This window comes from Oncorhynchus mykiss, chromosome 18, assembly GCF_057628025.1.
Source record: "Oncorhynchus mykiss isolate SJ-2025 chromosome 18, ASM5762802v1, whole genome shotgun sequence".
NCBI lineage: Eukaryota > Metazoa > Chordata > Actinopteri > Salmoniformes > Salmonidae > Oncorhynchus > Oncorhynchus mykiss.
Window position 1 is genome coordinate 68,304,619 of NC_143039.1, and position 144,179 is coordinate 68,448,797.

Sequence of the window (144,179 nt, forward strand, 5' to 3'; positions counted from 1 at the left end):
TACAGGTACTCACACTCACCAACGGACATTGTAACAATAATCGACAGGACAATGGTACACCAAGGACACACGTATACAATTACTAATCCCAGGGAATAGAGGTCCAGGTGTGCATAATGAAAGTTCCGGAGGGATCCGTTACACCAACTCTTGACTTTTGTATTAATATATTTTTGAATGAAATATGTTTTCATTATCTTTAACTGGTTAAATGTTTGTAGTTTGCAAGTTGCAGTATTGATTAACATGGTTGTACACCTCTGCTTGATTTAGCATTTGGTATAATTTGTATTTTTTCCACATTCTGTATTTCCACTGAAGAAAGCAATAATTAACCAACACACTACTGTAAATAAAATTGCTCTCCGTAAATAAATGATGAGAAATGCTCAGTCTGAAGCCATTTGGCTATGGGTTTCACAGCCCTATAATAATGATACAAGTTATATCAGCTTAAAAAATGGTTTATTTACAACCTATAAGATGTTAGGAATGGTGGCATAGGAGAGTCTGACATGAATAAAATACCCCAACCCTAAGCTATGTTCAATGTCAGCAGCAATTTCCAGTGAGAAATGTTCAGTCTGAAGCCCTGTAATAACGATACAAGTTCTATCACCTTAAAGAAGGGTTTTTTTACAACCTCTGGGGTATAACATGTTGGGCAAAATGGTATAGGAGAGTCTGACATATAAAACCTAACTTGAGTTCAGTCTTTGAGAACCAAGAGCTTCGTCCTTCATGACTGGGAAAGGCCTAGATTCTAGGCCGTAGAAAATCCTCCATCCATCTCATTAGATCAGAACAGGAAAGGCCTAGATTCTAGGCCGTAGAAAATCCTCCATCCATCTCATTAGATCAGAACAGGAAAGGCCTAGATTCTAGGCCGTAGAAAATCCTCCCTCCATTTCATTAGATCAGAACAGGAAAGGCCTAGATTCTTTGCCATAGAAAATCCTCCATCCATCTCAATAGATCAGAACAGGAAAGGCCTAGATTCTAGGCCGTAGAAAATCCTCCCTCCATCTCATTAGATCAGAACAGGAAAGGCCTAGATTCTAGGCCGTAGAAAATCTTCCCTCCATCTCATTAGATCAGAACAGGAAAGGCCTAGATTCTAGGCCGTAGAAAATCCTCCCTCCATTTCATTAGATCAGAACAGGAAAGGCCTAGATTCTTTGCCGTAGAAAATCCTCCATCCATCTCATTAGATCAGAACAGGAAAGGCCTACATTCTAGGCCTTAGAAAATCCTCCCTCCATCTCATTAGATCAGAACAGGAAAGGCCTAGATTCTAGGCCGTAGAAAATCCTCCCTCCATCTCATTAGATCAGAACAGGAAAGGCCTAGATTCTAGGCCGTAGAAAATCCTCCCTCCATCTCATTAGATCAGAACAGGAAAGGCCTAGATTCTAGGCCGTAGAAAATCCTCCCTCCATCTCATTAGATCAGAACAGGAAAGGCCTAGATTCTAGGCCGTAGAAAATCCTCCCTCCATCTCACTAGATCAGAACAGGAAAGGCCTAGATTCTAGGCCGTAGAAAATCCTCCCTCCATCTCATTAGATCAGAACAGGAAAGGCCTAGATTCTAGGCCGTAGAAAATCCTCCCTCCATCTCACTAGATCAGAACAGGAAAGGCCTAGATTCTAGGCCGTAGAAAATCCTCCCTCCATTTCATTAGATCAGAACAGTTAAGGCCTAGATTCTAGGCCGTAGAAAATCCTCCCTCCATTTCATTAGATCAGAACAGGAAAGGCCTAGATTCTAGGCCGTAGAAAATCCTCCCTCCATCTCATTAGATCAGAACAGGAAAAGCCTAGATTCTAGGCCGTAGAAAATCCTCCCTCCATCTCATTAGATCAGAACAGGAAAGGCCTAGATTCTAGGCCGTAGAAAATCCTCCCTCCATCTCATTAGATCAGAACAGGAAAGGCCTAGATTCTAGGCCGTAGAAAATCCTCCCTCCATCTCATTAGATCAGAACAGTTAAGGCCTAGATTCTAGGCCGTAGAAAATCCTCCCTCCATCTCACTAGATCAGAACAGGAAAGGCCTAGATTCTAGGCCGTAGAAAATCCTCCCTCCATCTCATTAGATCAGAACAGTTAAGGCCTAGATTCTAGGCCGTAGAAAATCCTCCCTCCATCTCACTAGATCAGAACAGGATGGATCAACAGTGATTCGTATGACTGGTTTGCATCCTAAAGAAAAAGGATAGTTGTGTTTTGCTGCGTAACACACATTATTTGTCGACCCATATGATGTGGATCATTGTCAGATTATTTGATGTATAAGCTTCAGTAACAACAGAACACCATGGTTTTAATAACACTTTAAACAGGTTGTTTGTAAATGTGTAGAATGTTTGTTTTTGGGTACACACTGACAAGTTAGCTTATGTAAATTAGACAGAGGGTTTTCTTCTGAATAACTGGTCAGGGCATAGCAGTTTCCATTCAGCTTCAGGCAACTTGGATGTAAGGCTTGATCACACCTGTAGTGACTAGTTCTATTCACCAGTGTTGCTTATCCATTGTTCACTAGATATATCAATGTAATTACACCCAACACAATGTTGAAAAACAGAATGCTTCCCACCACTAAATCACGTAACTAGACGTGAGCTGGATGTTATCCCAACGGTGCCACCAATGTGATAGGTTTTGTACATATTTGCACGAATTGAGTGTGAGTTATATCTGATTGGCTTGATCCTTCCAACCTCCACAATTCCCTCAGAAGCGTTTCTGTTTCTACAGGAGCTGTAGCTGTAAAAGAGAAACTGCATTCCATAAATGCAGTTAGTGAATAAGCCTTTCCTACTGCCTCACCAACGCCTTCATGTGTACAGATCTACAACAAGCAAACAGAATAATAGTTCTCTATATGTCTCAATTTGTATTCAGAATCATTTTGAAGGATGACCAAACACGTGTAGGCCTACAGTACCATCATTATGTAATTATTTTTCAAGCCGTGTCTTACTGATGGACAATAAATGAAACATTTTTATCTGCAGCATCTGTGCAATTCCCAATTGGATATCCTTTGTGATGAGACCTCACTGTGATATGATAGGAGTGTAGTTTAACCAAAATGCACTGATGCCTCTTTCAGGTCTAAGATCCAGAAATAGTCAAACAAATATCACTTCAAGAGCTCTCAAGTCCGCCAACAGAATCTGTCATATTCAAATGAGAAAGAGCCAGTTGTGGGCAGCAAAACAACTAGTTCTCACATATCTGCATAGATCCTACCAGATCCCACCTCTAAAGAAGTAAGCCTGCCTACCTTTTTTCCATTGGATTCTTACTTAGAACTTTCTATGAGGCACAGTCTGCTTTAGCAGCGTACCCACAACAAGCTTCACACCTCCCTTTCTCCTCCTACCCCCTTTTTGTCTCGTGAGCGACACAAACAGCTCCCAGACTGTTGCCTCTCACAGACCAATGTGTTGCCGGGACAACAGGAGGAGAGCCTTGGGGAGTTTGATGCAGCAGAAGGGAGGGAGATTTTGGAGAGTATGTGTGCGTGGTACTCTATAAGGACATGGAGTGGTGTGTGTGTGTGTGTGTGTCATGGAGGAGGCTTGTTTTACAGAGGCTCCCAGTGGGCCCTGTGGCTGGAATGAAATGGAGTCGAGCAGAAAGGGTGCTGAGTGGGCTATTTAGGATGAAGCCATTCTCTCTCACACAGTATCACTTAGAGCAGCGATTCCCAAACTTTTTATAGTCCCGTACCCCTTCAAACATTCAACCTCCAGCTGCGTACCCCCTGGAGCACCACTCTCAAATGATGTTTTTTTGCCATCATTGTAAGCCTGCCACACACACACTATTAATCATAAGAATGAGTGTGAGGTTTTGTCACACCCCAGCTCGTGAGAAGTGACAAAGAGCTCTCATAGGACCAGGGCACAAATAATAACATAACAATAATCAATCATTTGTTTAGCTTTATTTAGCTAACCTCATTTGTTCATCAAAAATGTTGACTAACTCACCACAAGTTGATGAGAAGGGTGTGCTGGAAAAGATGCCCATAACTCTGCAATGTTGTGTTGTAATGGAGAGAGTATCAGTCATAAATCATTTCCCACACACAGTCTGTGCCTGTATCTAGTTTTCATGCTAGTGAGGGCCGAGAATCCACTCTCACATAGGTACGTGGTTGCAAAGGGCATCAGCTTGATTTGCCAAGGCAAGAATCTCTGGGCGCAGCCCTATCCAGAGATCTGGCAGTGGCTTCTGATTAAATTCAATTTTCACAGAACCGCTTGTTGCAATTTTGATGAGGCTCTCTAGTTCAGATATCGGTAAGTGGACTGGAGGCAGGGAATGAACGGGATAACGAATCCAGTTGTTTGTGTCATCTGTTTCGGGAAAGTACCTGTGTAATTTCGCAGCCAGCTCACTCAGGTGCTTCGCTATATCACATTTATTTTATTTTTACATTTTTATTGAACCTTTATTTAACGAGGCTCTTTGAGATTTGAAATATAATTTTCAAGAGCGTCCTGGCCAAGATAGGCAGCACCAAGTCATTACACAAATACAGACAGACAACATGAAAAACTACAGGTAATCTAGTAAAAACCATAGAATTCATAAGAGTATAACAAAATCATTAAACAGCTAATTAAAAACATTGACAGGTCAGGGAATCAGCCTCAAAATCCTTCAGCAGTGATTTAAAAACACCAACCGGGACAAGTTCTTTAGGGCTAGGGGGCAGTTTCCTGAATTTCTGCCTGACTGACGTGCCCAAAGTAAACTGCCTGTTACTCAGGCCCAGGAGCCAGGATATGCATGTAATTGGTATTATTGGATGGAAAACACTCTGAGGTTTCTAAAACTGTTACAATAATGTCTGAGACTATAACAGAACTGATATGGCAGGCAAAGATCCGAAGAAAATCAGACCAGAATTATTATTTTTTTCAGCTCCCAGGCTGTAACGGCGTTTGTCTGTTGAAAGAGGAGCGGACCAAAATGCAGCGTGGTTGTTACTCATGTTCTTTAATGAAGAAGAACAAACAAACAAATACAAAACAACAAACGTAACGCGAAAACCTATACAGCCTATCTTGTGACAACAAACACAGAGACAGGAACAATCACCCACAAACACACAGTGAAACCCAGGCTACCTAAATATGGTTCCCAATCAGAGACAACGAGAATCACCTGACTCTGATTGAGAACCGCCTCAGGCAGCCATAGACTATGCTAGACACCCCACAAAACCCTAAGACAAAAACACACCACAAAAACCCATGTCACACCCTGACCTGACCAAATAAATGAAGACAAACATAATATACTACTACCAAGGCATGACACAGGCTCTTATTATCAAAACCTATTGCTTATATATATCCATCACCCAAATTGCAATTCCTATGGCTTCCACTAGATGTCAACAGTCTTTATTCAAGGTTTCAGGCTTCTTTTTTTTAAACTAAGAAGTATTTTGAGTTTTTGTTAGGAGTGCACCTGAACCAAATCAATCTTTCGGGACGCACTTACAAATGTTTCTTTCCTATTGAACATAGTACTTTCCGTGTGAAATATTATAGTTTATTTACATTTTAGACTACCTGAGGATTAGATAGAAATGTCCTTTGACTTGTTTGGATGAAGTTTGCCGGTAGCTTTTTGGACTCCTTTGTCTGCATGTTGAACGAGTGGATTACTGAAATTAATGGTGCCAAATAAACAAACTTTTTGGGATATAAAGAAGGATTTTATCAAACAAAATGACCATTCATGTTATAGCTGGGACCCTTGGGATTGCAAACAGAGGAAGATCTTCAAAGGTAACCTTGTCAGCTTGGGTAATGTAACCAGTGACCTTTCAGACACTGGCCCAATGCTCTAACTGCTAGGCTACCTGCAGACCTTGATGTTGTTGAAATGCAACAGTGACACTCCATGGTTTTGGGCTTTACTTTCAGTTTTCTGCCAATTCAGTTCTCTCTCCTTTACATAAATGGCATATCCTTGAACAATGCTCTACCTACCAGTGGTGGATGGTGGGCAGAGATATCGGAGGAATGGCTTATGGTAATAGCTGGCATAGAATTAATGGAAAGGTATCAAACACTTCAAACACTGGAAATGATGTGTTCGATACGGTTCCATTCATTCCAGCCATTACAACGAGCCCATCCTCCTATGTCTCCGCCCACCAGCCAACACTGAGACATATACATTGCAGATAGAAGGGGTTCACATGCTTATGGATGGGATTTGAGGAGATGTCCTGGTAAAGCTGTGGAATCTACGGCACGTCTGCTGAGGTGCATGAAGGTGGTGTAAGAGTGAAAAGAAGGAAGTACACTCTGGGTGGATAAAAATCTCAGATGAGTCTTGTACTTTGTGACTTGAACTCCCAGATCTGACAATTGTGGCGCCAGAGAAAGTGTAATATAATGTACATGATAAGATAGCCACTAGATGGCAATGTACACTTTGCTAAATGATTTACCACCAAGCAGTATATAATGACTGGTCTAATATAGAGCGTTTCATATTGAATACTTGAAAATCCATTTGAAGGTCCCAAGATGAGAGAGGTGTTGATTGATTTTGAACTGTGTTTGACCTGAAACGACCCTCCAGATTACAATAAAATGATAGAGTCAGACAGTGTACTGTAAGCTAATAGGCTTAATCAGGCCAACCAGAAAAAAGCCCTTCTGGCCTGTTTATTTTATGCATTTATTGCTGGAATATATTATTTACAGATTAGGATCTGAATCAACTTTATTTGTCCTTCATCACGGTCCTTCATGGAATGAGCACAAATGGTTGGTCTTTGTATGTAGGCCTACCACTGTCCTGTCATGGATCTCACAGTGATACCATAGTAGTCAACACATCGTAATACATTTTTTTTGAAGAATGTTTCATTCTAATCAATGAATTGAATGAACATTTGTATTTATTTAGGAACACATGGATAAGCAAACTTGTACAATTCAATTAAACAAATTAAGTATTTCAATTCAGGAATGGTTGAAACACAAGACTGTACAATAATCCCTTTCCTTCAGTAGCTTGAGATTTCAGATCCTATCAGGGAAACGGAACCCCTCTAGTTCCGGCTGGGGGTTCCTGGGAGAGAAAGAAGTGTCAATTGCTTTCAATGGGAAAAAGAGAAGGAGAAAGAGAGGGAAGGGTAGAAAGAGAAAGAGTGAAGGAAAAAGAGAAGGAGAAAGAGAGGGAAGGGTAGAAAGAGAAAGAGTGAAGGAAAAAGAGAAGGAGAAAGAGAGGGAAGGGTAGAAAGAGAAAGAGTGAAGGAAAAAGAGAAGGAGAAAGAGAGGGAAGGGTAGAAAGAGAAAGAGTGAAGGAAAAAGAGAAGGAGAAAGCGAGGGAAGGGTAGAAAGAGAAAGAGTGAAGGAAAAAGAGAAGGAGAAAGAGAGGGAAGGGTAGAAAGAGAAAGAGTGAAGGAAAAAGAGAAGGAGAAAGAGAGGGAAGGGTAGAAAGAGAAAGAGTGAAGGAAAAAGAGAAAGAAAAGAAAAGTTCCCTGGCAGGCTACCAATAGCCACAGGTGTCATGTTGGTTGGCAGCCTGGCACACTGCTATACCATCCGGGACTGGTCCGGTATGAACAGGACCCCTAGAGGAAAAGACAACAAACCAATCCCTATAAAGTCAAATATGCTGAGAGGGAAGGGAGAATTGTGTGCAACTGTGCATAGCATATGCAGACAGGCCCAGATGTTAACCGGTTAATTAATCATTTTCTTTGGCAATATGTAGCTGTCATTTGTTTCAAATAGGGAGAGTATGGTCCACACCTGTTATCTATTATTGGAATTATAATTATGTTATTACACTGTGACACACGATTCTCTGTTTTGTGATTTATTTAACTTGGGGAGTTATTTACAAAAATCATAACTGGCTTCATTGAATATCTTCAGAATTTGCTTCACATATTGCAAAATTCCAGTATCACATTTCTTATTTTATCAGTGCTAGTCCCTGCACTGAACTAGTAACTTCAGCTCATAACTTATTCCACAGCCTGTCATTTCAGATTGGAACCTAAAACCTGTTTTGGGTTATATAACCATAAACCATGTGTTGGTATTGATCCAACATAAGAAAACATTCTCTTGACACTGTGAACTGAGACGGCACTTAAATGTTTCACACAAAACCCCTTTGCTAATAGCCGGCTGACATATCATGCATTTTATCTATTGGAATGTACTTCCTTCCATATTTTCAGTGTTTAGGATTTCAGTGATTTCAGTTTTTCGCTCTTCCTCAACAACTATAGATGTGAACTGGGATGTGGTCACAAATGTTCTCAAGTCAAATTCATATTATAATTCCTCTTCATTTACTGTGAGTCAGATTTCCAATGTATTTATTTGACAAATAAACTTAAACTGACTGAGAGCTCTGCATAAAATAAATCAGTAAACATGTAAACACTCTTCCACTTGTTCTTGTGCCATACCTTTGTTATTAGCATTGCAATGCCTATGGAGTCTGTATACACACAGTGTTCTATAGTTTACTGTTGATATCCGCCAGACCTGGGCTGCCCTCGGCAACAAAGCCGGTGGGGTTGAAGTCCAGTTATATCCGCCACACCTAGGCTGCCCTCGGCAACAAAGCCGGTGGGGTTATAAACTCAAAGACCAAACAGTTATGGTCCAAAGGTTCGATGCAGTTAACTCCTCCATTCCCAATGGGGTTTTTCCACTTTCTTTTACATTTCTGCATATATGGACCTTTTGTTTATAATATCATATATTTTCAAACATAAGCCCAGACAAAGACACATTAAGAGTTTAGACTAAATCTCATTGAACAATGCATGCTATCTAACCTGTAAACCACACCTCATCCATGGATGGAAAATATCTAATGGAGGTTAAAGAGGTAGGGATTAACGGGTAAAGTGTCACGTAAAATCAAACATACACACACACACACACACACACATGCACGCTTGCAAGCACACGCACATTGAAAATATAAGATGCATTACTTTGTTATTATTTTTGATATTGGAAAAAGTATTACAAGTGAAACATCCTTGTTCATTTTGGAACATTGTATAAAATTCTGTGCTGTCTTTAATATTATTTTTCCACAATGCGTTGGTCACGTGGTTTATTCAGATCAAATCGCCACATTTGCAAACTTCCTAGTGAGTGATCAACAAGGTACACTTGCTCAGTCAGCAAATCTGAATTTCGTGAATAACAAGAGGTTTTAAGGTCCGAAATATTTCCAGCACAAGTACGCATACATGTAGTCTCATTTATTACACAACTTCAAGAATTCATTTGAAATCGAGTGAAAACAAGAGCTGGCAAGATAAATTCCGGAACGGAAAAGTGACAGCCCGAGCTAGCCAGCGCGGCAGACCATCATCAACGTGAAGAGGATGTGGTTGTGTTGAAAGCTGCAGTCTCAGATCGAGCTAGACAGATGCAAGCCAGAGGTTGAGTCGGAGACAAAACGCCGAGCAGCTTCCAGGAACACGGAATGTAGTGGACTAGGTAATAAAGTAAGAATGAAGTTAATTTGTACACGTGGCTAATCAGGTGTAATCTGATTAGCAAACGAATACATAGATGAGCTCTGGTCGCCCTGGGCTAGAGTTAGCTAACTATCAAGTAGGATAGCTAGCTACAGTAGCTAGCTAGGATTGCTTGGTCTTTTGCTACAGGAACTTTGTGTTCTTGCCAAACGTGGCTAGTTGTTAGGGTGTTTAGTAAATTTACGTTGGATGTAAATGTCTTGTTCCTGAAGGTTTCGAACTGTGGTCATCCAGCTCCCAGTCAGTAACAAGCTAACCTTAGCTAGCTAGCTAACTAGTTGGTAATCTAAACAAAAAGACTCAATATCTGAGATTTAGTAACCAGCTAATTTAGTTGTCTGTCTTGACAGCTGAGTTAGGCGAACCTAATAATAGCTAACCCATGTCAGTCCATGCAAATAACTTTTATACTACTGTTATTTTGTAACAAACAGTTGGTAACAACAACTACATGCATTGGTTTTTAGCTAGAGTTTATATTACCTGATTTAACATGGTTATATGTTCATTCTAAAGGTGCAGTGCTTTTAAACCCTTCGCAGTCCCAAGTTGAGTTACTCTAGCTCACTATCACAGTAAGCCTCATCTTCTTTAAACTGAAGGTGATCTCTAGTTGCTGCAGTCTCACCATTCTCAGCATATTTGCATCACAGTGATACATGTTTCTGTATTGTCTATAATTAAAGCCTGTCCAGTTTCATGAACTAGATATGATTTATTTGCACTCTGTTGGAACAAAATGTAGGCCTTATGCTGAAGATGTAGAAATGTAGCTGGACCTTTAGCCATCTACTGACACGCCCACTTCAGCTCACTTCTGCTCACTATGCTGCATCCAGACCACAACCTAAACATCAGGGAAAACAAGCACTATGCCAAACTTTTCCCCAAAGTCTTTGAAACGGAATCTGTCAACATACAAGGAGACATCGGCTATTTTCATTTGACAGTTTGGGCTAACATCAGACAAGATGCATCAAGTCCATTTAAAGAGAAAGTAAAGCTGAACGACAAGCTTTCACTGTAGGCTTTAGACAATTTTCGTCAGTGTAACGGAGGTATGTGGAAGACATGTTATAGCCTAACTTTATTTATCAACCTCCTGATCCAGTTCGTATGGTCGGCCGGTTGGACTTACTATAGTGTTTACGCTCAGTGTAATCACTGAAGAGTTGTTATTGTCGTCGAGAGAGCTTTTTCTGTGCCAAATGTTTACGGGGAGTATAGGCCTGTTGGCTCTTGTAGTTCGAGCTGGCCAGATGTTCCTCTCTGGTGTACCGTTCAGTGAAATGCCGGGGGAAATTTCCCGTAGGTACAGATCAAGGGTCAGCATCCCCATTTCCAACCTTAACCATTAGTGATGAAAATGCAAAACTGACCCAAGATCAGCATCTGCTAGAGAAACTCCAAACTACACTATTCAGTGAGACAGATGACATCATGGTAGAATACCGAATGTACTAGCACATATTTTGAGGTTTTTCAGTGCTGAATGTTTAACAGCGAGTAAACGCTCACATATTGTCCCTCATATTTCACGTTGGCCCGCTGTTCATCTGCGGTGTACCATTCAGCGAGACTGATAAAATGTACTCGCACACATTTTCTGAGTTACAGTGAGCGTCGTCAGTGCAATGTGTTTGACTGGTCTCTGAGATGGATGTCACAGTGAAAGCAGCAGCCCTGTTCTGCGTTTGTACTTTAATACGACTGTTGTTGATTGACTGTAGCTCTTTGTCAGTGTCGGGTGTTTTTCTTCCTCTTCGGTTGCAGAGGAAGACATTGGCAAGGCTCCCATGTCCATACTAACGTAACTACTTTTAGAATGCCTGCCAAATACATTCCAGTGACAATGTGTTTCCCCTAGGATTGTTTTCAGCAGTGGTGGCAAGGGTAAGTGGGGGACAGAGCATTGCTACTAGTGTTAGGGCAATGACGTGCTGGCTGTTCCCATAGACTTCCAGTCATTTAGCCAACGACTATCCATTTAAAAGCTTGTCTCACCAGAAATACATACATACATACATACATACATACATGCATACAGTACCAGTCAAGTTTGGACACACTTACTCATTCAATGATTTCTTTATTTTTACTATTTTCTACATTGTAGAATAATAGAGAAGACATCAACACGATGAAATAACACATGGAAAGTGTGTAATAACACACCAAAAACGTGTGAAATAGATATTGTATATTTGAGATTCTTCAAAGTAAAACTCTTTGCCTTGATGACAGCTTTGCACACTATTGGCATTCTCTCAACCAGCTTCGTGAGGAATGCTTTTCCAACAGTCTTAAAGGAGTTCCCACATATGCTGAGCACTTGTTGGCTGCTTTTCCTTTACTCTGCGGTCCAACTCATCAGATTTCCACCGGTCTAATGCCCATTGCTTGTGTTTCCTGGCCCAAGCAAGTATCTTCTTCTTATTGGTGTCCTTTAGTAGTGGTTTCTTTTCAGAAATTCAACCATGAAGGCCTGATTCACGTGTCTGTTACTTGAACTCTGAAGCATTTATTTGCCAGTAGAAAGTTGCAGCAAGCTCATTGATGGCTACAATAAGCAGTTGTCTGCAGTTATCTTAAGGTGTGGAGAGCAAAGTTGTTTTTCAGTTTCAAGTTATTTATTTTATTTTTTATTTTTTTGTTGAATTTTTACCCCTTTTTCTCCCCAATTTCGTGGTATCCAATTGTTCAGTAGCTACTATCTTGTCTTATTGCTACAACTCCCGTACGGGCTCGGGAGAGACGAAGGTTGAAAATCATGCGTCCTCCGATACACAACCCAACCAAGCCGCACTGCTTCTTAACACAGCGCCATCCAACCCGGAAGCCAGCCGCACCAATGTGTCGGAGGAAACACCGTGCACCTGGCAACCTTGGTTAGCGCACACTGCACCTGGCCCGCCACAGGAGTCGCTGGTGCGCCATGAGACAAGGATTTCCCTACCGGCCAAACCCTCCCTAACCCGGACGACGCAGGGCCAATTGTGCGTCGCCCCACGGACCTCCCGGTCGCGGCCGGTTACGACAGAGCCTGGTCCCGAACCCAGAGTCTCTTAACCACTGCGCCACCCGGGAGGCCCCTTGTTTCAAGTTATTTTAGAAGAAGTAAGGATTTATTTAAGAAAAGTGAAAGGGTGACAAAATATTTGTCGGCAACAGTATACAGTGAGAGGGATCCTGTCGTGACATGTACACAGTGAGAGGGATCCTGTCGTGACATGTACACGGTGAGAGGGATCCTGTCAGGACATGTACACAGTGAGAGGGATCCTGCCGTGACATGTACACAGTGAGAGGGATCCTGTCGTGACATGTACACAGTGAGAGGGATCCTGTCGTGACGCACACGGTGAGAGGGATCCTGTCAGGACATGTACACGGTGAGAGGGATCCTGCCGTGACATGTACACAGTGAGAGGGATCCTGTCGTGACATGTACACAGTGAGAGGGATCCTGTTAGGACATGTACACAGTGAGAGGGATCCTGTCGTGACATGTACACGGTGAGAGGGATCCTGTCGTGACATGTACACAGTGAGAGGGATCCTGTCGTGACATGTACACAGTGAGAGGGATCCTGCCGTGACATGTACACAGTGAGAGGGATCCTGCCGTGTCATGTACACGGTGAGAGGGATCCTGTCGTGACATGTACACAGTGAGAGGGATCCTGTCAGGACATGTACACGGTGAGAAGGATCCTGCCGTGACATGTACACAGTGAGAGGGATCCTGCCGTGACATGTACACAGTGAGAGGGATCCTGCCGTGACATGTACACAGTGAGAGGGATCCTGCCGTGACATGTACACAGTGAGAGGGATCTGCCGTGACATGTACACAGTGAGAGGGATCCTGCCGTGACATGTACACGGTGAGAGGGATCCTGTCGTGACATGTACACGGTGAGAGGGATCCTGTCGTGACATGTACACAGTGAGAGGGATCCTGTCGTGACATGTACACTGTGTGAGGGATCCTGTCGTGACATGTACACAGTGAGAGGGATCCTGTCGTGACATGTACACGGTGAGAGGGATCCTGTCGTGACATGTACACAGTGAGAGGGATCCTGTCGTGACATGTACACAGTGAGAGGGATCCTGTCGTGACATGTACACAGCGCTGTGAAAAAGTATTTGCCCCCTTTCTGATATTCTCTACTTTTGCATATTTTTGATACTGAATGTTATCAGATCTTCAACCAAAACCCAGTATTAGATACAGGTAACCTGAGTTTACAAATAACAAAAAAATATATATTTATTTAATATACAAAGTTATGCAACACCCAATTTCCCTGTGTGAATAAGTATTTGCCCCGTTACCCTCAATAACTGGTTGTGCCACCTTTAGCTGCAATGACTCCAACCAAATGCTTCCTGTAGTTGTTGATCAGTCTCTCACATCGCTGTGGAGAAATTTTGTCCCTAAACCATCACTACCACCACCATGCGTCAACGTTGGTATAAGGTTCTTACTGTGGAATGCATGGTGGTGGTAGTGTGATGGTTTGGAGATGCTTTGCTGCCTCAGGACCTGGACAACGTGCCTTAATAGAAGCAACCATGAATTCTGCTCTGTATCAGAGAATTCTACAGGAGAATGTCAGGCCATCTGTCTGAGCTGAAGCACAGCTGGGTCATGCAGCAAGACAATGATCCCAAACACACAATCAAGTCTACTTGAAAATGTCTAAAAAAATAAAATGTTTAGTTTTGGAATGGCCTAGTCAAAGTAAGGACCTGATCCCAATTGAGATGTTGTGTCAAGACTTTAAACAAGCTGTTCATGCTTGAACGCCCACAAATGTCGCTGAGTGAAAGCAGTACTGCACGGAAGGGTGGGCTGAAAGTCCTCCACAGTGAGAGACTGACCAACAACTACAGGAAGCGTGTGTTTGGAGTCATTGCAGCTAAAGGTGGTGGCAATGACTTTTTCACACAGGGGCATTGGGTGTTGCGTAACATTGTTTATGAAACAAATGAAATAAGTAATATATTAGGTTTTGGTTGAAGATCTTTATTTAACATTCAGTATAAAAAATATGCTAAATTAGAAAGGGGGCAAATACATTTTCACAGCACTGTGTACAGGCCTGCAGTCCACATCCAGTGTTCTGCAGAGGTGTAGCCTACATAGTGCAAATGCAATATAGTGCAGTTACCATTACAGGTCATTGACGCCAAGGTGCAGTGGCCCATATGTAAATTCTCTCTATTCCAGCACACAAAGTGACATAGGATCATGGCTGGATGTAAATCCTTCAGATGGCTACAGCTAAACTCTCTAGTCTCTCTAGCCTACTGTACCTACTGTCTCTCTAGTCTACTGTACAACTAGTCTCTCTAGCCTACTGTACAGCTAGTCTCTCTAGCCTACTGTACAGCTAGTCTCTCTAGCCTACTGTACAGCTAGTCTCTCTAGCCTACTGTACAGCTAGTCTCTCTAGCCTACTGTATAGCTAGTCTCTAGTCTCTCTAGCCTACTGTACAGCTAGTCTCTCTAGCCTACTGTACAGCTAGTCTCTCTAGCCTACTGTACAGCTAGTCTCTCTAGCCAACTGTACAGCTAGTCTCTCTAGCCAACTGTACCTACTGTCTCTCTAGCCTACTGTACCTACTGTCTCTCTAGCCTACTGTACAGCTAGTCTCTAGTCTCTCTAGCCTACTGTACAGCTAGTCTCTCTAGCCAACTGTACCTACTGTCTCTCTAGCCTACTGTACAGCTAGTCTCTAGTCTCTCTAGCCTACTGTACCTACTGTCTCTCTAGCCTACTGTACAGCTAGTCTCTAGTCTCTCTAGCCTACTGTACCTACTGTCTCTCTAATCTACTGTACAGCTAGTCTGTCTAGCCAACTGTACAGCTAGTCTCTCTAGCCTACTGTACAGCTAGTCTCTCTAGCCTACTGTACAGCTAGTCTCTCTAGCCTACTGTACAGCTAGTCTCTCTAGTCTGCTGTACAGCTAGCCTCTCTAGCCTGCTGTACAGCTAGCCTCTCTAGCCTACTGTACAGCTAGCCTCTCTAGCCTACTGTACAGCTAGCTTCTAGTCTCTCTAGCCTACTGTACAGCTAGTCTCTCTAGCCTACCGTACAGCTGAACTCTCTAGTCTCTATAGCCTACTGTACAGCTAGTCTCTCTAGCCTACCGTACAGCTAAACTCTCTAGTCTCTATAGCCTACTGTACAGCTAGTCTCTCTAGCCTACCGTACAGCTAAACACTCTAGTCTCTATAGCCTACCGTACAGCTAAACTCTCTAGTCTCTATAGCCTACTGTACAGCTAGTCTCTCTAGCCTACCGTACAGCTAAACTCTCTAGTCTCTATAGCCTACCGTACAGCTAAACTCTCTTGTCTCTATAGCCTACCGTACAGCTAGTCTCTATAGCCTACCGTACAGCTAGTCTCTGGTCTCTATAGCCTACCGTACAGCTAGTCTCTATAGCCTACCGTACAGCTAGTCTCTAGTCTCTATAGCCTACTGTAACAACAGTAAAGCAGTCATCTGCTCTGTCGTCAGTCAGACCTTTAAGATTAAACACTGCTTTCCAGACTCCCTTGAAAACCCCCTCTGACAGAAGATGCTAGATCAGGTGGCATCTAGATTAGTGATAGAGTAGCAATGGGGCAGTGTAGCCAGCCATAGATCCAAAGCCTGCTGTAGCTGGTGGCTTAGGTCTACTTGTTTTGGATTCTGCAGAGCTCACACAGTCTTACCTCAAAGAGGAGGCAGAAATTCTCCCTAAGCCTTCTGTCAGACTCTGCTGGTGCAAATCCCTCCCTACCCAGCCCCACCAAGGGCTATCCGATTTGTGGGAGGAAGATGTGATGGACGTCTAATATAAAGGAGGTTTTGTTTAGTGGCGTTCTCCATTTTGTAACCCCAGGCCTCGGAGTCCCTTGGCCAGTGACCAGAGCATTGAGTGTGAAAGAGGCATGCCCTGCTAACATCTTGAAGGACTGAAATGGAGACCCCTGCTTAGTGACTCAACAATGCTGCAGCACACACCATTCTTAGAGTCTCCTCAGACCTGAATCTGACAGTTTTATGGTGCGTTGTGTATATATAAATCTATATAGGCTGACATCCTCGCTGACACCCTCAGTTTCCCTGTCATGATCATTGATTCTTTTTTATTCTAGAGTTAAATTGATATTATAGCAGTAAAGCAGTGTAGTCTGGATTATGGAAAAATGTCAATGGTACAGTAGGAAGCTGGAGTGTGTGTGTGTGTACAGAACACCTCATCGGGTGTGTGTGTGTGTGTGTGGATAGAACACCTCATCGGGTGTGTGTGTGTGTGTGTGGATAGAACACCTCATTGTGTGTGTGTGAGTGTGGACAGAACACCTCATCGGGTGTGTGTGTGTGTGTGTGTGTGTGTGTGTGTGGATAGAACACCTCATCGGGTGTGTGTGTGTGTGTGGATAGAACACCTCATCGGGTGTATCTTCGGAGTGGAAAGACACAGAGTGGATCAAAGTTACATTCTGAAGCCTCAGTCTGTCAGTCACTGTTGTAGTGCGTATCGCTCCCTGCTGGATTATTAATGCTGCGATTACACTCAATGTCAGCAGTGATGATGGAGACGGGTTTAGCAGTGTCTGCCCTCTTTGATTTGCCTCTGGTCTGCCTGTCTTCTGAGCTGAGCTGTCTGTCTCTAAGCCTGTGTGTTAACACCAGGAGAAGTCTGTCTATAAGCCTGTGTGTTAACACCAGGAGAAGTCTGTCTCTAAGCCTGTGTGTTAACACCAGGAGAAGTCTGTCTCTAAGCCTGTGTGTTACCACCAAAAGAAGTCTGTCTCTAAGCCTGTGTGTTACCACCAAGAGAAGTCGGTCTCTAAGCCTGTGTGTTAACACCAGGAGAAGTCTGTCTCTAAGCCTGTGTGTTAACACTAAAAGAAGTCTGTCTCTAAGCCTGTGTGTTACCACTAAAAGAAGTCGGTCTCTAAGCCTGTGTGTTACCACCAAAAGAAGTCTGTCTCTAAGCCTGTGTGTTACCACCAAGAGAAGTCGGTCTCTAAGCCTGTGTGTTACCACCAGGAGAAGTCTGTCTCTAAGCCTGTGTGTTACCACCAAGAGAAGTCGGTCTCTAAGCCTGTGTGTTAACACTAAAAGAAGTCTGTCTCTAAGCCTGTGTGTTAACACTAAAAGAAGTCGGTCTCTAAGCCTGTGTGTTACCACCAGGAGAAGTCTGTCTATAAGCCTGTGTGTTAACACCAGGATAAGTCTGTCTCTAAGCCTGTGTGTTACCACCAAAAGAAGTCTGTCTCTAAGCCTGTGTGTTAACACCAGGAGAAGTCTGTCTCTAAGCCTGTGTGTTAACACTAAAAGAAGTCTGTCTCTAAGCCTGTGTGTTAACACTAAAAGAAGTCTGTCTCTAAGCCTGTGTGTTACCACTAAAAGAAGTCGGTCTCTAAGCCTGTGTGTTACCACCAAAAGTAGTCTGTCTCTAAGCCTGTGTGTTAACACTAAAAGAAGTCGGTCTCTAAGCCTGTGTGTTACCACCAAAAGAAGTCTGTCTCTAAGCCTGTGTGTTAACACCAGAAGAAGTCTGTCTCTAAGCCTGTGTGTTAACACCAGGAGAAGTCGGTCTCTAAGCCTGTGTGTTAACACCAGAAGAAGTCTGTCTCTAAGCCTGTGTGTTACCACCAAGAGAAGTCGGTCTCTAAGCCTGTGTGTTAACACCAGGAGAAGTCTGTCTCTAAGCCTGTGTGTTAACACTAAAAGAAGTCGGTCTCTAAGCCTGTGTGTTAACACTAAAAGAACAGTAGAAAAACCTTAGGCTTAGACTGTTTCCTAAACATATTGTCTCAGAGAACCTTGACTATTTAGTACACTCTTAGAGAGAGAGAAAAATGGTTCTGAAAGGTTTCTCCGGCTGTCCTTATGGGATAATTATTTGAAGAACCATTTTAGGTTCAATGTTATAACCCTTTTTAGATTCCATATAGAACCTTCTGTGAAAATAGTCATTCAATGCTTTTCCCTTGGGGACAGAAGAATGACCCGTTAGGTTCTGAATAGAACTTTCTAGAGTGTGCCATGTGCAATGCCTCCTGTATAAAATGTTGGATTTGATTAAGTTTGAGTATCTCTGGGGCCTCCCGTGTGGCGCAGTGGTCTAAGGCACTGCTTAGCAGTGATAGCGGCATCACTACAGATCCGTGTTCGATACGGTGCTCTGCCACGACGGGTCTCCCAGCGTCATCCGGGTTTGGGCAGCCAGGTTGTCCTTGTCCAATCACGCTCTAGTGACTCCTGTGGTGGGCCAGGCGCATGCACGCTGACACGGTTTCCAGGTGTACAGTGTCTTCTCCGACACATTGGTGCGGCTGGCTTCCGGGTTAAGCAAGCAGTGTGTCAAGAAGCAGTGCGGCTTGGTGGGTCGTGTTTCGGAGGACGCATGGTTCTTGACCTTCGCCTCTCCTGAGTCTGTACGGGAGTTGCAGCGATGGGATAGGACTGGAACTACCAATTTGAATATCACGAAAAAGTGGTAAAAAGAACAACAACAACAACAACAAAATTATTATAATAAGTTCAACTATCTCACCACAGAGTAGCCTACATAATTATATCAGCGGTACAGTGATCTATCTTTGCTATTTGTATTTAATTTCAGCTCACATCTAGCCCAGCCCTGAGTTTGTCATTATTGATCTTGGATGATGATGATTGTCATCAGTTTAGTCAATTTGAACGACATCATTAGCAGTGTTTTCTCATTTAGCCGCAAACAGACGTCTCAGTCGAGTATTAGCGCTGCCACTGACTGGAATGAAATTAGCATAGAATCATATTTAATTTAGCCTTTAAGCGTTTTGTGCTTAATTAAATCTCCCTGTCACGTGGAACGCTCTTGAGTGAGAATTTTAATCTGTCAAAATGAAACTTGTTAGGAACACTACTATTCAACCATTGTCATGGAAATATTTAATATGGCAACGTTTTAATATTTAATTTAGCCTGATCAACACTAAGTTTAGCATATTTAGAGTTTTTGTAACACGCATCGTTTCCAGTGGTCTATTTGCGACTCTCAAGGTTCAAATTGAAGGTCACGAGACTTGTTATGGATTTTTCTCATTTCTGTTGATAGTGATTGACTCCAGACTGGAGATACAAGGACTGAGGACACACTGATTATTCACTGTTGTATTGATGACGTTCTGTGACCACTGTGTGATTCTGTAGCAGCTGACAAAGTCACAGCGTTTTGTTTGGACTTTCTACAAGCCTCTCGGCTGGTGTTTAGAGAACATTTGGTGCTTGTATTAGGATATAAAGTGCCTGTTTCCAAGAGGCCAGTTAGACATTTTCTCTGCTTCTGTGCTGTTGTTGTCTCCCTGTTGCAACATGTAATAAACCAGATAGATTTTTGATTGACTATCTGTGGCTGCTCTCACTTTCGTTTACCTGGGAATTCCTTTTCCACCGATTATAAGTGGTATAGCTCTATCTGCTCCCTGCAATGGTTCAAGTCTTATCAAGTCTGTCATGGAGTAACTCAGCTCAAGGTGTCTTACTACTTTTATCATAGGCCAAACTTCAAACTGGACCTAAACATGTTCTCAGCCCTCCCTGTTGTGTGTTTGTGTTTTCCACAGAGCTGTGTGTCCTGGGGACTTTTTAAGTGGCAGCTGGTGAGATTCCACTCTAGTGGTTGCCGGGGGCGATGAGGGTGCGTTGCTCCCGGAAGCTGGGCCTCCTAGCTAAGTCCTTCTTCCTGCTGTGGGTGCTGTGGCTGGGCTACCTGCTCCTGGTCCGTTCCGCCTCCTTCTCCTCCACAGGGAACGATGGAGGGGAGGACGGAGGGGGCCGCAGCCTTCTGGTTAGGCACTTGGCCCCTGTGGAGGAACAGGGGAGCGAGCAGCTGGCCAGGCCTGTGTACGTGAAAGCGCCGGCGGATGCCAACGCTCCCGGGGAATGGGGCAAGGCCACCAGGCTAAACCTCAGCCCGGAGGAGAAGAAGCAAGAGGAGGACAGCGTGGAGAGATACGCTATTAATATCTTTGTCAGCGATAAGATCTCTCTGCACCGACACATCCAAGACAACAGGATGAAGGAGTGAGTAGGCAAATTATCTTCATCTTCACACAGTGGGAACATCTCAATTGCGTTCTCGTCGCATCTTCTCTCCTCGTCTTCTTCTCAAAATTGAGAGGTCCCTCCCCTCTGACCTTGTCCTCCAATGGGCTTTGAGAAAGAGGCAAGGAGAGGGGTTGTGAGGAGTATGCTATTGGGATTGAGACCCCCCCCCCGGCATTTCAATCCATCTGGACCAGTAGTTTAGACCAGTAACCACCTCTTATTGTACAGGTCCAGTGAGTCTGATTGCAGAGACGTACATGGATACTTAAATCTGTGTTATGAAGCTGAATTAGACTTGGCTGTTCTGGTGTCATGTAAGACAGTGATATATTCTGTACAGCTGTAAGGGATGAATGAGCAACTTCCCTAACTGGCCTTACTCAGTTTAAAAGGTACGGTACTCATTGCACTAGAGTTTGCACTGGACTTTGATTGCCTCAATAAAAAGTCTCCATCTGTGTTTCATCTTCCCAGCTGTTCACAGCAGAAGTGATGCTGAGTGATGCTGGCAGCCCAACACCTGTGTGATAATGTCTTATATTATTACCCCTCACATAAAATCATGTTTGTTTTTAGGAACAAATAATTAAGAGTATACTATAATATACAAAAATTTGTGAGCAAAATCATTTGAAAAATAACATTTTATTGAGTAAATGTTGGTTTCTCTTAATTTTGATAAAAGATTGATGTTATGATTTTAAGGTTATTTGTTGATGTAAAAATCTAAATGTACTGATTTTAAGGTTGTGTCATTAGATTTGTAGGGTCGTGAGAAATTCGTGCCCAAAAAATAAAGGGTCCCTGAATGCTCGAATTAAAGTTTAAAGCTAAATCCTGACTTCAAATACAAGGCAAGCATGAGGCCAATTAGTAACACACAGTGTAAGTTGAGATCGGGCCAATCACTTAACAGGAGACTTAAATCTTGTTAGGCACGTAAATTGCTTGGAATGTAGCAGATTTGTTACCTACTACTGTGTTGTTTACCTATATTGTGACGCATACTGTTGCTTGCATAAAGATCGGCAACAAAACAGGTTACTACTTGTCTATAATCAAGCTACTACACACACACACCATTATTGCTGTGGTTGAATTCAAGCTTGTGTTTTTGTTACTTTTCATCTGTTTTCCATAAGACGCTGTTCTGCTTGAGTTTCAATGACTTCCAATAAACACTGAATCTGTCGAGGCTCATGGTCAGCTTCCAATAAACAGTGAGGCCAGGATCCTTTTTTTTAAAGGCACATGAGCTGTCTCTCCAGTTCTTTACAGACTAGCCTCCGTCCCTGACTGAAGAGAGTAGCCTCCGTCCCTGACTGAAGAGAGTAGCCTCCGTCCCTGACTGAAGAGAGTAGCCTCCGTCCCTGACTGAAGAGAGTAGCCTCCGTCCCTGACTGAAGCTCTCAAATGCCATTCTTTCTGTAACTTCCCCTTTGGTGCAGAAACCTGAGTTCTGTTTCTCTATTTCTTTACCTCCCTGCCTCTCTCATTTTCCTTGCCCCCTTTCTCTCTCTCTCTCTCTCTCTCGCTCTAACTCTTTCTCGCTGTTCTCTCTCTCTCGCTTTTCTCTTTCTCTCTCTCTCTCGCTCTAACTCTTTCTCGCTGTTCTCTCTATCTCCCCTTCTCATCACTCCTTTTTCTCCATTTGTTGTCCCCTGGTCTCTCTATGAGAACGGCTCAGGCACATTGTCCTCTGGTCTCTATGAGAACTGCTCAGGCACATTGTCCTCTGGTCTCTATGAGAACTGCTCAGGCACATTGTCCTCTGGTCTCTCCATGAGAACTGCTCAGGCACATTGTCCTCTGGTCTCTCCATGAGAACTGCTCAGGCACATTGTCCTCTGGTCTCTCCATGAGAACTGCTCAGGCACATTGTCCTCTGGTCTCTCCATGAGAACTGCTCAGGCACATTGTCCTCTGGTCTCTCCATGAGAACTGCTCAGGCACATTGTCCTCTGGTCTCTCCATGAGAACTTCTCAGGCACATTGTCCTCTGGTCTCTCCATGAGAACTGCTCAGGCACATTGTCCTCTGGTCTCTCCATGAGAACTTCTCAGGCACATTGTCCTCTGGTCTCTCCATGAGAACTGCTCAGGCACATTGTCCTCTGGTCTCTCCATGAGAACTTCTCAGGCACATTGTCCTCTGGTCTCTCCATGAGAACTGCTCAGGCACATTGTCCTCTGGTCTCTCCATGAGAACTGCTCAGGCACATTGTCCTCTGGTCTCTCCATGAGAACTGCTCAGGCATGTGGGACGTTGGTGTGATTTCTTTCCCCTCATATTTCTGTTTCTTGTCGTTTCCACAACTCCCCACAGGAATGAGACCAAATGCTCCTCTCCTGCACTGACCAAAGCAACTCTCTAGCAAACTGTCACATGTTCACTGCTCCAAATAGTGACTGTGTGGTCTGTCTTGCAGTCAGCTCCAATCATTATGTATAATACTTGTGTATGTAGGTGCAGTTGAAGTCGGAAGTTTACATACACTTATGTTGGAGTCATTAAAACTCCTTTTTCAACCACTCCACAAATTTATTGTTAACAAACTATAGTTTTGGCAAGTTGGTTAGGACATCTACTTTGAGCATGACACAAGTAATTTTTCCAACAATTGTTTACAGACAGAATATTTCACTTATAATTCACTGTATCACCATTCCAGTGGGTCAGACGTTTAAATACACTAAGTTGACTGTGCCTTTAAACAGCTTGGTAATTCCATAAAAGGATGTCATGGCTTTAGAAGCATCTGATAGGGTAATTTACATCATTTGAGTCAATTGGAGGTGTACCTGTGGACTTATTTCAAGGCCTACCTTCAAACACACTGCCTCTTTGCTTGACATCATGGGAAAATCAAAAGAAATCAGCCAAGACCTCAGAAAAAAAATTGTAGACCTCCAAGTCTGGTTCATCCTTGGGAGCAATTTCCAAACGCCTAAAGGTACCACGTTCATCTGTACAAACAATAGTACACAAGTATAAAACCCATGGGACCACGCAGCCGTCATACCAGTCAGGAAGAAGATGCGTTCTGTCTCCTAGAGATGAACGTATTTTGGTGTGAAAAGTGCAAATCAATCCCAGAACGACAGCAAAGGACCTTGTGAAGATGCTGGATGAAACGGGTACAAAAGTATCTATATCCACAGTAAAACGAGTCCTATATCGACAGAACCTGAAAGGCCGGTCAGCAAGGAAGAAGCCACTGCTCCAAAACCGCCATAAAAAGCCAGACTACGGTTTACATCTGCACATGGGGACAAAGATCGTACTTTTTGGAGAAATGTCCTCTGGTCTGATGAAACAAAAATGGAACTGTTTGGCCATATTGACCATGTTATGTTTGGAGGAAAAAGGGGGAGGCTTGCAAGCCGAAGAACACCATCCCAAACGTGAAGCTCGGGGGTGGCAGCATCATGTTGTGGGGGTGCTTTGCTACAGGAGGGACTGGTGCACTTCACAAAATAGATGGCATCATGAGGGAGGAAAATTCTGTAGATATATTGAAGCAACATCTCAAAACATCAGTCAGGAAGTTAAAGCTTGGTCGCTAATGGGTCTTCCAAATGGACTATGACCCCAAGCATACTTCCAAAGTTGTGGCAAAATGGCTTAAGGACAACAAAGTCAAGGTATTGGAGTGGCCATCACATAGCCCGGACCTCAATCCCATAGAACATTTGTGGGCAGAACTGAAAAAGCGTGTGCGAGCGAGGCGGCCTACAAACCTGACTCAGTTACACCAGCTCTGTCAGGAGGAATGGGACAAAATTCACCCAAATTATTGTGGAAGCTTGTGGAAGGCTAGCCAAAACATTTGACCCAAGTTAAACAATTTAAAGGCAATGCTACCAAATACTAATTGAGTGTATGTACATTTCTACAATTGTACCCGCAAAACAAATGTCTCAACGTCAACAGTGAAAAGGTGACTCCGGGATGGTAGCCTTCTAGGCAGAGTTGCAAAGAATAAGCCATATCTCAGACTGGCCAATAAAAAGAAAAGATTAAGATGGGAAAAAGAACACAGACACTGGATAGAAGAACTCTGCCCAGAAAGCAAGCATCCTGGAGTCGCCTCTCGACTGTTGACATTGAGACTGGTGTTTTGTGGGTACTATTTCATGAAACTGCCAGTTGAGGACTTGTGAGGAGTCTGTTTCTCAAACTAGACACTCTAATGTACTTGTCCTCTTGTTCAGTTGTGCACCGGGGCCTCCCACATTTTCTATTCTAGTTAGAGACAGTTTGTGCTGTTCTGTGAAGGGAGTAGTACCCAGCGTTGTACGAGATCTTCAGTTTCTTGGCAATTTCTCGCAAGGAATAGCCTTCATTTCTCAGAACAAGAATAGACTGATGAATTTCAGAATTGAGGGACTTTATTTAGGGACTTTAAAAAGATAAGTCTTTGATAGGCTGAAAGCAATCCTAATAAACAACATCTCTCTCTTTCATTTGAGTATAGATGCAGAGCTAAGAAGTTTGACTACCGCCATCTGCCGACCACGTCAGTGATCATAGCGTTCTACAACGAGGCCTGGTCCACCCTGCTCAGGACTATCCACAGTGTTCTGGAGAGCACTCCTGCTGTCCTCCTGAAGGAGATCATTCTCATAGACGACTTTAGTGACCGAGGTTTGACCAAGCTTTTTTGTAGTCTTTTTTGGGGGATCGTTAATAGTCATTTTTACATTGTTTACTGTTCTGTTAGCCTAGTCAGCACCTCTACAAACATTATAGGGTTTGCGTCAGTTCGTGCTTTGTCGTTGTCTATTTTGGGGGGGGGGAAATCATAGAACATATTTTAATTTGTGAACATCTGGTTAATAAACTTAGTTTTTATATGAACAATCCTTAATGGCAAGAAAACACAAGTTAGAGAGTAAAATAAAAGGTTAAAGGTTAAAAGATACCTTAGAATACCTAGTTATTATTTGTCAGGCATTGAGTTGCTCCCCAAAGTTGACGGTAATACAGAACAGGATCCTTACTTAGAACAGTAACGCTGTAGGCCGAACAATGGGGCTTATCTGTACATATCTGACATGAGATGAGATGAGCCAGAGAGTTCTGTGAGAGAGAAAGGACATGTTCTTCCTTGGAGACAACACAGTCACTGCTGAGTGTCAGTACAAGTGGAGTTTCTAGTGTTTATGTGTGGCGCTGGTCAGGAAAAACTAATTATATAATAGCCTATTCACTGACACATACATAAGAGACCTGTCTCAGACACGCACAGGAATAGATTGAGCCAAATGATTCAAAATTGCCACCAGTCCACCCATTATGGCATCATTGACCTGAATGGGGGAAGTCTGTTCTATTCATTCGATTCTATGCTCAGACAGGATAGCCGTTCTCTCTGAGTATCAAATGACCACATATTACAATTGACTCTCCCCCGCCCTCTGAGACCAGTCAGGGTGTAAGATACCACGTCATTCTCATCCACAACTGTAATATACAAGAGCCTGATGATAAGGAGAGAGGAAAGCACTGTCATCAACACTACTGACTGTGTCTTCCCCTTCGGGGAGACTGGGACTGTCATTTTCATTGCAGTTGAATAATAATTTAGCTTCGCCTGGTGGTCTGTCAATGTGCAAAGATAAGATCTGTTTATTCGTTGTTCTATTTTCTATTATTGTCTACATTATTATCACTGTACTGTTGGGAAAGAGCTCTCAAGGTAAGAATTTCACTGTACTGATTTACACCGGTTGTATCCTGTGCACACGGCAAATAAACGTTTTGAACACAGTTGCGAAGTAAGGATTTATGCCCTTCCCAAACTATCAATTATGAGTTTTTAGGAGGTGTGTGTGTGTGTGTGTGTATGTGTGTGAGAGAGAAGCCTTGACCATCTCTCTGTGTGAAACCCAGTCTATCTGCAGTCTCAGCTGGAGCAGTACATCAGTAACTGGGAGCGTGTCCGCCTCATCCGCACCAACAAGAGGGAGGGGCTGGTCAGGGCGAGGCTCATCGGCGCCACCTACGCCACGGGGGACGTATTGACCTTCCTGGACTGTCACTGCGAGTGTGTCCCCGGCTGGATCGAGCCGCTCTTGGAGAGGTGTGTTTCACTTAGCCAGCATATTGACAATTTGATTACAATTACAGATTCAATACTCAATTAATGGGATGGGACTGGTCATTAGGGTTGCATAGCAACAAGACATTCTGGAGGCAATAAAAACAGATTAGTGTTGGTTGGCCTATTGGCATTCCTGGTCAAGTATAGTGGCACGTGAATTTCATCACATGTAAATGAGGGAATGTCTCATGAAAACCTTCCAGGGACATTCAGTGAGTGTCCTTTCTGACACCATACTGTGTATCTTATCAGTGAGTGTCCTTTCTGACACCATACTGTGTATCTTATCAGTGAGTGTCCTTTCTGACACCATACTGTGTATCTTATCAGTGAGTGTCCTTTCTGACACCATACTGTGTATCTTATCAGTGAGTGTCCTTTCTGACACCATACTGTGTGTCTCATCCTCCCTCCAGGATTGGAGAGAATGAGAGCACCATCGTGTGTCCGGTGATCGACACCATCGACTGGAACTCGTTTGAGTTCTACATGCAGACAGATGAGCCCATGATCGGAGGCTTTGACTGGAGGCTGACTTTCCAGTGGCACTCCCTCCCTGAGGTCGACCGCAAGAAACGCAAATCCCGCACCGAACCCATCAGGTCAGTAATGCTATGGTCATCAGTTTCTGTCCATATGGGATTTCTGGGCCCATCTCAAACGGCACCCCTTTGGTGCACTGCTTTTGACGGGAGCCCTCTGGGACTGGGAGCCCTCTGGGAGCCCGCTGGGAGCCCTCTGGGAGCCCTCTGGGAGCCCTCTGGGACTGGGAGCCCTCTGGGAGCCCTCTGGGAGCCCTCTGGGAGCCCGCTGGGAGCCCGCTGGGAGCCCTCTGGGAGCCCTCTGGCCCTGGTAAAAGTATTGCTCTATAGATAAGTAATAGGGTGCCTTGTGGGAAACAACCTCTGGCTCTCCTCTTAGGAGGAAATTAAATTGGGAGATATTTTGAAGAGAAGTTGTTTTGTAAAAGTTATAGTTGGATCCCAAATACTCTCCTTTCTGACCTAGTTTATTATGTTTTGAAATGCATCTCACCTTCTCTCCTTCATTCCTTGAAGAATGTCTAATCACTTACGTTTGGTCTAATCACATACAAATAAGTGATTACCTCAGGAAAGGGAGAAATAGATTTGATTTAAAAGTCTTCTAATATGGCCTCTGACTGTTAAACTGCACACTGTACTGACCTCCATGTTCCACTATGCTTTCTCTCTCTCAGGTCTCCTACCATGGCCGGTGGGCTGTTTGCTGTGAGCAAGGCCTACTTTGAGTACCTGGGCACATATGACATGGGCATGGAGGTGTGGGGAGGAGAGAACCTGGAACTGTCCTTCAGGGTGCGTACTAAATACTCATTGACTGTGTCCCAAATGGCACCTATTCCCTTTAAAGTGCACTAATTTGGACCAGACTCCTATGGGCCCTAAGGGAATAGGGAATATGATGCCAATTGGGAAGCAACCACTCTTTCAATATGGCATCAACATCTCAGTGCCAGTAGCATTTGCATTTGGCACAATTAAGCTATTTCTCAGGTACTTGGTAAAAAAGAGACTAATCTAATGCAGAAAGGTCACCCACCCACCATATTCTGATCTTTGTCCCAATTTTTTTTTTTAAATGTCAATGATCCATGCTCCAAAAAGTTTTACAAAGTATATGTTCTATGCTTCAAAAATGTTTCAATAATAAGTTTAATTGGAAGAAAATGGATATAGGCAGACTGCTATCCCCAGTTCAAATCCAGTTAATGAGCTTGATTCATCAGTGTCGCCTAGAAGAGTCTGTCTGTGTCCCAAATGGCAACCGTTTCCCTATGTAGTGCACTGTTTTTGACCAGCACTTGGTCATAAGTAGTGCACTACATAGGGAACAGGGGGCCATTTGGGACGTTAGCTAGTTGTCAGCAGGCCCTGATGGCGAAGTGATGTCTCAGTGTCTGATCTGCTGAAGGTGAGTGATGGCTGGATGGTGTCGGACACCACATCCCCATTTAGATAATGAGGGCTACCTTGTTGTTGGTGTCCCTTTCAGTTGTTCACGTCAATCATTACTGGCACAGATTTCCTGTTTTTGATCCAAGTGTGTGTGTGTGAAAAACTAAAGACGGATGGGGTATCACCCTATATTATGTTTTATGTATGTGGAAATAAAATGCCTCTCTCTGGGACTCTCCATCCATAAATAATGACTTGTGAATTGGTTTACAACTGTGTTTTGGGAACACAAAGGAGTAAATATGGCACAGAATGAAATGTTTTGATGAGAATGAATAGGGTTCTAGCTAAGTATCCATTACAATGAGAGCATGTGTTGTGTAATTGAGGCGTAACTCAAGGAAGTCGCTAAAGGTAATTAGCGAATAGTGAGGTAGCACCCTGTCGCTCTCCAAAGCTGTTTTATTGGCTGTAGTGGAAAACAAGCAATTATAAGATGCAAATTGATACCATAAATCAAATGTCCTGCAGGAAATGTATTAAAATGGGAAAAAGATCCCCCAACAAACTGGTTTTCATGATTCTCTTGTCATTTGCATAGTAGCCGCGGGAGAAGAAGAGCAGCGGTGTTGATTATTCATAGACAATGTCCATCTTGGTTTCTGCCTGCATTATCACACCACTTACATCCTAGTTTGGATCCTATTTCATAGACTGGAGAACATTTAGGCACTAGTTTAATTATTAAGAAGAAGGGCTGGGAATCACCTGGGACCGATGCAATATGTATTACAATTCTATACTGTGATTTTTGTTGTCATTTGATGGTCCAAATATATTGCTCACTGTATGTCTGCTGCAGAGAGATAGGAGAGAGCATGAGAAAATACGTTTTGATCAGTCTTGGAATAAAAGTTATGAAAACATGTTGGCTCACAATATTTTGAATCGATACTTTAAGTCGATACTTGCAGTCAAAGTATCGATTGTAATATTGTCAAAAAATAATATTGCGATATGTAACTGTCATGGATTTTTTTTGTCACATGCAAAGTACAGTGAAATGCTTAATTTGCAAGCTCTATCCAACAGTGCAGTGAATCATATCAAAATAGTATAACTATATACAAAAAATAAATAAATATATATATATATATATATATATATATATTTAAGATTCTTCAAAGTGACCACCCTTTGCCTTGATGACAGCTTTGCACACGCTTGGCATTCTCTCAACCAGCTTCACCTGGAATGCTTTTCCAAAAGTCTTGAAGGACTTCCCTCATATGCTGAGCACTTGTTGCCTGCTTTTCCATCACTCTGCAGTCCAACTCATCCCAAACCATCACAATTGGGTTGAGGTCGGGTGATTGTGGAGGCCAGGTCATCTGATGCAGCACTCATCACTATCTTTCTTGGTCAAATAGCCCTTACACAGCCTGGAGGTGTGTTGGGTCATTGTCCTGTTGAAAAACAAATGATTGTCCCACTAAGCGCAAACCAGATGTGGTAGCCATGCTGGTTGAGTGTGTCTTAAATTCTAAATGAATCAGACAGTGTCACCAGCAAAGCACCAACACACCTCCTCCTCCATGCTTCACGGTGGGAACCACACATGCGGAGAAGTGTCCTTTAGTAGTGGTTTCTTTGCAGCAATTCGACCATGAAGGCCTGATTCACACAGTTTCCTGTGAACAGCTGATGTTGAGATGTGTCTGATATTTTTGAGGCTGGTAACTAGGATTGCAATAGGTAGAAAACGTTCCGGTAAATTGCTGGAATTTTTCCGAAAATGTTCCATGGGAAGTTAAGCCTGGGAATTTTGCTTAATTCATCAAAAAAGTTAGCTTATAACAGTGAACCTTTTTTGTTGGATACACATAAGGCAATTCTAGGTCTTGTGTCATATTGTAGTTAAACTATCCCCAATTCAATGGAATTGCAATCCTCTGCATGCACAGTATATTCTTCCATCACATGCACAGCTGATTCTCAAGATCTTGCACACTAATGAGATGCCACACTACTACACTGTCTGAGCCAAGGACTACATGCTTTCTGGTAGGTTTTGATTACAATACTGGGTGGGGTGAATATATTTTATATGACATACAGGAGTTTTTGTTAATAGTAGCCTACAGCAAAGTGTGTTTAAATCATTTCTAACTTGTTAACAATTTCTGCTAGTTAGTTTTTGCTACTGTACCATGTGGGGTTTAGCTTGCTTGAGCCTGGTAACTGAGGAGGGTTAATTCACCTGTGTCCATACATGTTTCATTTTTAAAACATTTCTCGTACAAAGGAGTTGTTTAATCTAACTGCTTAACTATTTATCTGTACAGGGAATTGTATTTGTTAGTTTTTTATATTTTTTTTTCTAATCTTTGCAGGAAACATTTGCAAATACTGTGCCAAATCATATGTGAAGAATGCAACATCATCTGACCAAGTGCATGAAGTTCCCTCAGTGCTCACAACAAGCAACCTCTGACAAAAGTCCCTCTACTTCTATTCGAGGTGAAAATGATGAATCAGATACCTTATTGATGGCAACAGCTCATGGTCCTCCTGGAATCAGATACCTTATTGATAGCAACAGCTCATGGTCCTCCTGGAATCAGATACCTTATTGATAGCAACAGCTCATGGTCCTCCTGGAATCAGATACCTTATTGATAGCAACAGCTCATGGTCCTCCTGGAATCAGATACCTTATTGATGGCAACAGCTCATGGTCCTCCTGGAATCAGATACCTTATTGATGGCAACAGCTCATGGTCCTCCTGGAATCAGATACCTTATTGATAGCAACAGCTCATGGTCCTCCTGGAATCAGATACCTTATTGATAGCAACAGCTCATGGTCCTCCTGGAATCAGATACCTTATTGATAGCAACAGCTCATGGTCCTCCTGGAATCAAAGTTTTTTTTAAGACTCGATGGAGGAACGTAGTCAGAGAAATGCTGATGAATGTCTTGTTCGAGCTGTGTATGCAACTGGTTCACCTCTGATGCTCACAGGCAATGTGTTTTGGAAGAGATTTCTGAATGTTCTTCGACCAGCATACACCCCTCCAACCAGACATGCTTAATCTACTCATAGAGAGTTCAACAGAGTTCAAGTGAAGGTCAAGCAAATCAAAGAGAAAGCAGACTGTATTTCAATAATCTCTGATGGGTGATCAAATGTTTGTGGGCAAGGAATAATTATCTACATCATCTCCACCCCTCAACCAGTATTCTACAAGAGCATAGACACAAGGAGCAACAGACACACCGGTCTCTACATTGCAGATGAACTGAAGGCAGTCATCAATGACCTTGGACCACAGAAGGTATTTGCACTGGTGACAGACAATGCTGTGAACATGAAGGCTGCTTGGTCTAAAGTGGAGGAGTCCGACCCTCACATCACACCCATTGGCTTTGCTGCTCATGCATGGAATCTGCTCCTCAAGGACATCATGGCACTGAAAACAATGGATACACTCTACAAGAGAGCCAAAGAAATTGTTCGGAATGTGAAGGGTCATCAAGTTATAGGGACAATCTACCTCTTCAAAGTGAGAAGAATAAGAGCATCACATTGAAGCTACCCAGCAAAACCCGTTGGGGTGGGGTTGTCATCATGTTTGACAGTCTCCTGGAGGGGAAGGAGTCTCCAAGAAATGGCCATATCACAGTCTGCCGATATGGACAGCCCCATCAAGAGGATCATCCTGGATGATGTATTTTGGGAGAGAGTGGTAAGCAGCCTGAAACTCCTGAAACCTATAGCAGTAGCCATTGCACAGATTGAAGGAGACAATGCCATTCTGTCTGATGTTCAGACTGCAGATGTAAGAGAAGAAATCCGTACTGCCCTGCCCACTTCACTGTTGCTCCAAGCAGAGGAAACTGCAGTTCTGAAATGCATCATAAAGCGTGAAGACTTTTGCCTGAAGTCCATACATGCCACAGAGTACATGTTGGACCCCAAGTCTGCTGGCAAAAGCATCCTGTCTGGTGCAGAGATCAACAAGGCCTATGGTGTCACTACCGTGTCTCGCCACCTTGGCCTGGATGAGGTTAAGGTTGTTGGCAGTCTGGCGAAGTACACTTCCAAGCAAGGGCTTTGGGAGGGAGATGCAATATGGCAGTCGTGCAAACATATCTCATCAGCCACCTGGTGGAAAGGACTTTGTGGATCTGAGGCTCTTTCCCCTGTTACCTCCATCATCCTCCAAATCCCACCAACATCAGCCGCCTTTTTCAGCCTGACAACAAGCCATCCTCAACAAGACTGGAAAGTGGTGGTTTTTGATGGTTTTTGCGACTGCACTTAAGCAACGTTCTTGAAATGTTCCAGATTGATTGATCTTCATCTCTTAATATAATGATGAACTGTTTTTTCTCTTTGCTTATTTTGAGCTGTTCTTGCCATAATACGGACTTGGTCTATCTTCTGTATACCACCTCTACCTTGTCACTAAACAACTGACTGGCTCAAACGCATTAAGAAGGAAAGAAATTCCACAACTTCTCTTTTAACAAGGCCCACATGTTAATTGAAATGCATTCCAGGTGACTACCTCATGATGCTGGTTGAGAGAATGCCAAGAGTGTGCAAAGCTGTCATCAAGGCAAATTATGGCTACTTTTAAGAATCTCAAATATAAAATATATTTTTGTGTGTGCACGCGCCTGCCTGCCTGCCTGCCTTCGGAAAGTAGTCAGACCCCTTGACTTTTTCCAAATGTTGTTAAGTTAGCCTTATTTTAAAATGGATTAAATAAATAAATAAATCATCTGCAATCTACACACAATACCCAATAATGACAAAGCGAAAACAGGTTTTTCCATTTTTTTTTTTTTTGCAAATGTATTAAAAACAGAAATATTCAGCCCCTTTGCTATGAGAGCAAGGCCTTGGTCAGGAAAGTAACCAAGAACATGATGGTCACTCTGACAGAGCTCTAGAGTTCCTCTTTGGAGAAAGGACAATCTTCCAGAAGGACAACCATCTCTGCAGCACTCTTTATGGTAGACTGGCCAGACAGAAGCCACTCCTCAGTAAAAGGCACATGACAGCCCGCTTGGAGTTTGCCAAAAGGCACTTAAAGACTCTGACCATGAGAAACAAGATTCCTTGGTCTGATGAAACCAAGACTGAACTCTTTGGCCTGAATGCCAAGCGTCATGTCTAGAGGAAACCTGGCAACATCCCTATGGTGAAGCATGGTGGTGGCAGCATCATGCTGTGGGGATGTTTTTCAGCAGCAGGGACTGGGAGACTAGTCAGGTTTGAGGCAAAGATGAACAGAGCAAAGTACAGAGAGATCCTTGATGAAAACCTTCTCCAGAGTGCTCAGGACCTCAGACTGGGGCTAAGGTTCACCTTCCAACAGGACAATGACCCTAAGCACACAGCCAAGACAACGCAGGAGTGGATTTAGTGGCCCAGCCAGAGCCCGGACCTCCTCAAACATCTCTGGAGAGAGCTGAAAATAGCTGTGCAGCAACGCTCCCCATCCAACCTGACAGAGCTTGAGAGGATCTGTAGAGAAGAATGGGAGAAACTCCACAAAAACATGTGGCAAAATTGTAGTGTCATACCCAAGAAGAATTGAGGCTGTAATCGCTGCCAAAGGTGCTTCAACACAGTACTGAGTAAAGGGTCTGAATACTTATGTAAATGTGATACTATTTTTATTAAAGTTGCAAACATTTCTGCAAACTTGTTTTTGATTTGTCGTTATTGGGTGTTGTGTGTAGATTGATGAGGAAATTGTTTTATTTATTCCATTTTAGAATAAGGCTGTAATGTAACAGAATGTGGGGGAAAAGTCAAGGGGTCTGAATACTTTCCGAAGGCACTGTTGTATATACATAAAGAAAATATGAGCAATAGGAACCTCTCCACAAATCTTACATTTGGGATTTCTGGGAAGGTTTGAGTCACATGCATACCCATCCTGTACATCTCTTGTCTGGATTTTTGCCAGAAATATCATAAGATGCAAAAAAATGTAAAATGGGCTATATTTCTTCCTGTTCCCCAGGTGTGGCAGTGTGGAGGTTCTCTGGAGATCCACCCCTGCTCCCATGTGGGCCACGTCTTCCCAAAGAAAGCCCCCTACGCCAGGCCCAAGTTCCTCCAGAACACGGTCCGTGCTGCCGAGGTGTGGATGGACACATACAAACAGCACTTCTACAACAGAAACCCCCCTGCCAGAAAGGTAGAGTACTGTAGTACACTTTACAGTAAAATGTTAGCTTATTTTATCTCGCTCCCCATTGTCATATGATCAACGTGAGGTACAGTATTTTCAGTGAGTTGTCAGGGCTACAACAAAGTTACACCATTATGAGGTAGCTAGTGGTTAGAGCGTTGGGCCAGGAAACGAAAGGTTGCTGGATCGAATCAACAAGGTGAAAATATGTTGTTCTGCACCTGGGCAAGTGCGTTAACCCACTGTTCCCTGGGCGCCCAAGATGTGGATGGCGATTTCAGGCAGCCCCCCCACACCTCTGAGGGGTTGGGTTAAATGAGGAAGACACATTTCAGTTGAAGGCATTCAGTTGTACAACTGACTAGGTCTCCCCCTTTCCCTTAGTAGTGGAGGATGCAGTGATTGTAGATCGATCAGGCTGTAGAAATACCAATAATAAAGTAACTTATTGTAATGTGATAAAGTCACTTATTGTAATGTGATAAAGTCACTTATTGTAATGTGCATAATCCCAACAGGTGATAAGAAGTAGCTCATGCTTTAGTTAGGACCAATCTGGAGATTTAAAAAACCCTAATCATGCACTCTGACATTTGTTTTGGTAAACCGCTGAGGGATGGGTCTTGAGAACTATAACCAGTCTTACATTCTTAGAAAGAGCTTTGGACTGACCGTCCATGATATCAACATTATAGTTTGAACCATGTTTTGAAGCTATACAGTGTTTGTTTACATTGACTTTGTTAACAAACAGGGGAGTAAAACCAGCTGATAGTTTGGGTTCTGATGGGGTTTGACAGTTGAACTAAGCTCACGAGGCATTTTTAAGATCTGTTTTTCAAGAATCAATGTCTTTATACTGTATCAAGGATCATCAGCTAGATTCAGCCGCTGGATGGGGTTTTTCTTGAGGTCGCGGACTGGAACATAATAAAATATATAAAAAGATTTGTAGCTGGAAAATTGACCGCAAGAAGCCCAAACAGAGGTTTAAAATGATTATGTTTTAGTCAAACATTTCTTGTATTTATGTATGATCATGTGTCTCTCTGTGTGGGAATATTCGGGAACAGTTTTCTTAATATAAATCACTTGGTGCTGATTTCCTGGTGTTTTTAGTCTTTTATGGCCAAATTTGTCCCTCAGGTATCCAGTTGGAGAACCCTACTGTATCATCCACACTCAATGTGGATGTAGCAACTCCTGATTGGCCCTTTAGAGCTGTGATAGTTCTACCAAGGATGGAACACCCTAGACGTGATTAATATTGTATCGTAATGGAGTAACTTGGATGGAGATGTTCTTCACCTGTCTAGGTGTCAGCAGTGGTTGATGAGGTTGTGTGTGTCCCTCTCAGCTTTCTTTGTGTTGCCTGATATCAAAGTATCGTGTTCATCTTGGTTTCACCTCATAAATTACATTATTAATGCCAGGCATCTTTGATCAAACAATAAATGACCCAACCAAAGGTAGCTGGAGACTGGGTGCCAGACTAGTGACAACCACTAGTTCTTTTTTGGGTCTTTTTTTTTGTCTAAACAAACCAGGTGTGTTTTCACAAAGAACCAAGCAGAAGCTAATGGGATGAAATGGAAAACAAAAAACCTACTTGAATTTTATTCAGTAAGAAACGGTTGTTTTCATTTTGCCGTTGCTAAATGTTTTGCTACGGTGTGCCCTAATGAATACACCTCTGGTTCATCAGTTGCCACAAACATGTTTGAATTCCCATCCTTTTCGTTTGTTCAAGGTGGGGAGAACCACTGCTATCAGTGCGACACAGGTGTCACGCTCACACCTGGCATCCAGGAAATCCTTCTCAATGACTTTCATTAAGGACACAACAGCAATGCACCACACAGGAGTCAAACAGATTCAGGTTATCAGACCAGGATGTAGCTACTTCATGTTGTCACCCAGTACCATCATGGTTAGTGTGTCATATCAGAGCACTCCTAGGATTGACATATTTGACCAGAGCTGCATTGAGGATTGCAGTGAAATCCAGCTTATTTACATGACATTTTTGTCATTCAGCAGACTCTCTTATACAGAGCAGTTTACGGGAGCAATTAGTGTTAAGTTCCTTGTACAAGGGCACATTGGCAGACTTTTCATAGTCTGCTCTTTGGTTACTAGCCCAACGCTCTAAACCGCTAGGCTACCTGCTGCGTCTTTTAGAGTTGTGTGTGTGTGGGCCTAATTTGTGAAATTCTGGAAATTGTTGCAAGCTAAAGTGTTATGTTGTTTACTCAATGTGTCAATGTTTTTAAGTGTATCCATCCCTACTCAAATAAACCTGTTAGATGAAGTGTTATTTTTCCACAGGAGACATATGGGGACATCTCAGAGAGGGTTGTCCTCAGAGAGAGACTGAAGTGTTATTTTTCCACAGGAGACATATGGGGACATCTCAGAGAGGGTTGTCCTCAGAGAGAGACTGAAGTGTAACAGCTTTGGCTGGTACCTGAAGAACATCTACCCTGACCTGCATGTACCAGAGGACCGGGAGGGCTGGCATGGGGCGGTGAGTCTCTCTCTCTCTCTCCCCATCAATACGATTCGATATCTAAAGCACTCCAAAAAATGTAAACAACATAAAACATCGGTCCGTAAAAAGTCGAAGCCAAAATGAACTCCTATGTCCTACCTCGTTGGCCTCCATGTAGATGTGAAATGAGCATGGTAATATAATTAAAATAGACTAGCATCTCCTACCCATTTTCCTCTGCCCTATTGCCTGCATACTTTTAGTTCTTCCGTATGTAAAAATGTATGCATTTCTTGCCCTCAGAACAGACTCAATTCGTTGGGGCATGGACTCGACAAGGTGTCGAAAGCGTTCCACAGGGACGCTGGCCCATATTGACTCAAACACTTCACGCAGTTGTGTCCAGTTGGCTGGAAGTCGTTTGGGTGGTGGACCATTCTTGAAACACACTGGAAACTGTTGAGCGTAAAAACCCCAGCAGCATTGCAGTTCTTGACACAAACCAGTGTTTTATTATTATTTATTTTTTTACCTTTATTTAACTAGGCAAGTCCGTTAAGAACTAATTCTTATTTACAATGACGGCCTGGGAACAGTGGGTTAACTGCCTGTTCAGGGGCAGAACGACAGATTTGTACCTTCTCGGCTCGAGGGTTTGAACTTGCAACCTTCCGGTTACTATTCCAACGCTCTAACCACTAGGCTACCCTACCGCCCCAGTGTGCCTGCTACCTACTACCATACCACGTTCAAAGGCACTAAAATCTTTTGTCTTGCCCATTCACCCTCTGAATGGCACACAAAATCCATGTCTTGCCCATTCACCCTCTGAATGGCACACATAATCCATGTCTCAATTGGCACAAGGCTTAAAAATCTTAACCTGTCTCTTCCCCTTAAATCCACTTTTCTTCAGTGTAGATGAAGGGGAGGAGACTGGTTAAAGGGTTTTTAGGCCTTGAGACAATTGAGAAAAGGGTTGTGTGTGTGTCAGTCTCAGTGTATGAAGCCTTCTTTACATCAGCAGTTGTCTCTATGTACTATACAGAAACCCAGACCAAACTGCCAAAGATCCAGCAATGCAGAGGCAGAATCACCATTTTTTGTCTCCTTTAATCTGACCCTCTTTGCAGCGATGGCAGATCTCATGATGCTAATCCGGATCATTCTCATCACAGGTGCGTAGCTCTGGGATCCATTCAGAGTGCCTGGACTACAACGCTCCGGAACACAGTCCCACGGGGGCGCACATCTCCCTCTTCGGTTGCCATGGGCAGGGCGGCAACCAGGTGATTTAAAAATGTCATGTCTTGTCAGTTTATTTTCTCTCTCTCTCTCAACCCCCCTGATCCCACGTCCGTCTCCCTGATGGACGGACGGAGTGGTTACTCTGAATGTCACTCATATCCGGTGGCCATCCACCTCATCTCAGCTATCTAGAATTTAGTGTCAAGTGAGATGCTGAGACATCTACAACTTTGGCTTAGTATTTATAGACAAAGTATCCTAAAGCATATTTTAGGCCTAAATCTACATACATTTTTTTATTTTTTAAATACATTTATAGCTATGTTTCTAGTTAGTTTACAGGTACTTGCTGACTGTATGGATGTATATTTGATGTCCAGTCAGACAACAGGGAGTAGTGGAAGACATGCAGGCAGAGTTCATCTCCACCGGCTATATCTCCATCTCTGATTACTCATTGATGCATCGCATCAGGTGTCCAACGCTACTAAAAGCACCATGTGTGTGACTGAAAATCAATGTTTCCACAGCCTGCACTGAAACGGAGACCTCTACCTTCTCTTTAGAGAGTTCACTCCTAGTTCCATTTAAAAGATACATGAGGGGGGTGCGAGCAGAGAGAGAGAGAGAGGTGTGCAGAAAGAGAGAGAGAGGTGTGCAGAAAGAGAGAGAGAGGTGTGCAGAAAGAGAGAGAGGGGTGTGCAGAAAGAGAGAGAGAGGTGTGCAGAAAGAGAGAGAGAGGTGTGCAGAAAGAGAGAGAGAGGTGTGCAGAAAGAGAGAGAGAGGTGTGCAGAAAGAGAGAGAGGTGTGCAGAAAGAGAGAGAGAGGTGTGCAGAAAGAGAGAGAGGTGTGCAGAAAGAGAGAGAGGTGTGCAGAAAGAGAGAGAGAGGTGTGCAGAAAGAGAGAGAGAGGTGTGCCGAAAGAGAGAGAGAGGTGTGCAGAAAGAGAGAGAGAGGTGTGCAGAAAGAGAGAGAGGTGTGCAGAAAGAGAGAGAGGTGTGCAGAGAGAGAGAGGTGTGCGCAGAGAGAGAGAGGTGCGCAGAGAGAGATGTGCGCAGAAAGAGAGTGTGCAGAGAGAGAGAGGTGTGCAGAGAGAGAGAGAGAGAGAGAGGTGCGCAGAGAGAGAGAGAGAGGTGCGTAGAGAGAGAGAGAGCGAGAGGTGCGCAGAGAGAGAGAGAGAGGTGCGCAGAGAGAGAGAGAGAGGTGCGCAGAAAGAGAGAGAGAGAGAGGTGCGCAGAAAGAGAGCGAGAGAGAGAGAGAGAGAGGTGCGCAGAGAGAGAGGTGCGCAGAGAGAGAGAGAGAGGTGCGCAGAGAGAGAGAGAGAGGTGCGCAGAGAGAGAGAGAGAGAGATGCGCAGAGAGAGAGAGAGAGGTGCGCAGAGAGAGAGAGAGAGGTGCGTAGAGAGAGAGAGAGAGAGGTGCGCAGAGAGAGAGAGAGAGAGGTGCGCAGAGAGAGAGAGAGAGAGAGAGGTGCGCAGAGAGAGAGAGAGAGAGGTGCGCAGAGAGAGAGAGAGAGAGGTGCGCAGAGAGAGAGAGAGAGGTGCGCAGAGAGAGAGAGAGAGAGAGAGGTGCGCAGAGAGAGAGAGAGGTGCGCAGAGAGAGAGAGAGAGAGAGAGGTGTGTGTGTGTGTGTGTGTGTGTGCGCGTGTGTGTGTATGTATGTATGTATGTGTATGTGCATGTATGTGTGTATATATATATATATATGTATGTGTATGTGTATATATATGTATATATATATGTATGTATGTATGTGTGTGTGTGTGTATGTATGTGTGTGTGTGTGTGTGTATGTATGTATGTATGTATGTATGTGTGTATATGTATGTGTATGTATATATGTGTATGTATGTGTATGTGTATGTATATATATATGTATATATATATATGTATGTGTATGTATATATGTATGTATATGTGTATGTATGTATGTATGTATATGTGTATGTATGTGTGTATATATATATATATATATATACATATTTTATTTTTTTTGTTTTTTTCGATGTACTTTACTCAAACCAGTGAATATCACTTATTATAAATGAGATCATTAACTATCAGCTCTTGGAATATCCAGGGCCTATACTCTTCACATTTTGGTTATAAAACAACTAATCCAGAATTGATTAAAAACATCAAGGGACAGGACATCATAATCCTACTGGAAACATGGTGTCGTGGAGACATAGATACTCAGTGTCCCTCAGGCTATAGAGAAAGTTTACTACCATCAATCAAACATAAAAATGTTAAACGGGGCCGAGACTCAGGTGGAATCATCATTTGGCATAAGCAGGACTTAGCACTGAATGAAATGAAAAAAGGTACCACTCACATTTGGCTAAAACTTAACAAAGGTACAATCTATTGTGACAATGATGTATACATATGTGCAGCTTATGCTCCTCCTTCAGATTCATCATATTATGATGATCAGTTTTTTGACAATCTCCAGACAGAAATCATTACATTTCAGGCGCAGGGTAAAGTGCTTCTTTGTGGAGATTTCAATGCAAGAACAGGTTCTGAGCCTGACTACACTGATGCGGGAGGTAACCACCACATATTTGGACACCCCTCCTTGTACAGTAGCCCTATTATAAATAATAGAAACAGTCCTGACCAAATACTGAACAAAAATGGAAAAGAGTTAGTACATCTCTGTCGAGCCTTAGGCCTGTACATGCTTAATGGTAGAATCAGAGGGGACTCTTTAGGTCAGTTTACTTACTGCTCAGCTCTTGGGACAAGTGTAGTCGATTATGCCATCACTGACATTGACCCCTCCTCCATTAGTGCATTCACTGTCAGACCACAGACACCATTGTCAGATCACAGTCAGATCAACGTGTTTCTGAAGAAATTAACCGGCAATATTCATTCAAAAAAACAGCCCAATAAACTTTACAACATAAACCAATCGTTCAGATGGGCTCCAAACAGTGCAGAGGCATTCATTGAAACATTGAACTCAAATGAAATGATGAACTCTATACAGTTTTTCAATAACTCACTGTACCAAAACAATAAAGATGGTGTCAATTCAGCTACCCAAAACATCAACTGCATATTCCAAAAAGCAGCATCGAAAGCAAATTTGAGAAAACCAAAGCAATGCAACATCAGAAGCAAAAATCAAAATGTTACTGACAAATGGTTTGATAATGAATGTAAAACAATTAGAAAACACCTAAGACAAATGTCAAACAAAAAACATAAGCAGCAAAACAACCCAGAGCTACGATATGAATACTTTGAAACTCTGAAACAGTATAAACAAACACTGAAATGCAAGAAATTGAATTATACCAACAAGACACTTGATGAAATTGAAAACGCAATTGACCAAAATCAGTTCTGGGACATGTGGAACAATTTAAGCACATCAAAGCCACAAGAATTAGCCATACAAGATGTAGGAATTTGGAAAACTTACTTTGATAATCTATACAAAAACATCCCACAAAAAGACTTAAACCAGAACCAATTAGAAATTAAAGAAAAATTGAACATCCTGGAATCAGTCATTAAAAACAACCAAAATCCATTAGATTACCCAATAACCCAACAAGAACTAAATGAAAAGCTAAAATCTATTAAATCAAAAAAGGCTTGTGGTGTAGACAACATCAGAAATGAAATGCTGAAAAACAGCACACCTGAGTTGCAAAATGCTGTGCTTAAATTGTTCAACATGGTTTTAACTTCTGGCTGCTTCCCTGATGTCTGGAACCAGGGGCTCATCTCCCCTATCCACAAAAGTGGAGACAAATCAGACCCCAATAATTACAGGGGAATTTGCGTCAACAGTAACTTGGGAAAGATTTTCTGTAGCATTTTGAATTCAAGAATTCAAACCTTTCTTCAAGAAAAAAATGTAATAAGTAAATGTCAAATTGGCTTTCTCCCTAACCATCGCACTACTGACCATATATACACCTTACACACACTAATTAATAAACACGTCCACCAAAAAAAAGAGGGCAAAATCTTTGCTTGCTTTATTGACTTTAAAAAAGCATTTGATTCGATTTGGCACGAAGGGCTATTCTACAAAATTCTACAAAGTGGGCTTGGTGGTAAGGTGTATGACTTAATAAAATGTATGTACACAGAAAATAAGTGTGCAATAAAAATCAAAAACCAAAGAACAGAATTTTTTTCACAATGTCGAGGTGTGAGACAAGGCTGCAATTTGAGTCCAAATCTTTTCAACATTTATATCAATGAATTAGCAGACATGTTGGACCAATCTCCAGCCCCAGGACTCACACTATTTGACACAGAGGTGAAATACCTGCTATATGCTGATGACTTGGTACTTCTATCACCAACCAAAGAAGGTCTTCAACAAAACATTAATATTCTGGAGCAATATTGCCATAATTGGGCCCTGGCAGTAAATTTCCAAAAAACTAAAATCATGATTTTCCAAAAAAAACCCAGATGTCAGAAACAAAAATGTAAATTCACCCTGAACAACACCTTAATTGAACACACAAAAAATTACACATACCTTGGTCTGACCATATCTGCATCGGGAAACTTTAATATGGCAGTGAAGGCACTCAAAGAAAAAGCCCGCAGAGCAATGTATGCAATAAAAATGAAATTATTCAAAATCAACATCCCAATTAGAATTTGGACTAAAATATTTGACAGTGTAATCCTACCAATAGCACTTTATGGAAGTGAGGTTTGGGGGCCACTCAATAAACTGGATTTTAAAATGTGGGACAAACATCCAATTGAAACCCTACATGCAGAATTCTGTCGGAAAATTCTACAAGTCCAGAGAAATACACCAACTAATGCATGTAGGGCAGAATTGGGCCGTTTTCCAGTAATAATGAAAATACAGAAAAGATCATTAAAATTTTGGCTACATCTAAATTCAAGTCCAAATTCGAGTCTGCAATTTAAAGCACTTCAAGCCCAAGAGCTGAGCCCAGAAACGAGCCCTCTCAGTCAGCTGGTGTTGGACCTCACCAATCAAGCTGACACCAGCACTGCTTCAAAAGAAAGAATTCCAATAAACAAAATCATGAACCAATCAAAGGAATCATACTTACAATACTGGAAAAACGAAACAAAATCCCAAAGCCGACTAAATTGCTATCTGACCCTAAACAGAGAATATGAATTGGCTGATTATCTCTACTCTGTCAGAGATACGAAGCAGAGACAGATCCTTACCAAGTACAGGCTGAGTGACCACCGATTGGCAATAGAAACCGGCAGACATAAAAAGACATGGCTACCCAAAGAGGAGCGTGTATGTGGTCACTGCATGACAGGGGAGGTAGAGACAGAGATGCACTTTCTCCTTTACTGTGATAAATATTCCTCACAAAGAGATTCATTATTCACAGAAATGACTACATATATTCCACATTTTTACAAATTGAACCCAGAGGAAAAACTAAGAATACTCATGGGCGAAGGAGCAATGGCTCCTCTTGCAGCCAAATATGTATTTTCCTGCCATAGCCTGAGGGACACTGAATAATAACATCTGCATAGTAAACAGTAACTTACTTATTATTAATATTATTGTTATTACTATAATTATTAATGTTTACTGTAGACTGTTACCATTTTATTGTTATTATTTTTGTATTTAATTTTGTATTATTATTTACTACCATTTTATATTATTATTTGCTATCATTTATAATTTTGTTACAATGTATATTGTATACATTGTTGCTTTGGCAATATTGACACAATGTTTTTCATGCCAATAAAGCAGCTTGAATTTGAATTTGAGAGGCACGCAGACAGAGAGAGGTGCGCAGAGAGAGAGAGGTGCGCAGAGAGAGAGAGGTGCGCAGAGAGAGAAAGAGGTGCGCAGAGAGAGAGAGAGGTGCGCAGAGAGAGAGAGGTGCACAGAGAGAGAGAGAGGCGCGCAGGGAGAGAGGCGCGCAGGGAGAGAGGCGCGCAGAGAGAGAGAGAGAGAGAGGGGGGGGAGGCGCGCAGGGAGAGGCGCGCAGAGAGAGAGAGAGAGAGAGAGAGGGGGGGAGAGAGAGGCGCGCAGAGAGAGAGGGGGAGAGAGAGGCAGGGAGAGGGAGAGAGAGAGGCGCGCAGAGAGAGAGAGAGAGAGAGGCGAGCAGAGAGAGAGAGAGGAGAGGAAGATAGAGTTGTGCGGGGGGAGGTAGAGAGAGGGAGGAAGAAAGAGGTGGGGAGGGAAAGGGAGGTAGAGAGGCTCGCGGGGGGAGGGAGAGAGGCGGGCAGGGAAAGTGGTAGAGGGAGAGAGGTGCTGGGGTGAAGAGAGAGAGGCGTGGCGGGGAGAGAGACTCGGGGGTGAAGAGAGAGAGGCGTGGAGGGGAGAAAAAGAGAGAGAGTGGCGTGCGCCTCTCTCTTTCTCTCCCCCCTGCTTGCTCAACAGACATTACTTTAGACCTAGATCCAACCATTTCTCTCTTAAAAGTAAGCGATTATTTTGGTGAAATCTCTTAACTGTTGAATGCTAATGTTTGGAGCTGCTGATTTGATAAGTAGAAGCACCGAGAGTAAACATTCATCCATTCCCCAGGTACGATGGTTACTATAATTCAGATCAGCAGAGTTTAACCATGCATCTCTCTTTCCCCTAGTACTTTGAGTACACGACTCATAAGGAGATCCGCTATAACTCTGTGACGGAGCTGTGTGCCGAGGTCCCAGAGGGACAGAGTTACATTGGGATGAAACACTGCCCCCACGACAGAACCCCTACACCCCCCACCATCATCTGGGAGTTCAGAGAGGTGAGTGATGCAGACGCAAGCAAAAACACGCATGTAAGCAGAAAAATGCTCTTACACACATACTCACTCACAGAAAAACACTACAGATGTTCATACTATGCACTACTGGGCTGATTGAGTTGGTAAACACACGACAAGTTGTCTTGTCAGTCAGAAACAGACTTTATTCAACATAGCTGTAGTCTTACCTGTCTCTGTGTGACCACAGGACGGGACCATATACCACCCTCACTCAGACATGTGTGTCACCTCCTGCCGCACAGCCGAGGGGCGAGCGGACGTCCAGATGAGGACGTGCACCCCCGGGGACAAGCACCAGCGCTGGAAGTTTGAGAACGGGGGGAACTAGCTTCACCCTAACCCTAATTGACCTTTGACCTAAGTGCAATTACAGTTCCATGGTGGACGATTGAGAGGCAGGATTTTTAAAGAGGGGTCCCAGCAAAGCCTCTCAGCAAACTACCTACTTGTTCCCTGTGGGAAGACTTCCTCATTTAAAGTGCCTTTGCAAACCAAGTGGGGTCCACAACAGAGGTGACAGTATTTATGCACGTCTGTCAGAATGCCCTAGTTTTGTTGATCTTTCCTTCCTGTCACTATGGGAGCTTAAAAACAATAAGAAAGCTTGAAGGAACATTCCAGGATTGTCTAGTGGTGTCAGATCTAAAAGACTGGTTTCAAAGAGGATCAATGGCAGGCATCATGGGAGTTTTGTTTTTGAATTCAGTGGGATCGGCATAGATTTGAACAGGACTGTTGCACTACAGAATGATTTTATAGAATATTTGTCTTTTTTTTTACATGTAGACCACAACAAATAACTGAATTGTGTTGTCCTTAAAATAAGATAAAAAAGTTTAGTACATTAAAACGATTCATTTAGAGGTCTGAATGATTACTCTTTTCTATGTGTGGTTAATCTGGGGTTTTGTAATTCAAAGATAACCCTTTGAGATAGCTGAATAAGTCCCAAAGCTTTCTATTATATGAGACTTAACTATACAAGCCCCATCTTGTTGTTTATGTGAAAGGGAGTTAAGAGGACCCTGTCATGCTAGGATACTGTATGTGTTCTACTCACCAGTGTCCGTCTCTCTGTTTGGAGACTGTTCAAAGTAGGTTGAAATTGGGCTATTCGAACAAGACTTGAAACACTTACAGTGAGGGGGAAAAGTATTTGATCCCCTGCTGATTTTGTACGTTTGCCCACTGACAAATAAATGATCAGTCTATACATTTAATGGTAGGTTTATTTGAACAGTGAGAGACAGAATAACAACAAAAAAATCCAGAAAAACGCATGACAAAAATGTTATAAATTGATTTGCATTTTAATGAGGGAAATAAGTATTTGACCCCCTCTCAATCAGAAAGATTTCTGGCACCCAGGTGTCTTTTATACAGGTAACGAGCTGAGATTAGGAGCACACTCTTAAAGGGAGTGCTCCTAATCTCAGTTTGTTTCCTGTATAAAAGACACCTGTCCTCAGAAGCAATCAATCAGATTCCAAACTCTCCACCATGGCCAAGACCAAAGAGCTCTCCAAGGATGTCAGGGACAAGATTGTAGACCTACACAAGGCTGGAATGGGCTACAAGACCATCGCCAAGCAGCTTGGTGAGAAGGTGACAACAGTTGGTGCGATTATTCACAAATGGAAGAAACACAAAAGAACTGTCAATCTCCCTCAGCCTGGGGCTCCATGCAAGATCTCACCTCGTGGAGTTGCAATGATCATGAGAACGGTGAGGAATCAGCCCAGAACTACACGGGAGGATCTTGTCAATAATCTCAAGGCAGCTGGGACCATAATCACCAAGAAAACAATTGGTAACACACTACGCCGTGAAGGACTGAAATCCTGCAGCGCCCGCAAGGTCACCCTGCTCAAGAAAGCACATATACATGCCCGTCTGAAGTTTGCCAATGAACATCTGAATGATTCAGAGGACAACTGGGTGAAAGTGTTGTGGTCAGATAAGACCAAAATGGAACTCTTTGGCATCAACTTAACTCGCCGTGTTTGGAGGAGGAGGAATGCTGCCTATGACCCCAAGAACACCATCCCCACCGTCAAACATGGAGGTGGAAACATTATGCTTTGGGGGTGTTTTTCTGCTAAGGGGACAGGACAACTTCATTGCATCAGAGGGACGATGGACGGGGCCACGTACCGTCAAATCTTGGGTGAGAACCTCCTTCCCTCAGCCAGGGCATTGAAAATGGGTCGTGGATGGGTATTCCAGCATGACAATGACCCAAAACACACGGCCAAGGCAACAAAGGAGTGGCTCAAGAAGAAGCACATTAAGATCCTGGAGTGGCCTAGCCAGTCTCCAGACCTTAATCCCATAGAAAATCTGTGGAGGGAGGTGAAGGTTCGAGTTGCCAAACGTCAGCATCGAAACCTTAATGACTTGGAGAAGATCTGCAAAGAGGAACTGGAACAAAATCCCTCCTGAGATGTGTGCAAACCTGGTGGCCAACTACAAGAAACATCTGACCTCTGTGATTGCCAACAAGGGTTTTGCCACCAAGTACTAAGTCATGTTTTGCAGAGGGGTCAAATACTTATTTCCCTCATTAAAATGCAAATCAATTTATAACATTTTTGACATGCATTTTTCTGGATTTTGTTGTTGTTATTCTGTCTCTCACTGTTCAAATAAACCGACCATTAAATGTATAGACTGAGCATTTCTTTGTCAGTGGGCATACGTACAAAATCAGCAGGGGATCAAAGATTTTGTTTCCCTCGCTGTAAGCTTGTGCTAAGTGCAATTTTCGATTGCCTGAGGGTGGTGGGATGTCTGACATTGTTGTCTGGGAGTCTTCACTGTGCTGTGGATTCAAAAACAGGCTGATTTACTTGGTCTACGATGTTGCCTCCAAAACGTGAGGCACAGTTACATTTTGGGGGCAGAATTCTTTTACACATTTTAATCTACAAAAAAAGACAAATCCAATGTGCCTAACATACAATTATAAAGATGTTCATTTGACTTTCATAGTGGCAATATTCTCATATGAGTCTTGGTCTACAGTAATGTTGTCTGCTCTCTTCCAAGGCCTCCGTGTTGCAACTAACACAAGCATGTCACAGCATTGCTTACTTGTAGCATTTATACTGTATCGTGCATCAATTGTTGATCTCTCAAGGGCTTGATTGTCTTAAACCTGCCACACAACAGATTCATTTGTCTTTGACAGACTTACATCAACACCCGTACTCTGCTCTTACTCTCTCTCCTAACCTGAACCTTTCCTATAATATCTGGTTCCCTTGATTGGGATTCGAGAACCACATTATGGCCTTAATGATTCCGTGTTTGTTGCTATTGAAGTGCTTATTATTGAAGTCAGTTGTACTGCCGCAGACTGTTCTTCCTAATTGTCTTTTTGTGGTCCTTTGCACTAGGGCATTTTTTTTTCTTCATATCAAATAATTGTAATGATTGTTTGATCATTCAAAGTGACTCCAGCTTAATATGATATTTCTTGGTATAAAGGGACCTGAATGGCATGTGGTGTATTTAAACTACTGAACTGATTTAATGAGCACAAGAGGTGGTGGGGATTATTATTTGTACCAGTGAAGAATAAAAGGGTCAAAATAAAATTGGTGTTAACATTTTTTTAATTTAACCTTTATTTAACTAGGCATGCCAGTTAATTAAGAACAAATTGTTGTTTACATTGGTGGCCTACCCTGGCCAGACCCTCCCCTAACCCAGAGCCCAACAGAGCTCCCGAGAGTTTTGGAGGATTGCTAGATCAATGCCTTTTAACTCACTGAACAATGACCATTAAAACAAGAATCCAAAAGAGTTGGTTTTATTTCTCTTAGTACTGACACAAGACTCCAGTGAACTTTGACAAGCAAGAAAGGCTTTTCTTCACGATGTTTTCTTCCAAATGTACTGATTTAGCACCATCTAGTGGCGATGGAAGGAACCACTCAATGTCAAATGGGGAAGTGATGCCCTTTGAGGTTCAGTAAATATTGGTGCTCTTTTAATCCTTAAGAGTCTATTATAATCTAAGTAACCTAATCCCCATCAAAATCTGTCAGTTTAAACTAGAGATATGTGGTTGTTTTGCATAGACTGTGTCTCAATCCGCCTATGTCGGCCTTCCGCATCAGCGGTGAAAGGTGGCAAAGCTACATCGGTGTTTGTCAGACCACCAGACATCCCGAAAATCTGTCCCTTCACGAAAACGTCTGTAGCTTCCGAGCGGTTTGGTTATTATGACCACTATGGAAAGGGGAGAATCTTCCGAACACGATGGTGTTCTCTATTTTGCTCTGACCTCTACCAGTGTCATGGGACGCCTCTCAAGGTAACCCATACAAACGGATGGAAGCATGGAGGCCGTTTTGTGCCAACAAAAATAAGGGTTTAAATCCCCCAAATATATATTTTCTGAGCTTTCTTATCTCCTAGATATAGGACAGACACTTCAAAACCTTATTCCTTATGATGAATATTTGAACAGTCTTTTTTTCCCATTTATGAATGTGTTATACAATTAGTTTCTATAGTAGTGAAGACCAAATTCAATATTTGAACAACAAAAAAGTATATGTCATTTTTTTTAATACCTAAAGGGGTCCTAAAATACTAAATCAAATAGAGAAATGATCCATGGTATGACCATCTTAAAACAATTCCATATGTTAACTTAGTACCCCCCTAACTGCTTTTTAAACCTTACCATGAGCAATAAAACAATCAGGATGTCCAACATTCTGTAGGACATTACATGACCAGAGCCTCCGGTGTTTACTACTTATCCAAACAAATTACTCCATGGCTTTGTGTGAAATGGTAGAATAATCTTCAGGCTCAGTGAAGTGTAAGCCTAAATAGATTTTTCTGGCCAGAAATGATGTAAATGACACTTGTGAAATGCTGTGCATGCATGTGCATTACTCTGGACAGCACCTTGAGATATTGCGTCATAACCACCGTGGAAATGAAGCCAATTAACTGGAGGTTGATATAGTACTATATTAGTTGGCTTCTTGACACTAATGCCACTACATGCACTACTGTCTGAGGAGAGTGTATGGACCATTGAATTTGCATTTAAAGTATCTCTCTTTTACATATTGTTTTATGTTTAATAGGTTAAGATAAATAAGACATTTACCTGTTGGCCTACAAAATGAGTGTTAATTGTTTATTTTTTATGAAAACTTCCTCATCCAGGCTAATATATGTTTTCCTCCAGAGATAGTAAGACAGACAGGTCAGTGTACCATGGTACCTTTTATCTTTGTTGTTTTGACAATAAGAGTATTCAATCAAATAGTATGGCACACAAATTACCTTCTCACTCTGAACAGTTACCTCAATTATTGATAATTTTAATTTGCTTCAAGATGTTTGCTTCAAACTAGATTATTTAAAAATATATATAGGGCTAAGTGACATTTAACAGTGCTAAGAGAAATAATGTAAGAATATTTGTCCACAATGAAGATGACTTTGTAGCACCCGTAAATGTTAAATGTCAAATCATATATTTAATAACACAAGCTCTGTTCATACAAGAACACGGAATATCAGTGCATGAAAACTACAGTAAACTACAGTCACGTGATAATGTACTTTTTTTTTTTTTACTACTTGTTGCCAACCCGGAAGCAGTCAATTTAATGCTTCATGCATTTGCATAATTATGAATAGGACATCGAAACGAAGCAGCTGTAACATTGTTAAACTGTAACTCTTTTTTCGTTTCAGTTTCCTGGAACGCAGAAGACATTGTTTGCACAGCGTCGTTTGTTGGTACAACAACTCGTGACACTGGAGAAAGATTAGTGACTGATAAACTTCTGATAAACTTCTTAAATGTATCGACGTGTATGATTTTGTGCGGAAACCGTTGAAGTGTGTGAGTAGGTTGCAGGTAAAGAGCTACAATGTGACATAGTTCATGTAGGCTACATTGTGTCCGTGGCGCGAAGATAAGTAGGGTGCCGAACATGGATTAGGATTTAGTGCTACTGCGACAGAATGAAGCGCTGGACACTTTCATTTGACCTTGATTTTTTTTCTTTTTTAATTGGGTGTTATTGATAATCCATCAAGATAGCTACTCTAATCGGGTAAATCCATTTTTAACATCACGTTTATGGAGAATTACTATTTCAATAAACTTTGACCAAGGAAGCCAATCGCTGGATGACAGAAAAAGACCGTTGACATTTGACTTGGCTAGTTAAATTTGGTCAACCCTGTTAAACATTTTGAAATAAAAAGTTGATTCAAGCAAAATAGGGGAACTTTTACATTGCGTAAAGTTATTATCAGAAGCCAGTTCATGGTGAATTTGGTGGATCTGGTTTGGTAATGCACCATGATGCTGTTGTAGCCCACGGGGTATGAACGTATCTCGTGAAGGAGGAAGGGAGACACGATGGCACTTTCCCGGAGAAGGAATCGGTGGAAGTTGATAGTTTGCCTTTTTGGGGCGTCTATAGTGGGATATTTTATTTTAAACAGGCATAATAATCCCGGTGACATAGCTGGAACAAGTCGAAGAGAGGTTCCCACTGAGCAAGATATTGCAAATGAAATGCTTAAAAAGCCTGTTTATGACAAACCGCAGTTGGATTTAAATGCCTTGGGAGAAATGGGCAGAGCTGTCAAATTGAACCTCGTTGGAGAGGAGAAGAAAAAAGAGGAAGAAAGTATAAATAAACACCAGATTAATACCTATGTGAGTGATCTGGTATCTCTCCACCGCAGTCTACCCGAACGATGGAATCCTCTGTAAGTTGGCGTGAGTTTGAGTGTGGTGTTTATGATATTTTCCCAACATTTCCTTGTGATAAGAGTATTTTATAGAGCTTTTCTAAAATATGACTGACTGAATATGAAGTAGGTTAGCCCCTCGCCATCAACCCATTGTGGAAAACCTCGTTAAATATTTCTAAATGCCTAAATGACAGGCAAGGCAATGCTTGATTTTGCAAAGTTGAATAAAGTCAGATCACTGACAAAGCTCGTTAAACTGTTTATTTTGAGTTTACTAAAGGGCCAGGAATTAGGTATTAAATGACTCGGTGCCTGTTAAGCCATGTGCAAAGAATGAATAAAGTCCTGCATCTCAGTCAGACATCCAAGCACCAGAGTAACCAACAACATTGACCAAAAACAAACAGATTTTCTTTCTTCCTAGATCAGATCAGCACTCCTACTCTTAGAATTTTTTTGAATACTGGCCCAGGTCTATTAGCTGGGGTGACAGATCTGTTTGTGCTATAATTACACTCCTTGTCATGCCAATGACAGTGAGTAAACAATGAGAAGCATGATGGAAAGGGGATGTCTGGGGTCAGGCTTGCTACAAATCTATAACAAGTGAACTCTTTCTCTTTACTTCTCCAGTTGTAAGGACCAGAAGTATGACTATAGGTCATTGCCATCCACTTCAGTGGTGATCGCCTTCTACAACGAGGCCTGGTCCACGCTGCTACGCACTGTCCATAGTGTCCTGGAGACCTCACCCGACAGACTGCTACGAGAGGTGGTGCTGGTGGACGACTATAGTGACAGAGGTACAATCATGTATATACAGTACCAGTCAAAAGTTTGGACACACCTACTCATTCAAGGGTTTTTCTTTATTTTTACTATTTTCTACATTGTATAATAATAGTGAAGACATCAAAACTATGAAGTAACACATGGAATCATGTAGTAACCAAAGAAAGAGTTAAACAAATCAAAATATATTTATATTTGCGATTCTTCAAAGTATCCACCCTTTGCCTGTATGTGCTGATCTAGGACCAGGTGCCTCCTGTCAATGCAATTTGTATTAATTGTGATCTAAAAGGCTAAACTCTTACCCCGAGACCCTGTTTGTATGGGCCCAGATTTACAGACATGCTTGGCTAGAGTGACATCACTATGTCTGCCAAAGCCATTGTGAGCCAATATCTGATGAATATGACATTCAATATGTTAAGGTTGAAGAGATATAATGCGAACTCATCATCATCAAAGTTTCTGCTCTGTACTGAAAGTGTTCTACCTTGAAAACTTGACTGCTGACATGCACAATTTTAGGGGGATTGTGTTAACAACGGACTAATGAACAAAATACTAAAATGAATGTTTTTAAGTGAACTTTAAATATATTTGAATACCAGTTGGTTATCACGCAGCCTTACTCATAGGCCACAGTTTGTCACTTTCAGCTAATGACGTAGTATTGGCCATGGGAGTCACTCCGAATATTTAATCAGATTTCTGACAAGTAGTTTACATTTTAGGCATTTAGCAGATGCTCTTATCCAGAGTGACTTACATTCGTATTAAGATAGCTAGGTGGGACAACCACACATCAGTCATAGTAAGTACATTTTTCCTCAAAGTATCTATCAGCAAGGTTAGAGGTAGTAAGGGGAAAAAGAGTCAAGTGCCAGTGTGGGTTCACAATTATTATACGTTTGTGTGTGTTTTCTCTTAAGGATTAAAAGAGCACCAATATTTACTGAACCTCAAAGGGCATCACTTCCCCATTTGACATTGAGTGGTTCCTTCCATCGCCACTAGATGGTGCTAAATCAGTACATTTGGAAGAAAACAGTGAAGAAAAGCCTTTCTTACTTGCTTGTCATTATCAATTAAACCACAAAGCGCAGGCACATCTGTTAGCAGCACCACCCTGTTGTAACATTACACATACTGTACCTGCATGTTACACACATCCCAGTTGAGGAGATGTACACTCTTGTCATGATACATAAACAGCCCTTTTGGTTCCCTGTCAGCTCATTTGAAGGAGCCCTTAGAAAACTACATCTCCAACTTGAAGAAGGTGCATCTGATCCGGGCCAGGAAGAGGGAGGGCCTGGTGCGGGCCAGGCTCTTGGGGGCCTCCATCGCCACGGGCGATGTGCTGACCTTTCTCGACTGCCACTGTGAATGTCACAAGGGCTGGCTGGAGCCCCTGCTCGACAGGTGAGAAACCCCGTATTGGGCCAGGTCAGGACTGTTCTTCAGTCTAGTCGTGGGACCTTAGTTTCCACATGTACAGTAGTGCCTCTCTCCATTCCTTCTACTTTGCAGTTGAATGTATTGTGCTGCTGGCTAGATTTGGATATGTGTAGCTATGTGAATTATTTCCCTTATACCCACCCCGTTTCACACTAATCCCAAGCCTCCAAAGGCCTGTTTCTCTCTGTCGTCACCCTGTTATACTGCAACCCCCTGCCCCATGCTTCCTTCTGCTCTCATCTCCTCTGCCCCAGGATAAAGGAGGAGCCGTCCGCTGTGGTGTGTCCCGTCATTGATGTCATCGACTGGAACACCTTCCAGTATCTAGGCAACCCCGGGGAACCCCAGATCGGAGGGTTTGATTGGCGGTTGGTCTTCACCTGGCACTCGGTGCCAGAGTATGAGCAGAAACGCAGGCGCTCTGCCATTGATGTCATCAGGTCTGTGGTACCCTACATTAGAAACAGGCACTCTGCCATTGATGACATCAGGTCTGTGGTACCCTACATTAGAAACAGGCACTCTGCCATTGATGTCATCAGGTCTGTGGTACCGTACATTAGAAACAGGCACTCTGCCATTGATGACATCAGGTCTGTGGTACCCTACATTAGAAACAGGCACTCTGCCATTGATGTCATCAGGTCTGTGGTACCGTACATTAGAAACAGGCACTCTGCCATTGATGACATCAGGTCTGTGGTACCGTACATTAGAAACAGGCACTCTGCCATTGATGACATCAGGTCTGTGGTACCCTACATTAGAAACAGGCACTCTGCCATTGATGACATCAGGTCTGTGGTACCCTACATTAGAAACAGGCACTCTGCCATTGATGACATCAGGGCTGTGGTACCCTACATTAGAAACAGGCACTCTGCCATTGATGACATCAGGTCTGTGGTACCCCACATTAGAAACAGGCACTCTGCCATTGATGGCATCAGGTCTGTGGTACCCTACATTAGAAACAGGCACTCTGCCATTGATGACATCAGGTCTGTGGTACCCTACATTAGAAACAGGCACTCTGCCATTGATGTCATCAGGGCTGTGGTACCCTACATTAGAAACAGGCACTCTGCCATTGATGACATCAGGTCTGTGGTACCGTACATTAGAAACAGGCACTCTGCCATTGATGACATCAGGGCTGTGGTACCCTACATTAGAAACAGGCACTCTGCCATTGATGACATCAGGTCTGTGGTACCCTACATTAGAAACAGGCACTCTGCCATTGATGACATCAGGGCTGTGCCTACATTAGAAACAGGCACTCTGCCATTGATGACATCAGGTCTGTGGTACCCTACATTAGAAACAGGCACTCTGCCATTGATGACATCAGGTCTGTGGTACCGTACATTAGAAACAGGCACTCTGCCATTGATGACATCAGGTCTGTGGTACCGTACATTAGAAACAGGCACTCTGCCATTGATGACATCAGGGCTGTGGTACCCTACATTAGAAACAGGCACTCTGCCATTGATGACATCAGGTCTGTGGTACCGTACATTAGAAACAGGCACTCTGCCATTGATGACATCAGGGCTGTGGTACCCTACATTAGAAACAGGCACTCTGCCATTGATGACATCAGGTCTGTGGTACCGTACATTAGAAACAGGCACTCTGCCATTGATGACATCAGGGCTGTGGTACCCTACATTAGAAACAGGCACTCTGCCATTGATTACATCAGATCTGTGGTACCGTACATTAGAAACAGGCACTCTGCCATTGATGACATCAGGGCTGTGGTACCCTACATTAGAAACAGGCACTCTGCCATTGATGTCATCAGGTCTGTGGTACCCTACATTAGAAACAGGCACTCTGCCATTGATGACATCAGGTCTGTGGTACCGTACATTAGAAACAGGCACTCTGCCATTGATGACATCAGGGCTGTGGTACCCTACATTAGAAACAGGCACTCTGCCATTGATGTCATCAGGTCTGTGGTACCCTACATTAGAAACAGGCACTCTGCCATTGATGACATCAGGTCTGTGGTACCCTACATTAGAAACAGGCACTCTGCCATTGATGACATCAGGTCTGTGGTACCCTACATTAGAAACAGGCACTCTGCCATTGATGACATCAGGTCTGTGGTACCCTACATTAGAAACAGGCACTCTGCCATTGATGACATCAGGTCTGTGGTACCGTACATTAGAAACAGGCACTCTGCCATTGATGTCATCAGGTCTGTGGTACCCTACATTAGAAACAGGCACTCTGCCATTGATGACATCAGGTCTGTGGTGCCGTAACATCTTCTGTGTATCGGAAAGGAAAATAGTCTAATCCTCAGTTAACTGTCAAGATATACATTTAACAATTTGATATGCATATTATGTAGAGATCAACAATTGTTATACATACCATAGGCTATATAATTTATCATAATAATGGAACAAGTTTTGAAGATCTGCTCTGCAAGCTGTGTGTGTTTTGGTCTCAGGTCTCCTACGATGGCTGGAGGGCTGTTTGCTGTCAGTAAGAACTATTTCCATTACCTGGGCACGTATGACACAGGCATGGAGGTGTGGGGAGGAGAGAACCTAGAGTTCTCATTCAGGGTGAGTGTGGGTGAGAGAGAGAACGAGCGAGAGTGATAGGTTTGGGCTTGCTGTACTCTGTGCAATTAATCCATGCCTTTTTCCTGACGTTTCTGTGATAAGTTAAAAAACCCACTGGAATCCAGTAACCGATGGTCACCATACTGTTGTGAAATATGTGGGGATTCACACAAGGCTGCAATCTTTACACTTTCATTATATAACTAGGTCACCACTATGCAATTTTGGATAAACAAAATCTGCCTTTCTGTTCCCTAATCAAAATGACATTCAAGAACTTTGAACCAAAAGTTACCTCTGTCAATTAAGGTTCCACAGTCAATAAAGTTGCAACGTTTGAAGAATTTAAACCAGCACAGAGGTCATGTTTTCCTTCAGTTACTTCCTGTGGAAAAGAACCAAACCGCCATACAACAACAGAACTTCCTTCCCTTTTAGAAAGACACACAAAGCTGTCCATTGTGCTGCCTGATTGAATCATGGTGTGTAGCTAATCATGTCCTCGTGTTGCTGTTGTTGTTATTTAGATCTGGCAGTGCGGGGGCAGCCTGGAGATCCACCCCTGCTCCCACGTGGGCCACGTCTTCCCCAAGAAGGCCCCCTATTCACGGAGCAAGGCCCTGGCCAACAGCGTGCGTGCTGCCGAGGTCTGGATGGACGACTACAAGGAGTTGTACTACCACCGTAACCCCCACGCTCGCCTGGTAGGCCAGCCCTGAACAGGGACTAGCAAAATGTGTGGCTGCAGAGTTTGAAAGTGCATGGTGCTGTGATTGTGGGTCAGGACCAGTAGTGTATGGTGTTGTGATTGTGGGTCAGGACCAGTAGTGTATGGTGCTGTGATTGTGGGTCAGGACCAGTAGTGTATGGTGTTGTGATTGTGGGTCAGGACCAGTAGTGTATGGTGCTGGGATTGTGGGTCAGGACCAGTAGTTTATGGAGCTGTGATTGTTGGTCAGGACCAGTAGTGTATGGTGCTGTGATTATGGGTCAGGACCAGTAGTGTATGGTGTTGTGATTGTGGGTCAGGACCATTAGTGTATGGTGCTGTGATTGTGCGTCAGGACCATTCGTGTATGGTGCTGTGAATGTGGGTCAGGACCAGTAGTGTATGGTGCTGTGATTGTGGGTCAGGACCAGTAGTGTATGGGGCTGTGATTGTGGGTCAGGACCAGTAGTGTATGGTGCTGTGATTGTGGGTCAGGACCAGTAGTGTATGGTTCTGTGATTGTGGGTCAGGACCAGTAGTGTATGGTTCTGTGATTGTGGGTCAGGACCAGTAGTGTATGGTGTTGTGATTGTGGGTCAGGACCAGTAGTGTATGGTGTTGGGATTGTGGGTCAGGACCAGTAGTGTATGGTGCTGGGATTGTGGGTCAGGACCAGTAGTGTATGATGTTGTGATTTTGGGTCAGGACCAGTAGTGTATGGTGTTGGGATTGTGGGTCAGGACCAGTAGTGTATGGTGTTGTGATTTTGGGTCAGGACCAGTAGTGTATGGTGCTGGGATTGTGGGTCAGGACCAGTAGTGTATGGTGCTGGGATTGTGGGTCAGGACCAGTAGTGTATGGTGCTGGGATTGTGGGTCAGGACCAGTAGTGTATGGTGCTGGGATTGTGGGTCAGGACCAGTAGTGTATGGTGTTGTGATTGTGGGTCAGGACCAGTAGTGTATGGTGCTGGGATTGTGGGTCAGGACCAGTAGTGTATGGTGCTGGGATTGTGGGTCAGGACCAGTAGTGTATGGTGTTGGGATTGTGGGTCAGGACCAGTAGTGTATGGTGTTGTGATTGTGGGTCAGGACCAGTAGTGTATGGTGCTGGGATTGTGGGTCAGGACCAGTAGTGTATGGTGCTGGGATTTTGGGTCAGGACCAGTAGTGTATGGTGTTGTGATTGTGGGTCAGGACCAGTAGTGTATGGTGTTGTGATTGTGGGTCAGGACCAGTAGTGTATGGTGCTGGGATTGTGGGTCAGGACCAGTAGTGTATGGTGTTGTGATTGTGGGTCAGGACCAGTAGTGTATGGTGCTGTGATTGTGGGTCAGGACCAGTAGTGTATGGTGCTGGGATTGTGGGTCAGGACCAGTAGTGTATGGTGTTGGGATTGTGGGTCAGGACCAGTAGTGTATGGTGTTGTGATTGTGGGTCAGGACCAGTAGTGTATGGTGCTGGGATTGTGGGTCAGGACCAGTAGTGTATGGTGCTGTGATTGTGGGTCAGGACCAGTAGTGTATGGTGTTGGGATTGTGGGTCAGGACCAGTAGTGTATGGTGTTGTGATTGTGGGTCAGGACCAGTAGTGTATGGTGCTGGGATTGTGGGTCAGGACCAGTAGTGTATGGTGCTGGGATTGTGGGTCAGGACCAGTAGTGTATGGTTCTGTGATTGTGGGTCAGGACCAGTAGTGTATGGTGTTGTGATTGTGGGTCAGGACCAGTAGTGTATGGTTCTGTGATTGTGGGTCAGGACCAGTAGTGTATGGTGTTGTGATTGTGGGTCAGGACCAGTAGTGTATGGTGTTGGGATTGTTGGTCAGGACCAGTAGTGTATGGTGCTGTGATTATGGGTCAGGACCAGTAGTGTATGGTGTTGTGATTGTGGGTCAGGACCATTAGTGTATGGTGCTGTGATTGTGCGTCAGGACCATTCGTGTATGGTGCTGTGAATGTGGGTCAGGACCAGTAGTGTATGGTGCTGTGATTGTGGGTCAGGACCAGTAGTGTATGGGGCTGTGATTGTGGGTCAGGACCAGTAGTGTATGGTGCTGTGATTGTGGGTCAGGACCAGTAGTGTATGGTTCTGTGATTGTGGGTCAGGACCAGTAGTGTATGGTTCTGTGATTGTGGGTCAGGACCAGTAGTGTATGGTGTTGTGATTGTGGGTCAGGACCAGTAGTGTATGGTGTTGGGATTGTGGGTCAGGACCAGTAGTGTATGGTGCTGGGATTGTGGGTCAGGACCAGTAGTGTATGATGTTGTGATTTTGGGTCAGGACCAGTAGTGTATGGTGTTGTGATTGTGGGTCAGGACCAGTAGTGTATGGTGCTGGGATTGTGGGTCAGGACCAGTAGTGTATGGTGCTGGGATTGTGGGTCAGGACCAGTAGTGTATGGTGTTGTGATTGTGGGTCAGGACCAGTAGTGTATGGTGTTGTGATTGTGGGTCAGGACCAGTAGTGTATGGTGCTGGGATTGTGGGTCAGGACCAGTAGTGTATGGTGCTGGGATTTTGGGTCAGGACCAGTAGTGTATGGTGTTGTGATTGTGGGTCAGGACCAGTAGTGTATGGTGTTGTGATTGTGGGTCAGGACCAGTAGTGTATGGTGCTGGGATTGTGGGTCAGGACCAGTAGTGTATGGTGTTGTGATTGTGGGTCAGGACCAGTAGTGTATGGTGCTGTGATTGTGGGTCAGGACCAGTAGTGTATGGTGCTGGGATTGTGGGTCAGGACCAGTAGTGTATGGTGTTGGGATTGTGGGTCAGGACCAGTAGTGTATGGTGTTGTGATTGTGGGTCAGGACCAGTAGTGTATGGTGCTGGGATTGTGGGTCAGGACCAGTAGTGTATGGTGCTGTGATTGTGGGTCAGGACCAGTAGTGTATGGTGTTGGGATTGTGGGTCAGGACCAGTAGTGTATGGTGTTGTGATTGTGGGTCAGGACCAGTAGTGTATGGTGCTGGGATTGTGGGTCAGGACCAGTAGTGTATGGTGCTGGGATTGTGGGTCAGGACCAGTAGTGTATGGTGCTGGGATTGTGGGTCAGGACCAGTAGTGTATGGTGCTGGGATTGTGGGTCAGGACCAGTAGTGTATGGTGCTGGGATTGTGGGTCAGGACCAGTAGTGTATGGTGTTGTGATTGTGGGTCAGGACCAGTAGTGTATGGTGTTGTGATTGTGGGTCAGGACCAGTAGTGTATGGTGCTGGGATTGTGGGTCAGGACCAGTAGTGTATGGTGTTGTGATTGTGGGTCAGGACCAGTAGTGTATGGTGCTGGGATTGTGGGTCAGGACCAGTAGTGTATGGTGCTGTGATTGTGGGTCAGGACCAGTAGTGTATGGTGTTGGGATTGTGGGTCAGGACCAGTAGTGTATGGTGTTGTGATTGTGGGTCAGGACCAGTAGTGTATGGTGCTGGGATTGTGGGTCAGGACCAGTAGTGTATGGTGCTGGGATTGTGGGTCAGGACCAGTAGTGTATGGTGCTGGGATTGTGGGTCAGGACCAGTAGTGTATGGTGCTGGGATTGTGGGTCAGGACCAGTAGTGTATGGTGCTGGGATTGTGGGTCAGGACCAGTAGTGTATGGTGTTGTGATTGTGGGTCAGGACCAGTAGTGTATGGTGTTGTGATTGTGGGTCAGGACCAGTAGTGTATGGTGCTGGGATTGTGGGTCAGGACCAGTAGTGTATGGTGCTGGGATTTTGGGTCAGGACCAGTAGTGTATGGTGTTGTGATTGTGGGTCAGGACCAGTAGTGTATGGTGTTGTGATTGTGGGTCAGGACCAGTAGTGTATGGTGCTGGGATTTTGGGTCAGGACCAGTAGTGTATGGTGTTGTGATTGTGGGTCAGGACCAGTAGTGTATGGTGCTGTGATTGTGGGTCAGGACCAGTAGTGTATGGTGCTGGGATTGTGGGTCAGGACCAGTAGTGTATGGTGTTGGGATTGTGGGTCAGGACCAGTAGTGTATGGTGTTGTGATTGTGGGTCAGGACCAGTAGTGTATGGTGCTGGGATTGTGGGTCAGGACCAGTAGTGTATGGTGCTGTGATTGTGGGTCAGGACCAGTAGTGTATGGTGTTGGGATTGTGGGTCAGGACCAGTAGTGTATGGTGTTGTGATTGTGGGTCAGGACCAGTAGTGTATGGTGCTGGGATTGTGGGTCAGGACCAGTAGTGTATGGTGCTGGGATTGTGGGTCAGGACCAGTAGTGTATGGTGCTGGGATTGTGGGTCAGGACCAGTAGTGTATGGTGTTGGGATTGTGGGTCAGGACCAGTAGTGTATGGTGTTGGGATTGTGGGTCAGGACCAGTAGTGTATGGTGCTGGGATTGTGGGTCAGGACCAGTAGTGTATGGTGTTGGGATTGTGGGTCAGGACCAGTAGTGTATGGTGCTGGGATTGTGGGTCAGGACCAGTAGTGTATGGTGTTGTGATTGTGGGTCAGGACCAGTAGTGTATGGTGCTGGGATTGTGGGTCAGGACCAGTAGTGTATGGTGCTGGGATTGTGGGTCAGGACCAGTAGTGTATGGTGCTGGGATTGTGGGTCAGGACCAGTAGTGTATGGTGCTGGGATTGTGGGTCAGGACCAGTAGTGTATGGTGCTGGGATTGTGGGTCAGGACCAGTAGTGTATGGTGCTGGGATTGTGGGTCAGGACCAGTAGTGTATGGTGGTAATATGTCTGCATGCAGAGCTTTTCAAAGTAATGATCAAATTCACATAAAAGCATGCCTTGGAGGAGCACAACTTCCATTAACACTTGTGTTTCATACCTCTATGGTTAAGTTGGTTAAGAGCAGCCATCTTACACTGAAAGAAGGGAAAAGCCCTTCCTATTATATAATTTTTACCTCTGACACACATACACACACACACTTCTCTCCGCCCCCTGCTCTGTAAATGCTCCCCTGATTGAGTGACACTTGGGATGCATGAGGACGAGACACAAGGTGACACTGCGTCCGGTGTGAGATTACCATCGAGAGGCACAACTCCACGCAGCAACTGTGGGCATCACCCACCTACCCTTCAGTTAGTCAGAGATGCTCCGTTCTGCGCCATCCCAGGTGCTAGGCTGCTAGCAGGCCTGGGTTCAAATACTAGTTGAAATGATTTCAAATACTTAAACTGGCTTGATTTAGCTTGCCTGGCGCAATGGAACCCCCCCCCCCCCCCCGTCTCAGTCGGGTCAGAAACCAGCAATCTCTTTGTCTTTCTCTTCCGTTTCCAAACCTCTCAGGATATATTCAATTTAGAGCTGTGAGCTCTCTGCCTGGCATTCAGGTGAAGGGGAATGTGTCAGTGTGACCTTTTCAGTAGAACACTATGAGATACAATCGCTCTCAAGAATCCAGTGATTCAAATTGATAAAGCTCCTGTCAAGCAATGTTGTTTTCTAATGGTTGGACTAATGTTCCTCAGGGGCTTGTTTCCTGTTCAACTTTTAATTCACATAAGTTGAAACCTGCATCTGCACCTTACTACTTTCTAACAGTAAGGATTGCAAAATTCCACTAACTTTCCCCAGGTTTTCTAACGCTTGGAGCGTTCCCGGATTTCCTGCTAATTCCTTCCTGATTCCAGGAATCTTCTAACTCGGGATGTCTGGAAAACCTGGGATGGTTAGGAAAGTTTTTGTAAGCCTAATCATTTCTGTAAGACTGCCCCCTACTGGCCCTTATTGCCCCCACCCTCCTGTCTCCCCTGACTGATTATCTTTCTCTGGGGTCTAAATAAATTGATGGGCAATCAATTAGAGATGTTCAGGCATGCCGCTCCCATCTTTCATCCTGTGGCGTTGCTCACCTTCCTCCAACAGGGGCTTGTCTCCAAACAGATGTTCCTGTCTCCAACACTCCTCTGTGGACCATAACTAACACCTAACAATACCTCTGGACCAGTTGGAATTCAGAGTTTCAGAAACACAGTAAACCACCACACAGAAATAAAGAATAGCTGATGTTGTAATGCTAATTGGGTTACCCCAAAATGTCCAGGTTTTCCAGACGTGCTGGTCGATGGATTCCACATTTCCTGCTTCTTCCCCTCCTGATCTCTATTCTTCAGGAAGTGTCCTGCTTCTTCCCCTCCTGATCTCTATTCTTCAGGAAGTGTCCTGCTTCTTCCCCTCCTGGTCTCTATTCTTCAGGAAGTTTCCTGCTTCTGCCCCTCCCTATTCTTCAGGAAGTTTCCTGCTTCTGCCCCTCCCTATTCTTCAGGAAGTTTACTGCTTCTTCCCCTCTCTATTCTTCAGGAAGTGTCCTGCTTCTTCCCCTCCTGATCTCTATTCTTCAGGAAGTGTCCTGCTTCTGCCCCTCCCTATTCTCCAGGAAGTTTCCTGCTTCTGCCCCTCCCTATTCTTCAGGAAGTTTCCTGCTTCTTCCCCTCTCTATTCTTCAGGAAGTGTCCTGCTTCTTCCCCTCTCTATTCTTCAGGAAGTTGCTTCCTGCTTCTTCCCCTCTCTATTCTTCAGGAAGTTGCTTCCTGCTTCTTCCCCTCTCTATTCTTCAGGAAGTTGCTTCCTGCTTCTTCCCCTCTCTATTCTTCAGGAAGTTGCTTCCTGCTTCTCCCCTCTCTATTCTTCAGGAAGTTGCTTCCTGCTTCTTCCCCTCTCTATTCTTCAGGAAGTTGCTTCCTGCTTCTGCCCCTCTCTATTCTTCAGGAAGTTGCTTCCTGCTTCTGCTTGCCTGAGTTAGAATACCTCAGGATAAGCCATCATGTTTTCCAAGAGTTTTCAGCTGTATTTTTAGTGGGGTGGGTCGAAGGCTTCAAATTCCTCAATGTCCACATCACTAAAGATCTATCATGGTCCAAACACACCAACAGTCATGAAGAGGACACAACAATGCCTCTTCCCCCTCTGGAGGCTGAAAAGATTTGGCATGTGCCTCATATCCTCAAAACGTTCTACATCTGCACCATTGAGAGCATTTTTTTTACTTTCTGCATCACCACTTGATATGGCAACTGCTTGGCATCCGACCGTACGGCCCAGTACATCACTGGAGCAGAGCTCTCTGCCGAGCTCCATGTATCCTCTATACCAGGCAGGTAGGCCCTAAAAAATGTCAAATCTTCCAGCCACCCAAGTCGTACACTGTTCTCTCTGCTATCGCACAGCAAGTGGTACCGATGCACCAAGTCTAGAACCAACAAGACCCTGAACAACTTCTACCCCCGAGCCATAAGACTGCTAAATAGTTAGCTAATCAAATAGCTACCCAGACTATCTATATTGACCCTTTTTGCACAAACTTTTTTGGACTCCTTGCAAACGGTGCTGCTACTGTTTATTATTTCACTTTATTCCTAGTTATTAGTACAGTTGAAGTCGGAAGTTTACATACATCTTAGCCAAATACATTTAAACTCAGTTTTTCACAATTCCTGACATTTAATCCTAGTAAGAATTCCCTGTCTTAGGTCAGTTAGGATCACCACTCTATTTTAAGAATGTGAAATGTCAGAATGATTTACTTCAGCTTTTGTTTCTTTCATCACATTCCCAGTGGGTCAGAAATTTACATACACTCAATTAGTATTTGGTAACATTCCCTTTAAATTGTTTAACTTGGGTCAAATGTTTTGGGTAGCCTCCACAAGTTTCCCACAATAAGTTGGGTGAATTTTGGCCCATTCCTCCTGACAGAGCTGGTGTAACAGTCAGGTTAGTAGGCCTCCTTGCTCACACACGCTTTTTCAGTTCTGCCCACAAATTTTCGATGGGATTGAGGTCAGGGCTTTGTGATGGCCACTCCAATACCTTGACTTTATTGTCCTTAAGCCATTTTGCCACAACTTTGTAAGCATGCTTGGGGTCATTGTCCATTTGGAAGACCCATTTGTGACCAAGCTTTAACTGACTGATGTCTTGAGATGTTGCTTCAATATATCCACATAATTGTGGTGTTCTTTGGCTTGCAAGCCTCCCCCTTTTTCCTCCAAACATAACGATGGTCATTATGGCCAAACGGTTCTATTTTTGTTTCATCAGACCAGAGGACATTTCTCCAAAAAAGCATGATCTTTGTCCCCATGTGCAGTTGCAAACCGTAGTCTGGATTTTTTATGGTGGTTTTGGAGCAGTGCCTTCTTCCATGCTGAGCGGTCTTTCAGGTTCTGTTCGATATAGCACGTATAAAGTAGATGTCCTTACTGACTTTCCAAAGCTATAGTTTGTTAACAAGAAATGTATGGAGTGGTTGAATAACGAGTTTTAATGACTCCAACCTAAGTGTATGTAAACTTCCGACATCAACTGTACATATATCGACTCAGTACTGGTACCTTGTGTATATAGCCGAGTTATCGTTACTCAGTTTATTTGTTCTGACTTGTTTGACTTTTCTATTATTTTTCTTTGCATTGTTGGGAAGGGCTCGTAAGCATTTCACTGTTACTCTACACCTGTTGTTTATGAAGCATTTGACAAATCAAATTTGATTTCTGAAAAACCTTGGGAATTTTGCAACCCTAGACTGTGGCTTGGAGTGTATTTGTGCTAACAGTGACCAGGATGCAGTGGTGGTCTGCTAGTGGGAAGTGTTTGTGTGTGTGGGAGGAGTGTTTACATTTGAGTTGAGATTGTGTACAACAAAAGAGGAATGTGATGCAAAAGTCTGTTTTTGAGTGTCAGTGTATGTGGTGGTTTTGTGATTTGTGTGTTTATGGGAACTTTTTTGAAAAACCATAGATGGTGATGTTTGTCAGTTCACAGAATAATACCCAGAGACTCAAACAGACAGGAAGTCAGTTGAACATTTACTTCTGAGCTCATGACTGCATGGCCTCAAAATAAATCTAATTGTATAATTTTAAAGTCTCTTGTTTTGTTGTTGTTGTTGTTAGGAAGCCTTTGGGGATGTGACAGACAGGAGGCGGCTCAGGACCCAGCTGGGATGTAAGGACTTCAAGTGGTACCTGGAGAACATTTATCCTGATATCCACGTCCCTGAGGACAGCCCTGGGATGTTTGGAATGGTGAGGAGAATGCTGCCATTTTGACTCCAACGTTGTATTAGTTAGGTACCAAACCGAAGGAGACAGACCGAAACTACCTGAACCTGTCCAATAAGAAACTCGTGTTGTTGTTTTCAACCCAGGCGACCTCACATTTGCACAATGTAATTCAAGTGAAAGTCACCCAGTAAAATACTACTTGTCTAAAGGTATTTGGTTTTAAATATACTTAAGTATCAAAAGTAAATGGAATTGTTAAAATAAACTTAATTATTAAGTTTCAAAAGTAAAAGTATAAATCATTTTAACTTCCTTATATTAAGCAAACCAGACATCCCTATGCTATTTTGTTTTTTTGTTAACAGATAGCCAGGGGCACACTCCAACACTCAGACATAACTTACGAACTAAGTGTTTGTGTTTAGTGAGTTCCACCAGATCAGAGGCAGTAGGGATGACCAGGGATGTTCTCTGTTTAGTGAGTTCCACCAGATCAGAGGCAGTAGGGATGACCAGGGATGTTCTCTTGATAAGTGTGTGAATTGGACCATTTTCCTGTCATAATTTACTTTTGGGTGTCAGGTGTCAGGAAAAATTTATGGAGTAAAAAGTACATTATTTTCTTTAGGAATGTAGTGAAGTAAAAGTTGGCAAAAATATAAATGGTAAAGTACAGATACCATTAAACCTGACATAAGTAAAAAATACTTTAAAGTACTACTTAAGTAAATGTACCACATGAATGAATCTGTGTTTATTAAAGAGAGAGTGCACTCAAGTGGGTTATCATAGACAACTTGACTGAACTTTCCCTTGACTCCTCACACTCATAGCTGTACTTTAACAGCAGCATCTGCATGTTGTTTCCCTTTAGCTGAAGAACAGAGGCATGTCCAGCTACTGCTTTGACTACAACCCTCCTGACGACCATAACCTGGTGGGCCACCGGATCATCCTCTACCCCTGTCATGGCATGGGACAAAACCAGGTAGCTATGGCCTCATCTTTACTCTCTATGTCCTTCATTTAAAACCAGGTAGCTATGGCCTCATCTTTACTCTCTATGTCCTTCATTTAAAACCAGGTAGCTATGGCTCCATCTTTACTCTCCATGTCCTTCATTTAAAACCAGGTAGCTATGGCCTCATCTTTACTCTCTATGTCCTTCATTCAAAACCAGGTAGCTAATGGCTCCATCTTTACTCTCCATGTCCTTCATTTAAAACCAGGTAGCTATGGCCTCATCTTTACTCTCTATGTCCTTCATTTAAAACCAGGTAGCTATGGCTCCATCTTTACTCTCCATGTCCTTCATTTAAAACCAGGTAGCTATAGCTCCATCTTTACTCTCCATGTCCTTCATTTAAAACCAGGTAGCTATGGCTCCATCTTTACTCTCCATGTCCTTCATTTAAAACCAGGTAGCTATGGCCTCATCTTTACTCTCTATGTCCTTCATTTAAAACCAGGTAGCTATGGCTCCATCTTTACTCTCCATGTCCTTCATTTAAAACCAGGTAGCTATGGCCTCATCTTTACTCTCTATGTCCTTCATTTAAAACCAGGTAGCTATGGCTCCATCTTTACTCTCCATGTCCTTCATTTAAAACCAGGTAGCTATAGCTCCATCTTTACTCTCCATGTCCTTCATTTAAAACCAGGTAGCTATGGCTCCATCTTTAGTCTCCATGTCCTTCATTTAAAACCAGGTAGCTATGGCTCCATCTTTACTCTCCATGTCCTTCATTTAAAACCAGGTAGCTATGGCTCCATCTTTACTCTCTATGTCCTTCATTTAAAACCAGGTAGCTATGGCTCCATCTTTACTCTCCATGTCCTTCATTTAAAACCAGGTAGCTATAGCTCCATCTTTACTCTCCATGTCCTTCATTTAAAACCAGGTAGCTATGGCTCCATCTTTACTCTCCATGTCCTTCATTTAAAACCAGGTAGCTAATGGCTCCATCTTTACTCTCCATGTCCTTCATTTAAAACCAGGTAGCTATGGCTCCATCTTTACTCTCCATGTTCTTCATTTAGTAGTGGTTCAGACACCGGGGTGCTAGCCTATATTGTTTTCAGGACTGCAGTGATTGTTGTCTAGTGTTGTTAGCTTAGATTTTTGTTTAGCATTTATTTTCATTGAACTTTTTTTTTTTAACTAGGCAAGTCGGTTAAGAACAAATTACGCCTCAGCTGTCATGGCTAAACAGTGCTTTCATGGCTAATAGCCTAACACCTTGACCAAACCGGCCCTGCACCTGCGTGCTGATTCTGTCTATACCCAGCAGACGTGTTCATAGCACGCACATTAAAATGCCTAACCAACTATATTAGAGACAGGTTGAAACACATGCAGCATTCACAGACCTTTAGCTAGCTTGCTGTTGCTAGCTAATTTGTCAAGGAAGGAAAACTTTAGGTTATTTTACCTTCTTCTTTTGGTGGATCTTTGTAGAATTGAACCTTGATTCATACAAAGTCGGGTGTTCTCTACTCTGACCATTAGTCCACAGATAAAGGAGAAACCTAGTTAGTTTTCTTTGATTTAATCTCTCCTCGTTCATCTTTTAATCACCCACGTGGGTTAGTATGCTCGTGAAAACCAATGAGTAAATGGGAGAGGCGAAACTGGAATATAATGGTCATTTGATGTTTAACTGGGCCTGGCAGACAGCATGTGGTAATGGAAGTGGTATTTGACTCAGCGCTTCATGTTATAATGCACATTGACAAGTACAAAATTATTTATGTGTATTTGGACCAAAATGATAGTGAAGAAAACAGGTACCATTGTGTGTGAGGTTAGCTGTATGGAGCACAACAAAAACAACACGAACCACGCACACACTCTTCGTCTCTCCTGTTGCAGTTCTTTGAGTACTCCAATGAGAGTAGGGAGATCCGCTATAACACCAGGGAGCCAGCAGGGTGTGCTGTGGGGGACGCCGTCTCCAACTACCTGACTGTGCACCTGTGCAGGAAACCCCGGCAGACTGTCCCACAGGACCAGAAGTTTGTCCTCAGAGAGGTGAGCTGGATGGGGACTGTGTCATGGCAGCAAACAGGGAGCAGAGGAAAGGGTCAGTGGTGGATGGTTGGCAGAGATATAGGTGGACAGGAATTTTGTAATGGAATAAATGTTTTAATTTATTTAACCTTTATTTTAACTAGGCAAGTCAGTTAAGAACAAATTCTTATTTACAATGACGGCTTACCAGGGAACAGTGGGTTAACTGCCTTGTTCAGGGGCAGAACGACAGATTTTTACCCTGTCAGCTCAACGATTCGAACTAGCAACCTTTCGGTTACTGGCCCAAAACTAAGGCTACCTGCCGTGTAAGGGTATCAAACACATGGATGTCATACGTTTTGGTACCGTTCCATTCAACCATTACAAAGACCCAGCCCTCTTAGATCCCTGTCCACCAGCCTCCTCTGAAGAAGGTGGAGAGGGGAGTAGAAAACCCAGATGAACACATGGACATACAGTGCCTTCAGAAAGTATTCACACCCCTGTACTTTTTCCACATTTTGTTGTGTTATAGCCTGAATTTAAAATGGATTTAAATGTAGATTTTTTTTGTGTGTCCCTAATGTACACAAAATATCACAATGTCAAAGTGGATTATATGTTTACAAATGAATTAAAAATGAAAAGCTGAAATGTCTTGAGTCTAAGTATTCAACCAGTTTTGTTATGGCAAGCATACATTAAGTTCAGGAGTAAAAATGTACTTAAGTTACATGGACTCGCTCTGTGTGCAATAACTTTGTTTAACATGATTTTTAAATTAGTACCCCATCTCTGTACCCCACACATACTGTACACACATACTGTACACATATCTGTAAGGTCACTCAGTGAATTTGTGAATTTGAAGCACAGATTCAGCCACAAAGGCAAGGAAGGGTTTTCCAATGGTTCGCAAAGAAGGGCAACTATTGGTAGATGGGTAAATAAAAAAATTAAAAAACACACTTAAATCCTCCTTTGAGCATGGTGCAGTTATTAATTACACTTTGGATGGTGTGTCAATACACCCAGTCACTACAGAGATACAGGCATCCTTCCAAACTCAGTTGCTGGAGAGGAAGGAAACTTCTCAGGGATTTCATTATGAGCCCAATGGTGATCTGACTTTAGGGGTGGTAGGTAGCCTAGTGGTTAGAGCATTTGGCCAGTAACCGAAAGAGTATTTTGAGTAGATTATTGACAAAAATTGACAACACATTCCGTTTTTATCCCACTTTGTAACACAACAAAATGTGGGGAAAATCAAGGGCTTCTAAAGGCAGTATATACAGTAGAGTACAGTACGGGTGTAGCTAAATGTTGGTTGTCACTAAGCACTCTTGTGTTCTCTGTTCTGTTGACTTTCTTGTTGGAGCGGCCACAATGCATTCAGAGCATGTTCAAAGGGAAGCTTTGACAAATACTGACATTAAGCCCTCTCCCCTCTCAGCTCATCTCTTTCTCTCTCTCAGCGCTACCTCGCTCTATCAAATCACTTCAATTCAAAGGGCTTTATTGGCATGGGAAACATATGTTACATTGCCAAAGCAAGTGAAATAGATAATAAACAAAACTGAAAAACAATCTAAAATGAACAGTAAACATTCCAAACACAAACAGTCCTGGGGTTGTTTGTGAACAGAGCCCTATGACCAGCTTGCTTTGGGGACTCTCCTCAAGGTTAATCTCTCTGTACGTGATGGCTTTATCTATCTATCTCTCTCTCTCTCAGCTATCCCATTTTCACTCTCAGCTCTCCCATTTTCACTCTCTCAGCTCTCCCATTTTCATACTCTCTCAGCTCCCATTCTCACACTCTTTCAGCAGTACCTCTGTCAGCACTCTCGCTCTTTCTTTCTCAAGTCCTTAGTCTCCACAGACTCCAACTCTCCTCACATACAGACTCATCCCAGTATCACTATAGTAGATGTTAAGTCCTAGTCTCTCTCTGGAGTAGGGGTCACATGATCAAATAATGTCTTCTGGATGGCTTGATGTATCTCAGGTGATAAGTGCTTTTATGGTGTTTTGTCCACAATGGATCATAAAGCATTGAGGTAGCCTATTGACTGGGTGCACAGTCCATGCTTGTTGTGGTAGTTTAGTACAGGTATGTGTTCAGTGTTTCCAGCAGGGGTGCAACTTTCACTGGGGATGGGTGAAAGTCCCCCACATTTGCATTTTTGTCCTCCCCGGTTTTATCATTGGAATGTGATATAAAACAAGGTAACTGTGTGCTTTAGGACCATGCCGACTCCTCTGAGCGGTCGGGTAGGCTGTTTGGAGTGTTTATTGGATTAAAAAAATGTCCCTCCCACTTCTAAAATCAAAGTTGCTCTCCTGGTTTCCAAACAGTTTTTGACTCTTTTCACACTGCACTGCTCCCCTCTGTAATGACTGTATGTCGTCTCTTGTTCCTGGATGTAGTCTACACACCAGTGGTTCACAACTTCACTTCTCCAGGGTTGTAGCCAGTCCTACTGCTGTTAAAATCATATTTTTTATTGATTGGCTAGTGAGTCCACAGACTTGGTTGTTTAGGTAGATATTAGTTGGTTAAAGGGAAGGATTAAGACCAGCATTAGTTAATAGGGACCAGCATTAGTTAATAGCCCTTAAGGACAGTGCTTCTCTACTCTATACTAGTGGTCCATTTGGCCTGGCTTGTAAAATAGATTATATTTCAATAACCTGTTTTAAATAAAGGTAACATGTTTTTAATAACTCCTTTCTACTACTAGGATGACACCTTCTTCCATGTGATGACGCAGAAGTGTGTCCAGGCCGTGGACAAGACTGACAACGGCACCCCTGCCCCCGCCCTGCGGCCTTGCTCAGACCACGCCAACCAGAAGTGGTTTTTTGAGGAGAGGGGGGCGTAGTGGAGTGGGCCAGCCGAAATCCCTATCCCTGGAGTAGAGGGTCAACCAAACTCTTAACCCTGGGATAGAGGGTGACAGCTGGAGGGCCCCAAAGACCAATACTCAGGTCCAGCGTCCTTATGCCGTGGAGATGACCTGGGTCGTATTCACAAGATAGAAAACAGAAGAAAATGGTCCAAAACGGGGAGGTTCTATCTGAAGTAGTCCAATAGGCATCATTTGTTTTCTGTTGCACACTCTTTTTAAATGTTGTGCTCTAATGAATATGACCCAGGTCAGGCGAACTGTTCTCACCTCCTGTATCTATGCACAACCGTGTGCTTGCTGGACAACGTTGACGTTTTCGCACACTTGATATTAACTCATACCACATCTACTTCTCAAATCTTTTTTTGTCGATATTTTTGGGAAAACCTGGGAGACGAAGGATGTTGGAATGGACAGATATTTAACACATTTTTATGTGTGGAATTTAATTACCTGTCTGTTCATCTGACTGAAAGCCACTCCTACTTTTTATTCTCACTTTCGTTCTTACCTCTCTCTTTCTCTGGAACACAGGAGCACTTAGCAGCTGGTAGTGAATGTTTTTGGCATTGCAGTGATCATGACAGAGACTCTTATGTACTTGCGCATTACGTTATAGCTGGAAATCTCAGACTCAACCTCTAGACGGAGCCAAAGCTTCCATCTTGTGTGCTGATCTTTTTCACTCCATCGAGCATGTTATCAGCTCAGTGATATGAGTGGTTAATTGTTCAGGTATTTTTGGAGCAAGTATTTTGTTTTCTACGTGTATTTTTTTTATTTAAAATACGTGCGTACTACTTCAACCAGTCCCTCCAGGATGTTATTTTTTTTTTTGTGATATTTGCGGACCAAAAAATCGTGCTTGGCAGTATGCAACAATTTTGTTCAAGTTGTCGCGAAAGTGCGCTGACGAGGGAAACATTTGTTGCCGTGTAGCTTGATTGAACCATATTATGCTGTGATTGGTTAATTTGCGCGTCCTCTTTTTGTAATGCCGTGATGGATCTGTTTTATGCGGTAATATTGCAATGATTAGACTTTTTTATGCAGAAATTAGTGTGGTTATTGGTCAAATTTGCAAGCCCTCTCAAAATATGTGGTGAAATTTTTGATTGCACAGCAAACAATTTGCGATGACAGAATCGTGGAGGGGCTTTTTAATTTTCGATTTGCTCCGCTCATAGGTTTAAGACAACACACAGTACGTCTTTAGCCACACAATTACTGGTAGTAGGAGAAATTCCACTCCGGTCTTTAGTTGTGTTCATGAATCACAATTATGAATTTGGATAACTCACGGTAAGCAATTTAAACATTTCTGAAAGAAGGAATGCTTGTGGTTTTTCAGTGTTTTTTGGTCTAACATACATCTTGTCAATGCAATTGACTCCTAGTGAGAATGTTATTTTCCTAGTAGAGTGAAGCTACGAAGACTTAGCTATATTCTGTGTGTTAATTATATTACAATTCTTGTTTATTTTAAATGATATATTTACTCAATGTTTATTTACTTACTTATTGATCATCGTTGATGTCAGCGTGGATTTGTTAATTCAGCACTAAGTTAAATGAGCCACTTGACTTTATGTATTGCAACTGCAACAACAAAATGGGGAAAACAATTGTTGACAATAAATGTCCCATAAGGCCATGATTTGGGCCATTTTACCCAGAAGTGCCTTACCTGATGCAAAAAGAGATATGGAAAGATACGCATGGAATTATAAAACAAATCCACATTTTTGTTAAAAGAGATTAAGGACAAATCTCAAATGATACCTACCTTATCCCTATATACTATAGTGCGGGGGTACTCGACTACTATTTGAGAAGGTCCGGTCACATACATTTCCTCTGTGGCAATGGTTCGGATGGATATTGTCATTTGTCGTAGTAACAATCCCCAATGTTGTGACCTCCGAGCTGTTCAAACTGTTTATACCCCTCTTTTTGCCAGATATAAAAAATAAAGTTGCCGTTTTTTAAACTAAGTTCCTGCAACTCTACACATTTTGACATGTCTTATGTGTGTTCATATGATACCTGAGTGGCTCAACAAAATCAGTCGGGGTTCCCTTGGGATGGTGGCCCCTGGGTATGTAATCTGGCCACGATAACTATGTAGGTAGCTGGTTAACTTTCGTATCTAGTTGACATGCGCTTGTGGTAATTAACTGGACATTTTTCGGACAGGTTATAAATAGCTCTCTAAGGTCTGTCAGTGGAGGAAGGAAAACTGTCCATACACAACCAAATGTCAAGATGTTACCTTGTGCATTCTACTATTATAACTCTCAACAGCAGTAAGTTTAATTTCCCAAAAAAGAAATGCTATTTATTTAGTCAGGACCTGCGGTCCGTATTGACCCCGTTCTGGGTCCAGATCTGGAAACACCAGTTGAGTATGGCTGCTAGGTGTCATTTGAGATATAGCTTAAGTGTACTTTAAGATCGATATCTTATGCAAGGAGATTGTGGGTGAATGGAGTGCTGCATTGATCCCTGTTCGCTTAGCCTAGTGGTATGGCTGTTGCGTTTAGGGGGACGTTGGACACACACACACTCACACACACACACACACACACACACAGGAGTTTACGTGCTTGAGGACTGAGGATCTCTACATCACTTCAATTGAAATAGGGATATGAGATTTGATTTATACCTTTTCATATCCATGGCCACAGTTCATAACATGTTTTCTAAGTACATTGACAACAGTTCTTTAAACAAGACCGTGTGAATCACAATATGTAAACATATTGATTTTGAACAGGGTCCAAAGTAGTGCACTATATAGAGTACCATTTGGGATGCAGACATATTTTTGCGCCAGGGAGTTGAATAAATAGGAGATGTGTTTTTCCTGAGTTATAGTAGCGTTATTTACGGTTTGCTTCGGCATCTGGTATTCCAGGCATGTCCCTACATTGTAAAACATGTTTTATTGTATGTTATTTGACATGGTACAGTGGGGCAAAAAAGTATTTAGTCAGCCACCAATTGTGCAAGTTCTCCCACTTAAAAAGATGAGAGGCCTGTAATTTTCATCATAGGTACACTTCAACTATGACAGACAAAATGAGAAGGAAAAAAATCCAGAAAATCACATTGTAGGATTTTTTATGAATTTATTTGCAAATTATGGTGGAAAATAAGTATTTGGTCAATAACAAAAGTTCATCTCAATACTTTGTTATATACCCTTTGTTGGCAATGAGAGGTCAAATGTTTTCTGTAAGTCTTCACAAGGTTTTCACACACTGTTGCTTGTATTTTGGCCCATTCCTCCATGCAGATCTCCTCTAGAGCAGTGATGTTTTGGGGCTGTTGCTGGGCAATACGGACTTTCAACTCCCTCCAAAGATTTTCTATGGGGTTGAGATCTGGAGACTGGCTAGGCCACTCCAGGACCTTGAAATGCTTCTTACGAAGCCACTTCTTCGTTGCCCGGGCGGTGTGTTTGGGATCATTGTCATGCTGAAAGACCCAGCCACGTTTCATCTTCAATGCCCTTGCTGATGGTAGGCTTTGTTACTTTGGTCCCAGCTCTCTGCAGGTAATTTACTAGGTCCCCCCCCGTGTGGTTCTTGTGATAATTTTGACCCCATGGGGTCAGATCGAGGGAGATTATCAGTGGTCTTGTATGTCTTCCATTTCCTAATAATTGCTCCCACAGTTGATTTCTTCAAACCAAGCTGCTTACCTATTGCAGATTCAGTCTTCCCAGCCTGGTGCAGGTCTACAATTTTGTTTCTGGTGTCCTTTGACAGCTCTTTGGTCTTGGCCATAGTGAAGTTTGGAGTGCGACTGTTTGAGGTTGTGGACAGGTGTCTTTTATACTGATAACAAGTTCAAACAGGTGCCATTAATACAGGTAACGAATGGAGGACAGAGGAGCCTCTTAAAGAAGAAGTTACAGGTCTGTGAGAGCCAGAAATCGTGCTTGTTTGTAGGTGACCAAATACTTATTTCCACCATCATTTGCAAATAAATTCATTAAAAATCCTACAATGTGATTTTCTGGGTTTTTTAAATAATTTTGTCTGTCATAGTTGAGGTGTACCTATGATGAAAATTACAGGCCTCTCATCTTTTTAAGTGGGAGAACTTGCACAATTGGTGGCTGACTAAATACTTTTTTGCCCCACTGTATATGACAGCAGCAGAATTGATAAGTGACCATTCACCTGGTTTGCTTAATATCTTTCTGGCAGGTTATGTCGCGGTGCTCCTCTATCACCATACAACGTGTGATGTTCTGCTAGCTGCCCAGACGTTCTGTCTGTTTGGGACACAGTACCCTGGATGCCTACCACATGGCACCCTGTTCTCTATGTTGAGAACTACTTTTTCAAATCAATATGCTGGATCCAACTGGATTTTATTTTAATGCTGTTCATTCCAAGTGGCCTTTTACCATCAAAAAACGAGTTATTAATTCAAGATATTTTTAGGAACTGTCCAAAAAATGGAATAGATTGAATGAAACTGAGTTTGTAATCATATTAACATACCATTTTTCTAGTACCATTCTGGGAAAAGTATTTTATGTGTAATGTTTAATTTCTGAATAATAATACCAAGTACAACTTTTAAGTATTGTATTCTTGGTTGGTATGTATGTATTGTCACGCCCTGACCTGAGTATTCTTTGTTTTCTTTATATATTTGGGTTAGGTCAGGGTGTGACATGTGTTTTTGTACTGTCTATGGGTTTTATAGGTTTATGGGGTTGTTTACCATCTAGGTGTTTATGTATGTCTATGGTTGCCTAGATTGGTTCTCAATTAGAGGCAGCTGTTTATCGTTGTCTCTGATTGGGAACCATATTTAGGCAGACATCTTCTTTGGGTATTTCGTGGGTTATTGTCTATGTGTAGTTGCCTGTGTCTGCACTCGTTGTCATAGCGTCACGTTCGTGTTGTTGTTTTTGTTTAAGTGTTTTTCGTGTTCTTCATTCATTAAAAGAAGAATGTATTCTAGTCACGCTGCGCTTTGGTCTCCTCTTTACGACGATCGTGACAGAATAACCCACCAACAATGGACCAAGCAGCGTGGTAACGGCCAGCAGCGGCAAAGAATGCAGGACTCATGGACTTGGGAGGAGATTCTGGATGGCAAAGGACCCTGGGCACAGCCAGGGGAATATCGCCGCCCCAAAGCAGAGCTGGAGGCAGCGAAAGCAGAGAGGCGCTGGTGAGAGAGGGACAGAGTGATAGAATGATAGAGAAGACATCAAAACTATGAAATAACAAAAATGTAATCATGTAGTAACCAAAAAAGTGTTAAACAAATCAAAATAAGAAACACGAGCAATGGACATTAGACCAAATCTATCCTTTGGTCTGAGGAGTCCACATTTTAGATTTTTGGTTCCAACGGCCATGTCTTTGTGAGACGAGAGAGTAGGTGAACGGATGATCTCTGCATGTGTGGTTCCCATCGTGAACCATGGAGGAGGAGGTGTGATGGTGTGGGGGTGCTTTGCTGGTGACACTGTCTGATTTATTTAGAATTCAAGGCACACTTAACCAGCATGGCTACCACAGAATTCTACAGCCATACGCCATCCCATCTGGTTTGCACTTAGTGGGACTATCATTTGTTTTTTTAACAGGACAATTACCCAAAACACACCTCCAGGCAATGTAAGGGCTATTTGACCAAGAGGAAGATTGATGGAGTGCTGCGTCAGATGACCTGGCCTCCATAATCATCCGACCTCAACCCAATTGAGATGGTTTGGGATGAGTAGAACCGCAGATTGAAGGAAAAGCAGCCAACAAGTGCTCAGCATATGGGGGAACTCCTTCACGACTGTTGGAAAAGCTTTCCACTTGAAGCTTGTTGAGCGAAGTAGGCAAAGGGTGGCTACTTTTGAAGAATCTCAAATATAAATATATTTTGATTTGTTTAAGATTTAGATTTTTTTAGTTACTACAGTGCCTTGCGAAAGTATTCGGCCCCCTTGAACTTTGCGACCTTTTGCCGCATTTCAGGCTTCAAACATAAAGATATAAAACTGTATTTTTTTGTGAAGAATCATCAACAAGTGGGACACAATCATTAAGTGGAACGACATTTATTGGATATTTCAAACTTTTTTAACAAATCAAAAACTGAAAAATTGGGCGTGCAAAATTATTCAGCCCCCTTAAGTTAATACTTTGTAGCGCCACCTTTTACTGTGATTACAGCTGTAAGTCGCTTGGGGTATGTCTCAAAACAGCTCGAGCTCAGTGAGGTTGGATGGAGAGCATTTGTGAACAGCAGTTTTCAGTTCTTTCCACAGATTCTCGATTGGATTCAGGTCTGGACTTTGACTTGGCCATTCTAACACCTGGATATGTTTATTTTTGAACCATTCCATTGTAGATTTTGCTTTATGTTTTGGATCATTGTCTTGTTGGAAGACAAATCTCCATCCCAGTCTCAGGTCTTTTGCAGACTCCATCAGGTTTTCTTCCAGAATGGTCCTGTATTTGACTCCATCTTCCCATCAATTTTAACCATCTTCCCTGTCCCTGCTGAAGAAAAGCAGGCCCAAACCATGATGCTGCCACCACCATGTTTGACAGTGGGGATGGTGTGTTCAGCTGTGTTGCTTTTACGCCAAACATAATGTTTTGCATTGTTGCCAAAAAGTGCAATTTTGGTTTCATCTGACCAGAGCACCTTCTTCCACATGTTTGGTGTGTCTCCCAGGTGGCTTGTGGCAAACTTTAAACAACACTTTTTATGGATATCTTTAAGAAATGGCTTTCTTCTTGCCACTCTTCCATAAAGGCCAGATTTGTGCAATATACGACTGATTGTTGTCCTATGGACAGAGTCTCCCACCTCAGCTGTAGATCTCTGCAGTTCATCCAGAGTGATCATGGGCCTCTTGGCTGCATCTCTGATCAGTCTTCTCCTTGTATGAGCTGAAAGTTTAGAGGGACGGCCAGGTCTTGGTAGATTTGCAGTGGTCTGATACTCCTTCCATTTCAATATTATCGCTTGCACAGTGCTCCTTGGGATGTTTAAAGCTTGGGAAATCTTTCTGTATCCAAATCCGGCTTTAAACTTCTTCACAACAGTATCTCTGACCTGCCTGGTGTGTTCCTTGTTCTTCATGATGCTCTCTGCGCTTTTAACGGACCTCTGAGACTATCACAGTGCAGGTGCATTTATACGGAGACTTGATTACACACAGGGGATTGTATTTATCATCATTAGTCATTTAGGTCAACATTGGATCATTCAGAGATCCTCACTGAACTTCTGGAGAGAGTTTGCTGCAGTGAAAGTAAAGGGGCTGAATAATTTTGCATGCCCAATTTTTCAGTTTTTGATTTGTTAAAAAAGTTTGAAATATCCAATAAATGTTGTTCCACTTCATGATTGTGTCCCACTTGTTGTTGATTCTTCACAAAAAAATACAGTTTTATATCTTCATGTTTGAAGCCTGAAATGTGGCAAAAGGTCGCAAAGTTCAAGGGGGCCGAATACTTTCGCAAGGCACTGTACATGATTCCATATGTGTTATTTCATCGTTTTGATGTCTTCACTATTATTCTGCAATGTAGAAAATAGTACAAATAAAGAACCCTTGAATGAGTAGGTGTGTCCAAACCTTTGACTGGTACTGTACATCAAATACCTGAATTCACACAATCTTTCTCCTTCCTCCCATTACAGCACAGTAGACATTTTATTTATGTACATTTCAGATGCCTATGTATGTACTCTGCTGTGGCCTGACGCACAGGCAGTTATTTTTGAGTACTGTAACTAAAAATAAAAAACATTTTAAAAAAGCTCCCCAAGAAAACACTACATATTTTTAGTAACTACTCATATCATTACAATTTTAATAGTTTGTTCCCTTTTCCATATATGACTCATGCATCCCAGTCATAATAATATAGACTGCTGCTGGTGGATCCATTCCCATGATCCTCTTTGTGTAGGGAGAGAGAGTTCTGTTCAAACCATATCTGATTGGTTTTTAACACCAGCTGCTGTGTGAGATGGGGAAATGTCGAGCTCATGCCAAGTCCCCTCTTCCCCCTGTGCCTCAGCTATGCCCTGCCGTTTTCCTCAATTACTCATTCATGAAGCCCCACTGTTTGATATTTCATAGGGTGCTTGCGTGGGCCTCCTTTGTGTGGTGTCGTCTGCCTAGGCTGGGTCTCTGGCGCAGTGAGAGGAAAGGAAGGGAATTAGAACCTTGGTAGTTAGAGCTGTGTTCGCTGTCTCTCTCCTCACAGAAACACTGAAGGGAACTAGCTGGGGCCAGTTCAGGAAGGCTGAAATGAACCTTTGTGTTGAAAATTGTAACCTCATAAACCAACATTTAACAAATATGTGATTTTCTTTCAATCATGGAGTATATCTGTAGAGCAGATATATCTATTTTGGAACATTTCAGTCTGCTGGCTCTCTCACAGAATGACACGCTCTCAGAAGAACTAGCTGGAACCCCTCATTCTGACAGGCACTAATGCTGCCGAGACATCAATCTGCATTAGCTCAAGATCAGCGCTGAGTACTATTCACTCCTTGTATAGTTTATATATTGCCATAATGTATATATTTTTTTTGCCTTTGAACAGTGTATGGAATATGTAATGATAAAATTCAGCGTTCCCAGAAATATCTTGAATAAGTTGTTGACACGGAAAGACCTTAATAACCTTCTGAAAAGAAATGTATCTTTATGTATAACAGTGATGTACATATTCTGAACCAAAATGTAAATGCATGTAGTGTTGGTCCTGTGTTTCATGAGCTGAAACAGATCCCAGAAATGTTCCATATAAACAAAAAGCTTGTTTCTCTCAAATGTTGTGCACAAATTTGTTTACATCCCTGTTAGTGAGCATTTCTCTTGTGTCAAGATAATTTATCCACCTGACAGGTGTTGCATATCAAGAAGCTGACAATTACGACAATTACACAGGTGCTGGGGACAATAAAAGGCCACTCAAAAATGTGCAGTTTTGTCACACAACACAATGTCACAGATGTCTCAAGTTTTGAGGAAGCGTGCATTTGGCATGCTGACAGCAGAAATGTCCACCAGAGTTGTTGCCAGAGAATGTTAATTTCCCTACCATGGTTGACAATTGCATTTTATAGATGGCAATTTGAATGCACAGAGATACAGTGACGAGATCCTGAGGCCCATTGTCGTGCCATTCATCCGCTGCCATCACATCAAGTTTCAGCATGATAATGCACTGCCCCATGTCGCAAGGAACTGTTCACAATTCCTGGGAGCAGAAAATGTCCCAGTTCTTCTATGGTCTGCATACTCAGCAGCCATGTCACACGTTTGGGATGCTCTGGATCGCCGTGTACGACAGTTCCCGACAATGTCTAGCAACTTCGTACAGCCATTGAAGAGGAGTGGGACAACATTTCACAGACCACAATCAACAGCGTTATCAACTGTCTGCAAAGGAGATGTGTCGCGCTGCTTGAGGCAAATGGTGGTCACTTCAGATACTGACTGGTTTTATGATCCAATACTTTTTTTTTTGTAAGTATCTGACCAACAGATGCATATCTGTATTTCCAGTCATGTGACTGGAGCTCCCGAGTGGTGCAGCGGTCTAAGGCACTGCATCTCAGTGCTAGAGATGTCACTACAGACACCCTGGTTTGAATCCAGGCTCTCACGACCAGCCGTGATTGAGAGTCCCATAGGGCGGTACACAATTGGCCCAGCAGTGTCCGGGTTTGGCCTGTGTAGGCAGTCATTGCAAATAAGAATTTGTCTTAACTAATCCATAGATTAGGGCCTAATGAATTTATTTCAATTGACTGCTTTCCTTATACTCATTAAAATCTTTGAAATTGTTACATTTATATTTGTTATTTATTTATGTATATTTATGCAAGCCTTCCACAGTAACCCACATCCCATGCATATGTCTATTAGTCTTGTACATCACACTTCCTACAGTACAGCTCCTTTGAGAAGCTAAGGCTCTTTAGTTGTCAGGGGAGGGAGAAACCATAGGACGCTTGAGTGTGTGACATCGCCTACACATAGTCTATTTCTCGTCTCAGTGCTTTACATAAACCCCAATACCCATTGACACAGTGAGCGGCTGCTATAACTGAATGCATTAGGTGAAACACCTTAATTTCAGGAGGCTTGCCAGACGATGCATTGATTATGTAAGGCCTGCATACTGAGGTAATGCTCAGGAGCCTTGAAGCTCTTGTTTAGATTATGTTTTGGTGAATGTAAAGGAAAAGTGTTTTTATTTTTTTACCTTTATTTAACTAGGCAAGTCAGTTAAGAACAAATTCTTATGGGGGTTAACTGCCTGTTTAGGGGCGAGAACGACAGATTTGTACCTTGTCAGCTCGGGGATATGAATTTGCAACCTTTCAGTTACTAGTCCAACACTCTAACCACTAGGCTAGCCTGCCGCCCCAGGTTGACGTGGATCTAATTACCACCTGTATTTGGAACTAAGAAAGTGAACACATACTTGATTGATCAAAGATGATCATGTACATAAGTGCATTCATAGGACAAATGCTTGAGCTGACTGACATTTTTAGATCATTTGTATCTCTTCTCTGAATGGAACCCTCTGATCTCATAGAATTCTGGTTTCCCGGGGAACAAGGAAACAAAGTATTTGAAGCATGCAACATTTTAGTACTTCAAGAGCTCATAACAGAACTGTACACAAAACTGTAGACGGGGGAAATTCAATGGACTTTGCTGTGAAGAAGATTGAAGGTAAATTTACAGCTAAGTAATTCATCTGATAGTTGAGTGGGAACATTTATTTGTACAGTGAACAACCTGAGCTCATGTTGGCACATGTTGTCATTTATTTGGCCCTGAATACACATGAACCATGCTCTCAATTGCAGCAACACTCTCCCATCTCTCAATAAAACATGTATTATTATGTTGTTCTCTGTTCTGATGTAGCCTTGCTTATTTAAATGTGTTACACTTCAAATGATAGTTTTTGTTTTTTATCATGGCCACTGAGTGTTTCAGTAATATGTCTTTACATCCTTCTCTGTCTGACTAGAGTTGGATATATCCAGGTATCACACGAAGGGACACTATAGGAAGCTTGGCTCGCCAAAGAATGATACCACAGATGATCTTACTGATAACACTAGGACTGCAGAGAGAGGTAAATGATTATGCTGGCACTGTTATCCACAAAATATGTAGCCTACATATTTTAGCAAATTGTTATGCTAGAGGAATGGACATTATAAACATTTATCTGGAAAAGGAATGCTTGTTCTGATACTTCTGATAAAATCATCTCTTGTTAAGCAACAATATAGCACTCAATATTATTCTCATTTTAGCTAATGTTAGAAAATGTTAATCACAGCGAAATGTTCAGATTGAGTTCCCTTTGTGACATCACTGTTCTGGCCTGTGATGATGATGCACAAGTGTTATACTAATTTATTACATTTCTATAGCACTTTTCATATCATTTATTAATGAACAGTTATCTACTCAAAGTAGCTGTTGAAAAAGTGTAGGCAGGATGCACTGAAGGTCATGAGTGTGGACGCTCTGAGGAGGACTAAGAACAAAAATACAAATATTGTAGAGGAATCATCTGGTATGTTACTCTTTAATGGTTTCAGATTGCTGCCCTTATGACACTAGTCATGTAATAATGTGATGTCGACATGTAAAAGTGTTTATCAGGGCGAGATGACAATGACATGGACATTTCTGAAGGGGAATCTGGTGATCACTCTTGGTAAAAGTACAGATAGACTCAATGGATTTTTCCATTTAGATGTTGCTGCTTGATGAAGGTCATGACCTTTAGTGAACTGTAATGCGTCAAACCCATTTCCACCTCTAGCTGTGGGAGAAATGAGTGACTTTCTTCCACTCACTTCTACCTCTGAAAACAATCCAACTGTTCCAATTTAGACTGACTTTTAAGAGGCAATGCAGACTAGATTTTTCTTTCATTGATTCAATTTTAGACCACTAATGAAGCCTTGGATTTGTAAACTGCCTGCTGTCTATACAGGTTGTGAGAGTCAGGTACAGGTGCAGTCAAAGGCCATAGAGACATCTCCCTCCAGACTCAACCCCAGTCTCTCAGACCTCCTCTCTAGGCTCGGCACCACCAACCTGGGCAGCGAGCAGCACCTCGCCAGTAGGCCCTCCGACCAACACCTCCACCAAGACACCATTGTCCACAGCTACTCCCTCAACCTGGACACTCAAACCCTGGCAGGGTCCAACAGTTTGACCGGCACCGACCCTCACCCTCACACCCAGCCGCCACAGACCATGTACTACCACCACCACTCCGACTCCCAGAGGTCACTGTGTGGCGAGGTGGATCCTCTCTTTATCCACAAGGTCACGGCTGCAGAATTAGTCTGCGGGGAGAGTAAGTACAAGTGCTCAGGCTGCCTGAGGTACTACGACCACCTGGGGACCCTGCTGGGTCACATCGACCAGGGCTGGAGCGAGGGCTTCAGCTGCAGGGTGTTCTACAGGAAGCTGAAGAGCATGCAGGACCGCAGCCCCATGGTCATGATGAATTGCCAGAGCAAGGATGCCCGGGCCCTGGATATCGACCCAAAGCACTCTAGCTCCTCCATCATTCGCCTCGGTTCGGCCTCGCTGGCCCTGGCCCACCATCCGACCGATGTTGACGGGAGGAAAGGTCCTGGGACAAGGGACAAGAAGGCAGACATGATCCACAAGTGGCTGCAGAAGACAGAAGTGACATCATTGCTTCACTGAGGCAGTTTTTAATGAGTTGATGGAGAATGTGTGTACTGTATTATTGTTGCTGTGTTGTCTAGGTGTTTGAAACTAAGTGTGTTAAATAAATGAATGAATACATCAACATAATATAAGTTCCTACTTCCCTTTTGAATGTGTTTTACTCAGAGTTTAGGATATCTGAAATGATCTTAAAGCCCCAGTGCAGTCAAATTTGATTTCCCTGTGTTTTATATACGTATATTTCCACACTGAAGTTGGAATAATACTGTGAAATTGTGAAAATTATGATAATGCCCTTTTAGTGTAAGAGCTGTTTGAAATGACTGCCTGAAAATCAATTAGTTTGTAGATGAATAAGACAGACAATTCGTAACCTCTCTACCAATAAAATCAATGTTTCAGTTTTCCCCCATGCCCACTCAGACCACTCCCAGACAATCCTGGCAAAATTCTTGCTTAAGAAATTGCCCTTTTGCTAAGAAGCTTTTTTTGTTTATTTAAAAAACATTTTAATGTAAAACAACCACAGGACTTAATTGTTACCCAGAAATTATACGACCTGCATTGGACCTTTAATATAATACTGTGAAAACTCTATTTTGTCATTTAGAGATGAAAATAGGATTTCATTCACAAAGGTTCAAGTCTCCTAGCATTCATATCTTCCATGTAGAAAGCACTGCTTGTAGTTTATGCCATCATCCACTGGTATTTAATCTGAGAAGCATCTCCATGGTGATGGAGAGAGGAGAACCATCAGAACATATCACACTTGTTCAACACACCCTGGAGTCTATGGCTCTTTTCACCCCAAAGTCAATGGACATGGCAGAGCTAATGCAGATGACACATAATGACAAGCCTGTGTAGGAGATTTACATTTATTCAAATGTGTTGGCTAAAAATAGGGGGACGCTCAAATGTGATTACTCCATTAACATTACATGCAGTGCCTTAGGATTGAATTCACACCTCTGAGAAATGTGAGCATGCAAGACAAGAATATAAAACAGAAAAATATATATAAATAAGTCCAGTAATCCATTTCCATGTGGTAAACATTCAATGTGAAATTATGTTTTAAGGAAAAACATGTTTTTATCACAAAATGCTCTAGTTTGTGAATTTTGCAGCCTCCTCCGACACACCAAAATGGACAAAACTCTTCTGTAGTTTTCTTCTAGCGAGGTTAGAGCACTTTTCCAGTTCCTTCATAATGCTAGATGTTCTCCAGTTCCTTCATAATGCTAATGTTCTCCAGTTCCTTCTTAATGCTAGATGTTCTCCAGTTCCTTCTTAATGCTAGATGTTCTCCAGTTCCTTCTTAATGCTAGATGTTCTCCAGTTCCTTCTTAATGCTAGATGTTCTCCAGTTCCTTTGTAATGCTAGATGTTCTCCAGTTCCTTCGTAATGCTAGATGTTCTCCAGTTCCTTTGTAATGCTAGATGTTCTCCAGTTCCTTTGTAATGCTAGATGTTCTCCAGTTCCTCCGTAATGCTAGATGTTATCCAGTTCCTTTGTAATGCTAGATGTTCTCCAGTTCCTTTGTAATGCTAGATGTTCTCCAGTTCCTTCGTAATGCTAGATGTTCTCCAGTTCCTTCGTAATGCTAGATGTTCTCCAGTTTCTCCGTAATGCTAGATGTTCTCCAGTTCCTTTGTAATGCTAGATGTTCTCCAGTTCCTTTGTAATGCTAGATGTTCTCCAATTCCTTCGTAATGCTAGATGTTCTCCAGTTCCTTCATAATGCTAGATGTTCTCCAGTTCCTTCATAATGGTAGATGTTCTCAATGGGCTGCTTTCTTCAGTTTAGTCTACCTCTCAAATGCTATACTGAATAGAAATCTGAAAAGTGCAAAGGCCAGTCGGGAGCATTGATGTGTGTTCACCTAGCAATGTCTTCATAGATCAGGGTTCTTCATATGTACGTTCCCCTCATTTATTGTTCTCTCTCCCAGCCTCAATGAGATGGCCACCCTCCCTCACGGTTTTGAGGACAGCAGAGCCACACGTACGACAGACGCAGTCCATCCCCACTCACCCTCCCTGCACCCCCCTGAAGCACACCCCACCCGGCCCTTACGGACAGGGATATCCACCACATCCACCTCAGCCTTCAGCCAAGGAGCGGTCCAAGTCGGTGGAGCCCAGATACGAGCCCCGTCACCTGGACTTTAACTTCCTGCGCAGGGCCTCTGCCATGGAGCAGGTAGAGGGGGAGCTCCAGTACCGGTGTGCTGGGTGCCTGTTGCTCTATCCCAGCCTGGCCACACTGCAGAACCACATCGGCCTCAGCTGGATGGAGGGCTTCAGCTGCCGCGTCTTCTACAGGAAGCTGAGGGAGATCTGCAACAGGAATGAAACCAAGAAGCTCCACGAGAGGGTCCAAACAAGTAGTGTCGCTGAGAAGCAGCTGAGGCCACCAACGTGCGGGGCAGCGCTGGGCCTTGCTAGAGGGGGTAGGAGTGGAGGGCAGACAGGGCTGAAGCAGGGAGATCCTCCTGGAGCTGCAGGAAGGAAGGACCAGGGGGCACCCAGCCACAGGTTGACTCTGGAGTCGGTGGAGACCATAAGAAGGAACACAGCCGTTCACAAGTGGCTGAATGAGATTGAATGTTACCCCTTCCCTGATGTCACCCAGTCACCAGAGAGAGCATAAAAACATCCCTCTTTTTGATTCATCAGTTTCACTGAATGAGAAAGACTATTGGCACTGAATTAAAGACTATTGGCATTGAATTAAAAACTATTGGCATTACATTTCTCAGTGTAAAGGTGTCATTGCTGTCCTTAGAGGATTTGCTCTGGGATGGTGGGACTTGGTTTGTGTTATTCACAAGCAGATAAGTTGCTGTCTGTGTTCACACACGTGTGAATTAAAATACCATCACTGCTGACCAGGGTTCACTTGTGCAGGTCTTTATTTTCTTCAACTGGTCTCACCGTGACCATGCATCCTCCTGATACCAGCCCCTGGCCACTACTTAGTTTTTTCTCATCTGTTTCTCCTTCTGCTCAATTGAAAGTGTGAGCAACATTTATACGTATCAGGCTTTAGGGTTTTAGAAAATACTTTGCCTGCTGTGTAATTAATTATTCTATCCTATTTATCTTATGTAGTGTAGCAGAGGCAGAGAGGATAAGGAGTTGTGGAATCAACGAAGCTCAAGGCCAGACATCTCAGTAGTGGAGCTTCAGCTAATGTTCTTTTAAGAGAGCACAACTTTCATTTTCCTCAGATATGAGCTGTAGGTCTATCCAGCTGTAGGAAGATTTTTCATGCATAATTCATCATTGGCAAAATTATCCGTTTAATGGTTGGTTTATAAAATGACAAACAATGGTTTGTTTAAGCAATGTGCTTTACGGTCATTACGTTGTTGATGGTGGCAACTTTAGAATATTTTTCCTTTTACTGGGTGTTGAAAGGCAATGTTGCTATCATATTTCATGGGTACATTACACACAATATCCTCTAGTCACTTAGAAAAATCTGTTGCTCTGAGCCTGCAGTGTATTCTCACAACATCTTGTGAAATGGACCATGTGGCACCACAGAGACACACATCCAGTGGGGTTTTAAAAGCACAGTGGTTACAGATTACAGCTGAGGTCCCTGTCTGACTACCAGAGAAATAGAAAGTAGGTGGGGAGTGTTGATGAGCATGGCGTGGGCAGGGAGTACCGGTGCCTAGCCAGTAGCCAAAGCCAAGTAACCTTTTCCAAGTGGGGTGATTGATAGAGTTCATCGCTGGGGGACGCCAGAACATTCTCAGTTCAGGGGGACAAGACCGAGGCAGGAAGCTCACACAAACAGTCAGATATAAGGAAGTGCTAGTTCCTAAGGAGGGATCCCCACTGGGCCAGTATTGCTGGTATGAACCAGGGGCCTCATTTACAGCCATTGCGTACATTATACAAAACATTTCTGCATGCGCCATTTCTGAAAAGTCTTTGCACTTACAAAACTGTTGATATTTATAAACTTGCCTCACATCATACATACCCATTTTTCCCATTATGAACCAGACCTGTCGTAAAACTGTGCGGATGAACAAGCATTAACACCCCCAGACTGGAAAATGCCTCCATTAACCTTTTATGGTGACAAAATGCCCTTTACTAGTTGTGTAATTTGGAACTTTTGGCATTATTAGGCCACGACATGCAAAAGACAAATTGTTGTAAAATATTTAGTTTATCAATAGATTGTTAGGTTTGTATGGCATAGTCTCTGAGATTAAATAGGCAGTGATGTCATGCTCCGATCCTGCCTTGGCATAGGCTCTGAGATTAAATAGGCTATGATGTCACGCTCCTATCCTGCCTTGGTATAGGCTCTGAGATTAAATAGGCAATGATGTCACCCTCCTATCCTGCCTTGGTATAGGCTCTGAGATTAAATAGGCAATAATGTCACCCTCCTATCCTGCCTTGGTATAGGCTCTGAGATTAAATAGGATATGATGTCACACTACTATCCTGCCTTGGTATAGGCTCTGAGATTAAATAGGCAATGATGTCACGCTCCTATCCTGCCTTGGTATAGGCTCTGAGTTTAAATAGACAATGATGTCACGCTCCTATCCTGCCTTGGTATAGGCTCTGAGTTTAAATAGACAATAATGTCACCCTCCTATCCTGCCTTGGTATAGGCTCTGAGTTTAAATAGACAATGATGTCACACTCCTATCCTGCCTTGGTATAGGCTCTGAGATGAAATAGACAATGATGTCACGCTCCTATCCTGCCTTGGTATAGGCTCTGAGTTGAAATAGACAATGATGTCACGCTCCTATCCTGCCTTGGTATAGGCTCTGAGTTGAAATAGACAATGATGTCACGCTCCTATCGCACAGCAATACTGTGGCCTACCCATACTGTCAAATATTTTACATACACTACTGGTCTATTTACTATGTTGGCACAATGTTCTAATCTTTAGCAGTATTCTAATCTGCATCTGGAAAATGACTGTCAGCTTCCTGAAAGAGATAACAATGGCAAATGACTGTCAGTTTCCTGAAAGAGATAACAATGGCAAATGACTGTCAGTTTCCTGAAAGAGATAACAATGGGAAATGACTGTCAGTTTCCTGAAAGAGATAACAATGGCAAATGCATCTGTGGGGTAGCAACTCAGAGTCATTATTTGGTTAGAATGTAACACAATTACGTTAAGTGCTTGTCTTTTCTCCTCCATAGTTTTCTAAACAATGTCGCTGGAGATTTTTTTTTTTACACTTTGCATGTAACAGATTGTAAAACCCTAGACATTTTGTCAGGGGTGCGACGCATCAGGAGTCAGACAGAATGGTGCAGTAGTGGTATTTATTTACTGGTGTAGAATGTTGTATTTAGGCGTCCCAAGTGGCGCAGTGGTCTAAGGCACTGCGTCGCATGCTTGAGGCGTCACTACAGACCCGGGTTCGATCCCAATCTGTGACCAGGAGACCCATGAGGCGGCGCACAAATGGCCCAGCATTGTCCGGTTTAGAGGAGGGTTTGGACAGCCAGGATGTCCTTGTCCCATCACGCTCTAGTGACTCCTTGTGGCGGGCCGGGCGCCTGCAAGCTGACTTTTGTTGCCAGCTGGACGGTGTTTCCTCTGACATATTGGTGCGGCTGTCTTCCTGGTTAAGCGAGCAGTGTGTCAAGAAGCAGTGCAGCTTGGCGGGTTGTGTTTCGGAGGACACATGGCCTCTCCCGAAACCGTAGGGGAGTTGCAGCAATGGGACAAGACTATATCTTTATCAATTGGGGAGAAAAGGGGTAAAAGAAGGTGGTATTTATTTACTGGTGCAGAAGGTGGTATTTATTTACTGGTGCAGTAGGTGGTATTTATTTACTGGTGCAGAAGGTGGTATTTATTTACTGGTGCAGAAGGTGGTATTAATTTACTGGTGTAGAAGGTGGTATTTATTTACTGGTGCAGAAGGTGGTATTTATTTACTGGTGCAGAAGGTGGTATTAATTTACTGGTGCAGAAGGTGGTATTAATTTACTGGTGCAGAAGGTGGTATTTATTTACTGGTGTAGAAGGTGGTATTAATTTACTGGTGCAGAAGATGGTATTAATTTACTGGTGCAGAAGGTGGTATTTATTTACTGGTGCAGAAGGTGGTATTTATTTACTGCATCCCTAACCCCCACGTCTGAATCAACATCTTTAATGGATTGCATTACAAAAGCTGAATCTTACTCGCCTGACATATCTTATTCTCCACCAACAGACAGATGTGATATAATATGTTGTTTTCGGTAGCATCACATTTACCAACATTGTGGAATGAGTCTTCCTGCTTTTCCTCTATTTCTCTCCTTGCCGCTGAGAGAGAGAGAGAGAGAGACAGAGACAGAGAGAGAGAGACAGAGACAGAGAGAGAGATACAGAGATCCACACCCCTTGTGTTTTCTGGGTGGTGTTGGTCTTTGGTGCTCAGGTTTTCTAGCCGGGAGGCCTCTAATGAAGAGCTTTATTGATGGACCCGTTCACCTGATGCGTGGCTCGGCCTGTTAATGACCTGATGGGATGACACACAAATACACTGGGGAGCACCAGGTTTGAGGAGTTACCGAGGTAACTTAGGTCAACTGAGTTCAACTCAGGATAACCTGATCCACAAAAGTGTCTCACCTTTTAACCAGGTACATTTTTATGGCAACGAATCCTTCAGAACTAGTCAGGACTAACTATTTATGCTGAATTAAATGTCTGAGCTGCGAGTTGAGGACCAATGATATCAGATTCTCTCCCTCTCGCAAAGATTGCATTAACATCCACTTAATTTGAAGAAGACAATACATTTTTTTTAAAACATTTTTTAAATGTTAAAATACCTATCACATTACACATTTAGTAATGAGAGAACACTTTTCAAACTTCACGTACAGTAACATTTGTGTGGCTTAATCCAATTATTTTAGTGATAGGAGTGGGGAAAAAGGTGCTTATGCATTGAGAAGCACACCAAAGAAGGATTAATGATAAGTAATAAACTAAAGACAGAACTTTGTAAGACAACTTTTCATTTTGTTTTCGGCTCCAATGAAAATGTGGCACTGACTCTCACATGGTTGGATGTTTCAGCAGTGTCTCAACGAAGGGTTCTACTCACCCATGGGTTGATGTTTCAGCAGTGTCTCAACGAAGGGTTCTACTCGCCCATGGGTTGATGTTTCAGCAGTGTCTCAACGAAGGGTTCTACTCACCCATGGGTTGATGTTTCAACAGTGTCTCAACGAAGGGTTCTACTCACCCATGGTTGGATGTTTCAGCAGTGTCTCAACGAAGGGTTCTAATCGCCCATGGATTGATGTTTCAGCAGTGTCTCAACGAAGGGTTCTACTCACCCATGGGTTGATGTTTCAGCAGTGTCTCAACGAAGGGTTCTACTCGCCCATGGGTTGATGTTTCAGCAGTGTCTCAACGAAGGGTTCTACTCACCCATGGGTTGATGTTTCAGCAGTGTCTCAACGAAGGGTTCTACTCGCCCATGGGTTGATGTTTCAGCGGTGTCTCAACGAAGGGTTCTACTCGCCCATGGTTGGATGTTTCAGCAGTGTCTCAACGAAGGGTTCTACTCGCCCATGGGTTGATGTTTCAGCAGTGTCTCAACGAAGGGTTCTATTCGCCCATGGATTGATGTTTCAGCAGTGTCTCAACGAAGGGTTCTATTCGCCCATGGGTTGATGTTTCAGCAGTGTCTCAACGAAGGGTTCTACTCGCCCATGGGTTGATGTTTCAGTGTTACCTCAATGAAGAGTCATGAAAACAACCAGAACAAATGTAAAACATACGGGTCTGTAAAATGTATATAGGTTCAGAAATTTTGTCAAATAGCACAGTTACAAATAGAAATAGAGGAAGGCCAGGATTAAAAACAAAATATAACTATTGTAAAATGTGTATGTATAAACTGAAGGTAGAAGCCTAAGTGTTAGTGTTTATTAGTTTACTCCAATTGGGGAGGGGTGTTAGTGTTTGCGGGGAATAATAAAGGTATATTTAAAAGAAAGTGTGTATATGTATCTATTGTAGCAAGGACTTTTTTCTCAAGGACTTTGTATTTACATTTACAAAATGTACATTCTGAGGTGGGGACCAACACCTTGTCTCCTGGCTGGAAGTCTCTTTGTTGTGCCCCTCTGTTGTACACCCTCTGTTGTACACCCTCTGTTGTACACCCTCTGTTGAGCCTCCTGGGCCTCCAGCATGTGTTCCCCTACCAGGGGCTACAGGGATGGCATCCGGTCTCTCATGTCTTCCACGTGTTCCACCATGGTTCGATGGGGCGACGGTTGCTTTTCCCCAGGCAGCTGGTTCCAATTATTTCCATCTGCCTCCATCATCTGCTTCAGGGTTCGATTGAATCTTTCCACCGACCCATCAGTCTGCGGGTGATACACTGAGGTGCGCAACTGGGTTATTTTCATTAGTTTGCAGAGATCCATCATGATTCGTGAAATTAACAGGGCTTCCTGGTCGGTTAATATCTCATCAGGGATGCCTACTCGGGAGAACAGCATGACTAATTCACGTGCGATTCCCTTGGTGGCCACGGTGCACAGGAGAGGGGCTTCCGGGTACCTGGTAGCATAATCCAGAATCAACAGGATGTATTGGTTCTCGGTTGCTCTTGGGTAAGGTCCCATCATCTCCATTGCGATCCTGCTGAAAGGGACTGAAATAATGGGTAGGAGAATTAAGGGGATACGAAAGTGTGGTTTTGGGGGTACACAGTGGGGGAAATCAGACAGTCCAGGTCACAATAGATAATTCTCTCTGCTCACACTCTCCATAACACACATTTCCCTCAGTCCTCCCTCTGTTTGTGCAGCCCATTTCCTATTTTATCCCCAAGCACTCCATGGCTTAATGAACAACAGGCTTGCCTCGTTGAGGCAGGAAGTCCATATAAGGCTCGGGGGTGGAGCCAGCGGGCTGCAAGATATCTAACTTCAATCAACACTCCCCTCACCTCTCCTTGCCATTTGCCACACTATGTACAGTTGAAGTCGGAAGTTTGCATACACCTTAGCCAAATACATTTAAACTCAGTTTTTGACAATTGCTGACATTTAATCCTAGTAAAAAGTCCCTGTCTTAGGTCAGTTAGGATCACCACTTTATTTTAAGAATGTGAAATGTCAGAATAATAGTAGAGAATGATTTATTGATTAATGATTTATTTCAGCTTTTATTTCTTTCATCGCATTCCCAGTGGGTCAGACGTTTACATACACTCAATTCATATTTGGTAGCATTGCCTTTAAATTGTTTAACTTGGGTCAAACGTTTCGGGAAGCCTTCCACAAGCTTCCCACAATAAGTTGGGTGAATTTTGTCCCATTTCTCCTGACAGATTGGGTGTAACTGAGTCAGGTTTGTAGGCCTACTTGCTCGGCACATGTTTTTTCGGTTCTGACCACAAATCTTCTATAGGATTGAGGTCAGGGCTTTGTGATGGCCACTCCAATACCTTGAATTTGTTGTCCTTAAGCCATTTTGCCACAACTTTGGAAGTATGTTTGGGGTCATTGTCCATTTCGAAGACCCATTTGAGACCAAGCTTTAACTTCCTGACTGATGTCTTGAGATGTTGCTTCAATATATCCGCATAATTTGTCTCCCTCATGATGCCATCTATTTTGTGACGTGCACCAGTCCCTCCTGCAGCAAAGCACCCCCACAACATGATGCTGCCACCACCATTCTTCACAGTGGGATGGTGTTCTTTGGCTTGCAAGCCTCCCCATTTTCCCTCCAAACATAACAATGGTCATTATGGCCAAACAGTTCTATATTTGTTTCATCAGACCAGAGGACATTTCTCCAAAAAGTATGATCTTTGTCCCCATGTGCAGTTGCAAACCGTAGTCTGGCTTTTTTTTGGAGCAGTGCCTTCTTCCTTGTTGAGCGGCCTTTCAGGTTCTGTTGATATAGGACTTGTTTTACTGTGGATATAGATACTTTTGTACCTGTTTCCTCCAGCATCTTCACAAGGTCCTTTGCTGTTGTTCTGGGATTGATTTGCACTTTTCGCACCAAAGTACGTTCATCTCTAGGAGACAGAACGCGTCACCTTCCTGAGCGGTAGGATGGCTGCGTGGTCCCATGGTGATTATACTTGCTTACTATTGTTTGTACATATGAACGTGGTACCTTCAGGCATTTGGAAATTGCTCCCAAGGATGAACCAGACTTGGAGGTCTACATTTCTTTTCTGAGGTCTTGGATGATTTCTTTTGATTTTCCTATTATGTCAAGTAAAGAGGCAATGAGATTGAAGGTAGGCCTTAAAATACATCCACAGATACATCTCCAATTGACTCAAATGATGTCAATTAGCCTTTCAGAAGCTTCTAAAGCCATGACATAATTTTCTGGAATTTTCCAAGCTGTTTAAAGGCACAGTCAACTTAGTGTACTGTATGTACATTTCTGACCCACTGGAATTTGGGTGTATGTATGTATGTATGTATGTATGTATGTACTGTGTGTATGTATATAGATATATATACAGTGCCTTGCGAAAGTATTCGGCCCCCTTGAACTTTGCGACCTTTTGCCACATTTCAAGCTTCAAACATAAAGATATAAAACTGTATTTTTTTGTGAAGAATCAACAACAAGTGGGACACAATCATGAAGTGGAACAACATTTATTGGATATTTCAAACTTTTTTAACAAATCAAAAACTGAAAAATTGGGCGTGCAAAATTATTCAACCCCTTTACTTTCAGGGCAGCAAACTCTCTCCAGAAGTTCAGTGAGGATCTCTGAATGATCCAATGTTGACCTAAATGACTAATGATGATAAATACAATCCACCTGTGTGTAATCAAGTCTCCGTATAAATGCACCTGCACTGTGATAGTCTCAGAGGTCCGTCAAAAGCGCAGAGAGCATCATGAAGAACAAGGAACACAGCAGGCAGGTCCGAGATACTGTTGTGAAGAAGTTTAAAGCCGGATTTGGATACAAAAAGATTTCCCAAGCTTTAAACATCCCAAGGAGCACTGTGTAAGCGATAATATTGAAATGGAAGGAGTATCAGACCACTGCAAATCTACCAAGACCTGGCCGTCCCTCTAAACTTTCAGCTCATACAAGGAGAAGACTGATCAGAGATGCAGCCAAGAGGCCCATGATCACTCTGGATGAACTGCAGAGATCTACAGCTGAGGTGGGAGACTCTGTCCATAGGACAACAATCAGTCGTATATTGCACAAATCTGGCCTTTATGGAAGAGTGGCAAGAAGAAAGCCATTTCTTAAAGATATCCATAAAAAGTGTCGTTTAAAGTTTGCCACAAGCCACCTGGGAGACACACCAAACATGTGGAAGAAGGTGCTCTGGTCAGATGAAACCAAAATTGAACTTTTTGGCAACAATGCAAAACGTTATGTTTGGCGTAAAAGCAACACAGCTGAACACACCATCCCCACTGTCAAACATGGTGGTGGCAGCATCATGGTTTGGGCCTGCTTTTCTTCAGCAGGGACAGGGAAGATGGTTAAAATTGATGGGAAGATGGATGGAGCCAAATACAGGACCATTCTGGAAGAACCTGATGGAGTCTGCAAAAGACCTGAGACTGGGACGGAGATTTGTCTTCCAACAAGACAATGATCCAAAACATAAAGCAAAATCTACAATGGAATGGTTCAAAAATAAACATATCCAGGTGTTAGAATGGCCAAGTCAAAGTCCAGACCTGAATCCAATCGAGAATCTGTGGAAAGAACTGAAAACTGCTGTTCACAAATGCTCTCCATCCAACCTCCACTGAGCTCGAGCTGTTTTGCAAGGAGGAATGGGAAAAAAATTCAGTCTCTCGATGTGCAAAACTGATAGAGACATACCCCAAGCGACTTACAGCTGTAATCGCAGCAAAAGGTGGCGCTACAAAGTATTAACTTAAGGGGGCTGAATAATTTTGCACGCCCAATTTTTCAGTTTTTGATTTGTTAAAAAAGTTTGAAATATCCAATAAATGTCGTTCCACTTCATGATTGTGTCCCACTTGTTGTTAATTCTTCACAAAAAAATACAGTTTTATATCTTTATGTTTGAAGCCTGAAATGTGGCAAAAGGTCGCAAAGTTCAAGGGGGCCGAATACTTTCGCAAGGCACTGTATATATTTACCCCCAAAATATATGGGGGATTTGAAATGATGAAGACAATTAGATTGATGGAAGCAACAATCTATCCGCAATATTAAAGCTGATCCACCCCCTTAAAAAAAAAAGTTCTGTCTTGCCCATGGATTGATGGTTCAGGGTTGTCTCAATGAAGAGTTCTGATTTGCCCATGGATTGATGTTTCAACAGTGTCTCAATGAAAAGTTCTGTCTCACTCATGGATTGATGTTTCAGCGTTGTCTCAATGAAGAGTTCTGATTCGCCCATGGATTGATGTTTCAGCGTTGTCTCAATGAAGAGTTCTGATTCACCCATGGATTGATGTTTCAGCGTTGTCTCAATGAAGAGTTCTGATTTGCCCATGGGTTGATGTTTCAACAGTGTCTCAATGAAGAGTTCTGTCTCACTCATGGATTGATGTTTCAGCGTTGTCTCAATGAAGAGTTCTGATTCGCCCATGGATTGATGTTTCAGCGTTACCTCAATGAAGAGTTATGTCTCACCCATGGATTGATGTTTCAGCGTTACCTCAATGAAGAGTTCGGCATTCGGCTAGCCACTTGCGACATGCACATGGGGTTACAAGCTTGCTAGAGTTAGCGGCAACCGGACGAGCAATATCCACCACCGTAGTATAGATGAAGCCTGAGCTGGGCTGTGAACCTAACTGAAACTGGTTAGCTTTAGGAAACCCTAGCTTCCTTTGTAGTATACGCCTTAGTAGTGTGTGTGCTCTCGCTCTCTGTGTGTGTGTGTGTGTGTGTGTGTGTGTGTGTGTGTGTGTGTGTGTGTGTGTGTGTGTGTGTGTGTGTGTGTGTGTGTGTGTGTGTGTGTGTGTGTGTGTGTGTACATATGTGTGTGTGTGTGTACATATGTGTGCAAATGAGTGCGTGACTGTGTTTCTCTGTACAGTAGATTATCATCATTGGCTCTACGTAAGAAAGAGACAGGCTTGAATTGGTGTTACAGTGCAGTATTCTGAAGCCACATCATTGGCTACTGTGTTAGAGCTGACATCAGCAGCATATTGCAGGTACTTCCATCCACACACCTCATAATTTCTCTCCTCATCTCCCCATAGGTTGTTGGTTTTGGTTGGATAAATCACATTAAGCCAGTCCATCAAATATGAATGAACAACTGATTTTCTCATTCATCTTTCACGACTTTCATTTGTTCATCTATTTGCCTCCAAAAATATTTGTTGGGTGTTATTTTCCCTACTCTGAACGAGAGTTTTTTCACAGCACCTTGTTCAGTCTACTTAAAAAAGGAAATGTACTGTGACTTGTTTTTCTACCGTTGTCATGCACTAGGCTGTAGCCGGTGAGCAGAAACAGTGTTCTTGTTAATGGTACATGATAGAGTCATCCTAGATTCTGGTCACATGACCCTCACGTCAGCGTGCATAACTTTGTCAGAGTGCATAACTGAGGGTGTTAGTGTGTACTGTATGTGTCAGGTGGCAGCAGTATGTCTTCTTTTGTAATATTAATATATTACATCATGGAATAATAACATAATGACAAAGTATATGCTAGATAAGGATGTTAATGTAGGCTGCAGTAACCTGCATATTAACGTCCCAGTATATATACAGTAACCTGCATATTAACGTCCCAGTATATATACAGTAACCTGCATATTAACGTCCCAGTATATATACAGTAACCTGCATATTAACGTCCCAGTATATATGCAGTAACCTGCATATTAACGTCCCAGTATATATACAGTAACCTGCATATTAACGTCCCAGTATATATACAGTAACCTGCATATTAACATTCCAGTATATATACAGTAACCTGCATATTAACGTCCCAGTATATATACAGTAACCTGCATATTAACGTCCCAGTATATATACAGTAACCTGCATATTAACGTCCCAGTATATATACAGTAACCTGCATATTAACGTCCCAGTATATATACAGTAACCTGCATATTAACGTCCCAGTATATATACAGTAACCTGCATATTAACGTCCCAGTATATATGCAGTAACCTGCATATTAACATTCCAGTATATATACAGTAACCTGCATATTAACGTCCCAGTATATATACAGTAACCTGCATATTAACGTCCCAGTATATATACAGTAACCTGCATATTAACGTCCCAGTATATATACAGTAACCTGCATATTAACGTCCCAGTATATATGCAGTAACCTGCATATTAACGTCCCAGTATATATACAGTAACCTGCATATTAACGTCCCAGTATATATACAGTAACCTGCATATTAACGTCCCAGTATATATGAAGTAACCTGCATATTAACGTCCCAGTATATATACAGTAACCTGCATATTAACGTCCCAGTATATATGCAGTAACCTGCATATTAACGTCCCAGTATATATACAGTAACCTGCATATTAACGTCCCAGTATATATGCAGTAACCTGCATATTAACGTCCCAGTATATATACAGTAACCTGCATATTAACGTCCCAGTATATATGCAGTAACCTGCATATTAACGTCCCAGTATATATACAGTAACCTGCATATTAACGTCCCAGTATATATGCAGTAACCTGCATATTAACGTCCCAGTATATATACAGTAACCTGCATATTAACGTCCCAGTATATATACAGTAACCTGCATATTAACGTCCCAGTATATATACAGTAACCTGCATATTAACGTCCCAGTATATATACAGTAACCTGCATATTAACGTCCCAGTATATATACAGTAACCTGCATATTAACGTCCCAGTATATATACAGTAACCTGCATATTAACGTCCCAGTATATATACAGTAACCTGCATATTAACGTCCCAGTATATATACAGTAACCTGCATATTAACGTCCCAGTATATATACAGTAACCTGCATATTAACGTCCCAGTATATATACAGTAACCTGCATATTAACGTCCCAGTATATATACAGTAACCTGCATATTAACGTCCCAGTATATATACAGTAACCTGCATATTAACGTCCCAGTATATATACAGTAACCTGCATATTAACGTCCCAGTATATATGCAGTAACCTGCATATTAACATTCCAGTATATATACAGTAACCTGCATATTAACGTCCCAGTATATATACAGTAACCTGCATATTAACGTCCCAGTATATATACAGTAACCTGCATATTAACGTCCCAGTATATATACAGTAACCTGCATATTAACGTCCCAGTATATATGCAGTAACCTGCATATTAACGTCCCAGTATATATACAGTAACCTGCATATTAACGTCCCAGTATATATACAGTAACCTGCATATTAACGTCCCAGTATATATGCAGTAACCTGCATATTAACGTCCCAGTATATATACAGTAACCTGCATATTAACGTCCCAGTATATATGCAGTAACCTGCATATTAACGTCCCAGTATATATACAGTAACCTGCATATTAACGTCCCAGTATATATGCAGTAACCTGCATATTAACGTCCCAGTATATATACAGTAACCTGCATATTAACGTCCCAGTATATATGCAGTAACCTGCATATTAACGTCCCAGTATATATACAGTAACCTGCATATTAACGTCCCAGTATATATGCAGTAACCTGCATATTAACGTCCCAGTATATATACAGTAACCTGCATATTAACGTCCCAGTATATATACAGTAACCTGCATATTAACGTCCCAGTATATATACAGTAACCTGCATATTAACGTCCCAGTATATATACAGTAACCTGCATATTAACGTCCCAGTATATATACAGTAACCTGCATATTAACGTCCCAGTATATATACAGTAACCTGCATATTAACGTCCCAGTATATATACAGTAACCTGCATATTAACGTCCCAGTATATATACAGTAACCTGCATATTAACGTCCCAGTATATATACAGTAACCTGCATATTAACGTCCCAGTATATATACAGTAACCTGCATATTAACGTCCCAGTATATATACAGTAACCTGCATATTAACGTCCCAGTATATATACAGTAACCTGCATATTAACGTCCCAGTATATATACAGTAACCTGCATATTAACGTCCCAGTATATATACAGTAACCTGCATATTAACGTCCCAGTATATATACAGTAACCTGCATATTAACGTCCCAGTATATATACAGTAACCTGCATATTAACGTCCCAGTATATATACAGTAACCTGGATATTAACGTCCCAGTATATATACAGTAACCTGCATATTAACGTCCCAGTATATATACAGTAACCTGCATATTAACGTCCCAGTATATATGCAGTAACCTGCATATTAACGTCCCAGTATATATGCAGTAACCTGCATATTAACGTCCCAGTATATATGCAGTAACCTGCATATTAACGTCCCAGTATATATGCAGTAACCTGCATATTAACGTCCCAGTATATATGCAGTAACCTGCATATTAACGTCCCAGTATATATGCAGTAACCTGCATATTAACGTCCCAGTATATATGCAGTAACCTGCATATTAACGTCCCAGTATATATGCAGTAACCTGCATATTAACGTCCCAGTATATATGCAGTAACCTGCATATTAACGTCCCAGTATATATACAGTAACCTGCATATTAACGTCCCAGTATATATACAGTAACCTGCATATTAACGTCCCAGTATATATACAGTAACCTGCATATTAACGTCCCAGTATATATACAGTAACCTGCATATTAACGTCCCAGTATATATACAGTAACCTGCATATTAACGTCCCAGTATATATACAGTAACCTGCATATTAACGTCCCAGTATATATACAGTAACCTGCATATTAACGTCCCAGTATATATACAGTAACCTGCATATTAACGTCCCAGTATATATACAGTAACCTGCATATTAACGTCCCAGTATATATACAGTAACCTGCATATTAACGTCCCAGTATATATACAGTAACCTGCATATTAACGTCCCAGTATATATACAGTAACCTGCATATTAACGTCCCAGTATATATACAGTAACCTGCATATTAACGTCCCAGTATATATACAGTAACCTGCATATTAACGTCCCAGTATATATACAGTAACCTGCATATTAACGTCCCAGTATATATACAGTAACCTGCATATTAACGTCCCAGTATATATACAGTAACCTGCATATTAACGTCCCAGTATATATACAGTAACCTGCATATTAACGTCCCAGTATATATACAGTAACCTGCATATTAACGTCCCAGTATATATACAGTAACCTGCATATTAACGTCTCAGTATATATACAGTAACCTGCATATAACGTCCAAGTATATATACAGTAACCTGCATATTAACGTCCCAGTATATATACAGTAACCTGCATATTAACGTCCCAGTATATATACAGTAACCTGCATATTAACGTCCCAGTATATATACAGTAACCTGCATATTAACGTCCCAGTATATATACAGTAACCTGCATATTAACGTCCCAGTATATATACAGTAACCTGCATATTAACGTCCCAGTATATATGCAGTAACCTGCATATTAACGTCCCAGTATATATACAGTAACCTGCATATTAACGTCCCAAGGTACATACAGTAACCTGCATATTAACGTCCCAGTATATATACAGTAACCTGCATATTAACGTCCCAGTATATATACAGTAACCTGCATATTAACGTCCCAGTATATATACAGTAACCTGCATATTAACGTCCCAGTATATATACAGTAACCTGCATATTAACGTCCCAGTATATATACAGTAACCTGCATATTAACGTCCCAGTATATATACAGTAACCTGCATATTAACGTCCCAGTATATATACAGTAACCTGCATATTAACGTCCCAGTATATATACAGTAACCTGCATATTAACGTCCCAGTATATATACAGTAACCTGCATATTAACGTCCCAGTATATATACAGTAACCTGCATATTAACGTCCCAGTATATATACAGTAACCTGCATATTAACGTCCCAGTATATATACAGTAACCTGCATATTAACGTCCCAGTATATATACAGTAACCTGCATATGAGCATCCTAGTGTGGCTTGGTTTTTGTCACACTAAGATCTGTTTAACCTGTCTTTGTGCTTGTCTCCACCCCCCCCCCCCCCACCAGGTGTCTCCCACCTCCCCTCATTATCCCTTGTGTATTTATACCTGTGTTTTCTGTTTGTCTGTTGCAAGTTTGTCCTAGTCTTACCAGTTCTGACCTTTCTGCCTGTCCTGACCCTGATCCTGCCTGTCGTCCTGTACCTGTCTGACTCTGATTTAGATTAGGATTCTTTCCCTGTCTTGACCTACCTTTTGTCTGCCGTCCTGTACCTGTCTGAATCGCCGTGTCCCCAGCCAGCCCAACCACTTACTGGACCCATATGATCACTTGGCTACGCCTGCCTCTTTCTAATATCAATATGCCTCGTCCATTACTGTCCTGGTTAGTGACTACTGTCTTATTTCACTGTAGAGGCTCTAGCCCTGCTCAATATGCCATAACCAACCATGTTGTTCCACCTCCTACATATGCGATGACATTACCTGGTTTAAACGTCTCTAAAGACTATATCTCTCTCATCATTACTCAATGCCTAGGTTAACCTCCAATGTACTCACATCCTACCTCACCTTTGTCTGTACACTATTCATTGAATCTATACTATCGTGCCCAGAAACCTGCTCCTTTTACTCTGTGTTCCGAACGTGCTAGACGGCCAGTTTGTATAGCCTTTAGCCGTACCCGTATCCGACTTCTCCTCTGTTCCTCTGGTGATGTAGAGGTTAATCCAGGTCCTGCAGTGCCTAGCTCCACTTCGCAGGTGCTCTCATTTGTTGTGCTTCTGTAACTGTCAAAGCCTTGGTTTCATGCATGTTAACATTAGAAGCCTACTCCCTAAGTTTGTTTTACTCACTGCTTTAGCACAATCTGCCAACCCGGATGTCTTAGCCGTGTCTGAATCCTGGCTTAGGAAAACCACCAAAAACCCTGAAATCTCCATCTCTAACTATAACATTTTCCGCCAAGATAGAACTGCCAAAGGGGACAGTGTTGCAGTCTACTGCAAAAATAGCCTGCAGAATTCTGTCTTACTATCCAGGTCTGTACCCAAACAATTCGAGCTTCTACTTCTAAAAATTCACCTTTCCAGAAACAAGTCTCTCACCGTTGCCGCTTGCTATAGACCACCCTCTGCCCACAGCTGTGCCCTCGACACCATATGTGAATTGATTGCCCCCATCTATCTTCTTAGCTCGTGCTACCAGGTGACCTAAACTGGGACATGCTTAACACCCCAGCCATCCTACAATCTAAGCTAGATGCCCTCAATCTCACACAAATGATCAATGAACCTTCCAAGTACCACCCCAAATTGATAAACACGGGCACCCTCATAGATATCATCCTAACTAACTCGCCCTTCAAATACACCTCTGCTGTTTTCAATCAAGATCTCAGCGATCACTGCCTCACTGCCTCATTGCCTGCATCCGTAATGGGTCTGACGACCACCCCTCATCACTGTCAAACGCTCCCTAAAACACTTCTGCGAGCAGGCCTTTCTAAATCGACCTGGCCGGGGTATCCTGGAATGAGATGGACCTCATCCCGTCAGTAGAGGATGCCTGGTTATTCTTTAAAAGTGCCTTCCTCACCATCTTAATAAGCATGCTCCATTCAAAAAATGTAGAACCAGGAACAGATATATCCCTTGGTTGACTCCAGACCTGTCTACCCTTGACAAGCACAAAACCATCCTGTGGCGTTCTTCATTAGCATCGAATAGCCCCTGTGATATGCAACTTTACAGGGAAGTTAGGAACAAATATACACATGCAGTTAGGAAAGCTAAGGCTAGCTTTTTCAGACAGAAATTTGCATCCTGTAGTACAAACTCAAAAAAGTTCTGGGACACTAATGTCCATGGAGAATAAGAGCACCTCCTCCCAGCTGCCCACTGCTCTGAGACTAGGAAACACTGTTACCACCGATAAATCCACTATAATTGAGATTTTCAATAAGCATTTCTTTACGGCTGGCCATGCTTTCCACTTGGCTACCCCTACCCCGGTCAACTGACCGGCACCCTCCACAGCAACCCGCCCAAGCCCCCACCATTTCTCCTCTACCCAAATCCAGATAGCTGAGGTTCTGAAAGAGCTGCAAAATCTAGACCCCTAGAAAGCAGCCGGGCTAGTCAATCTGGACCCTTTCTTTCTAAAATGATCTACCGAAATTGTTGCAACCCCTATTACTAGCCTGTTCAACCTCTCTTTCGTATCGTCTTAGATTCCCAAAGATTGAAAATCTGCCGCGGTCATCCCCCTCTTCAAAGGGGGAGACACTCTAGACCCAAACTGCAAGAGACCTATATCTATCCTACCCTGTCTTTCTAAGGTCCTCGAAAGCCAAGTTAACAAACAGATTACTGACCATTTCGAATCCCACCGTAACTTCTCCGCTATTCAAATCTGGTTTCAGAGCTGGTCATGGGTGCACCTCAGCCACGCTCAAGGTCCTAAACAATATCATAACCGCCATCGATAAGAGGCCATCTTCACTGACCTGGCCAAGTCTTTCGACTCTGTCAATCACCACATTCTTATTGGCAGACTTGACAGCCTTGGTTTCTCAAATGATTGCCTCGCCTGGTTTACCAACTATTTCTCTGATAGAGTTCATTGTGTCAAATTGCTACAGGGTTCAATTCTCGGGCCGACTCTCTTCACTGTATGATGTCGCTCTTGCTGCTGGTGATTCTCTTATCCACCTCTACGCAGACGACACAATTCTTTATACTTCTGGCCCCTCTTTGGACACTGTGCTAACTAACCTCCAGACGAGCTTCAATGCCATACAATTCTCCTTCCGTGGCCTCCAACTGCTCTTAAATGCAAGTAAAACTAAATGCATGCTATTCAATCGATCACTGCCCGCACCTGCCAAACATATCCTCGTAAAACTGACCATCCTACCGATCCTCGACTTTGGCGATGTCATCTATAAAATAGCCTCCAACACTCTACTCAACAAATTGGATGCAGTCTATCACAGTGCCATCCGTTTTGTCACCAAAGCCCCATACACTTTCCACCACTGCGACCGGTATGCTCTCGTTGGTTGGCCCTCGCTTCATACTCGTCGCCAAACCCACTGGTTACAGGTTATCTACAATTCTCTGCTGGGTAAAGCTCCGCCTGATCTCAGCTCACTGGTCACCATAGCAGCACCCACCCGTAGCACGCGCTCCAGCAGGTATATCTCACTGGTCACCCCCGAAGCCAATTCCTCCTTTGGTCGCCTTTCCATCCAGTTCTCTGAGGCCAATGACTGGAAAGAACTGCAAAAATCTCTGAAGCTGGAGACTCATATCTCCCTCACTTGCTTTAAGCACCAGCTGTCAGAGCAGCTCACAGATCACTGCACCTGTACATAGCCCATCTGTTAACATCCTATCTATCTACCTCATCCCCATACTGTATTTATTTATTTATCTTGCTCCTTTGCACCCCAGTATCTCTACTTGCACATTCATCTTCTTCACATCTACCATTCCAGTGTTTAATTGCTATGTTGTAATTACTTCGCCACCAGGGCCTATTTATTGCCTTAACTCCCTGATCTTAACTCATTTGCACTCACTGTATATAGACTTTTTGTTTTCTTTGTTCTACTGTATTATTGACTGTATGTTTTGTTTATTCCATGTGTAACTCTGTGTTGTTGTCTGTGTCGAATTGCTTTGCTTTATCTTGGCCAGGTCGCAGTTGTAAATGTGAACTTATTCTCAACTAGCCTACCGGGTTAAATAAAGGTGAAATAAATAAATAAATAAAAATAAAACCTGCCTGGCTCTGATTTGGATTTTGACTCTTTGCCTGTCTTGACCTACCTTTTGCCTGCCTTTTGTTCTATAAGAAACTCTTACATGCTGACAACACTGGTCACATGTGTGTTGCAAAAATAAATGTACACATACATGTTATTCAATCAGTGCCCACGCGCGTCAAAGAGCATCTGCGTTGCCAGGCGTTAAAATAGAAGGTGATTGTATTTGTGACGCAGAACGCGCTGCATCTCCCATCTTCTCATTGGTTTTTAGGAACATATACCCACGTGGGTGATTGAAAGATGAACTGAGGTCGTTTGGGGTTAGGCCTCCTGGCCGACAGCGCTCCCAAACTATCCCATCAGTTATGAGTGTGGTTGAACGCCTTGAGTGGAAGAGAACATCTCAATTCACCATAAGTCTAATCAGAGGAGAAAAGAGAGTTCATAATGTGCTACCGGCAGCCTCACAGTCTATCTCTCGCTCTCTGACTCGCTCTCTCTCTCCATCTGTCTCTCTCTCTATTTCTTTCTTATCTCTCTATTTTTCACTCTCTCTCTCTCTCTCTCTCTCTCTCTCTCTGTGTCTCACCCCGGACATACATGTATAAATCATTGACATTGACTGGCTCTTAACCTTTCAGGAGCAAACTCTTATTAATTCGGGTGTTCTGGGTTCCCTCCATAATTAATGGTGCTGGCCGGAGTCCTGGAGCGCTGGTCCTCCTTGGAGAGTGGAGACCAGTCAGGCACGTGGGCTGGACAGGCTGGGCCTCCCCCTCCTTGGCTGGCTGACTGGCTGACTGACTGGATGGATAGATGGCTGACTGTCTGTCTAGCTAGCTGTCTGGATAGCTGACTGCCTGGCTGGCTGGCTGGCTGGCTGACTGACTAGCTGGCTATCTGACTGGCTGCCTGGCTGTCTGACTGGATAGATGGTTGGTTCTCATTAGTGGAGACACAGGAGTATGTCCCAAATGGCATCCTATTCCCTATATAATGCACTACTGGTCAATGTAGTGCACTATGTAGGGAATAGGGTGTCATTTGAGAGATAGACAGAGACTGATTGGGTGTTGTAATGGAGCTGAGGGTTTCTACATGGAGGAAGGTACTGTGGAGTGCTGCTGCTTCCTCTGGTCATGTTAGGAAGGACATGGGCTGGTAGGAATATTTTACTCAGATTGCATGTGAACTATGCTGTTGAATGTTATTTTCTTGAAAAGAAAGAGAGGAGGGGAATTAAGAGATTCAGATAGAATGTGTCTAGTGCGTGTGTGTGTGTGTATGTTCGCTTGTGTGTGTATCCGTGAATGTGCAATCATTGCAGACTTGATTAGCGGTGGTGGGTTGATTTAGATGGTCCAGCCACGTCTCACACTAGAAGGAGTGTGAGACTGGAAGATTATTTTTGCCATGCCATGTTAACCACGGCAGTAAGAGTATCCTGAGGAGTGACTGCATGGTGTTTACCTGGGCTGCGTTTGAAATGGCACCCTATTTCCTATATAGTGCACTACTTTCGACCAGTTCAGGGATAGTGCACTATTGTCAACAGGGTACCACTTGGGACACACCCTAGGAGATGCCATGTAGTGACAGAAATTCAACAGCCTGGCTGTGGGTGTGTGACATATTTAACTAGCTCTCACAGTCTCACGTCAGAATTAGACGTTCATCCATGTTTCTCAAACTTCACATTTTGTGGTTGTTGCAAAAGTAATGTTTTGTTGTTGTGTTTAAGGATATGTTTAGGCATTAACTCCACACTTTTAAGTTTCGGTTAAGGTTTGGGATAGGCTTACGCACAACCACCATCCCCATCCACAACGCCCTAGCAAAACCTAACCTACTTGAACGTAACAGCGCTCACTTTTGCCCCTAGTGTCCGGTTTCCATGTAATCTCCTGACGTTCTCAGACAGGGATGGACGTCGAATACAGACTTGTATCACAGGTGACCTGGCCGGACATATCATCACGGCAGATCATTACTGATTTTGTATCTCATAAGTTTATTTAATATCCAGAGTTCCAAACTAGCATGGACATGCATTGTACACAACTTTGGATGATACAACTAGAAATATGTCACCAAATCTTTCCAAAACTGAGATATGTGTTTCTTCATTGCAGGAGCTAATCCCTGTATGCACCTGGTGGTCCAGGTGACCCCTCGGTGACTTGTGATGTCATCTGTAGATGTTTTGAGGACAGCAGTCATAAGAATGGAGGAGACGTTGATCATCTATCTATTCTGGGAGTACTGTATCTGGGCCAGCAAGCCCTTAAGCATCATACTCTAACGAACACAGTTTATCAGCCAAACAGCTACAAGCATAGAGATGTGTAGTGCTATAACTAGTACATTTTGATGGGTCACAGCAGTCCCCAGCACATTGAACACAATTGTTGATAGTACTGTTTTTCATCACAAATGGAACCCTATTCCCTATTTAGTGCACTACTTTTGACCAGGACCAAATGGGTTCTAGTCAAAACTAGTGAACTATTGTGTATAGGGTGCCATTTGGGACACACTCTAGCGGTGTTAAGCTATCAGAAGTATTGTGTGTAACAGTGATAACACCAAGTAAAAATGAAATGATAACTTAAATACAAAATACAAATATCCATCAACAAACTTCTTATAGCTTTTCAGACACACATTCTGTTAATGTTAATCTGCTGTTGTTTTTTTTAAGGTCATCTGGTGATGTTTTGTCAGTGTTATATATGGATGTGGAAGCAGAAACGACTGGATTCCAGATGTTCTGTAATGTGTTTTGTCAGTGTTTATATATGGTTGTGGAAGCAGAAACAACTGGATTCCAGATGTTCTGCAATGTGTTTTGTCAGTGTTATATACAGTGCCTTCTGAAAGTACTCAGACCTCTTGACTTTTTACACATTTTGTTACATTACAGCCTTATTCTAAAATGGAATAAATACTTTTTTATCACCCGCAATCTACACAGAATACCTCATTATGACAAAGTGAAAACAGGATTTTTGCAATAATAATAAAATAAAATGAACAAAATACCTTATTTACATAAGTATTCAGACCCTTTGCTATGAGACTCGAAATTGAGCTCAGGTGCATGCTGTTTCCATTGATCATCTTTGAGATGTCTCTACAACTTGATTGGAATCCACCTATGGTAAATTAAATTGGTTGGACATGATTTGGAAAGGAACACACCGGTCTATATAAGGTCCCACAGTTGACGGTACGTGTCAGAGCAAAAACCAAGAAATGAGGTCGAAGGAATTGTCTGTAGAGCTCCGAGACAGGATTGTGTCGATGCACAGATCAGAGGAAGGGTAGACTCTTCCTAGAGCTGGCCGCCCTGCCAAACTGAGCAATTGGGGGAGAAGGGCCTTGGTCAGGGAGGTGACCAAGAAACCGATGGTCACTCTGACAGAGCTCCAGAGTTCCTCTGTGGAGATGGTTCTCCCGTCTCTGCAGCACTCCACCAATCAGGCCTTTATGGTAGAGTGGCCATGCAGATGCCGCGCCTCAAAAAAAAAGGCACATGACAGCCCACTTGGAGTTTGCTAAAAGGCACCTAAAGGACTCTCAGACCATGAGAAACAAGATTCTCTGGTCTGATGAAACCAAGATTGAACTCTTTGGCCTGAATGCCAAGCGTCACATTTGGAGGAAACCTGGCACCATCCTTACGGTGAAGCATGGTGGTGGCAGCACCATGCTGTGGAGATGTTTTTCAGCGGCAGGGACTGAGAGACTAGTCTGGATCGGGGCAAAAATGAATGGAGCAAAGTACTGAGAGATCCTTGATGAAAACCTGCTCCGGAGTGCTCAGGACCTCAGCCAAGGTTCACCTTCCAACAGGACAATGACCCTAAGCACACAGCCAAGACAAGGAGTGGCTTGGGACAAGTCTCTCTGAATGTCCTTGAGTGGCCCAGCCAGAGCCCGGACATAAACCCGATCGAACATCTCTGGAGAGACCTGAAAATAGCTGTGCAGCATTGCTCCCCTTCCAACCTGACAGAACTTGAGAGGATCTGCAGAAAGGAATGGGAGAAACTCCCCAAATACAGGTGTGCCAAGATTGCAGAGTCATACCCAAGAAGACTCAAGGCTTTAATTGCTGCCAAAGGTGCTTCAACAAAGTACTGAGTGAAGGGTCTGAATACTTATGTAAATGTGATTTTGTAGTTTTTTAAAATTTGCCAACAAATTTTGCTTTGTCATTATGGGATAATGTGTGTAGATTGATGAAGAAAAAAACAAATGTAATCCATTTTAGAGTAAGGCTGTAACGTAACAAAATGTGAAAAAAGTCCAGGGGACTGAATGATTTCCGATTGCATTGCATGAAGCAGAAACGACTGGATTCCAGAAAATAATTTGGGACCCTAGAGGCTTGAAATGGAGAAAAAAAACCCGTTGACCTGATTTCAATGACAGATCGAGCTAGGGAAATAACTGAAGTCAAAACTGATGGTAATCGCTTGTTTCTCTCTCTCTGGCTCTGTGTGTGTGTGTGTGTGTGTGTGTGTGTGTGTGTGTGTGTGTGTGTGTGTGTGTGTGTGTGTGTGTGTGTGTGTGTGTGTGTGGTACCCATACCACACCGGGTTGTAGAAGGAAACCCATACCACACCAGGTTGTAGAAGGGAACCCATACCACGCTTGGTTGTAGAAGGGAACCCATACCACGCTTGGTTGTAGTAGGATGGAAAAGGCTAAACGTGTGTGTTTTGCCTGTGCCTGCTTCTCTCTCTGTGTGTGTGTGTCTACATCTGTCTGCCTGCCTGCCTGTGTGTCTGTCTGTCTGTGTGTGTGCGTGCCTGTGCTTGTGCCTGCGTCTCTCTCTCTAAAGGCTGCTGCCTGTGCATGCCTGTGCTTGTGCCTGCGTCTCTCTCTGTGTGTGTGTGTGTCTACATCTGTCTGCCTGTCTGTCTGCCTGTCTGTCCGTCCGTCCATCCGTGTGTGTGTGTGCGTGCCTGTGCTTGTGCCTGCGTCTCTCTCTCTGTGTGTGAGTGCATGTGTGATCATACCCGCTAATTAGAGTGACAGTTTTTAATAATACTTCCAGGGCTAATGTGAGAGACCACAGCTCCACTCTGCCAGTCTCCCCCTCCTCTCTCAGACCTACAGGCTCTAATTAAGAACTGGGTTAGCTGACATCCACCCTCCAAAACAGAGCCGACACATTGACAACCTGTCTTCCTGTCACTCCAGCAGCCTTTAGAGGGTGCCACAGCTTCAAACCTCACTGTTTCACCTCCCTCCCCTTCCCGTCACTCCAGCAGCCTTTAGAGGGTGCCATAGCTTCAAACCTCACAGTTTTACCTCCCTGCCCTTCCTGCCTCTACACCAGCCTTTAGACGGTGACACAGATTTAAACCTCACAGTTTTACCTCCCTGCCCTTCCTGCCTCTACACCAGCCTTTAGACGGTGACACAGATTTAAACCTCACAGTTTTACCTCCCTCCTCTTAATCGGCTATGACTGCCAGAGGAAATGATTTCCTGTGCACACACATGCATGCACATGCAGCCAGGCAGGCAGGTGCACACGCGTGTACACACAGACACAAAGACGAATAGCAGCTGTCATAAATGTCCCCGTTACCTCATAGAAATATTTGAATATGTCAGTACATCATTAAATTACAATGTGCTGCTCTCTTTCAATCTACCTTAATCTATGAGGACATGTCAGATTGTAGGTTATATGGGATACAGTGTAATATGAATTGGGATTACACAAAATGTAGCTTTGCTTTAACAATGCTCAGTACAAACAGTACAGCCAAAATATCCTCAAAGGCAGTGACCTATTATCAGCCCCGTCTTCATCTCCATATATTCTCATTTCCAGAATAATCTTGTTTTAATCTGTGGACAGAGATAAAGAAGACAGGGAACAGTAACCTCAGTCAATCAAGGGCCCATTTTGACTCTGTTATGTAAACATGCTGCTGTTTACAGGTTGTCTGCTTAATGCATGTTATTTTGAATGAGGCTGGTGTAATAGTGGGATTCCCCACACTGATACCCTTTACAATCTGATAGCAATATTTATTAGATTAACCTGAGATTTATTGCCAAATTAAATTAATCACGCATTGACTTTCAACCATTTATTCTGTCTACAATGTCCGACTCAAGTAAACGTCATGGAATTTTGAGTCAAATATGACAAACGTTTTTTAAACCTCTTATATCGTTTTGGACTTTTAGATTGATATTTTGATAACCTGTTTGTGTCATTTCAAAGTCGGTATAACTGTGTAAGTGGCTTTTTAATCTTGATACCAGACACTGGATTCCAGATTGCCTTCTCATGAAAGACAAGATAGGCCTACCCACTTTTTAAAACGTTACTTATGTCAGTCCATGTCATCTTCTAGCAGACACCTAAACGAGTACATCTTGAAAACCACAGTGATGGTAACAACATGTTGATACAATGTTGCTAATCGTGTTCTTATTACAAAGCTATAAAACAATAATTCTGTTACCAAGAATTTCATCCCTATACACCATAGCTGACAGTAATCATGCCGTCTCCAACTCCCTTCGACAAGGAGATTACTCATCTCTAGGGGTTTGACACGTAGCACACAGACTCCTGCCTTGGGAAGGATACGAGTGCAATCTACAGTGTCTTTATGTTCCCGAGCTCATAAAATCTGCATTTTCCCTGCGACGCCTGCAGACGGCTGCGACTACAGCGGGAATAACTCATAGAACTTCTTGGTATGCATGGGTTTCTCAGGACTGGAAAATCAATTATTCAGATATCTCTCCTACACTGTAACCGGAGTAGAGGTGTGTCAAGAACAAGAAGAAGTGGAGCCTCTTTGGTTCGTGAGGGCTTTGTTCCATGGTGTGTGCTATGGTAAAACAGTAGTAGCCTACTTCAGTGTAGCATCAAGATCCGTTTGATGTACAGTCCATTATTGGAGTTTCAGGTTGGCCTCAGCCATGTGTGAAATGAATGAATGAAGCTCCTCTCCTCTGTCGCTATAGGTTGTTTCCTGAATGCACTGTTTTTGATTATAGTTTATTCCCTTTATAATGAACTAACTTTGATCAGGACACACAGTTATTGAATAGGCCAGGGAATAGGGTGCCATTTGGGACTCATCCTTAATCTGCATAGTTTCACCTCTACCATGGTGTTGAAGTGACCTGTGTCCACTACAACGGCACTGACAGTGTGGACATCATGGGGGCATGTATAATTCTCTATTGTAAATCACTGGGAGCATGTAGAATTCTCTATTGTAAATCACTGGGGGCATGCATAGTTCTCTATTGCAAATCACTGGGGGCATGTAGAGTTCTCTATTGTAAATCACTGGGGGCATGTAGAGTTCTCTATTGCAAATCACTGGGGGCATGCAGAGTTCTCCATTGTAAATTGCTGGAGCATGTAGAGTTCTCTATTGTAAATCGCTGGGGGCATGCAGAGTTCTCTATTGTAAATCTCTGGGGCATGCAAAGTTCTCTATTGTAAATCTCTGGGGCATGCAAAGTTCTCTATTGTAAATCGCTGGGGCATGTAGAGTTCTCTATTGTAAATCACTGGGGGCATCAGAGTTCTCTATTGTAAATCACTGGGGGCATCAGAGTTATCTATTGTAAATCTCTGGGGCATGCAAAGTTCTCTATTGTAAATCTCTGGGGCATGCAAAGTTCTCTATTGTAAATCGCTGGGGCATGTAGAGTTCTCTATTGTAAATCACTGGGGGCATCAGAGTTCTCTATTGTAAATCACTGGGGGCATCAGAGTTCTCTATTGTAAATCACTGGGGGCATCAGAGTTCTCTATTGTAAATCACTGGGGGCATGTAGAGTTCTCTATTGTTAATCGCTGGGGGCATGCAGAGTTCTCTATTGTAAATCACTGGGGGCATCAGAGTTCTCTATTGTTAATCGCTGGGGGCATGTAAAGTTCTCTATTGTAAATCACTGGGGGCATCAGAGTTTTCTGTTGTTAATCGCTGGTGGTATGTGGAGTTCTCTATTGTAAATCACTGGGGGCATCAGAGTTCTCTATTGTAACTCACTGGGTGCATCAGAGTTCTCTATTGTAATCACTGGGTGCATCAGAGTTCTCTATTGTAACTCACTGGGTACAATGGTCAAGGTGCGTGCTGGAAAAATCTATAAACGTCAATATATATTTATTTGATCAAATATCGTTGATCATATTTACTTTCTAAGCATTTCCATTGGAGGCTAAACACATACCACGCCGGGTTGGGGTAGGAAACACATACCACGCCGGGTTGGGGTAGGAAACCCATACCACGCTGGGTTGTAGAAGGAAACCCATACCACACTGGGTTGTAGAAGGAAACCCATACCACGCTGGGTTGTAGAAGGAAACCCATACCACACTGGGTTGTAGAAGGAAACCCATACCACACTGGGTTGTAGAAGGAAACCCATACCACACTGGGTTGTAGAAGGGAACCCATACCACACTGGGTTGTAGAAGGAAACCCATACCACACTGGGTTGTAGAAGGAAACCCATACCACGCCGGGTTGGGGTAGGAAACCCATACCACGCTGGGTTGTAGAAGGGAACCCATACCACACTGGGTTGTAGAAGGAAACCCATACCACGCTGGGTTGTAGAAGGGTACCCATACCACACTGGGTTGTAGAAGAAAACCCATACCACGCTGGGTTGTAGAAGGGTACCCATACCACGCTGGGTTGTAGAAGGGTACCCATACCACACTGGGTTGTAGAAGGAAACCCATACCACACTGGGTTGTAGTAGGAAACCCATACCACACTGGGTTGTAGAAGGGTACCCATACCACGCTGGGTTGTAGAAGGGTACCCATACCACACTGGGTTGTACAAGGAAACCCATACCACGCTGGGTTGTAGAAGGGTACCCATACCACACTGGGTTGTAGAAGGGTACCCATACCACACCGGGTTGTAGGAAGGTCGAAAAGGCTAAACCCATACCACACCGGGTTGTAATAAGATGGAAAAGGCTAAACCCATACCACACCAGGTTGTAGTAAGATGGAAAAGGCTAAACCCATACCACACCAGGTTGTAGTAAGATGGAAAAGGCTAAACCCATACCACACCAGGTTGTAGTAAGATGGAAAAGGCTAAACCCATACCACACCAGGTTTGTAAATGTTTATTGGACAGGATAGTGAGAAGGAAACAAGACAGAGGATTAGAACCCATGTTCACAGCACTGTATAGTACATGTGATGCCGAGGCAGCGGACAACAAACAGGTTTAGACCACTGGACCACAAACAGGTTTATACCGCTGGACCACAAACAGGTTTAGACCACTGGACCACAAACAGGTTTAGACCACTGGACCACAAACAGGTATAGACAGGGGGACCACAAACAGGTTTAGACCACTGGACCACAAACAGGTTTAGACCACTGGACCAAAAACAGGTATAGACAGGGGGGCCACAAACAGGTTTAGACCACTGGACCACAAACAGGTATAGACAGGGGGACCAAAAATAGGTTTAGACCGCTGGACCAGAAACAGGTATAGAAAGGTGGACCAAAAATAGGTTTAGACCGCTGGACCACAAACAGATTTATACCGCTGGACCACAAACAGGTTTATTCAACTGGACAACAAACACGTTTAGACATGGGATCACAAACAGGTTTAGACCACTGGACCACAAACAGGTTTAGATCACTGGACCACAAACAGGTTTAGACCACTGGACCACAAACAGGTTTAGATCACTGGACCACAAACAGGTTTAGACCACTGGACCACAAACAGGTTTAGACATCTGGACCACAAACAGGTTTGTACCGCTGGACCACAAACAGGTTTAAACCACTGTACAACAAACAGGTTTAGACCTATGGACCACAAACATGTTAAGACCACTGGACCACAAACAGGTTTAGACAGGGGGATCACAAACAGGTTTAGACCACTGGACGACAAACAGGTTTAGACCACTGGACCACAAACAGGTTTAGAAAGGGGGACCACAATCAGGTGTAGACCACTGGACGAGAAACAGGTTTAGACCGCTGGCCAACAAACAGGTTAAGACCACTGGACCACCATCAGGTTTAGACCACTGGACCACAAACAGGTTTAGACCACTGGACCACAAACAGGTTTGGAACACTCGAACACAAGGAGGTATAGACAGGGGGACCACAAACAGGTTTAGACCAATGGACCACAAACAGGCATAGAGAGGGGGACAACAAACAGGTTTAGACCAATGGACCACAAACAGGTTTAAACAGGGGGACCACAAACAGGTTTAGACCAATGGACCACAAACAGGCATAGAGAGGGGGACCACAAATAGGTTTAGAACACTGGACCACAAACAGGTTTAAACAGGGGGACCACAAACAGGTTTAGACCACTGAAACACAAACAGGTTTAGACCGCTGGACTACAAACAGGTTTAGACCGCTAGACCAAAAACAGGTTTAGACCACTTTACCACAAACAGGTAGAACACTGGACCACAACTAGGTTTAGACAGGGGGACCACAAACCGGTGTAGACCACTGAACAACAAACAGGTTTAGACCACTGGACTACAAACAGGTTTAGACCACTAGACCAAAAACAGGTTTAGACAAGGGGACCACAAACAGGTTTAGACAGGGGGACCACAAACAGGTTTAGACCACTGGACCACAAACAGGTATAGACAGGGAGACCACAAACAGGTTTAGACCACTGAACCACAAACAGGTTTAGACCATTGGACTGCAAACAGGTATAGACAGGGGGACCACTGGCAGGTTTAGACCACTGGACCACAAACAGGTTTAGACCAGGGGATCACAAACAGGTTTAGACAGGGGGACCACAAACAAGTTTAGACCGTAGGACCACAGACAGGTTTAGACCACTGGACCACAAACAGGTTTAGACCACTGGACCGCAAACAGGTATAGACAGGGGGACCACTGGCAGGTTTAGACCACTGGACCACAAACAGGTTTAGACAAGGGGCCCACAAACAGGTTTAGACAGGGGGACCACAAACAGGTTTATTCCACTTGACCACAAACAGGTTTAGACCGCTGGACCACAAACAGGTTTAGACCGCTAGACCAAAAACAGGTAAAGACCACTGGACCACAACAAGGTTTAAACAGGGGGACCACAGGCAGGTTTAGATCACTGGACCACAAACATGTTTAGACCAGGGGATCACAAACAGGTTTAGACCCCTGGACCACAAACAGGTTTAGACCACTGAATCACAAACAGGTTTAGACCAGTGGACCACAAACAGATTTAGACCACTGGACCTCAAACATGTATAGCAAGGGGGACCACAGGCAGGTGTAGATCACTGGACCACAAACAGGTATAGACAGGGGGACCAGAAACAGGTTTAGACCACTGGACCACAAACAGGTTTAGACCACTGGATCACAAACAGGTGTAGACCACAGGACCACAAACAGGTTTAGACAGGGGGACCACAGACAGGTTTAGACCACTGGACAACAAACAGGTTTAGACCACTGGATCACAAACAGTTATAGACAGGGGGACCACAAACAGGATTAGACCACTGGACCACAAACAGGTTTAGACAGGGGGACCAAAGACAGGTTTAGACCGGGGGAACACAAAAAGGTTTAGACCACTGGACCATAAACAGGTTTAGACAGGGGGACGACAAACAGGTTTAGACCACTGGACCACAAACAGGTTTATACCGCTGGACCACAAACAGGTTTAGACCACTGGACCACAAACAGGTTTAGACCACTGGACCACAAACAGGTATAGACAGGGGGACCACAAACAGGTTTAGACCACTGGACCACAAACAGGTTTAGACCACTGGACCAAAAACAGGTATAGACAGGGGGGCCACAAACAGGTTTAGACCACTGGACCACAAACAGGTATAGACAGGGGGACCAAAAATAGGTTTAGACCGCTGGACCACAAACAGATTTATACCGCTGGACCACAAACAGGTTTATTCAACTGGACAACAAACACGTTTAGACATGGGATCACAAACAGGTTTAGACCACTGGACCACAAACAGGTTTAGATCACTGGACCACAAACAGGTTTAGACCACTGGACCACAAACAGGTTTAGACATCTGGACCACAAACAGGTTAATACCGCTGGACCACAAACAGGTTTAGACCACTGTACAACAAACAGGTTTAGACCTATGGACCACAAACATGTTAAGACCACTGGACCACAAACAGGTTTAGACAGGGGGATCACAAACAGGTTTAGACCACTGGACGACAAACAGGTTTAGACCACTGGACCACAAACAGGTTTAGAAAGGGGGACAACAATCAGGTGTAGACCACTGGACCAGAAACAGGTTTAGACCGCTGGCCAACAAACAGGTTTAGACAGCTTGACGAAAAACAAGTTTAGATCACTGGACCAGAAACAGGTGTAGACCACTGGACCACAAACAGGTTAAGACCACTGGACCACCATCAGGTTTAGACCACTGGACCACAAACTGGTTTAGACAGGGTGACCACAGACAGGTGTAGATCACTGGACCACAAACAGGTATAGACAGGGGGACCAGAAACAGGTTTAGACCACTGGACCACAAACAGGTTTAGACCACTGGATCACAAACAGGTGTAGACCACAGGACCACAAACAGGTTTAGACAGGGGGACCACAGACAGGTTTAGACCACTGGACAACAAACAGGTTTAGACCACTGGATCACAAACAGTTATAGACAGGGGGACCACAAACAGGATTAGACCACTGGACCACTAACAGGTTTAGACAGGGGGACCACAGACAGGTTTAGACCGGGGGAACACAAAAAGGTTTAGACCACTGGACCATAAACAGGTTTAGACAGGGGGACGACAAACAGGTTTAGACCACTGGACCAGAAACAGGTTTAGACCACTGGATCACAAACAGGTGTAGACCACAGGACCACAAACAGGTTTAGACAGGGGGACCACAGACAGGTTTAGACCACTGGACAACAAACAGGTTTAGACCACTGGATCACAAACAGTTATAGACCACTGGACCACAAACAGGTTTAGACAGGTGGACCACACACAGGTTTAGACCACTGGACCACAACAAACAGGTTTAGACAGTGGGACCACCGACAGGTTTGGACCACTGGACCACAAACAGGTTTAGACCACTGGATCACAAACAGGTATAGAGAGGGGGACCACAAACAGGTTAAGACCACTGGACCATAAACATGTATAGATAGGGGGACCACAAACAGGTTTATACCGCTGGACCGCAAACAGGTATAGACCACTGGACCACAAACAGGTTTAGACCACTGGATCACAAACAGTTATAGACAGGGGGACCACAAACATTTTTAGACCACTGGACTACAAACAGGTTTAGACAGGGGGGCCACAGACAGGTTTAGACCACTGGACCACAAACAGGTATAGACAGGGGGACCACAGACAGGTTTAGACCACTGGACTACAAACAGGTTTAGACAGGGGGACCACAAACAGGTTTAGACCACTGGACCACAAACAGGTATAGACCACTGAACCACAAACATGTTTTGACCGGGGGACGACAAACAAGTTTGGACCACTGGACCACAAACATGTTTAGATAGGGGGACCACAGACAGGTTTAGAACACTGGACCATAGACAGGTTTAGACAAGGGGACCACAAGCAGGTTTAGACCACTGGACCACAAACAGATTTAGACCACTGGACCACAAACATGTTTAGATAGGGGGACCACAGACAGGTTTAGAACACTGGACCATTAACAGGTTTAGACCGGGGGATCACAAACAGGTTTAGATCACTGGACCACAAACAGGTTTAGACCACTGGACCACAAACAGGTATAGACAGGGGACCACAAACAGGTTTAGACCACTGGACCACAAACAGGTATAGACCACTGAACCACAAACATGTTTTGACCGGGGGACGACAAACAAGTTTGGACCACTGGACCACAAACATGTTTAGATAGGGGGACCACAGACAGGTTTAGAACACTGGACCATAGACAGGTTTAGACAAGGGGACCACAAGCAGGTTTAGACCACTGGACCACAAACAGATTTAGACCACTGGACCACAAACATGTTTAGATAGGGGGACCACAGACAGGTTTAGAACACTGGACCATTAACAGGTTTAGACCGGGGGATCACAAACAGGTTTAGATCACTGGACCACAAACAGGTTTAGACCACTGGACCACAAACAGGTATAGACAGGGGACCACAAACAGGTTTAGACCACTGGACCATTAACAGGTTTAGACCGGGGGATCACAAACAGGTTTAGACCACTGGACCACAAACAGGTTAAGACCACTGGACCACAAACAGGTTTAGACCGGGGGACCACAAACAGGTTTAGGCCACTGGACCACAAACAGGTTTTGACCGGGGGATGACAAACAGGTTTAGACCACTGGACCACAAACAGGTTTAGACCGCTGGACCACAAAGAGGTTTAGACAAGGGGAACACAGACAGGTTTAGACCACTGGACCATAGACAGGTTTAGACAGGGGGACCACAAACAGGTTTAGACAGGGGGAACACCAACAGGTTTAGACCACTGGACCACAAACAGGTATAGACAAGGGGACCACAAACAGGTTTAGACCACTGGACCACAAACATGTTTAGATAAGGGGACCACAGACAGGTTTAGACCACTGGACCATAGACAGGTTTAGACAGGGGGACCACAAACAGGTTTAGACAGGGGGAACACCAACAGGTTTAGACCACTGGACCACAAACAGGTATAGACAGGGGGACCACAAACAGGTTTAGACCACTGGACCACAAACATGTATAGACAGGGGACCGCAAGCAGGTTTAGACAGGGGGACCACAAACAGGTTTATACCACTGGACCATTAACAGGTTTAGACCGGGGGATCACAAACAGGTTTAGACAGGGGGACCACAAACAGATTTAGACCACTGGACCACAAACATGTTTAAACCACTGGATCACAAACAGGTTAAGACCACTGGACCACAAACAGGTTTAGACCGGGGGACCACAAACAGGTTTAGGCCACTGGACCACACACAGGCTTTGACCGGGGGACGACAAACAGGTTTGGACCACTGGACAACAAACAGGTTTAGACCGCTGGACCACAAAGAGGTTTAGACAAGGGGACCACAAACAGGTTTAGACCACTGGACCACAAACAGATTTAGACCACTGAACCACAAACAGGTTTAGACCGCTGGACCACAAACAGGTATAGACAGGGGGACCACAAACAGGTTTAGACAAGGGGACCACAAACAGGTTTAGACCACTGGACCACAAACAGATTTAGACCACTGAACCACAAACAGGTTTAGATAGGGGGAACACCAACAGGTTTAGACCACTGGACCCCAAACAGGTATAGACCACTGGACCACAAACAGGTTTAGACCACTGGACCACAAACAGGTATAGACCACTGGACCACAAACAGGTATAGACAGGGGGACCACAAACAGGTTTAGACCACTGGACCACAAACAGGTTTAGACCGGGGGATCACAAACAGGTTTAGATCACTGGACCACAACAGGTTTAGACCACTGGACCACAAACAGGTTTAGACCGGGGGATCACAAACAGGTTTAGACCACTGGACCACAAACAGGTTTAGACCAGGGGATCACAAACAGGCCATACTGATAGTATATTTACAGTGTGTCTGTCACCGTTACAAGTAGTTTGGACTTTAATATCATTTACAAGCCTCACTCTCCATTCTGATGAATTATTAAGACTTGTACAGAGGGCTTGTTTAAAAGGATCTAGCTTTTAAAACCATCCTATTATAGGACATCTTGTTAGGCTCATACAATTCCCTGAATGTACCTTACTTCTAATTACGTACCTCAGGTACTGAGCCATGTATAATAGCATTTATTATTTCTTAATAAGACATTTCCTTCAGTTCACCTAATAGTAATTGAATCCCTCACATGGGTCCTAACTAGCTACATCTCTGTATTATAGAGTCCATAAAGCTCAGCAAGTAAAACACTAAGAGGCCTACCTAGGTAATAACACAACCGTGTACTTGAATACAATATGATGCTCTTTATTGCTTGCCTCTTGATCTTGCGGTGACTTTACCAATATATGCCTGCAATTCAATTATTTTCTAGGCCTCTACTGTTAACTAAGCCAAAGCTGTACTGTCTATGGGTTTTATGTCAGAAATTATGTGATTTAATACTGAAGAATACCTTCCAATGAAAAGGAAACATGATTAATGATCTGTCAGGCAGTCCAGTAATCAGAACATTCTCTAAATACATTAGTAAGAATAGACAGAGTAGGGCGGCTGTTACGAAATACACCCGTCTGAAATATGAAATATCATGCCTCATTCATAGTGTTTGGAACACCTGGCATTTATAATTCAATGTGTGTCCAACAGTGCATCGTCAAAAGTAGTAATGAGGGATGTCCTCAGGCCATCCCATTAATTTATATTGAACATGAACACGTCAGGCTGTGTGTGTGTCCTCCACTTGGTTTTTACTTGCACCAATTCACCCTTTTAATCCAATCTACTCTGAGACGCTCATTTTATAACCTGTATTTAGCCAATGATGCTTACCCAGAGAGTCGGCTTTGCTCAGAACTTGCATCAAGCGCCTCAAAGGAGTGCTGATCTAGGATCAGATCCCCCTTGTCCATGTAATCTTATTCACCGTGATATAAAAAGCCAAACTGAACCTAAATCAGCTTGATTCATACATCTCCAAAAAGAAGGATAATAGTATCATCTTCTGAGACTGATAGGCTGTAACTGCTGCTCATATACCGGTCCAAGTTGAATTCAATCACAGTCTGATTCACTTCACTGAACGTGTTAATCAAATGTAATCACCTCAATTTCATCCATGACTGCTCTTTTCCTTTTCAGTATGGTATCAACATACTGTACGTATGTGTAATGATAGTCTGGCTTTACCCTTCATATTGCACCATGCCGTTGTGGCCGGATTAGCAGAATAGAGGTTGTTTAATAGCTTGGTTTGACATTTCACTGGGGGAGGGGGAAATACAATTTCATAGTCGTGATAGATGATAATTTCGAATTTAGCTGACACTTTTATCCAAAGCAACTCAGTCATGCCTGCATAGGTTTTACTATGGATGGTCCCAGCAGGAATCAAACCCACAAACCTGGCATTACAAGCGCCGTGCTCGAACAACTTAGCCATAAAGGATCACATGATATATGCTTTGTGACATGGATGAGACGATAAGACCACTGGAACATTGGAACCAATGAGGTATATAAACCCTAGATTGCTGATGCTATGTATTGGCCATTGAGAGAATTTAAGCCACCGGTCAGCCATAATGTTGGTATAGAAAGGAGCAGTCCTCCACAGGAATGAATGGAATTCTACAGTAATGTTTCAATAAAAAAATGCCATGTATTTAAGTATTTTTTGTTGTTGTAGTAGGGACAGTAACATTAGTACAAAAAAAAATCTGTATTTACAGTGGGGCAAAAAAGTATTTAGTCAGCCACCAATTGTGCAAGTTCTCCCACTTAAAAAGATGAGGCCTGTAATTTTCATCATAGGTACACTTCAACTATGACAGACAAAATGAGGGGGGAAAATCCAGAAAATCACATTGTAGGATTTTTTATGAATTTATTTGCAAATGATGGTGGAAAATAAGTATGCCACAGATGTCTCAAGTTTTGAGGCAGCGTGCAATTGGCATGCTGACAGCAGGAATGTCCACCAGAGCTGTTGCTATAGAGTAGAAAGTTCATTTCTCTACCATAAGCCGCCTCAAACGTTGTTTTAGAGATTTTGGCCGTGCATCCAACCGGCCTCACTACTGCAGACTACGTGCATGGCACTGTGTGGGCGAGCGGTTTGCTGATGTCAACATTGTGAACAGAGTGCCATATAGTGGCGGTGGAGTTATGGTATGGGCAGGCATAAGTTATGGACCACAAACATAACATTCTATTTTATCGATGGCAATTTGAATGCAAAGAGATCCCGTGACGAGATCCTGAAGCCCATTGTGAGGCCCATTTGTTTTAAGGTGACCAACAGATGCATATCTATATTCCCAGTCATGTGAAATCCATAGATTAGGGCCAAATATTTTTTTTTCTGATTGACGGATTTCCTTATGTGACCTGTAACTCAGTAAAATCTTTAAAATTGTTGCATTGATATTTTTGTTCAGTATAAATGAGATATTTCTGTATTTAAATTTCAATACATTTGTAAACATTTCTAGAAATGTGTTTTCACTCATTATGGGGTATTGCGTGTGTAGATGGGTGAGAGAATTTTTATTTTTAATAAATTTAGAATTCAGCAGTGGTGGAAAAAGTACCCAACTATCATACTTGAGTAAAAGTAAAGATACCTTAATAGAAAAGGACTAATAGTAAAAGTCACCCAGTAAAATTCTACTTGAGTCAAAGTATAAAAGTATTTGGTTTAAAATTTGCTTAGGGATTTTGAGTTAAATGTTCTACAACAAATATGTCTTAGTGTCCAACAAGCTTTCTCTACCCTTAACCTTGTTCTGAACACCTCCCAAACTAAGGTCATGTCGTTTGGTAAGAAGAATGCCCCTCTCCCCATAGGTGTGATGACTACCTCTGAGGGTTTAGAGCTTGAGGTAGTCACCTCATACAGGTACTTGGGAGTATGGCTAGACAGTACACTGTCCTTCTCTCAGCACATATCAAAGCTGCAGGCGAAAGTTACATCTAGACGTGGTTTCCTCTATCGTAATCGCTCCTCTTTCACCCCAGCTGCCAAACTAACCCTGATTCAGATAACCATCCTACCCATGCTTCATAGATCGGCAGGTAAGGGTGCTCTTGAGCGGCTAGATGTTCTTTACCATTCGGCCATCAGATTTGCCACCAATGCTCCTTATAGGACAAATCACTGCACTCTATACTCCTCTGTAAACGGGTCATCTCTGTATACCCGTCGCAAGACCCACTGGTTGATGCTTATTTATAAAACCCTCTTAGGCCCCCCTCCTCCACATCCAACACCCGTTCTGCCAGTCACATTCTATTAAAGGTCCCCAAAGCACACACATCCCTGGGTTGCTCCTCTTTTCAGTTCGCTGCAGCTAGCGACAAAGGAGCTGCAACAAACACTCAAACTGTACAGTTTTAGCTCAGTCTCTTCATTCAAAGACTCAATCATGGACACAATTACTGTCATTTGTGGCTGCTGTGTATGATGTATTGTTGTCTCTACCTTCTTGCCCTTTGTGCTGTTGTCTGTGCCAAATAATGTTTGTACCATGTTTTTGTCATGCGTTGCTGCCTTGCTATGTTGTTGTCTTAGGTCTCTCTAGTGTTATCTAGTGTTGTGTTGTCTCTCTTGTCGTGATATGTGTTTCGTCCTATATACATATATACATATATATATATATATATATATATTTATCCCCCGTCTCTGCAGGAGGCCTTTTGCTTTTTGGTAGGCCATCGTTGTAAATAAGAATATGTTCTTGACTTGCCTAGTTAAAATACATGATAAATAAAGGTTCAATAAAATTAAAATAAAAAGCATCAAAAGTAAAAGTATAAATAATTTCAAATTCCTTATATTAACCAAACCAGATGGCACCATTTTCCTGTTTTTGTATTTATTTATGGAAAACCACGGGCACACTCCAACACTAAGACATTATTTACAAACGAAGCATTTGTGTTCAGTGAGTCCACCAGATCAGAGGCAGTAGGGATGACCAGGGATGTTCTCTGTTTAGTGAGTCCACCAGATCAGAGGCTGTAGAGATGACCAAGGATGTTCTCTGTTTAGTGAGTCCACCAGATCAGAGGCAGTAGGGATGACCAGGGATGTTCTCTGTTTAGTAAGTCCACCAGATCAGAGGCAGTAGGGATGACCAGGGATTTTCTCTGTTTAGTAAGTCCACCAGATCAGAGGCAGTAGGGATGACCAGGGATGTTCTCTGTTTAGTGAGTCCACCGGATCAGAGGCAGTAGGGAAGGCCAGGGATGTTCGACTGATAAGTGCATGAATTTGACTATTTTCTTGTCCTGGTAAGCATTCAAAATGTAACGAAAACTTTTGCGTGTCAAAGAAAATGTATGGAGTAAAAGTCCAATATTTTCTTAAGGAATGTAGTGAAGTAAAAGTAGTCAAAAATATAAATATTAAAGTAAAGTACAGATGCCCCAAAAACCTACTTAATACTTTAAAGTATTTTTACTTACTCTACACCACTGGAATTCAGGCTGTAACAACAGAATGTGGAATAAGTCAAGGGGTATGAATACTTTCCAAAGGCACTGTAGACCACAGGGTTCAGACAACATACCTGTCAGCCGTACAGAAACACTGATTTTATGTTCTTTTCAAACATATTTTTTCATGACTATTTTGCCCTCGTTGATTTTCTCCCTCTCTCTTTTTCTCTTTCTCTCTTTCTGCTGAAGTTGGAACAGTGAGGGATGTGTCTTATGGGGGAATAAACAGATGGCACTAGAATAATCTTGACCTAGTTCTTTATCAGGATATCACAGAGAAAATACAAATCTGCCAGTGATGAGAGAGGTCAGAAGGATTGGTAGGAGGCTTTCACCTGGTCTAAACAGTTAGAAACTGCAGGAATCCCGGGTTGCATCCTCACCCGGGTTGCATCCTCACCCAGGTTGTATTCTAACCTGGTTGTATGCTAACCTCGGAGAGGTGTGGCTATGCGTAAGATACCAATTTCATGTTTCATGTTCCAAAAAATGACACCCCATTCTCTTTATTGGCCTCTAGTCAGAAGTAGTGCCCTATTTAGGGTATAGGGTGCCATTTGGAACGTAGGGCGTGATGACGTGTCCATCCAGCTTGATGAAGGACTTCACACAGAGGCGGTTAAGGTGGGTATGGTTAATACCACTACATGATGGAAAATATTACATTCAGTGAGTTTGCCTAAAAAGGTTACCAAACATGTCGGTGTTATGTGGGTGAACAGACTTCAACTGAGATACATGGAAATGATGTGTAGCAGAGTGGGTTCATCAGACTATACATAATGAATAATCTAATTTCGATCTATATTAACATTTATAGGACTTTGTTCTATATTAACACCTATAGGATTTACTTCCATATTAACACCTGTCGTGTCTTTAGTATCCTTAATGTGATGACATACTATTTTATCAAATCGATTACCGAACGTTTAATTGATTACGTGATTGAATTATAAATCATGTAACATTTAACTCATTAATAACCTGGTGCACCACGGATAAGTTTATTTAAGGAGTTCCGTCTTCCGAATGGAACTCTTAGAGATCTAAAGATCTTTTACATTTCAGTCATCAGTCATTAATTATTCTTTACCTTCTATCATTCTCATCTGAACGTTGTAAAATTCTTGGTTATCGGCACGAACCCTAGTATCCATAATGAATATACAAATTGGCTTAATTATTTATTTACTAACTAACTAAATAATCACAGAAATACATAACAAACAAACAGTAGATATTGGTTACTAACAATGATAGAAGCCAATATGGCGGCTTGGTAGACAAAAGGTGTAACGGTTTTCTTGATGAGAAGGAGAGTCGGACCAAAATGCGGCGTGTCTATTGCAATCCATATTTAATGAAGTAACACACTAAACACAAACACTATCAAAACAATAAACTTAACGAAAACCGAAACAGCCTATACTTGTGTAACCTAACACAGAACAATGACATCAGGACACTAAGGACAATCACCCACCACAAACTCAAAGAATATGGCTGCCTAAATATGGTTCCCAATCAGAGACAACGATAAACACCTGCCTCTGATTGAGAACCACTTCAGACAGCCATAGACTTAGCTAGAACACCCCACTAGCTACAATCCCCATACATACACACCACATACAAAAACCCATGCCACACCCTGGCCTGACCAAATAAATAAAGATAAACACAAAATACTTTGACCAGGGTGTGACAGAACCCCCCCCCTAAGGTGCGGACTCCCGAACGCACCTCAAAACAATAGGGAGGGTCCGGGTGGGCGTCTGTCCATGGTGGCGGCTCCGGCGCGGGACGTGGACCCCACTCAATCAATGTCTTAGTCCCTTCTCCTCGCGTCCCTGGATAGTCCACCCTCGCCGCCGACCATGGCCTAGTAGTCCTCACCCAAAACCCCACTGGACTGAGGAGCAGATCGGGACTGAGGGGCAGCTCGGGACTGAGGCAGCTCGGGACTGAGGGGAAGCTCAGGAGTGAGAGGAAGCTCAGGAGTGAGAGGAAGCTCAGGAAGGTTGATGAATCTACCAGATCCTGGCTGGCTGGTGGTTTCGGCAGATCCTGGCTGACTGGCAGATCCTGGCTGACTGGCAGATCCTGGTCGACTGGCAGATCTGGAAGAGTCTGGTCGACTGGCAGATCTGGAAGAGTCTGGTCGACTGGCAGATCTGGAAGAGTCTGGTCGACTGGCAGATCTGGGAGAGTCTGGTCGACTGGCAGATCTGGGAGAGTCTGGTCGACTGGCAGATCTGGGAGAGTCTGGTCGACTGGCAGATCTGGGAGAGTCTGGTCGACTGGCAGATCTGGGAGAGTCTGGTCAACTGGCAGATCTGGGAGAGTCTGGTCGACTGGCAGCTCTGGCTGCGTCTGGTCGACTGGCAGCTCTGGCTGCTCCATGCTGACTGGCTGCTCCATGATGACTGGCAGCTCTGGCTGCTCCATGCTGACTGGCTGCTCCATGCTGACTGGCTGCTCTGGCTGCTCCATGCTGACTGGCTGCTCCATGCTGACTGACAGCTCTGGCTGCTCCATGCTGACTAGCTGCTCTGGCTGCTCCATGCTGACTGGCTGCTCCATGCTGACTGGCTGCTCCATGCTGACTGGCGGCCCTGGCTGCTCCATGCTGACTGGCGGCCCTGGCTGCTCCATGCTGACTGGCGGCCCTGGCTGCTCCATGCTGACTGGCGGCCCTGGCTGCTCCATGCTGACTGGCGGCCCTGGCTGCTCCTTGCAGACTGGCGGCCCTGGCGGCTCCTTGCAGACTGGCGGCCCTGGCGGCTCCTTGCAGACTGGCGGCCCTGGCGGCTCCTTGCAGACTGGCAGCTCCTTGCAGACTGGCAGCTCTATGCAGACTGGCAGCTCCTTGCAGACTGGCAGCTCCTTGCAGACTGGCAGCTCTATGCTAACTGGCAGCTCTATGCTAACTGGCAGCTCTATGCTAACTGGCAGCTCTATGCTAACTGGCAGCTCTATGCTAACTGGCAGCTCTGAACAGGCGGGAGACTCCGGCAGCGCTGTAGAGAAGGAAGGCTCTAACAGCGCTAAACAGGCGGGAGACTCCGACAGCGCTGGAGAGGAGGAGGGCTCCGACAGCGCTGGACAGGCGAGGCGCACTGTAGGCCTGATGCGTGGTGCTGGCACTGGTGGTACTGGGCCGAGGACACGCACAGGAAGCCTGGTGCGGGGAGCTGCTACCGGAGGGCTGGGGTGTGGAGGTGGTACTGGAAAAACCGGACCGTGCAGGCGCACTGGAGCTCTTGAGCACCGAGCCTGCCCAACCTTACCTGGTTGAATGCTCACGGTCGCCCTGCCAGTGCGGCGAGGTGGAATAGCCCGCACTGGGCTATGCAGGCGAACCGGAGACACCGAGCGCAAGGCTGGTGCCATGTAAGCCGGCCCAAGGAGACGCACTGGGGACCAGCTGCGTAGAGCCGGCTTCATGGCATTAGGCTCGACGCTCAATCTAGCCCGGCCGACACGCGGAGCTGGAATATACCGCACCGGGCTATGCACCCGCACTGGAGACACCATGCGCACCACTGCATAACACGGTGCCTGTCCGGTCTCTCTAGCCCCCCGGTAAGCACAGGGAGTCTGCCCAGGTCTCCTACCTGGCGTAGCCATACTCCCTGTTAGCCCCCCCCCCCCAAGAAATTTTTGGGGCTGCCTCTCAGGCTTCCATCCGCTACGTCGAGCTGCCTCCTCATATCTGCGCCTCTCAGCTTTCGCAGCCTCCAGTTCTTCCTTGGGGCGGCAATATTCTCCAGGCTGAGCCCAGGGTCCTTTACCGTCCAGTTCTTCCTCCCATGTCCATTTCTCCAGGTGGTGCAGCCTCTCCCACTGCAGCTGCTGCTGCTCCACTGTTCCTTCTCCTGCTGCACCTTGGTGCGGCTACACTCCCCTGGTTTAGCCCAGGGTCCTCTCCCGTCGAGGATTTCCTCCCAAGTCCAGAAATCCTTATTGCGCATCTCCTCACTCTGCTCCTGCCTGTTGACACGCTGCTTGGTCCTTTTGTGGTGGGTGATTCTGTAACGGTTTTCTTGATGAGAAGGAGAGTCGGACCAAAATGCGGCGTGTCTATTGCAATCCATATTTAATGAAGTAACACACTAAACACAAACACTATCAAAACAATAAACTTAACGAAAACCGAAACAGCCTATACTTGTGTAACCTAACACAGAACAATGACATCAGGACACTAAGGACAATCACCCACCACAAACTCAAAGAATATGGCTGCCTAAATATGGTTCCCAATCAGAGACAACGATAAACACCTGCCTCTGATTGAGAACCACTTCAGACAGCCATAGACTTAGCTAGAACACCCCACTAGCTACAATCCCCATACATACACACCACATACAAAAACCCATGCCACACCCTGGCCTGACCAAATAAATAAAGATAAACACAAAATACTTTGACCAGGGTGTGACAAAAGGAAAGGGGTGGGACTGAGAAAGAGCGGGAAAGACAAAATGGATTCATTACACACAGTCTATAATTATATTTATTGAAATGATAATCTTTTGCACATGAACGGCCTCTCATTCGACAATAATTGCAATGCATATATATTTACGCTCGCATGTCGTTGTTGTCTTCTCTGTTGGAATACTTGATCGTCCTGTAGGGTTCATCGGGGTGTCTGGTTAACTTTCAATGAAGTCACAAAGTCTTTTGTAGTTGTCGGTGGTTCAGGATGGATACTTCAGAGTGCGTTTCAGATATGTTCTCATAGAATAGACGCTTCGGCGGTTGTCAGTATTCTCGTTCTGGACTTAAGTCATTTCTAGCTGCAGACTAGTAATTATTAATTTAGTTCTATATGACCACCTATAGGATTTAGTTCTATATGACCACCTATAGGATTAAGTTCTATATTAACACCTATAGGATTTAGTTCTATATGACCACCTATAGGATTTAGTTCTATATTAACACCTGTAGGATTTAGTTCTATATGACCACCTATCGGATTTTGTTCTATATGACCACCTGTAGGATTTAGTTCTATATGACCACCTATAGGATTTAGTTCTATATGACCACCTATAGGATTTAGTTATATATTAACACCTATAGGATTTAGTTCTGTGTTAACACCTATAGGATTTAGTTCTATATTAACACCTATAGGATTTAGTTCTGTATTAACACCTATAGGATTTAGTTCTATATTAACACATGTAGGATTTAGTTCTATATGACCACCTATAGGATTTAGTTCTATATTAACACATGTAGGATTTAGTTCTATATGACCACCTATAGGATTTACTTCTATATTAACACCTATAGGATTTAGTTCTATATGACCACCTATAGGATTTACTTCTATATGACCACCTACAGGATTTAGTTCTATATGACCACCTACAGGTCTTAGTTCAGTGACACAATTCTGATACATTGAAGACCTAGTTCAATAGTAAGCTGTAAACTTGCATCCACATTGTCTAATTTACGCAATACGATGGATATATAGCATTTTTGCAACAACAACAAAAACATTTTCATACTCATCTATGAATTAAAAGTCTGAGAACAGTAATATTTTACACACTTGAAGATACCCATTAACAATTATTTCTGATTAAAAAACACTAATTCTATGGACATATAGCATTTTGGAAATAAACACTTCATACAAAAATGTCCTCATCAATTTATACAAAATACCCCGTGATGACAAAGCGAAAGCAGACTTTTAGAATGTTTTTGCACCTTTATAAAAAAGGCTAAATTGAAATACCTTATTTACATAACTATTCAGACCCTTTGCTATGAGACTTGAAATTGAGCTCAGGCACATCCTGTTTCCATTTCAACAACTTCATTGGAGTCCACCTGTGGTAAATTCAATTGATTGGACATGATTTGGAAGGCCATGCACCTGTTGACAGTTGACAGCGCATGTCAGAGCAAAAACCAAGGCATGAGGTCGAAGGAATTGTCTGTAGAGATCTGAGACAGGATCGTGTCGAGTCACAGATCTGGGGAAGGGAACCAAAACATTTCTGCAGCATTGAAGGTCCCCAAGAACATAGTGGCCTCCATCATTCTTAAATGGAAAGAGTTTGGAACCACCAAGACTCTTCCTAGAGCTGGCCACCCTGCCAAACTGAGCAATCGGGGGAGAAGGGCCTTGGTCAGGGAGGTGACCAAGAACCTGATGGTCACTCTGACAGCGCTCCAAAGTTCCTCTGTGGAGATGGAAGAATCTTCCAGAAGGACAACCATCTCTGCAGCACTCCACCAATCAGGCCTTTTACGTTAGAGTGACCAGACGGAAGCCACTTTTCAGTAAAAGGCACATGACAGCCTGCTTGGAGTTTGCCAAAAGGCACCTAAAGGACTCTCAGACCATGAGAAACAAGATTCTCTGGTCTGATGAAACCAAAATTGAACTCTTTGGCCTGAATGCCAAGCATCACGTCTGGAGGAAACCTGGCACCATTCCTATGGTGAAGCATGGTTGTGGCAGCATCATGGTGTGGGGATGTTTTTCAGTGGCAGGGACTTGAAGACTAGTCAGGATCGAGGGAAAGATGAAAGTACTGAGAGATCCTTGATGAAAACATGCTCCAGAGCGCTCAGGACCTCAGACTGGGGTGAAGGTTAACCTTCCAACAGGACAACGACTCTAAGCACACAGCCAAGACAACACAGGACAGCCAAGAGAACGCAGGTGTGGCTTTGGGACAAATCTCTGAATGTCCTTGAGTGGCCCAGCCAAAGCCCGTACTTGAACCCGATCAAACATCTCTGGAGAGACCTGAAAATACCTGTGCAGCGACGCTCCCCATCCAACCTGACAGAGCTTGAGAGGATCCACAGAGAAGAATGGTACAAACTCCCCAAATACAGGTGTGTCAAGCTTATAGTATCATACCCAAGAAGACATGAGGCTGTAATCACTGCCAAAGGTGTCTCAACAAAGTACAGAGTAAAGGGTCTACTTATTAAATGTGATATTTCAGTTTTTTATTTGTAATACATTTGCAAACATATCTAAAAAACTATTTTTGCTTTGTTATTATGGGGTATTGTGTGTAGATTGATGAGAGAAAAAACATGGAAAGAGAAGTTGCCCCTAGCATGGTGGATTCAAATTGCTGTTTGATGTTCAGTTTAGGAGAAGTGTAGGCTACAGCAAACAATTTCAAATAATTGCCTATTGTTCTGTTCAGCTTCAAATGTCGCTGGAGAAATGCAGTCAGTCTTGTGTGGGTAGTTTCGAGTTGGAAAGGGATTGAGTGCCCTTGGCGACATACAGGTAATGGGGAACAAAGACTGCATGTGAAAGGCTTTCACAGGCACGGTACAGTAGGCATTTACCCCCCTTTGCGCACAACCGCTTAACCCAGTGGTTCCCAACCAGGGGTACTAGGAAACAGGGGGTACTTCAGAAGACTCATGAGACCATACTGGTAAAATGCACATGAGGGGGTACTTCAGTGTTACTCTGGGCAGAGCAAAACTATGTGGGTGGTACAGAAAGCAGAAAAGGTTGGGAACCACTGGCTTAAACTGTCTGAATTTTGTCCCACAAAGAGCGCCGTGTCTAACGCAGTGATACAGGATGTGGAGAGCGTCATCCTCCACCTTCATCCCTTAGAAACTTGACTCAAACGGGACAACAAAATCATTTTTGTCAGAGTGTACCTTCAAAAAGTATTGTGTTTAAAATTCAGTGAGCATACATTTTATTGCAGTGCCCACTAAAGCCAAAGTCACAATTAGGCTGCCCATACTGTATGAGGGAATGGGGGAATAATCGCCTTGAAGAGGCTAGGTGGCAGTGTTTATTTAACAAGGCTTTACTACCCCTATTGCCTGCTGCTGAGAGGTCCATAACATGCATTGGTTATGTTTATGGTTATGTTTATGGCATTCGATATTCTCTTCTGCTCTCATATTTTAGATAATTTATGAATTTACCAAACTGCATGACTGCGCTTCTGTAAAGGAATCCCTTGATTGCTTAGCTTGTGATTCAACATATTCAATATACACCATTTTGAAATGTATATAGCTTATATAATATATATAAAGCAATAATTTTTGCCATAGGCTACCATAGTCATGTTAAATTATTTTAAGTCCATGCAGACGTACAGGTTGGTGGAACCTTAATTGGGAGGACGGGCTCTTGGTAATGTCTGGAGCTGAGTGAGTGGAATGGTATGAAATACATGAAACACATGGTGTCCAGGTGTTTGATGCCATTCCATTTGCTCCGTTCCAGACTTTATTATGAGCCGTCCTCCCCTCTGCAGCCTCCTGTGATGCTGAGGTTGTTATACATGCATGCAACCTGGACAAAAGGGTAGATGTCACATAGTAAAAATAAATCCGGGACACTCCAATTAGTACGATACACTACGTTTCGTATGGTATGTATTCATTTGTGGATGTCAATCATCTATTTCGTATGATATGTTGCCAATTACAATTTGTATGATAAGTTACGATTTGCAATTTGTACAATATGTTACGAATTGCAGTTTGTACAATATGTTACGAATTTGCTAAACATATGATATGTTGCTTGGTGGCTAATGTTATCTAGGCTAGGTGTTAGGGGTTAAGGTTAGGGTTAGGAATTAGGTTAAAATGTTAGGGTTAAGGTTAGCTAACATGCTAAGTAGTTGCAAAGTAGTAAATAACTGCAAAGTTGCTAATTAGCTAAAATACTAAAGTTGTCCGTGATGAAATTCGAACAAGCAACTTTTGGGTTGCTAGACGTTCGCCTACCCATCCACCCCGGCCAACCACCCTACTTCTTTGCCTTAAGTTTACCTTCGGTCTTATGTAACCATACTAAAAATAACATATCATACTAATTTCAGTGACCTGGATTTATGTTTATTATGTTGCGTCTGCTCTATGAGATCAGGATGGTTTTAAGATGTAGGCTAGCCCATAGAGCCATTGTGAAAATACACTATATACAGAAAAGTATGTGGACACCCCTTCAAATTAGTGGATTTGGCTATTTCAGCCACACCCGTTGCTGACAGGTGTATAAAATCGAGCAACGAGCCATGCAAATCTCCATAGACAAACATTGGCAGTAGAATGGCCTTACTGAAGAGCTCAGTGACTTTCAACGTGGCACCGTCATAAGATGCCACCTTTCCAACACGTCAGTTCGTGAAATGTCTGCCCTGCTGGTGCTGCCCAGGTCAACTGTAAGTGCTGTAATTGTCAAGTTGAATTGTCTAGGAGCAACAATGGCTTAGCCGCGAAGTGGTAGGCCACACAAGCTCACAGAATGGGACCGCTGAGTGCTGAAGTGCGAAAAAAAAGTATCCTCAGTTGCAACACTCACTACCGAGTTCCAAACTGCCTCTGGAAGCAACTTCAACAAGAACTGTTCGTCGGGAGCAGCCGCACACAAGCCTAAGATCACCATGTCCAATGCCAATGTAACAGTATAGCTTCCGCCACCTCGCCCGACCCAGGCTCGAACCAGGGACCCTCTGCACACAACAACAACAGTCACCCACGAAGCATCATTACTCATCGCTTCACAAAAGCCGCGGTCCTTGCAGAGCAAGGGGAACAACTACTTCAGGTCTCAGAGCGAGTGACGTCACCGATTGAAACGCTATTAGCGCGCACCACAGCTAACTAGCTAGCCATTTCACATCGGTTACACTCACCCCCATTTTGACCTCCTTCTTTTCTGCAGCAACCAGTGATCCGGGTCAACAGCATCAATGTAACAGTATAGCTTCCGTCCCTCTCCTCACCCCTACCTGGGCTCGAACCAGGGACTCTCTGCACACATCGACAACAGACACCCACGAAGCATCATTACTCATCGCGCCACAAAAGCCACGGCTCTTGCAGAGCAAGGGGAACAACTACTTCAGGTCTCAGAGCGAGTGACGTCACCGATCGAAACGCTATTAGCGCGCACCACCACTAACTAGCTAGCCATTTCACATCGGTTACACCAAGTGTCGGCTGGAGTGATGTAAAGCCTGCCACCATTGGACTCTGGAGCAGTGGGAACGCGTTCTCTGGAGTGATGACTCATGCTTCACCATCTGGCAGTCCGATGGACGTATCTGGGTTTGGATGATGGCAGGAGAACGCTACCAGCTCCAATGTATACTGCCAACTGTAAAGTTTGGTTTTGGTGGAGGACGAATAATGGTCTGGGGCTGTTTTTCATAGTTCGGGCTAGGCCCTTTAGTTCCAGTGAAGGGAAATATTAACTATATAGCACACAAGGACATTCTAGACGATTCTGTCTTTTGAGGAAGGCCCTTTCCTGTTTCAGCATGACAATGCACCTGTGCACAAAGCAAGGTCCATACAGAAATAGTTTGTTGAGATTGGTCTGGAAGAACTTGACTGGCCTGCACAGTGCCCTGACCTCAACCTAATTAAACACCTTTGGGATGAATTGCAACGCCGACTGCGAGCCAGGCCTAATCACCCAACATCTGTGCCAAACCTCACTAATGCGCTTGTGGCTGAATTGATACAAGTCCCTGCAGCAATGTTCCAACATCTAGTGGAAAGCTTTCCCAGAAGAGTGGAGGCTGCTGTAGTGGTGTTCAACGACCAGGTGTCCACATACTTTTGGTCATGTACTGTATCCGGCTACACTTGACAACCCCTCTTGCATGTTTGAAACCCTGTCTCTCTGCTAAACAGAAAGCCCATTAAATCAACTTTGCCTGTCAGGCGGCTGATGCTTACACAAGAGCTTGCTCCATCCATCCATCCCTCCTCTGAGTCCCCCACCCTCCCTCTCCCTCTCTGTCTTCCTTTTTCCGCATTTCTTTTGCTGCTCCCACTCGTGCGCGCTCTGAGTAGCAGCAGACAGCGCTAAATAAGTGAAGCCTTTTCAGAGGCAATAAGGCAGCCGCAGCATCGTCTGTAGCTAGCACACACACTGACAGTCGCGCGGGCTGTTAGAACGCCGACGCTATCTGGTCTCGCGCACTCTGGACGCGCTGCAATCAAGATTACTTTGAATATTCTCTATTTAGGCTCTCCAGAACAATTTCCGTATTCTCTTCGATCTTAATAGGTTATATATTGTAGTGCGCTGGCACGGATGTTCTATTAGGCTACTCTGCCGTCTCTTGATGGTGAAAATACTCGGGAGGTGAATTTGTATCCAACTGTCAACGAGAGTGAGTGACTCTGGTCGACCGCTGTCATCTTGAAGTTGTCTTATTTGGGCTTTTTGAGCAGCCTACGGACTGTGAATTGTGATGTTCTTGTGCCATTTTCGCGCTGCTTCACCAGGTTGAGAGGATAGTGTTTGAGTTGGAGAGATTTTAACGCGGAAACCTTGTGCATCACGGAGACCAGGAGGAGAGAACCGTCAGCGCCAATAACACCTGCAACAGAACGCGTCTCCGTTTCTTCCATATATGGTGCAACACCAAAACTGGAACCTTGGAATAATCCTACAGAAAACCTGTCATCGAGAATAAATCTGTTTTAAATTCGCTGTGATAGGCTACAATCGGGTCGAGGTTGCTCACTGCTGTTGAACCCCCTACCTAGGCTACGGTTGCTGTTTTACGGTTTGGACCATTTGAATAGGCTACTATATTCTCCTCTCGGCTCGGACGCCCCTGAATTTGCGATGCTTGAGCAGTGAGAGCTGGGTGGGTGGGATCTTATTTGGTCGTCCTGCACGCCACAGTAGCATGGCCCCGTCGCGAAGGCACTGCGGATGGGAGATGACGCCTCTGTCGGGATACCTGCTCCTGTCCATCTTGGCGTTTCAACCTGTGCTAGCCAAGGTCTGCAATGACTATACGAGGCACGGTCAGGACAACAGCTGGTTCTCGGGGGATGATGAGAAGTTGCCCATCATGGTGCTCATGCCGATGAACGAGTCGGCGCTGATGAGCAGCATTAGTCAGGGCATCGAGCCCGCTGTCCAACTGGCCATCCAGCACATACGAGAGTCACAGAATTACAAGTTTTCACTCATCACCAAAATCTACGACACCGAGGTAAACTCATTCACCCACTCTGCCCCATGTCCTTGGTAGCATAGACTACATGTGCTTTCGCTTTGGGCTTCAGGGATAGATAAAACGTTTCATATCGCTTTGGTTGTTCGCGCGCGTGTGTGTCTCTCTCTGTGTGTGTGTGTGTGTGTGTGTTAAAGGGGGTGTAGCCTACACTGCCCGGCAGGCAGCGCTCACAGGCAGCGCTTCCATTTGGAAATGGTTGGTAGGCCTACATCTACGCATTGTTCCACAACTTGTTTTTATTTTTGTATAATGCCTGGATATTGTCTGATGTTGCATTATTTTACGCCTGCAACGTTAGGTTACTGTTGCATTAACACAGGAGCATACACTATCGGATGTTGTCATTACATTTTGTTGTCTTTAAATGTTGACACATTTTGTCATCCTCAATTCATGAGCAAAGGACGGTTTTAGTTTAATTTGCGGTGGTTGGAGTAGGTGCCGCGCACGTGCAACAAACTGGTGATCAAAAAACAATATTCCATAATCTCATCTTTTTTATTTTACCTTTATTTAACTAGGCAAGTTAATTAAGAACAAATTCTTATTTCCAATGATGGCCTACCCCGGCCAAACCTGAACGGGATGATGCGGGACTCCCAATCACGGCCGGTTGTGATACAACCTGGAATCGAACCAGGATCTGTAGTGACGCTTCTAGCACTGAGATGCCTTGCCTTAGACCGCTGTGCCACTCGGTAGACCAATGTGATTTTAAACCTAACGCTAATATTAACCCTAACGTAACCACACTGCTACCCTTACGCCTAACCCTAACCTTGAAATAAGACTAAAACGCTATTTTTCGTTTTCATGAATTTTTACATTAGGCTATAGCCAATTTGGACTTTGTGGCTGTGGTAACTAGCGGAAACCAGTCATTATAGCAGTGATGCAGGATGTAATTGTAGTCACAATTAGGGAAAGGAGGATTCCTAGTCAGTTGTACAACTGAATGCCTTCAACTGAAATGTGTCTTCCGTATTTAACCCTCTGAATCAGAGCGGTGCGGGGAGATGCCTTAATTGATCATTGGCAGAACGACAGATTTTTACCTTGTCAGCTCAGTACAGGCAGTGGTGGAAAAAGTACCCAATTGTCATACTTGAGTAAAAGTATAGATACCTTAATAGAAAATGACTCAAGTGAAAGTCTCCCAGTAAAATTCTACTTGAGTAAAAGTATTTGGTTTTAAATATACTTTGGTTTGCTTAATATAAAGAATTTGAAATGATTTATACTCTTACTTTTGATACTTGACTGTACCATTTTCCTGTTTAATTTTTTTTAACGCATAGCCAGGGGCATGCTCCAACACTCATTTACAAACTAAGCATGAGTTTAGTGAGTCCACTAGGTCAGAGGCAGTAGGGATGACCAGGGATGTTCTCTTGATCAAGTGAATTAGACAATTGTCCTGTCTTGCTAAGCATTCAAAATGTAATGAGTACTTTTGGGTATCAGGGAAATGTATTGTGTAAAAAGTACATCATTTTCATTAGGAATGCAGTGAAGTAAAAGTAAAAGTTGTCAAAAGTAAAGTACAGATACCCCAAAATATGACTTAAGTAGTATTTTTACTTAAGTACTTTACACCAATGTGTACAGAAGCCTGTCAAGATTGATTAAGCTGATGGTTAAATCTGAAATAAACTGAACAAGGTAGGTTATCACAAAACAACTTGAACGAGTATCTGTGCGGTAGAGCCTCTCTAACGCCCCAAAAGCTCCTATTCAAACTCCCATTCACCAGCTCTGCAAGCATTCTAATGTCAAAATACGTTCGTTGATCACCAGATATGGAGTTTCGCTGAGCAACTATCTTCATTTTCTCCCGTTACGGCCACTATATACTTCCAACAAAGTTCTAAATACAAATGTACTGTACAAGCAACCGAAAACAAGCCTCTTCAGCACCTCTAATGTATTGAGCTGTTTTAATGGGATTTCCACCACCATTTCTCACATCATTAATATCATACAAATTGTAATTTGTAACATATCTACAAAATAGATGATGGACATCCACAAATGAATACATACCATAGGAAAAGTAACATATCATACTGAATGGAGTCTCTCGGATTTACGTACAGAATAATACAAAATACTCTGAGACCAGGTTGGGTGCATGGGCATGGCATAGCAGTGATTGATTGAGGAGGCGAGAGAGGTGATATTGAGGATATTATATAAACATCACGTTACCTTGTCAACGTAGAAGCAGGTTGAAAGTCAGAGCCCAAAACTGCAGCGCTCACTCAAGCTGATTTAATTGATGAGGTTTGCGGTGAATGGTCTCAGGTATCTTCATTGAGGAAACACGTTTGCAAAACGATCGATGTGACTGATTCCGTTATGAATGATGCACTTAAAATGACCCAGGAGTTAACTTAAGTGTTCAAGAAACCTCATTACCTGTTTTAACTGATTTGTCAGTCTGTATTCTACAGCTGCCAGCATTTAGCTATTTACTGTACTATTTATTTCCTGACTTATAAGACCCATGCCGGTGATAAACGCTATAGTCAGGTTGAAGTGTGGAGGAAGGCTGTCACAGAACACAAAAAATAGGTTGCGTGCTGACTCCCGAATTACACCCTGTACCCTATGAAGCGCACTGCTTTTTCAAATGCATAAAGGCACAGGTGTTTCCGTGCCGTTGTGAAAAATGTTCAAACAACAGTATAATCTGTCTGACAGCAGCAGGACAGTGATGAGTGGTCACGAATGGCATACAGCATGCACGTCCTGGGATCCACCTCTGCCCATAGGATTAAATATACTACTGACATATTTCCCCTGGTTGAAATATGAGCTGTAAACAAGAGGTCAGTTGATCGGTCAGTTGGATATTCATTCTGGGGATGAATGAATGAATGGATGGCTGATTGATGAGTTTAATGGCCAAAAGTGCCCATTGAGTTCAAATTGTAACGTTTTTGTATTCAGAATGTACTAATCAAGAATATAAGATTTTCATATATTTCTCAGGAAATAATAAGTAATAAATATTGTCATGGAGGAGTGATTTAACAGGCTAATGACTTATTTCCTATGAGTGAAAAAGTACAACAAACAAGACAAGGGAAGCATGTGTATTGGTGTTATCAACAGCTGTCAGGAGGAAGATTCTTGCCAAGGACAACCATTTACAAGCAGTTGGAAGCCTTTTCTTTCTCACAAATCCTGCCACCGCATGATATTCAACAGACTGTTCAAAAGTGCAATTTACTATCGATGGTCTGTCTAGTAATTATATATTTCTTAGAATAAAACACATGGAAAATAGAAGAACAAGTGAGCATCAGCACGGGACTGAATACATAGTGTATCTAGTGTAATTGAATGCATGAGAGTATCACTGATTTTATTACTGTCTTTTCTTAATTCTATTCATCATAGATGGACACCTACATTAAATCAAATCAAATCAAATGTATTTGTCACATACACATGGTTAGCAGATGTTAATGCGAGTGTAGCGAAATGCTTGTGCATCTAGTTCCGACCATGCAGTAATATCTAACAAGTAATATAACCTAACAATTTCACAACCACTACCATATACACACAAGTGCAAAGGAATGAATACGAATATGTACATACAAATATATGAATGAGTGATGCCCGAACGACATAGGCAAGATGCAGTAGATGGTATAGAGTACAGTATATACATATGAGATGAGGAATGTAGGGTATGAAAACATTATATAAAGTAGCATTGTTTAAAGTGGCTAATGATACATTATATCAAGATGGCAAGATGCAGTAGATGGTATAGAGTACAGTATATACATATGAGATGAGGAATGTAGGGTATGAAAACATTATATAAAGTAGCATTGTTTAAAGTGGCTAATGATACATTACATCAAGATGGCAAGATGCAGTAGATGGTATAGAGTACAGTATATACATATGAGATGAGTAATGTAGGGTATGAAAACATTATATAAAGTGGCACCTGTTAGGACGGTGGACACAGTTTAATAGTTATAATTCTTCCAAGAAGATGACTCTGCTGTCCTTGACAGCTTTGAGATGCTAGCTTCATGGTTCTGGTCTGTTTACACTCACCATTTTGTTGAGTGGCGAAGGGAAGGGTGTGTTATGGAATACTATACATTACGGGTTCCTGATTATGTCATCTTCTCTGTCTCTCACACACAGATTCTTCCATGCATGGGCGTGCATAAACTCAATCTCTCTCATGCACTCTCTCTGTCTCTGTCTCTTTGTCTCTGTGTTTTATGCACGCAGTAGGACTGTATGGTATGGTGTGGTGCTGGGGATGGATGCTGCTGGTTATAGGGTTGGATGCTGCTGGGAATAGGGCTGAATGCTGCTGGGGGATAGGGCTGGATGCTGCTGAGGACAGGGCTGAATGCTGCTGGGAATAGGGCTGAATGCTGCTGGGGGATAGGGCTGGATGCTGCTGAGGACAGGGCTGAATGCTGCTGGGAATAGGGCTGAATGCTGCTGGGGGATAGGGCTGGATGCT

The 144,179-nt window shown here is 43.2% G+C and overlaps 4 protein-coding genes across 6 annotated transcripts in view; all 4 read left to right on the forward strand.

Annotated features, from left to right (window-relative positions):
• The first annotated feature begins 9,133 nt into the window (after positions 1 to 9,133).
• On the forward strand, positions 9,134 to 49,049 carry LOC110496653 (polypeptide N-acetylgalactosaminyltransferase 4). 3 transcript variants are annotated; one of them, XR_016488607.1, is made up of 11 exons: positions 9,134 to 9,530; positions 20,199 to 20,658; positions 25,160 to 25,329; positions 26,578 to 26,767; positions 27,205 to 27,390; positions 28,008 to 28,125; positions 34,771 to 34,947; positions 37,270 to 37,468; positions 38,611 to 38,721; positions 45,277 to 45,429; positions 45,638 to 49,049. XR_016488607.1 is itself a non-coding variant. In XM_021572671.3 (11 exons), the coding sequence occupies exons 2-11, from the start codon at positions 20,267 to 20,269 to the stop codon at positions 45,776 to 45,778; spliced, it is 1,770 nt and encodes a 589-aa protein (XP_021428346.2). In that variant the 5' UTR covers positions 9,134 to 9,530; positions 20,199 to 20,266; the 3' UTR covers positions 45,779 to 49,049. The 3 variants fall into 3 exon arrangements, 2 of the variants coding, with proteins under 2 accessions (XP_021428346.2, XP_021428347.2); XM_021572671.3 differs by having other exon boundaries at positions 37,337 to 37,468; XM_021572672.3 differs by having other exon boundaries at positions 9,143 to 9,538; positions 37,337 to 37,468.
• Positions 49,050 to 51,068: 2,019 nt separating this feature from the next.
• Positions 51,069 to 74,636, forward strand: LOC110496874 (polypeptide N-acetylgalactosaminyltransferase 12). Its single transcript, XM_090209220.1, has 10 exons — positions 51,069 to 52,212; positions 52,831 to 53,000; positions 54,222 to 54,411; positions 54,702 to 54,887; positions 56,927 to 57,044; positions 57,572 to 57,748; positions 66,607 to 66,738; positions 67,592 to 67,705; positions 69,590 to 69,748; positions 72,475 to 74,636. The coding sequence occupies exons 1-10, from the start codon at positions 51,857 to 51,859 to the stop codon at positions 72,613 to 72,615; spliced, it is 1,743 nt and encodes a 580-aa protein (XP_090065346.1). The 5' UTR covers positions 51,069 to 51,856; the 3' UTR covers positions 72,616 to 74,636.
• A 9,067-nt stretch (positions 74,637 to 83,703) lies between these two features.
• On the forward strand, positions 83,704 to 85,522 carry LOC149975630 (uncharacterized). Its single transcript, XM_090206838.1, has one exon. The coding sequence runs from the start codon at positions 84,644 to 84,646 to the stop codon at positions 85,409 to 85,411; it is 768 nt and encodes a 255-aa protein (XP_090062964.1). The 5' UTR covers positions 83,704 to 84,643; the 3' UTR covers positions 85,412 to 85,522.
• A 52,911-nt stretch (positions 85,523 to 138,433) lies between these two features.
• Positions 138,434 to 144,179, forward strand: part of LOC110496654 (gamma-aminobutyric acid type B receptor subunit 2) — a 445,152-nt gene continuing 439,406 nt past the window's right edge. Inside the window, exon 1 of the mRNA XM_036953439.2 lies at positions 138,434 to 139,648. Coding sequence (XP_036809334.2) covers positions 139,337 to 139,648 — 312 coding nt within the window. The 5' untranslated portion in view covers positions 138,434 to 139,336. The remainder of the gene's footprint in view (positions 139,649 to 144,179) is intronic.

Bases quoted from the DNA above. Each gene is read 5' to 3' on its own strand.
- LOC110496653 (XM_021572671.3), top strand. From the start codon at position 20,267: ATGAGGGTGCGTTGCTCCCGGAAGCTGGGCCTCCTAGCTAAGTCCTTC. The intron at 20,659-25,159 runs GTGAGTAGGCAA...ATTTGAGTATAG, and splicing joins CAAGACAACAGGATGAAGGA to ATGCAGAGCTAAGAAGTTTG. The intron at 37,469-38,610 runs GTGAGTCTCTCT...TTCTCATCACAG, and splicing joins GGGAGGGCTGGCATGGGGCG to GTGCGTAGCTCTGGGATCCA.
- LOC110496874 (XM_090209220.1), top strand. From the start codon at position 51,857: ATGGCACTTTCCCGGAGAAGGAATCGGTGGAAGTTGATAGTTTGCCTT. The intron at 54,888-56,926 runs GTCTGTGGTACC...TTTTGGTCTCAG, and splicing joins TCTGCCATTGATGTCATCAG to GTCTCCTACGATGGCTGGAG. The intron at 67,706-69,589 runs GTAGCTATGGCC...CTCCTGTTGCAG, and splicing joins ATGGCATGGGACAAAACCAG to TTCTTTGAGTACTCCAATGA.
- LOC149975630 (XM_090206838.1), top strand. From the start codon at position 84,644: ATGAAGCCTTGGATTTGTAAACTGCCTGCTGTCTATACAGGTTGTGAG.